Genomic DNA, 138,889 nt, shown 5'->3' with positions numbered 1-138,889 from the left:
CAATAAAATTGCTTACACCATACCTTCATTTACCACACACACTTCTGCTGGATTATTTATCTGTTTCAGTATCCAAAAATCACCCTGCCATCTAGTTTCCACATTAAAAATAACAATCAAACTCCAAAAGAAACAAGCATGTATGTTAGTGTGCACTTACACACATGTAGATAAACATTAGACAGTGAAGACAGTATATAAAAAATAAGTTTTTAAAATAGGTATTTTAATACATGTGAAAAGTAGGTGGCTTTTGGTACAGAAATGAAAACAGACTTAACATGCTAACAAAAACAGAGAGAGATGCAAGCGGTCATATTATTAGACAGAGGACAGACTTAACGCTTTGAAATGGATTTGTATTGTGGTAGGCTCCAAACTAATTTGTCATTTGACATTAGCAGGTGCGTGCACCATAGGTTTCCAGGCAATGTGCAAAAATGCTTAAAATAGAAGATAAAATGCAAATGCAAGAGCCACACGTTAAAACACTGCATCCCAACAACTGACTGGTGTTTTATAAGGCACGCCTGCTCTGAGGAGCACAAGGTGTGGAGTTAATGCAGGTATCTAAAAAAAACTAACTTAAAAGTGTCTAACATCGCATCCCAGTCGAGTGTCAACTAACTGTCATCTCCCCTGCCTCATTCTCTGGATTCAGTAGGAAGTCTTGGATCTCCTCTTTCATCTGAGCCCTGCCAGACAGAAATACAGCTATGTAAAATCCTGGAGTAATGCATCCATGGATAATTAAAAGCTGACATTTATGGTAAGGTGATGCTTCAAGGAGTAACTGCAAAAATAAAATAAAATAAAACACAACTCGCCTCCGTTTCCTGCGTTCTGCTTCAGATAGGATGTACTCAGGTATAGTGTTTACAGAGGTCTGTTTTAAAAAAAAATATATATAATTACTATGACCCCAAAGCCCTCCTATGAAAAAACAACAATGTTCAAGACAGTAATACTGTGATAATTATGTGTATCCAAGCATCTGCCCCACATCGTTCAAATGGGAGTAGCATCTTCAGGAGTGAAGAACTAACTTGGTAACACATATACTTGTGCCACCAAGCAATTTAAAACTACAACAAACTAATTAAAAATCGGTGGATTGACAAATTGGAAGCTGGAAGGAAAATAAAAAAAACTACCCCCTCCCTCCCACACCCACACCGAAGAAAACCATGAGATGCAACACAAATATGAATGCTATATTCCACATTTCCATTGTCAGGTATTTTTGCTTAATTCTACTTCTATCTTGCTCACCATGTCTTTAATGATCAGCCTGCAGCTGTAACACAACAAGGTTTGAAGTTCAGGGGTGAAGCTGGTCCTAAAAGGAAAACATGACACTATTTTCACAGATATCCAACAGATCCTACAATTTTAAAATACTCAAAACTAAAGTAAAACTAAGAATCTAGTGTAGTAGACAGGCATTTGTTGAAACACATGGTGCAATATAGGGTCTCCAATGTCATTATGGTTTCAAAGGTAGGCTATGAGTGGCTTCTTTACCTTTTTTTTATGTGAAAGAGCAGTACTGGAAACACTTTGTTTCTCCTCGTTTTCATTACAATCAAGGTGCACAGACGGATCCTAACTTCAATTCATTTGTTTATGTAGTTTTGCTGTGAGAACAGTTATGTATTTTAAACCATGTTTGTTCAGGAACAATGCTGGAGCTTTTTGAATGAAGACTGTACCAAAAAGGGTGTTAAGAAAAGGAACACAACCCTCATTCTTTACCTGTCCACTGAGTGGCAGCCACCCATCCTGTGCCCACAGCTCTCTTTCTGCTCACCACCAGAAGCACAGCACTGTTGCTTAGCAACCCCCAGGGCAGGGACGGTGCCAGGCATCCTATTACGAGAGAGGTTCTCAGAGATAAGTGTGGCGTGGAATGCGGTGGCCTCCTCTGTAGAACAAAGGAAGAAATAAACATGAACATCCGGAGACGGCTGCAGTGACATGTACCCCTGAAAGGTAGGCAGGCAGCCTCCATACCGATACTATCAATAACTTGTGCTAATGAATGTCGTTAGCAAGTTTTGTCCCAATTCAATAGGCAGTTCCATAGATATCTGTAGAAGTGAGACAAAGCATGTACAGCCACCTCCTCTACATCCCCGATAACAGGGAATAATTAAGAGTGGGGTACCACACAGATTGAAAAGCACATCATCACAGGTCCTTTTTCCTAAAAACAGGTGAAAATAGTGTAAAATTCAATGTTGCTATAAATCTTAGTAAACAAGGCCACTTAACTACTGGCCACACTCAGGAAGGAGATCAGATTAGTGCTGTCGCTCACCTGCTCCAGTGTCCAAGGCACAGAGGCACAGCAGGCATTTCTCTGTCAACTCTCCGTCAGTGACAGAACGAGAGCAGGCAGTGTTGAGCTTCTCACTTGTCCTGTGCAACCAGATTAGCGATAGGTGACAATTAAACAGCTTTATTTTTGACCAAATCTCCAAGAGGTCCATGTTTGGTTTGTTACTGCTTTGCATTCTCTTTGTTTTTACACTATTATTATAGTTTTACTTTTATTTTAATAGCTTTTGACTAAATGCCACAGAGTAAATTTGCAAGTCATTTACACAAAAAAAAAAAAAAAAAATAGGCGTGCATACTAGGCAGTTTTCTAAGACCCGATTCTTTGATCTTACCTGTAAATGGTGCTGACAGTGGCAGGGAAGTCAGCCTGAAGTTTACTGATGAAGTTCTCTGTCAGGCGATGAATGCTTGCTTTTTCTGGTGCCTGAGAAAAGATTGATTGAAAAGTGTCAAAATAGATCTCCGTTGACACCAGAGTGTAGGAAGGAAATGTCAACCACAGGAAACCACACACAGACATAGGAGAGGGACTTTGGTTTGTAACTTCAATTCACAAAAATGTGCTTTTGACTCAATAATCCACAAACGCCTGGAATAGAAGGACCCCCACCAAAAAATAAATCACTGTATATTACTCACAGAAGCAATTCTCTGCATGCAGATCGATTCCAGTATATCTAGTATTTTACTAGTTAAAAAGACCAGTAATTATTAATGCAAACAGGTGCAACATTAACATAAAAGAAATGTATGCCATTTAGGGCTTTAATAACATAACCATTTAACTCAAAAGTACTATTATTATTCAACACCATCACAACTGTCAAGCATGGTGGTGGCAGCATCATGTTATGGGGATGCTTCTCTTCTGCATCTGGGAAGCCTGTCAGGATAGAGGGGATGGTGCAAAGTACAGGCAAATCCTTGAGGAAAACCTGTTTGAGTCAGCCAAAACTCTGAAACTGGGTAGGAAATTCACATTTCAGCAGGACAATGATCCAAAGCACAAAGCTAAAGCCACACTGGAATGGTTGAACAAGAAGAGAGGGGGGGCAGGGTGAATACTTTTGCAAATCACTGTACTTGTGTGTGTGTACCTTAGAAACTTAGGGCCTAAATACACTGTTAAGTTTGTTCATCAGTGTAAACTTAAGGGTCTTGTAGAACGACAATTAGTTACAGACACGCACAGTGCAACTACCCACCCCTTTTTTTTCAGTTTTTCTTAAGTGCAGTTAAATACAGAGGCTTATCTTTACCATATTAGGTGCTTTTCCCCATGCAGGCTAAAACATCTGACTAGAGCCCTGTGAAGGTAAGGGCGCCAGTGATAATAATGCAAGTTGGCAGCTCTGAAGTCTCCAGCTCTAGGGAAAACCCTGGAACAGGCATTATTTTAATTGCCTTCATAAAACGCCCTGGATTGCTCAGGTCTAGTACAGCAGTGTAGCCCAAATGCTCTTACCTCTCATCAGCATAACACAGTCTCACAAATCCTTACTACATTTTTACTTAGTATAGCGGAAGTACTGTATACTACAACACTTTACCATGGATTTATTTCTCCCATTAACTTCCTTCGTGACAGAATTAGACTCCACATATTCCAGACATGGGTACAAATATAAAAACACTATTATGCATACTACGACTACTGAAAAATGAGAATCAAACTTCTCGCAGAGTGCCCCGTTTTATTCTATAGTGGGGATGATTATTCATGTGGCAACTACACCCAAGTAAACCTGTAGCATTTAATATGAATTCCATTTGCTTTTGCAAATGCTACATGTAGCACTTTTGTCGTGACTCAGAACAGCCTCGACAACACAGTAAAAAAACATGCATAGCTTCGTACCTTAGTGTCAAGAGCCGAGGTGAAAACAGAGGGGACCTTAAACATCCTGTTATAGAAGGCAATTTCTTTAGAGGAGTACTCTCTCATGGGCCTGATTATGGCAATATCCCCATAGCGGGGGTCAGAGAAACCCTATAAAAACAGAAGGGAAAAACCAAACACAGCATTGGTTAAAGTTTCTCAATTGCTCTCTTAACCTTCAATACTGTACACAAATCTAGAAAAGACAACTCCACTCAGACCAGCCCCCCTATAGAAGTAGAACTCTGCTCAATACAATAGATAAGTAAACTAATCGATATTCAAATGTATCTACTCGATGTCCATTTTTAAATAAATGTTTTTTTCTGTGTTTTACCCTTATAGTAGCTGCTAACAAACCGAGCGTCCTTGTGAAGCCACCAACCCAACTCACTCTGCAATTGCCACAACTCACCGTGTCCATGGCGAGGAATGCCCCTCTCCCCAGGGAGATGTTTGTGAGCAGCTTGACGGCCAGACGAGAGCAGCTGTCTCCCATCATCACCTTTGAGTAACCTTCGACCCTGGCTGTGTGCAGAATCAGATGCTGCCTGCTCATCAACAGAAGGAGGAAAAAAAGCTACCTTGGAGATCAAGACAAGAAACAATCACAAACCCATCCATCTGCTGTTTCTGAGAACATTTATAATAAAATTAGATTTTTTTTTTTTTTTTTTGAGCATTGCTAAAAACATTTAAATGTCTTTTTGCCCTACATCATTGTTGTCTTTTTTTAAATAAACACCATTAGAGCATATCTCATTTGGCACTAATTTAGTGTCATGCAACCAGGATTGCTGCACCCTATTAGTGTAGGAGTTTCTCACCTTAGGGTCTTCAGCAGCTCCTCCCTGGCGGTCAAAGTCTTCACTGAAGCCAGCAGTGTCCTTACAGCCTCGGTCTGCTCTGGAGTGAAGGGTGGGTTCCTGTTGGTCACTGGGCCCCCCTCTCCAGACCAATCCTGGGTATTGAGCTCTGACAGCAGGGTTTGGACCTCTGTGTATGAATTGGACCCCTGACCTGTCTCCCTCTGGGTTCCGGAGCTGGCACTCTGAATAAATCCATCCACTGCCTCTTTGTAGCTCTCATTCCGCCTGTCTGGGTTTGAGGATGCACACTGCAGGACTGAACTGGGGAGACTGAAAACCTGGCAGATAAAACAATGAGAACAAATAAGAGAATATCACATGGGGTTAAGGAAGAAATGTTTTTTGTCCTAGATGTAATCATTGGGTGTCACTGCAATGACTAATTTATTTAAAATAAATGCACACTCAGATTACTTTCCTTTGAAATGGGCTAAATAGATTCCAGATTTTCTGCACACCCCTGTTCGATTTAAGGCAAAATTGCTTACCGCCTCCAAGTGGACTATATAAAATGGGAATCCAGATGCTCGGAATATCGATTCCAGCTGGCTTTTAACTTCACCTCGCTCTTCTAGGCTCTGCCCACAAGCAGCTCCCTCTGTGAAAGACAAAATATCCAGATTAAAATTAACCCTTTTGTAAGAGACCTGTTTTCTTGTTAAAAAGCTTTTGTCAGTAAAACACACACCCTTAAGATACAGCCTGTAGAAAATCACATTGCAAAAGCACTTATATTTATAAAAATCATAGTTCTTAAGCTATACATTCACAAACAAACACGATTCATTGTTACTTTGCATTACCGTCGACGTAGATTATCCCAGGAACAAAACGCAGCTTTTTGGGTGTTTCACGACTCAAACCCTAAATCAAAACAAAAAACACTTTCTGAATAAAAGCACATATTTTCTGAAACAAACAAGACAAGTTGGTTTATGAACATTTCATTTAAGAAGGGAAAAATTACAGAAACATCTAACAAACTAGCAAAAGAAGAACAGTACCTCTTGGACCTGAGAGAGAAGAGCACTGGATGCAGGACCTCCAGACACAGATAGTAGAACCTGACAGTAGGAAAAAAAAAAAAAAAAAAAAAAAAAAACATTAGTCAAACACAATCAGACAAATATGATTAAAAAAAGAAAAGCATGACATGGTTGTTTAGAGCCCAAACTGTAAGCTTCACAAAATCTCAAAATTACATTATTTTTATACACCATTCAGATAATGCACAATCACTGTGTGTTGAAAGCTACAGGATTGTTAAAATGAATAGCAATCATGTGTTTTGATCTCACTTTAATTAGACAGAGTGAACAGGGTATTATATTCCACATCAACCAATATGATAAAAAGGATGTTTGCTGATCTGCCATAATGCCAACTATTCATTCACAATAACAATTACAAAATTCAAAACCCTCAACTAGTGGAAATTAGAAAAGGAAATGTACCTTCTCCCCTGGAAATATAAGACGGTTCTTCCCCAACATGGCACGGAACTTGTGTACAAAATACTCCTTAAAGCAGTCCCTAAATAAGAGACAATGTATTTGTTTAATCGAAAATACCCCAAAAGGTTGGCAACAAGGCATTTCAGGTTTTAATATGCACTTAGTCTAATTATCTAATATGCAGCAGGCACATCATTTAACAAATAAATACGTAAATAAAATTTTAAAAGCACTGACTTCCATTATGACCCAACACAGTAACAGTCAGAAATGTCCACTTTCAGACTATGTATCACTTTACGATTTTACATTCTGCTGGCACCTAAATCGACTGAGTGATAAAATGCATTTAAATAAAAACATACCCGCAAAAGGCATCTCCAACTCGAATAATCAGCACAGCTGAGCCGCCTTTACATTTCATACATTTACGAGAAACGCTGAGAAAACAGACGGCAACACAAAGTTTGGTCAGTATCTTACACAAACACGTGTTTTGTTTTTTGTTTTTTTTCACTGAGGATTTAATTGCTAATGCAAAATGATAATACTGGCTTCATAAAAAACAGACACGGTTGTTTCTTTGCACATCGCAGTCTGGCCTTGAATTGTAGATGTCGCTGCTCTAAATTGATATGCTCTTACTACTAATTGCAGCAATAGGAGGTTATAAATGATACCTTAAAGTAGTCCTGAAAAAAAAAAAAAACTATACATTTAAGGTCATCTAGTAATATAATACACTCACTACTATGCTTCAGACTGCATGGGTTAAAAGCTTCACATTTACTTACAACACATGTCGTTTTTAAGTCGGTATTATTGTTAACTGCAAGGGTTTTGTTTTTTGTTTGTTTTTTCCAACAGGACATAAATTAACAGGTTATGCAGTTTACACTGTCAAAAGGTGAGGCTAATATATAATACCCCGTGTAAAAGGCTTGTTCAGCATATTTCAACATGGCAGTCATTTCAATAAAAAAAATATGGCCCATGTGGATTATTATGCATGTATCATTAACTGTGTTTACTTATTTATTACCTCGGAACAGTTTTAGTCTCTAGCTGAGCGTCTTCATAGTCCTCATCAACTTGACACATGGCGAGGTTCACTCGGGTATATCCAGAAACTATTTAATATTGAGGGAGGTTTATGAGCCACTTGAATACAGAGTCAACCTGCGTAACGGTACTGAAATACAAAGCGAGAATCTCCTCTGTTCTAAACGACTTAATTGAGGGTTTATATTTCCGTTTAATCAAATTTAAAACCGATTTTTCTTGCTGTATGCCGCAATCCTGCCTTCAACGAAGCGCTTCTTGATGACGTAAAAAAGTGACACAACACTGCAGACGGTAAACCTTTTCTCTACTTACAAAACAAAAAAAGAAAATCGTTCTATCACCAACGAAATTCTAAAATCATTGCTTTCGAAACCTTATCTTATTGTTTAAAGATAGCAATCTCGCATTGATTAATATAATTCTGCACTTCATAAACGAACAGCGCCCACTTGACGGTGCAAAGCCATTGGTGCGCGGTGGCTGCTGGGCAAAGTAGTGTTTCGGGCTTATTATCCAAAGAAATAGCGAAAGACGCTATTGCACTAGATATACCGTAGTTTTGTTTTATTTTATTTATTTTTTATACTGCTGACAGTATTGACTTCTTACTTGCACGGCGTGTTCTATTAACGCCTAGCATCGTATGCATTGTTTATCATCCCTGCTTCTTTCTCACATCAGTCAACACACACATACACAAATCGAGAAGAGCAGGTTGGTTTCGGTGATTCGCTTTAATGATGGCGTTGTTTCGCAGTTTTGTGTCCGGGACCCAGCAGAAGCAGAGCGTGGGTGCCGCAGCCGCCCCTGGTGACAGCATCGAAAGCCAGTATTCGTGTCCAATCTGCCTGGAGGTCTATCACAAACCCGTAAGCATCGGCAGCTGTGGACATACGTGAGTAGCCACTCCGGACTGAGAAAGTAGGAATCGTAATAATAACAGCAACAACACAGCCGTCTGGTATGGGGAACAAAAACGCAGTGCTGCTGTTATCAGAATGCACGATACACTAACACCCTTGCTCTGTAATCGAATTATTGCTGAACACGTCACCCTTGGAACTATCTTTAAAAATATGCACACAATATGAATGAAGATACAATATTGAAAATACAAACTAGTAATATTACGTGCAGTGCGTGTCTTGCTCTTGTTGGAGACGGGGCTTAACACAGTACTGGCAATATAAACATTTAAATCTGTTTGCATCTCTGCCTTACTGCAGTAAAGGTCCCTGAGCACAAATTCAAAACAAGCGAGGGTATTCATTGTGGCATTGACCTTTTAAAATTAAGAGCCGGACAGATTTAAATAGTACTGTGTAGCTTAGTAGTCGTATTTCCACAATTAATGTAGTGCTAAATTGAAACGGACAATTAATGCTTTTTAGAAAGAACGAAAGCAATGCGTGTCTGTGGGGAATGAAATGAAATACACATACACGGTGTTTTTGTTTTGTTTTTTGTAGACACAAAGGAGAAGTCCACCGTACCACAGTATATAATAATGAATAACATGGTTACAGTCTCTGCGCCGCGAAGTCAACGGTAGCAAATTAAAAATAAGACAAAACAGTTGTTTCGCTTTTACCTGTTAGCGCTGATGCTCTAAAACGATAATTTGTAGTGAATGACACGAAAAAAAAAGTAATGTTTGATGACCTTGAGGAATAGGAGATATTAAAAAGCAAAGCCCAGGAGCATATACAGTAGGAGAAAAGTATAAGCTGGAAAAAACACTACAGAATATCCTCTGTACTGTAGGTCCTGAAGTTGTGCAGTATACATAGGGAGACTTTTATTATTGACACCAGAGGGAAAATGGTTAAAGCTTGTGCTATACCTGGAGGTTATCCCACTTTCCAAATGCTGCATTGTGCAAAAAAATAAGCCAGCCTAGTGTACAATGCCTGGGGACTGACTGTGACATTAAAAGGTGCAGATACTGTGCAGAACAAACACTGTGTTGGCTGGGCAGATACACATTGAATCCTATAGTATGACTCCCTGTTTGCCACATTATGGAATGGGTTTCCAGGTTTTTGGGGCATGGCAACAAAAAAGGACTTTTGCCCTTGGCAGTATGTATATGTGCCAGGCAACTTGACGGGTATGCAGCACTAATAAATAAAGATACATATTTTTTGTTTATCAAAACTGACAATAAAACAAACATTTGTTAAATAATTCTTCAGTTAGTCTTTGTGAATAGGGATCATATACATTGTATAGTAAAGGCAGCATACAGTACTTTGGTTTCTGTATGCTTAGGTTCTTGTGTGTTTAATAATGTTTAAGCAAAGAGCTATATTAAGGCATTTTAAGTTAGTTTCGAAATGGCTGGGTTGAAAGGTTTAAACCTTACTGTAAACCAACAAAAGTATTGTCTCGGCGAATGCCAGGCTTGTTTTTTTGTTTTTGTTTTAAAACTGGAAGCATAATTTGTTGCATTTGTTTTATTGATTTTTTTGGAAAATGTGGCAACAGTAGAACCGAAGATGGATGGGACTGTGTGGTGTGTCACGTGATCACAGAGAGAACCCACCTGTGAGGAGTTTGCTTACTCAGCATGGCTGTACAAACAGTAAATGAACCAATCAGTGTCTCTCAGGAGAGTGTGCTTCTGTTCACTCAGCTTGTGCTGAAGTCTTCTACCCTCTTTATTAGACACATTAAGGGATGGTTTTCCATTTGTGTACTTTAACTTATTTGTTATGTATTCCCTTGAGTAGATTGAGTTAGTTCTAGCTGACATGAACGCTTTTAAGAAGCAAGCTCTTGCTTTTATGTCATACAAGTACTCAAACTTATTAGGCAGTGCCGATGAGCCTAGAAAAGCTGTCTGTCAGGGGTGAACAGATACCTCTAATGTGCCAATGCATTTGCCCAGAACACGTAATTCATAGTCCATAGTTCGTTGCTTTACTAATCACCTTCATTGACGTGTGGGGGGCGTAGTGCCAAAATGGCACTGAAGAGATTCCTGTATTTGTGGATTACGGTTCGTGACAGTGCAACACATGGGTGACTGCTTGACTGCTGAGCTTTTTTTAAAAAAAATAAATAAATAAATAAATAGTATAAACACACTTTTTTTTTTCCTCACGATCTCCCGTCACCAAATTGTGCTAGAGTAGACTAATCTATTTGGAGATATATATAAAGGGTTAATGGCAATTTGACGTTCAAAATACGTGCCTGGAAGGTGAACCACGTAAAATAGAAAACTTGAATGAATGGATGTTTATAAAATAATTCAGCATACAAAGATTGCTAAAATATATTTTAAGAAAATATGTTTTCATTCTAAGATTAATCAAAATAACTCCGTAATTAATTGCTTAAACAAAGTTAAATGTAATCCCCATAAAGCTCGAGATTGATTTTCCCATGGGTCACTGGCAAAGATACAATAAATACCTCATAAAAAAAATAAAAAACATTTGCATTAATCACAGGATCCCTCAACAACAGTACAGTAAAGTATTTATAGTAAACTAAAAATGATATTACACAGTAAAATCATAGAATACACAATTTATAGTATTTTAACCTTCCATACCACATAACACACCCAGATTCCCTTCACTTAACAATACAAATACTCATTATTATTAAAACCTCAGACTGTTCTAAGGACTAATTTCACTCTTATCACATGCTGTTTTTCTTTGTAGTTATGGCATAGAGTACAATATGTGGGCCAAGAAAAGGTGACCGTTGAAATGAAATCACATTTGTGAGCAGCTCTGCAGATTGAGACTGGCACGCTATAAAGAAGAAAAACAAACAGTCTCCCTCCCAAAAGGATTATGGATTGTCACAGAACCAATCCACTGAGACATTTTGCAGATCAGGTTTCTAGAGGAGGATCTCTCCTGCCTCTTCTGATGGATTAGCCTGTATTTGCAGAAGCACAGCCCCGGGTTTATATTGAATTTCCTGTTGAGAGAGCACTGCTCTTGAATTCATAGTAAATTCAATTTGTTCTGTTTCAAGTCTGAATGGAAATATTTTTTTGTGAGTAACAGCACTAGGAAATTGTGACCTTCTAGTTGTCTGTCAGGGAGGTGGATGTCCTTAAGACATAATCTACATTCAACAACACATCTCGGTTCCACATGGATGGCAGTTTAGTGTCATGATTAAGCGAGTAACCTTTGGTAGTAAGTATTTCTGTACCACTTGTGTTCGCTGCTGGTTTTTGTTTGCTATTGTGTCACTGAAACATTTTCGATATAGCATATTGTAACATATGTGCCAGTCAGCCCATTGAATTAAATGAAAGTGATGGGCACGGACCACAAACGTCTTACTGTTGAAATAAAGAGAAAGTGCTGTAGTGGAGAGGTAAGGTAAGGTTTTATGCTGATGACAGTATTATTAACTCGTCAGCCACTATTCAAGTGCCCTACACCCACACCTTATGGGAAACATGTAATATATGTTTTACCAGTTACAGTATTGTAGTGCAGAGAATTATTGGTAACACTAGCAAAGTATGAGAATCTGTGCTCGTTTAAAAAATCTCCAATATTTCACTGTAATATTGGTCTTTAACTAATTTTCTCATTCCTGCTGCCAGTCACAAATTGAACAGGAACACCTCAAACTAATCACCGGCAGAATGCAGACTTGAGAAGCTGCTGAAAGCGCACAGATTTCTTACCAGCTGATTGCGAAGATTGCGAAGAGCCTTGAACAGCATTAACTTAGTGTATAGGTTTCTAGATTTCAGAATAGCAATGCTATATACATGCATACCTTGTGATTGTGCTGTATACCCCCCACCCCTCAGTAATTGTTAGAGATTTGAAAATTGAACCTGTTTTCTCCAGGCTCTTAGGTTATTTTCTTCAATACCCAGACCACACTGCCCCTTCATACCAGTCAAAACTACAGAACTAAAAAATGTCAGTTTCTCAGAAAAGTCATTCTATCAGCTGTGACTCAGTTACCTGTTTTTTTTATTGTTTTGTTTAGTTTTTTCTTTACAATAATGGCTGTCTCATACCCTTTAGACATTCTAACAGAGAGGGAATAAACAGAAGAATTAGAAGAAAATGCATTAAAGGCCATGTTAACTAGTGCTCCCTGTGAGTCTCCTAATGTAATTTAAAATTAAAACATTGTTGATACTTGATTACAACATTCTCGTGTTATTCTTACCTCAGTACAACTGTATGTAGTGACTTTAAACATTAGAACATTTAGCTTGTCAGGGAATTTGAGGTGAGTTTAATTTTTTTTTTTTAATAATCAATGAATAAATTGAAATGATAAGGGAAGTAGACAAATGCTCTGGGCTACAACACCGATGATGGCATTAGCCAAAAGCGTTTGACTGCTGTTTAATGTCTAATGGCAGGCGAGTGAGTTCTCTCTCTGGTCATACCATAGTTTCTGCGGGGAGTGTCTACAGCCCTGCCTCCAGGTCCCGTCTCCCCTCTGCCCGCTGTGCCGCATGCCTTTCGACTCGAAGAAGGTGGACAAGTCCTCCAGCATGGAGAAGCAGCTGTCTTCCTACAAGGCTCCCTGCCGGGGCTGCAGTAAAAAGGTGACCCATTTTACACAGGATATCTACTAAAGAAGTCTTCCACTTTTATTAGTAAAAGGGGAAAGTAAAATGAACCACTGTTTTTGTTTGGTACAAGAGAACTTCAGTGTGGTTGTGCTGATCACAGACTGTTCTGTTTTTTACCCCAAGGTTACCCTGGTGAAGATGAGGTCTCACATTTCCTCTTGTACAAAAGTTCAGGAACAAATGGCAAACTGCCCAAAATTTGTCCCCATAGTGCCCACCTCCCAGCCCATCCCCAGGTAAGGTGGTCACTAACTACACATTTGCTACCTGCCCCCTGGGAGTGTTTTGTGCCCAGGAAGTGTCTTGTCCTTACTTTTGATGAACAGTTTTTTCCATGGTGACTAAGAGTTTCCCTGCAGAAATCAACCCAGGATGTACAGTAGTTAAATACGTGTCTGCTTTGTTTTGGACAAAGTGTCCTGAAAATAGTCTCAAAATCAAAAGCAACATGTTTTCCTGGATAGCAGAACAAAGCAGGTCAGGCAACATCAAAAAGGTTGACAAAGAACCTTCTATTTTGTTCCTTCTTTTTTCTTAAATGAAGTGTAACACATCTTTTTTAATAATAATAGTAGCCCTCAGTCACAGAGCCCCAGTACTAGAAGCAGCAGTCTAGTTACAGTGGTCTCTCTCTGACACTATCGTCTGACTTGGTCTGTCTGCAGCAATATTCCAAACCGCTCAACGTTTGTGTGTCCGTACTGTGGGGCCAGACACCTGGATCAGCTGGAGCTGCTCAAGCACTGCATGGAGAACCATCGCAACGACCCCAATAAAGTGGCGAGTCATTATTCAACTATTCCTCCTTCCAGCATGCGAGTCAGGTCCTTATTTAGGTCCCTAAACTTGAAGGGGGCCAGTATTAATACTTTAAACAGAGATGGATCTAAATACTGACATCATGACCTTTCATCACTTTTACAGACTCGCTGGCACGTTTATTGATTTTCATAACCATGACATCAAAAAGGACTCAGTTATATGAGCTAGTCGGTGATACTCAGTAGCCTGGTTTTGTCTCTCTCAAAATAATGTGCTTGCCCTGTTCTCTGTCCTCCCATTGCCCAGTGTGCAGTGGTGAATGTCCTTGAGAAGGTGGGACATTCCTCCATGGAGTGTAATGAATGTGTGTCCCCCTCTTCAGGTATGTCCTGTGTGTTCAGCCATGCCCTGGGGTGATCCTAGCTACAAGAGTGCAAGCTTCCTGCAGCACCTCCTACACCGGCACAAGTTCTCATACGACACGTTTGTGGTGAGTAAGCAGAGGGTGGGGAAACACTGCTGTGGGAAGCCTGGCTCACGGGGAAATAAAAACTTATTTAGCAGTCATTTGTAACAAAGTGCAAACAGCTCCCGCAGATAAGAGTTGTGTTTGTCATTCCCTTAGATTTATACTGTTCATACCGGGGCACGGCTGAGTCGTGACGCTTCTGCAATTCATGAGGAAATACTGACCAAGACTTTTGCTCATTCCTGTGCATGTTATTCCTAACAAAAAAGTTTAAACTGTGTTTTGAAGTGCAAAAAACACCCAATGACACCTAAAGCTGTGTTTTGAAATTTGCTAGTACACAGCTGTGCAGGATTAGATTTTAATCCTGGCATTACTGGTATATACTGGGAAGGCTGATATGTGCTGTGTATGCAGTATGTGACCCGCCTGGCACTAGCCTGCGCACTGTTCTGTTGCAGGATTACAGTATTGATGAGGAGGCAGCTTTGCAGGCAGCCCTCACACTCTCACTCTCTGAGAATTAGAGGCGCCAGTCCGGCCTCCATCCATCCAGGACCATCATCCTTTGCACTGGGAACCTCCCTCTCTCACTTCCTGCTGAATTCCACACTGGGTAACACCAGGCAAAACAAACATGCTGTCCCTTTCACTGTTTTGTATTATCATGTAAAGCAGCATTTCAATTGTTTATTTGTGTTGTTTATTTATTTTGCCAAGTGTGGAAGCTCTATTGACGGCCTCTAGAAAATATCAGGGAACTGTTAAGACCCAACTCACCCCCTGCATAAGGCTTCCACTTCCCCCTTTTTACAGTCGTGAATTCCAGCACTTTTCTACAGTATTGTACTGCTAATATTTTATAGTTGACTACAAAAATAATACATATATTCTTCATATCGCTATAACTTGTTTAGATACAACAGTGTTTTTTATAAAGCATAAGAAATATATTTTTGAAAACATTTCTTTAAAAGTGGCACGATTTTTAATAATTTGAAAAAAATAATTAAATAAAAAGGGGGATGTTTGTTGTTTCATGTTGAAGGTTTTTTTCAACTAGAGGTTTGGTGCCATGTGTCCTGCAATAAAGAGAGTTTCATGAGCACTGAAGCCCATGCAGAGGCTTAGTATGTAATAACATCGCTGGGACACTAGAGGGCATTAGAAGGCAAACCAAACTCCTTCCTGTTGATTGTTGTGATATACAGTATAAATAATTATTAATGTTTTGACACTTGACCTTTGAAAAAAAAAAAAAAGGGGAGGAGAAACATCTTGCCCGTTATTTGCATTCAATGTCTACAAACTGCAACAGAAAATATACGTATGGTGTGTACAGGTACCAGCAACAAAAAATAAGTATTAGAATTATTTTTAAAAATTCAATTCAACAAGCTTGAACTGTACTATCTAATAGCAGTAGAATTGTCTTGGAAGTGGTGTTACATGGTATACGATTCCTCACACCACCTGTGATTTATGGGAAAAACGTTTTACTGATGGTATTCACAAAACGCTTGAAAGGATTGCTGTTTTCAAGGTCTTTCTTTTATAAATGCGGTAAGTTTTTTTTTTTTTTTTTTTTTTTTTGTACGAATTGTTTAGTGCAAATAAACGTGGTTGGGGAGATAGTAGACCTGCCATTTGACAAATATAATAAACACATAAATAAAGCAAACTAGGGTCTGCATCCAATCAATCGAATCAAAGTTATAGCAGGATGGCTTATGTAGTAGCTATGCCAGTGTTATTTATTTATAAATTAATTCCTGACTTGGGCGTCATTTCAGTCCAGCGCTGCATACAAAATGCATATTTAAAAAGCTAAATTAGTTTTTTTGTTTCCATATAATAATTTTGTATGTTGCATAATTTAATAAACTTGCACAATCCAGAACAGACTGATAGAAACAGGCACGCGAGGAAGCAGGGTGGCAATGTTCAGATCGTTAACATTACCTAGTCAAGTTCATTTTTACATACCATAATAATGAATTCATGTAAAATGGCACCCTACTGTAAATCGGAAATTGCCCACGTCAGGTTTAAATGTTCAGTAACTATAGCTTTAAATAGTTTTAACATGTGTATGTTAACGTATTTCTGAACAAAAAAGGGTCTTTGGAATAGTATTTAGCTGTAGCAGCTATAACACAGTGTTAGGCACTACTAACTTCAGTAGGCTGAAATCCTGACAGTCTATTTTTGCTGGAAGCTGTTGAGATGCTAGCACTTCTGTGTTTCATTTTTTCACACAGTGTTTCTAGACTAATCGCAAAGCATTGGGATTTTAATAAAATGTGTTCATGCTACATTAGGGAAAGGGATATTAAACAGTAATGCATAACTGCTGCGTTACTGTTGAAATGGTCAGATTTTTCTAATGTAGAATTATTACAGTCTATAGTTTGTCATACTAGTTTTTTTTTTTATTTAATCTTTCAAGAGTGAAGTTAATATATACAAAATATTTTTTGTTTTTTTTTTTTTTTTTTTTTACATACAATTATACAAGGTGTCTTTTCTTGGCACATTTTTTAAGGTTTTGTTTTTATTTTGGAGGCCTGGATTACCTGTGCTGTATAAACTGTAGTTCTGTTTTTGTGTCACTGTCCATAAAGATATCTGTCCACTAGGGGGTGCAACATTTATATAGTGGAGATGTACATGCATGTATGGCTTGTGGCATAACCAAGTCTTTGAAGGAAACATTTGTATAAAAAAACAAACAAAAAAAAAACATTGTTGTTGAACTTTTTGTTTTCCTGACTTTGATCAGACTCCAGTGGCGTCAGTTTGAGGGATGTACTTCCCCGCCACATTCTTTTGTTTATTTTAAAGATTTTACCTGGGTACAGCCTTTGGATGATGTCACATCCTTTACGAAGGTGTCCATTCCCGTTTCCTGTGTGCAACAGAAGCCCATGTAAACCACGTAGTTTCCTATGTGCATCACATAATTGTGTTCGGCTCCGAGGAGTCCTGTAGCTAAGAAAAGGGATTATGGATGAATATAATCATTGCGAGTTCAAGTTTTTAAAAAAACTTGTTTTTATCCATTTTTCTTTTAAAAAAATATATATTATTATATACTGAAGATCCATACAAATAAATCGAACACAGTTGTGAAGCAGTAGTTTTTTCACATGGCTACAGGAGATTTATCAGTTTGCTAAGAAAGCCGCTTACAAAAATATGGCTAGTTTAAAAAAATACATCAATACATCATCCACAGTTGCATGTTGATGCATTTAAACAAGCTGTTGGTAACTTGCACTCCCATTTAAACTATAGCCAATGCCATGGAATGCACTGAGCTCTCACTGCAGCACCTAAGAATGAAAGCAATGCGACTAGTTGCCGCTTTCCCCTGCAGAGACTGTAGTTGTGTTGTGTTACTTTCAATAGCCACTTCCTCAGTCCTTAATCATTGAGTGTATAATGGCATTGGTGGCAATGAGAAACTGCATTTTCTGTGACATTTGCATAATAATAATAATAATTGAATTAAAATGTTGAAGTTGTTACATTGTTTGAATTTTAATAAAATACATTATGTATTTCTAGCACAAGAAAATGTTTTTTTTTTCCCCAATAAACACAGATTCATCCACTTCTGATTTCTGGTTGTCATAGTTTTTTTATTTTTCCAATTTTTAATCCAAAAAGAGCTCAATCCTTCATCCGAAGTCACCAAATGCCCGATAGTGCTTTGAATGTGTCTTATTAAAGGCAGTTCACAGTCCAAGATCTTTAACTGCAGAAGCAGTTCTCCAAAGCTCTGTGCAACGAATTCTTTAACTCGCAGGGCATTTTTAAAAGTATGTGAAATGTATTGAATTACAAGAATCGAGTTCAGCTTAACTGCTCTGCTTTTAGATCAACTTTTCATAGTAAATCAGAATCCAGGTACTTACAGTCCACTGCTGACAAGTTTCAGCTCAGGTAAAAATGAATCACTTTTTGGTCCACGGCTGCCTCTGTGTGTTTTAGTTTATGTTCAGCTGTCTTTGTCAAACTCTGCTTTGATTTGTTGATTGCAACCCCAGATGTGCTAGCACCGCCTTGACGACCTTCTTTCTAATTAGTGGTAGGTCCTAAATTTTCCAATTAAGTCTCAATTAAATTCTATTAAGGGGGATGTTCCCTTGATGATTACGCATATACATATATTTACAACAAATATCTAAATTGGGCCTACTTGTGTTGATTTTTATATGCGAGCTGTTCCTAGTTGCTGAGTACTCCCCAAGGCCAAGGCATATTGAGAATGTCAGTAGGAAAGGGAGGGGACTGGGCAGATGAAGAAAGTTACAGGAGAGGAGTGGGGGAACACAGATTAATTACCAGGCCTGAACAGACTCCCAGTAGTGTCTGCTAGAACTGGCTTCTTTTCTCTACAGAAAAAAAGGGCACCAAGGGACCGACTGTGGGCCCGGAAACAAACACCCGTTGCCAGGGCGACGTCTCCCATTTAAGGTCATCCTTTTGGAAAGCGACTCAGAGTTCGGCGTGACAACACTGGAGTACCATAGAGACACCAAACAGCGGGAAAGCATTCTGAGTCCCTGGGACCTGGTTCCAGAGTTCAGGCCAGTGAGCCCCTGCTTTGTACATAGAATTAGGAGGCAACTGACAGCACTGGATTGGGGGGCACTGATACTACATCACTGGGCCAGTGTTATGTCCAGGGCCGGTTTTTCAAAACTTTTAATTTGGGTAACAGTGATCCGGATTTTGCAATCCTATATTTTGTGATTTGAGATTACTTTTATCCTGATTTTGTGTGTGTGTGTATAATGTAACTGGTCATTATTTATGATAGACTAATTTAACAAAATAAATAAGATCGTGGTAAGAATGACTAATACACAACTTAATGTTTTATATACTTTAACAGAAATCACACATCAATTAATCTTAGTGCACATATAAGGCATGCAAACAATTGTTATTTATGCCTGTTTAACATAAATTAAATAACTACATCTAAATTGAATAAAAATAAAACTTTGAAAATGGAAATGTGTTTTTAGACCAAGCTTTAAGGAGGCGTAATGCATATGCTTTTTAAAAATTATTATTAAAGCTATACTACTAAATACGTATTTTCCTTTTTGCTTGCATGGATACAAAACTTAGATAAATATGTAAATATGATTTTATAACATTCGATGTTGACATATAGCGTGTGTTTGCTATGACAATTCAAACAAAAATATCGCTGTTATATGATCATTTAAACTAAACCCACCTCTGCAGTAGGACCATAATCCTGTTATTTTGGATCAAAATAATCGTTATCATCTTTTTAAATTCTGAAAAAATGACGGATTAATTAATACGTTCTGATTAATTACTTAATAAATATTTCAACATATACAGAACCACAAATACAAATACACTGTAGGTAGGGCATCAACTACTTGCTTTATCACCTCCACGTTACCTAAATTGTCAGAGGTGCAAATCCCAGGTGGGTCAGGCAGTGGATCAATGCTAGCCACTTGTGAAGGGATAGTCTTTGCTTAACACAGTTGCTGTAATTAGCAGCTCTCCCCAGCTTTGTCCCGTCTCTCTAACGGAGTAGCTCGGGATGAAGAGAAGGTGTTTCCACTTCAGCGTGACCTCCCTACCCCCAGCTTGAGGTCAGCCTTCCAGCTCTACGCTTGGGAAACAAGGCTGAGGGACGATTGATGAGCTGTGGACAAAGCGCTGCTATGCTTATACTGAGAAAGTGGTGTGAACAGGAGTACAAGAGAGAGAGGGCGAAGAATGAGTTATAATGAAGGGTACAAAACAGAGGCGTCTAAAGTTAAGACAATTGCTACTAGTTTTACAGAAGTATTACCTGTTTCTTTCCTGATGGTCCATGTGAATATAAGGTTATTTGCTGAAATAAATAAATAATGCGCATTGTGAAATGTTTGTAATGCTCTGGCTAATCCTGCTATTGGTAAGGAGGGTAGGGGGGCTTACTTTGAGAAAACAAACAAACAAACAAACAAAAAGCAAGAAAAATAATAAATCTGATTCTGAATTATGACCCTCGTTTTTAATGACTCCATGTAGGCTTGTGACTTTTTTTGAACATTTTCATAATGAAACGTTCTTTCGCGTGTAAGTGTAAAGTTCACTACTGAACGAACGCCTGTGACCAAAGTTGCAAAACGAGAGCTGTGTTTCTGTTGGAGAACTACGTGAACGAACCTGTGAACATTGTTTTCCATTCTGTATATGAAGTGTTGAACACAACTGTGCCCTTTGCATCATGCTAGCGCTGTATTTATTCAACTCCGTTCCCATTTTGTATTTCTTTTTAAAATGAAAAGATCTAACAATTTACGTGTGGGACCGATGTAGACTTGAAATCTACATTTTCGATGTCTATGTTGGTCCAATAAAAGGAATCAACTTCTACGCAGTTTAATTTATTTCCATACTGTATAATACAGTTTTCAATTCCCTGTTGCTTCACTAGGGTACTGTGAGCTGCTTTTGTAGCTTCAGTGGGCGCCGTGGTGGACAGTCATTTCGATCAGGATTTACCCTTCTGATTTTAGCACTAATGAAAACAGAGTGAGCAACCACGCTGACCTTTTACTGAGCAAATACTGTTCTGCCTCTCTGTATGTCAAAATATCAAGTTCATGAAGAATTTAAGAGCTGAAATTGCAGTAGCCATGACCAATGACACATCTTTTTCAACGGGGCAAAGAGAAGTGGAATAGTATTTTTCATGCAGTTTATAGGTGTTCTTACCTTTTTTCTGGCAATTTGTATTGTATCTATGTAATTATTATTAATTATATTTTATATAAACTTTGGTTAATTATCTGGAACTGAACTGTCATCAAAACCTTTTTTTTCCCTCAATATTGTTGGTCTATCAGCAGCTAATGTATGATGTAGTAGCCATCATTATTTATTATATTTTATATAAACTTTGGTTAATTATCTGGAATTAAATTGTCATCAAAACCTTTTTTTTTTTTCCCTCAATATTGTTGGTCTATCAGCAGCTAATGTATGATGTAGTAGCCATCATTATTATGATGTAAAAGTTTCTTTGGAGACATATTCATTTGAAACATATTCAGCATTGAAGGGGGGTTATGGTTTTTGCTAGTGGCTGAGGAGAGGTACATTAATTGGGGAGCTGAACCTGCTAATTGCGAGCTTCTAAACATTGTCTAAACATTCTCACTGCATCCACCACTGACTGACTCACTATGTGACCCTGAGAAAGTCACTTAACCTCCTTGTTAAATCAATGTTCTATTCTATGGGACTCTGCATATAATCACAGCCTACCTCTGTAAAGTGGGTGGTCCACTATGATAGGTGCAATATAAAAAGATATTACCAACTGCATGGCATAGCCTCTTGAAAGGCTAGTTAAGTAACTCATTGCACCACCTAGCCTTTAATTGTGTGTGCTTTGTGTGAAGACCCTGAAAGCAAACAATCTCAGACGAGAGGCAGGCAAGCCAAGAGATCCACGTTAGTAGAAAACAAGCACAGCGTTACATTGAGCAATGGAGTGCGGTGTAGCGAGGTAACTCATTGGTTTGAAATGCCTTTTAAATGTTAAGAGCCCACACCTGTAAAAAGGCTGCACCTCTTTTTTTCCACAAGTGGACAGACATATCCAGACTTCTTCACACTCGCATAGCGATGGGGTTTGGATAACAAGTGCACGCATAGCACTCATACACCATGTGTCAGCCAGCACCAGGAGCCCAGTATTTTTATACAACAAACACACTGTGGAAAATATTCAGCAAATCTGAGTCAGTGCGGAGGCCGTTCATAAAAATATCCCATCAGACGAGCTAACCTACATCAGCGGGGTAAAAATAGATACACACCGTCTTCTCAGGGGCTAAAAACAGCAGCTTGTATTGCATTGCTGTACCGATACGTAATGGAGGAGTAGCACACACACACACATATATATATATATATATATATATATATATATATATATATATATATATATATATATATATCCGCTCCCCATGTGAGTATCTATCCTAATACAATTTCACAAGAAGTATCACGGCTAGCAAAGCCTAAATTATATTCGGAACAGCTGTACAGTCAATTTGCTAATACTGATCTCAACCTCCCCCATATAAACACACACAGGTGGTCTCTATGGAATCAGATCCATTTCTGAACTGCACTCCCAGAGTATCGGAAACTTCCGCGGTTCCACTGCCCTCTGCCAGCACTTTATTATTCATAACCATAACCGAGCTGGCCAGCAGGAACTTGTGTGGCGGGCAAAAATAGTAACACAGGAGCTATTTTTGGCATTACTGTTGCTGTAAACAGATCAGTTGCATGCCTCCCTGCCCCTGGCTACAGGGTATTTATGGAGGAGCTGTGTTTTTGTGGAGTCACAACAGCTATTGTTACAGTTGACACGCCAGGTGCTGCAACGTCATGGAGAGAGAGCCCAGGAGAATTGGAGACAGTGATTTTAAAAAGTTTGTCGTCTCCCTTTAACACTCACTTTGACAGGTTGCACATACCGAGCAAAGGTGAGTGGGGTAATGTGATAAACTGTTTGGAGGCTTATCAGTAAATCTCTGCCAGTATACCTAGGCAACCTTTATGTGATTATACAGTCCTGGACCTCTCACCTGAAAACAGTGTGTATTTGAAACAACGCATTTCACTTGTGACTTGAGACAGATTTGAACCAAAGCCTCCAGAGGCAATGTGCTAGTTTATTAACCTGTTGAAGAATGATTTGCACTGTCTAAATATCCCAGTGCGATACACTGCTGTTCTTGGCACTAAGACCCTCTGGACTGTCTTGGTACCCGTGTACTGTTAGAAAGTGGTACTTCATCAGAAAATGGTATGCATATCATAACTTGACCTGTGTAAAGTCAGAAAGTGGTACACTGTCAGATTTCGGTACTTGTGCAATCAATTGCGATTTGATGGGTGTTTTCGTATTATCAAACAGAAGTACATTTACCTTTAATTATACATCATCTTTTTGCACTTGTAAACAGACAATCAGTTTCTCTAAAAAGAAAAACAGTTAATGACAAACAAGACTAAATGAGTCCACTGCATAGTTGCAGAAGTAAAAAGATGTGCAAGACCCAATGTATTGCATATGATAAATATTTGCATACTATTTTCTTAATGGTGGAAAAATAGTATAAATTCAATTAAGACGAGAGAAACCAGCATACCGTACCAGATTTGAATGGGCGCTTCCCTGCTTTCTTAGTGGAAGTTGTTTAGGCATGCGCAAGTGCGCTGTGTACCACTTTTTATCACATACCTGAAAATAACACTACACCGTTAATAACTAAATCTCAGCTTGATCAGCCTTTACCCCACAGGGATAGCTCATAGCTGGATTGTATTAAAGCATTCCACAGCACTGGGGAATCAATCATCTCTCTGTGGTTCCTCTGGGATTACCCTTAAACTAGGCAGGTAATGCAATCCAATGAGATTCTCCGGTGCTGTGAAATGCTTATAAAATTACAGCCGTCAGTGCAGAAGCTGATCAAATAAACCCTTTAGTCTGTTATGTTGAAATGACTATCCTCTAATCCAGAACCAAACTCCATTTCTAAGTTAGTATTTGTCAGTTGACATATTTTAGTCCAAGCATTTAGTCCATCCTAACTCCTATTTTTATGAAAGGAGAAAACCCATGTTATTTTTACAAATGATACGCAATCAACTTCTTAACAGACTGTGAATTATTTTATTTAAGGCGCTTGACTTTTCTAAGAGATGCAAACCTAATGGATCATATTGTATATCCTACTCCTTAAAAAAAAAAAAAAAAAAAAAACAAGCCCTTAGTTGTTGTTGTTGTTGTTGTTCTTTAAAAAAAAAAAAAAAAAAAAAAAAAAAATAGAAGTTAAAACTGGAGCAAACCATTTGAAAACATGCCCCAAAGTCAGATAGGGATACATGTTGGCTGATGTCTCTAGTGTTAACTCATCAGTTGAGACAAACACTTGATCTCAGCTGCTGCTATACACTTCTGTCGAGTGACTGGAAACTACCCTCTAAACTCCCCTTGTCAGTCAGAGGCCTGGCACCCAGCCCCTACTCAATGCAGCTGGCCAACCTTCACCTGCCAATAAGCAGATATATTTAATAAGAATTTTCCATGCACCATTACAAATGGGAAACATTGGGGTTTTATTTAGACTCGTAAAATTATCCTGCCCATTTACTGCAGCTGTTCTTTGTAGACATATTAATTAGCTCAATATCATTGTCTGTTATAGAACTGCATATACAGTTGTAAATTTAGATGCAGCTACATGGTAAGCATTTCATTTTCAAGTATTTTTTTTATAAGTTGTACAGCACATGGAACTGGTGTGTGTTATTACAGATACTAAAACAAACTTAATAATGATGCCCTTAATTATTATATTAATTAAGCTGCTATTTTCTACCAGGGTTACATAATACAATAAAAATATGAAGGAAGGAGGTTGGTGATAGAACACATTTATGGTGGTAGCACTGTATTAAGATCTGCCACAGTTTATATTATTAAAATAGAAAATTTGAAAAAGGATCCAGGAAAGCCAACCACATATCAATGGGGAAGTATCAAAATAAACATTTATTTCTTACATACTGCAGTATATTACAAAACAAGTACAAGGGGAACTCACAAATGCTCCGTAAATATTATAATGACTTCAGCTGTACAGGAGATGATGGCAAGTATCAACTTCGCAGAATCTATGGCACCCTTCACACAGCAGCACAGGCATTTAAAATAAAACTACAACTCTGTCCTAACATACACAGGCTATGTCAACAGCAAAGCAGAGTGCATGTTAGTTCAATACAAATGTATCGGAATAGTAAACCCAAAAAACAAAATAATGAAAAAAGATTGAACTGCCAAGAAGTGGCACTTTTTTCTAAATTGTTTTCTTGTCATATGCTTATGGGTCGGGAGACTACAGTCCTTCGGGCCAACTGGGCTTCACGGTGCGATGACCTTTGACACGGTCAACAACTTGCGTTTGTCCTCAGAATGCACTGCGCCCAGCGTTCAGAAAACTTCAAAAAGGACTATCCATAACCTGTCCATTGGAATTGTGTCTGATAAATTATAGATGAAACCGTTTCACAAACAGAATGACAAGAACTCTATTCTAAATAACCACCAAATCCTTTGTTTGCTTTTCAATACAGCTTTAAGCAACCGACTGCACCAGTTTGAAGCGCTTGCACACCTCATCGAAGTTCTGTGGCGGGGTGTTCAGCAAATGCAGTGGGGTTTGGCCACATGGTTAGAAATCAAAGTCTGTTAAACGTATTGCACAGAAAACACAAGTACCTTTGTCACTGGAATTGCCTTTTTGTATTTCTCTGACTATTTAATGGTGTTTTCAAACATTCTGAGTGGTTCTGGGTAATTCTGCCTTTACCTGGGTTTGCACTGCTTGGAGCTTGTCTGGAGAACCATGCTGGGACTGAACGACTTTCCTCCATTCCAATCATGTGACAATGTGACCTTTCAACTTTTCAACTCTACTACTTTCTATTTAAATATATGCAAAGTAGGTAGGGCTGGCAGAGTTGAATAGTCACATTGTTGTAACCAAACATTGCTTTGGCTAACTTTTTTTTTTTTTTTTACAAACAGTGTCAACTGAAGAAACATTCAAGTTTGTTTGTACATTCGCTTGTCAGTCGTGCAAAACTGTTCAACAAAATTACATCTGGCTACAGCACAACACAAAAAGGAAGATGTCCAGTGTCACTTGTTGTAAACAAATTCATTGCACTGTTTAACATGTGGATGGACTGTAATACTATCTCTTTATACTTCCCTGCTATAACAAAAATATCAAAACAAATAATATTGAATAGCGTTATTCAAAAAACGTTCCTTCGAGCACCCGTGCTTGTATTTTTTTTTTGTTTGTTTTAAGTAATACTGACAGTCAGAACATAGACCACAGGCCCCACAACTGTCATCGTGCTGTGAAATCAGTTTGTACCATTCCTTTAAAAGGAAATCGTTACCAGGGTCTCCACCTTGTTTGCCTGATAATCGCTGAAAAAAAGATAAAAAAACAAAAAACAAAAAGGTAACATTTTGCAAAAGGTTTCAGAAATTCAAAAGCAGGTAATGTAGTTGAAGATTATTTCCTGTTGAATTCCAAAGTAATCATATTTTGTGATAGACTCCACACTCACATACCTGGCCAATTATACCACAACTTAGAGTAACGTTTTAACAAACGTAATTTAAAAAAAAAAAAACTACTGAATCCCAGTATATAAAATGGAAACTGGTTTGCTTGCACCCTGGTTATATGTTTGCACCAGTGCTTTTGTTCAGGTGCTTCCTGGGAGTCCTGGCAGGGTATCAGGAGAGAGGGGAGGACACCCGGCCTCCTCGTGTTTGGACAGCAGTGACATCCTGGAGAAGGTCTTGGCACAGCTCTTGCAGTGGTATTTCTTCACATCGGAGTGTGTCTGGAGGTGTGCCCGCAGGTTCGAGCGGTCTGCGAAAGCCCGGCTGCAGTGTGGGCAGCAGAAGGGCTTTTCTCCTGCAAACAAAGAAAAAAATAACCATCATTAAATATATTTATTAATGTGTTCATTTATTTTTCTGATGATATTTCAAAAACATTGTCATGATGGTTTGAAAATATGTGGTTAGTTTTTTTAACTATGCGTATTATTTTCAACCATATACATACAGTTAGCATTCACACTGCTCAGTTCATCTTTGTTTGTACTGCCTGTTGAGATGGTCTCTTATGTTGATTTTTTTAAACATATTTAATCTGTTCATACAACAAAACACATTTAACTTGTTTTCTAATACCTCAGCATCCATTGTGTTCATCCGGGTGGTTTGCTGTTGTAACCTAACATTGGGTACTGAAGTTTCGTCGACCTGCATACGTGCTGAAAGAGTTAGGGAGGTGTCTAAGCTATACTTTGTACTTTGAAAGCGTTCCGACAGCTGAAGGGTGGGGCTCAGACAGGGGAAAGGGGTTTTACAGTAAAGCAGACCAGAGCCTGGCTCCCTACCTGTGTGTGTGCGGATGTGCCCCTGCAGCAGCCAGGGCCGGGAGAAGGCCTTGCCACAGAGCTTGCAGATGCAGGGCAGCGTGTGGGTGCGGATGTGCATCTTCAGTGCCCCCAGGCTCACATATTCCTTGTGGCAGTACTTGCAATTGAAATTCTTGCGGCACTGCCACTCGCACTGCAGCTGCCTGTGCTTGGCCAGCCCTGAGAAGGTGTAGTAGGCTTTGTGACAGTCGAAACACTCAAATTTCTCCTGAACGCAGGGCAGCAGCGCCCTGCTCTCCGGCCCCAGGAGGAAAGGGGCTGGGAGGCAGCCTGTCTCCTCAAAGGCTATGGCACCAATCCTGCTCCTGGAGAGGTCTAAGGAGGTCAGGCTGTTCAGGGAGTCTCTGAGAGAAGAGGTGGTTGTTTGAAAGGTGAGTAGTGGCTCATCTGCCAAATTGGCCCTGGAAGAGTCTGTGTGCTGTGGCCGTGTGTTGACTGGCATGCTTTTGATGACACCACCTCCCCCTGACCCTGTGGCTGGGGTAGCTGAGGTGACAAGAGATATACTGGCCCACCCTTCCAGGGCCTCAGCACAGGTGGCCGGTGTTGGGAACTCAGGTTGGGAAATGTGAGCGATCATCGAGCCTTCAAAAGGGTATGGAGATGATGCAGCTTCTTCTGAAACAGCAAGCATACACTTTTAGTTTAGAGAGAGAAAAAAAAAAAAAAAAAAAAAATGACTTACACTTTGCACACACACACACACACACATATATATAGGAATGGAAAGTTGAATTGACTTGTTAAACAAAAACAAAGGTTCTTGCTTGTGGTCCCGTAAGTAATTTTAAATAATAAATAAATGTAGGAACAAGTTATTTAATAGAGACACTTTCAAAGACATTACTGACTCAAAAATCTTAGATTGAAGGGCAAAAAACAGTATATATATATATGCCATAACCATAGGCATTTTTGTACCCAGGATATTCGACCAACAGGGATTAAAATAACCGGATGAATGAATGTTTTTAGTCTCTCGTGAACTGCAGCTGGGCTAATAGATTGTATTGTGCTGTATAGCAGGTTGAAGAGCTCTTAGGCCTTCTAAATAGCAGACTGTTATTCACAAAGACCCCTTTTTAAAAATAGCCGGTGGTCCACTATAACACAAGACAAATCAGTTACACCGAGTCCCTTCAATTGCACTTGAACTGTTATGGTAATTAGCGATAATTAACAATGCTAGTCCCTCGCAGTAGAAGAAAAATGCTTTAACCACGAAAAACATTTTTTTTGTTGTTGTTCTAATTTTTCCCAATGCGCCTACCGCGTCTCTGACAGTCAAAATCGCATTTCACCCAGAATTATACGACCAAAAAGATGCTCGAAAAGCACTAGATTGGCCTCTTCAACCCTCTTACAAGACCCAACAAAACAAAAAGGACAGAGTAACAATAAGCCGCTCTTTTGTCAGAGAGAATTTGCACCTGCTAAACTCCCGCAAGTTTATACGAGATCCGAGGCAGAAACTTTCATTCAATTTTTTTTTTTTTTTTCAACAAGTACTTAAACCTTAATTCAAAAAAATAAAATAAATAAATAAATAAATCGAAATAAATAAAACAAAAATCGTTTGCAAGGAAAGTATTATCTCCTGTTTGCAAGAACACAAATTATGTTAACCACTGAACTGAAACTTTATGTTTAAACGATAGTGAATGAGTGAAACAACAATACATTGTTATTTGAATACGCAACTAGTTCAACAGCGATCATATATTATACATGTTATTAAGCGTGCGTATATTATATATATATATATATATATATATATATATATATATATATATATATATATATATATAACGAATCGCTTACCTTTTTCCTGTGATTCCAGTCGCCCATAGTCTGGCTTCCTATAACTCGTGTGTTTCTTCACCAGGAAAGATCTTGGCATTGTATTAGTTGTTTTACTTTTATGATTCCTGCTGCTTCTCCTGACGCAACGCAAGAATGTAGCTGGACCGAGGATGTGGACATGAATAAGTATATGAACTCTGAGCCTCTCTGCCTCGCATTCTTCTTCAGTAGAGTCAGGTGCAGAGGGTCACAGCTCATTAGCATAAGACCCCCGGCTGGACCAATTGCAATCGAAGGACAAGTGCAAGGGGAGGAGTCCTTAGTTCTACCATCGGCATACCCCAACAAAACAGGTGCATCCCAAGTTATTGAAGTAGTTACACAGTGGGGAATGTTTGTGTCAACTGGTAGACATGCGCCATTTATACACACAAGCGTACAGTACCATAGTGTCTATGACCAACTGACTAAATATATCGGAAAGTATTTTCTATTAAATAGTCAAAATAATATATTTTTTTAGAAATTCAGTAAAATGTTAAACCTACACTATACAATTATTCCTTGGCGTCTTTTTTTTTTTTTTTTCTTAATTTTCCATGTACAGAAAGTTTGACAGTCCAGTTTGTTTACATGCGCAAAAGTCTTCGTATTTGAAACTGCTTGCTTGCCTCCAGTTAGTGCTTGCAGCAGTAAATGGTTATAAGGTCTTTTTTATGGCTCAGTGGAGAAAAACTGTTCTTTAAAACAGTTTTTGTTTTACTGCTAGTATTGCCCAGGAATCACACAAGGTTGTTTTTAAAAAGAAAAGAAAAAAAAAATCCAGGTTCACAAAAGTAATATATGTATGTTAGATAGAAAACCATCAGACAACCATTAGAACCTGTAGTTAAGAACAGAACACACCAAAACTGCTAATGTTACTTATACAGTGGGTGAATCATTGAAATAATGGCTCACTTCCATTTGAAAAAAAGAAATTTTAATACATAACACCATTTTGCTATACATTAGTATATCAAATTATAAGGGCCAGTTTTTTGGCATTATCATGGAAAAAAAAAAAAAAAAAAAAAAAATCTAATTAAAACTGGCTTAGATAACTGAGTGCCCTGAACAAAACGGCAGAGTACTTTTTTTTTTTTTTTTTTTCAAACCTCAGTTTCTCTCCCTATGTCTTCTATTTAAAGCTTTGAAAGCAAACAGCTTTCCCGTTCATCCCCACATGGGAGAAGAACGTATCCTTTGAGAAGACCTTGCTCAAAGGACCAAGTTCATCCTCCTCAGCTGTGAAGCAGGGGTTGGGGTTACCAAAACAAGGAGCCCTGACTGTCTGCATTACCATCTGAATACAAAACCTGAAAGCATTAAAAAGAGGATTTCCTCACAATGCTGGGCAATATCCCTTTTCTGCATGAGCAAAACTGAGTTTAAAAACACCCTCATAGAATTGTTGCATATGAAGTTCCCAAACTTTGCACAGATTGCACTTTGTTTATAAAGTTACTTTAAATTGTGATTTGCAATGATTCCAGTCTTGGCTGCAATCACTGGGAAAGGGATGAAGAGCAAATATCCTGCCCTTGTTGTGCATTATTTAAAAAAAAAAAAAAAAAAAAAGATTTTTTTTTTTTTGGGGGGGGGAAGAGGGTACTGACAAACTTCAAGTTTGTACAAACAAACTTGAATGTTTCTTCAGTTGACACTGTTTGTAAAAAAAAAAAAAAAAAAGTTAGCCAAAGCAATGTTTGGTTACAACAATGTGACTATTCAACTCTGCCAGCCCTACCTACTTTGCATATATTTAAATAGAAAGTAGTAGAGTTGAAAAGTTGAAAGGTCACATTGTCACATGATTGGAATGGAGGAAAGTTGTTCAGTCCCAGCATGGTTCTCCAGACAAGCTCCAAGCAGTGCAAACCCAGGTAAAGGCAGAATTACCCAGAACCACTCAGAATGTTTGAAAACACCATTAAATAGTCAGAGAAATACAAAAAGGCAATTCCAGTGACAAAGGTACTTGTGTTTTCTGTGCAATACGTATAAATGTTCCACCCCTTGTCATTTAACATTTTAAGAAAACTGATACTTTTTGGAGTACCACTGCACTTATAACACTAAAATATATGCGTTTCTTTGGATGGATAATTACCTATTCAGATATACCAAGGTATTTAGTAAACCTATCTGTATGACATGTTGGATAATAGATAATGAATACTAGATTAACCCTTTTTTCTTATAGCATTATATACAAGAGAGAAAGTGTTTCAGTGCAGATGCACTTCAGGTTATGTTCCACCAAATTATATCAGCTTATCCCCCCCCCCCCCCCACCTGTCACAAAAACAAAACCTCCAGGCAACACCTTTTTATTTTCTACTGACCTTCTACATTAGTTACAAAAATAAAATAAAACTTGCATCAGACCAGCTTCATTAAAGAAACTACAGTCTGCATATACCAGGGCCACCTTATGCTATAATTTAGAAAGCCAAGATCATGGAAATCAGTGCTGACAGCAGACCGATCATCAAAGGAGATGCACGTCAGATCCAATGATAAATGGTGGTTTATAAATGTTGGTGAAATGAGCTTGAGCTGCATTTGTTAGTTTCTTTTTTGAAAAGGGCATTGTTTTCAAAGCGGTCCTGTTCAAACAATGACTAGGGCACCACTGCAGCATTCAATATGAAAAACAAGGATTATAAAGTCACATATTGAAAACATGCACTTTAAGAAAATTAAGTAAACCAAACAGTAATTTTATAAAGTAAAAGCACATTTATTGGCCTGCAGAGGGGATATATAGCAATTAATACCATGAAAAAAAATACTGAAGTAGCTACTGCAGTCATTGTGACACACATTTGATATCAGTACTTAAAGTATACATCAATTTTCACATCCTTCATGTTTACTAAAAATTGAAACTGCTGCCTTCCATCTGGTTTTACAATATAAAAGCATCAGCTTATGTTATTGCCATAGAATGGAGTGAATTTTCAATGTTTGTGGAGAGTAATGGTTCATGTCTCCACTAGAGGGCACAGCAAACCCTTCTAATTGTCCAGGACTAAAGAAAAATCAGTAGACAAGACACCTTGTGTTACATCCACTCATTTTAGATATCCCAAACGAGAACACAAAATGAACAAACACAGAACATTACAGGAAACACTTTGGGTTTATTTAAAAACAAAAATAAAACTACAACTTAGTTGGACAATTGACAAACATTTTATTCCCAAATCTGGCCTCAACATTTGATAAAATATGTAAATCTGGCATATTTAAAAACAAAATATCTATATATAGAAAAATGTTCGAAAAAGAAAATTAACTGGTTTGCATTTGCCCACCCCACCCCCCCCCCGCCATAGGCTGCACAAATCTTTTGACACTGGAAAGTACTTTTCATGGCACAATGGTGACAAGACTGATAAATGAGCTTTAAGCATTTATAATAAAATAAAAAACTACCCACTTAACCCTAACAATATTTTCATCACCAAGCCCATCTTCGCAGTAGGTTAGCCATTCAGGGTTATGGTGTGATAATGAACAAAGAAGGATATACATTTCACGATCAAAACAAGAGACTTTAGCTTGGAACACCTTCAAAAATAAAAGCATTGGCAGGTGAGACAAATTTCAATTTCACATCCGGCAAGTTTACTTTTCCAAGTAGTAATTATTAAATTGTGCAGTTTAATAAAATGTATATTTCAGTATTTGCATATAGCAATAAGTTCCTGAGAACACCTGTTATACACATTTTTGGCTTGCAGTAAAAGTTATGTATACATTAAAAAAAAAAAAAAAAAGGCCATAGCAATGCAGTAACTCCCTAATATTGACTAGCAAGAGCTTAAATCTTGGTTAAATCTTAGTTTTTCATATACAAAAGACCATCTACAGTTGTCAATGCAGTGCTACAAGCTCAAAGTTCACCTGCAAAGACACTTAAATCATGGGATTCAAAAACAACAAAGTACTGTTGGAGAACTTCATAAGCATACAAAGTATTTAAGCTGTTCTTCGAGACTCACTTATTCTATACCAATATCTCATCAGTGTGGGCGTTGTATGCATAACAGAAGGCTTCAGACAAACTTACACGTATTCAGTTTTAAAACTGCTGTCAGTTGGTACCAAGGTCTCAGTCTTCTCCTCCACCGTACATATCAGCAAGTTTCTTGAAGCGGGGGCCCCACTCATTGAGGCAGTCGTAATCCTGATCATCCCCAGAGCTGGAGGAGTTCAGTGAACTGACAGAACCAGCCTCTGAGCCGCCACCTTCATAATCAAACACCAGCAGAGAGTCATAGGGAGGAGCAGTGGGGTCATTGTCAGCAGCCTTCAGGTTCTGTGTGGGTTAAAACAGAAACAAATATAACACAAGGCCAGAATAGGAGTTCAAAACATAGTTTGGATGTCAAAAGATTTGATTTCCTGCTTTTTTTTTTTTTTTTTTTTAAAACACATGACATTTGATTATATAAAAATGCTACATAGTAACAATGAGAAATGAGGGATTAAAAAAAGGTTTTAGCAATTAAACAACCCCTCCTTCCCAAGATTGCATACACTCAAAAGGCCTTACATCATCGATGAAGTTGCCAATGTCCTCTGGGTTAGCTGGCCGGGGACGGTATGGGAACTGTGGCACAGCATTACCAGTTGGCAGCTCATCATTCCGGAAGACATCAGGTCGGGCATCCAGACCTCTGTGTAGCTGGCTCAAGTCATATTCCTGATAAGATACAAGATAATTGGATTTAATACAACTGTAATAAATGCATTCATTCCTTCATATGAAAGGGTGATCGAGGCTGAAGTTAAACTTGAAGACTGTCCAGGACTGACAATCCTTGGCTTCCACTTGCCAAGGTTCACACTTATGCAGTGGTGGCATGATGTGGACTAGCATTTACCGAAGCCAATTAAAAGGCTGAATTATTTGTGACCCATAATGGATTCTAACCTTTGCATCTAGAGTTATGGCCAAGAGTTGCAGCACTAACCTGATCTTCCTCTCCACCCCCCTCTTCATCATAATAGAAGACATTGTCACGGATGTCATCCTCTGGAAGCAGAGGCTCCTTTTTAATGGTCTTCCTTCTTCTGAGCAGGAGCAACAGTACCAGCAAGAGGACTGTGGGTAAAGAAAGGAAGCACTTGAAGAATCTGGGTGACAGGCACAGCTGCACCAATACAAAACTAAGCATAGGCTAGTGCATGTACTGCCGTTCATCGTTGTAAAAACACGCACCGATGCATTCCAGGCATTTATCCAGTAATGAACAGTTTGCAATACACACACACACGGACTCAAACGTTGGGATCATGACTGCTTGTATGGGTATGAAGAGTGGCAATTATGGGTTATTTGGCTGCTGGTCCTGTCTGTTAAGGGGAAAAGCCACTGCCCTCTGAAAGAGGAACTGATCTGATGATGCCAGGTCAGTAGGGTGGACTACCTGCATTAAGGTGGAAGTTGGGGAGGTGGAGGGCAGGATTACTACAGCAACGCCATGGCGAGTTTGCCTGAGATTAATAAAATTGCTTATGAGGAAGTGATCTAAAATGGGAGAGAAATCATTCAATAATTCCTCCCCTGAATTCCACCCTAAGCTTCTAAAACACGCAATGTTTTTGCCATCCTAGCATCAGTTATTTATACTACCTATGTATACTTGATAAACAAGCAGCAACAAAAGAAAGCTACCAACTACCTTAGCACAAGAAAAAGCAGATGAACTTACAGGAATGTAAAATGTAATACTTTGATTTATTTGATATTAAATATGCATCACAAATTGTGATAATTACCAATATAACATCTAACATTTGTGAAGTGGTATTATGGGGTTGTATTAGTAAATGAAAAAGAGAATGCAACATCCCATCTTGTGACCAGACATCTTATTATAGCCTAGACTAAAGACCAAGGTATATATGAAAGCCTGGAGAAGTATGAAATTCAAGTTCAGAGTAAAACAGTTTTATTATTGAAGTGTAGATAAATAGGAATATCCACAGCAAACTTGTACTACCAGCACTAAAAGTACATTACTATTAGTCTTCCATTATCCCCCAAAAAAGACCAGAGTCTAGATGATAGGTCAGTAATATGCATTACATAAAACAACTGCTACAAAGCTAGTGTATAAAAAAAAAGGTTTAAAAAAAAATGTTAAGCATGTCCTATGTAATTGTTATAATCTGCAATTAATTTACGTTTGATTGATGCACCTTTCAGCTTACCTTTATATAAAAATAAGAACTACACACAACTGATGCATTCCACACATCCTCACATATAAAAATAGGTGTGTGTATACAGAGCACTGTGTACAGTAATATTAAGACACAAAAGCAGTATTAAAAATCAAGTACTTACTCAGCAGTGCAAGTATGGCTCCCAAAATCCCCAGAATTGCAGGCAAGCCAAAGCCAGCGTCACTTATTTTATCTTGGCAGGAGAACTCATCCCCTTTGCAATCACACACCATAGCCTTAATGCTACTATCTTGGTATTTGTTGTCAGTGTCAAACACTCTCAATATAATAAGATAATCATTTTGCTTTAGCTCCTTGGCCATTGTGACAATAATGTGTTCTCCTACAGTAAAGAAAGAAAAAACAGTTCACTATAACGACACTTCAAAACTTCACTACGTCAATTATTCATGTAAAATGTGTGCGAATAGATCCAATCCATGAACCTACAAATATTTCCTAATTGGAGTGAAGTAAACCAATTAAAATACATACAAACAAGAAAACGATACTTGCCTTTATCATTCATGGTGGCAGTCCAGTTTTTCTCCTCGTCCCGCAGGACTTGTACCTTAAAAGGACCAGCATAGACCGAAGTGTCTCTGTCTACAACATTCAGTATTTGGGGTATTGTTCCCTTGTTACAAAATCTTACTTCTCTTTCAACTACTTCGGGACCATTGTCGTTCACATCTGTCAATTCTACTACAAGAGTTCCCGTACCTGTGGCTGGTGGGCTAGCTATGGGAAGGAGGAAAAGAAAAAAATTGGTTTCACAGTTTCCATTCGTGGGCAGATATGGAAAATAATCTGTTTATATATTAAGTCTTACCATTGTCCAATGCCAGAAACATTGCAGTATATGTATTATTTTTAACAAATGGAGACTCTCTATCCATCAGCTGCTTAGCTTTGATCACTCCATTATTATTGATTTCCAGCCATCCTGCAGGATCATTCCCCATACGATATCTGAATGGGAAAAAGGCAACATGTTCAACTTAGTATTAGTTTGAATGGAAGTTGTTTGTGTTCATTATGACATTTTGTTTTTTTTCCACACAAGGGACAGAACTATCTATAGGGCACGTCACATCAGATCAAATGGTTTGTAAACATGAAGTAATATGGGTTTGCGAAACTGAGTGATCTGTTAACAATATGGCGAGATGCTAAAAGAATGTAGCACTGAAAACAGTCAATGTTCATTGACACACCTGCAATTGAACATGTAGAAAATCAAATACCACCAACTACAAAGCACACTGTGTCAGTGGTGCATAACTCAGGTCATGGAGGACTGGTGTTCCTTCTGGTTGTTGTTCCAATCATACCCTAAATTAGTTAATTGGACCAATTAAACTTCTAATAAAGGTCCAATGAAGTACTTTAGGGTGCAGCTGGAATAAAAACCTGCAGGGACACCAGCCCCCCAGGACCGAGCTGTGCACCGCTGGTCTATGTAGTTGATATGAAAGCATTAGGCCTTTGTCATCCAGAAACCAAAAAGGTCACATGAACCCCAATATGGTTGCCATGTTGGGTCACAGGACAAAGTGAAGTGTGCCATTAGATTCTGCCCAGAGTTTCCATTTTATTAAAAAGTTTCAGATTCCATGGTTCATGTATCAAGTGGGTTAATGGGATGCTAATGGCACAATTTTGTATACAAAACAGTACTTCTTTGCATACATTTGTTGAGCTAGTGTTTAGATCATCTGTACTACTGTGCATATGCAATTAATGATATACAGTCTTGCCCTTTGGTGGAGGTGTAACCACACACTTACGTTACAGTCTGCTTCATCTCTTTGTCTGGATCTGTTGCAGTGTATACTGTTACAGTATTTCCAATAGGCATGTTCTCTTCAACTACAACTCTCTTCACCACTGGATTAAAAATGGGAGCCTCATTGACGTCTTCTACATTAACTGTAATGGTAGCTGTGGCTGTTGGTAGAGTACTGGTAAATGGCTCTTCATTTTCAACCGTCACAAACAAGGTGTATTGCCTTCTTGTCTCATAATCAAGGCCCTGAAGGGAGAATAAGACATTTTAAATACAATCCATACACTTACAAAACTCATATTTAAGTAATGGAACTATTCAAATTCAATTACTTCATGTAAATATTTGATTGCTAGAAGCCAACAGCAAAACAGAGTTACTGTGGATAAATACCTATCTTACAACAGGACAAGCAGACAACTTGGTTATATTTAAAAACAAACTACACAAGCACACAACTGTGACATAAGAATCTGTTTAAGAGTAGCTCAGCAGCTTCAGCATGGGATTTTTTGTCCCCTACCTTGGCTGTTTTGAGAATTCCATCGTTGCTGCCTTGTTCCGTGCTGATATTGAAGACATTTCCATCGTTTCCTTTAACAATTGTATATTTGGCATTCCAGGCTGGTGTATGGGGCACATCCAGATCGGTCACAGCTAATCTCGTCACCAATATACCCACTTCGTTTTCTGGTACTGTAACAGTTTCCTGCAAAAGAATATTTCAAGAAACCTTGAGCTTTTATTTACTATAGCAATAAAAAGGGAGAAAAAAAAAAACATGAACATATTTCTCTCATATAGCAGACTTGAGTTACATATTTTCAATTTCATATACTACCATTTACTTCAGTATGAAATAGTATGAACCCCGCATGTATCTTCAGTGGTACAGGACCATGCATTAACCCATTGCCACTCATGAGTCAGTTACACCCAGAATACAAGGATGCATTTTCCACAGTGTTAATTTAAAAATGGTATTACATCAGCCATTAGTTTCCTCAATTAAGTTCTTAGTATAACATTTACAGCAACTTTAGGTTTTATAAAAGCACAAGGTTACACCAAGTAATTTGATCAAAAGCATGATATTTAAAACAAAATATGAATTTACCTGTGCAGTTTTAAACTGTGGAGCATGGTCATTCTGATCTGTTACAGTAATGACAGCTGTGGCAGTGGTTGAGAGACCACGACCCTCCAAATCTGCAGCCTGGATGATCAATTTATATTCAGGTACTTTCTGAAAAGACAATAAAGAGGAATGCATTGATTGCTATTTCAAGTCGTTTTTATAAATCTTAAGTTTAAGTCTTACCACCAAACTCTACTACATTTATATAAAGAAAAGATGAATACAGTTTTACACATTATCTCTTAACTCTAAGTTGTAATTCCATACTCACTTAGTCATTGCTAAAATGAGCAGAAACCGAGCAATATGGCCAAGACTTTATACAGGAACAAACAAGCATATGCAATGTTTGCAAACTGCTTCGCCTTGCTTTCCTTCAAACTATCATTTCAGGATTATTAAATGTATTAATCCTGTATCGATACTAAAATTTACAAAAAAATAAATATGGGAGGTGGATTTTTATTTTATTTTTTGTTTACCATCACCAACCCCTCCCCCTCCAGCATTATTGGCCTTTGCAACACCAAAACAGAAATGAGACATGAGTCAGGGCATAGTTACATGTTGCAGACAATTTACTTTTTCCCCCTAGGGTAAAAACAGCAACATATGTACAGTTAGTTAGAACTCACCTCTCTATCCAGCCCAGTTGCAACCACACTAATGGTTCCAGACTTGTTAATGGAAAACATGGGAGAGTGGGGTTCTTGGGGTTCTTGGTTTAGGATGGAATACCCAATTATACCATTGTCCATTGTGGGGTCATCTTTATCTGTAGCCGTCACCTTCATAACTACAGCTCCTAAAAATTAAGAAATCAAGTTTTCATGCCATTGTGTTTGTACAAATGTTATTCACTAGCTACAGTAACATCCACAGGCTTAATATGAACATTGAAAGACCAATGCACTATTCTAATGAATCCCCATCAGAGAATTTAACATTCAAAATTTTGAAGTTTTTTAAATAGCAGTTCAATAGCTGCTACAGGAGCACTAATTTAAAAATAAATACAATTAAAAAAAAGTTAAGTCCTCACCAGTAGTAATGGAATGATTTATTTTCACCCTAGCTTAATTTACATTCTATACACTACAGAAATCAAAAACTAGTATATTGCGACATCCTACAGCAACGGAGCGATCGGACTGGTTGTAAAGGTTAACTCTAGAATTCCTGGTAACCGTACATTGAAAAACACCAAAACAAGGGAAGTTGCAAAATTATTTACTGGGCACTTCACAACTCAATTTATAAGCTTGCTACCGAAATGCGATTAAAAAAAAGTTTGTATTGTAGTAATTTGACCAACACTTTTCTATACATAACTTACCTACTGGTGATCCCTCGCTTATTCTGCCAAGAAAGGTGTTCATCGTGAACTCTGGTCTGTTATCATTTTGATCAGTAACTTTAATTATGATCTCCATAGGATCTTCAACTGTAGCACCATTAATGTCAACAGCATGTGACATGAGCTATTAAAAAAAGAAAAGAAAATAAAGTACCAGAAATCGATGGATTGCTTGATTTGTCAGAAGAGATGACAAATGAAAACTCACAATATATTGAGATTGAGACTCCCGATCCAAGGGCTGGGTCACATACAATTCTCCACTAGTCCTTGTAATTGTGAAAAGCCCTTCTGGGGGTGCATCTGCTCCAGGCCCTGTTATGCTGTAGAAAACTGCAATTTCCTTGACTCTATTGGACTTTATCTGAAAACACAAGAGTTTGAGCTTCCACAGTATCTACAACACACCACTTAGTTTAAAATTATTATTTTACATACATACACTTAAAATAAATGAAAAGGAAGATAGTTTGTGTGTATTTATGTATACATACTACCTCACTTGCAGGTTTACTCAATTTATTATAATTTCATGTATTGTTTGTTGTGATAATGACTCAAGTGCTTACAAACACACCTATAGCCCTGTAGTATTCCATAACTACCAACAGAAATCCAGTACATGCGCTTCAATAAATTTTAAACAAAAAAGTGCTAAAAAACACAAGGTGTATGAAACACAGCTACAGTCATCCTTCAAGAGTATCTACAATTAAAAGATGCCGTGAAGAAAGAAGTCCCAAGCTCTGCATGTTTTTTGCAAGAGCTCTGTGCTGTTGTCCAAGAATCAAATGCAGAAAGCTTTGATAATGGACTCGGTATTTATAGAGCACTATTGTCCCCTGCCCTGCAAGCAGCTATATCCCCTCTTCGGGGGCTTCCTTACTGTATAAACAGCATTTCCAAAATTACAAACAAGGACATACCTGAACCACAAATTTGGGGAATGGGCCCCGTTCATTTTCAGAAACACTGATAGGTGGAATCACCCAGTCTCTCTTTTGTCTCTTCAAGCCAGTAGAAGATTGTGGAAATACCAGGACCTGGTTGCTGCTCTGAACATTTGTAGAGTTCTGCTTTTAAAAAAAAAAGGAGTATAAAAAGAAAATGTGCTAAGCACTGAATAGATCTTCACTGTATCTAGAACACAGCATGTGTTTGCTAATGAATTGAGGCATAATTTATGCTGGACATTGCAAAAAAAAAAAAAAAAAAAAAAAAGTATAACACAGAAGCAGTTGATTGTCACAAAGCCCACAATCTGAGCAAGCTCCCTTACTGCGTTTTTACCTTTCCATCGTGGTGATGGTCTCTATGGTGGGAGTGCCGTCTTCTCTTTTCATTTTCCACTGTGACTCTGGTGCTGGTTCTCTTGCCTTTAGTATCCCAGGCATGGACAGCAAAGCTCTTGTGCCCATCATGCAGTTTCACCCTTCTCTTCAGTCTGATGGTTCCATCTGTATCCACATCAAACCGGGAATCATCCGAGGTATGAAGGACTACCTTGCGTCCAGTACAGTCATCAAAATTCACTAGAAAAAGTTAAAATATATTTTTCAAAAGGAACAGCGACAAAAGGTTTCTTACAATTACTTTTATAAACATTGTTAGTAAAGCCCAGTGAATTTGTTTTCAAGGAAACCATGTGAAAATCGGATTGCAGTTACTGAGCTTTAATTATAACCCTTTAAAATGCTTTGGGTAGTTTAAACTCATTTCACAAAAGGCATCATCATTATAAAAGCATCAATTATTTATTTTTATGTGGGACAGCAAAGTGCAAGAGATCTCAGACAATTGCAAAAAAAGCTCCCAGGTTTGCTTTACCCAACCCTTGCATAAAATGGTTTCCAGGAAGCCAATACTGCATTAACAAAAGTAGGCAGGGCTACATCTCATGCGACTGCCACAAATTCATTAAAATACTAGTGACCCATTCTAAAAGCAATAGAGTACCTGTGGCTTTCCAGCTGGGTTGGGGTTAAGCAATAGGCACAAGCTTATCACAAATCATAACGTGGTTATTTCATGTACCAAGACATGTTTTTTTCTGAATAAGACAAGATTCGGGAGACAAGCTTAATACATAATTTTGTGCAGATAATTGTCTGTTCCTGGGAAAAAGCTTTGTCTCCATTAGTCATTTAAAAAATGACTGACTGCTTACGAGTGCCAACAGTAAAGACTACAAATGTATAAATGACCTTTGTGCAAAGAAATGGGATCAGTGGTGAAGGCAAATTGCATATCAAAAGAAGAAATGTAACAACAGAAGATAGATTTTTTGAACAAGACCAACAGAACCGCAGAAGAGGGTATCCTAGCTTACAACTTTAATTTCAGACAAAGAAATAAATACAAACAAGTCTTTAAACGTGTATTCAATATAACAAATCTTGAACTCAAGACATTATGGCATAAGAATGAAGATCACTTTGATTCTGCCTCTCCATTACAATAAAATATAATTCCAAGCAAGAAAGCTGCAATGTACTGTATCAAAGTAATAAAGCATGTTAATTGAAACAAATTATGACTGGGTGCAATGCATCTCATATTGAACTTTATGGCAAACATACACTACTTTATCCTTGACGTGTCTATTCATTTTCAGCTTCCATACAAAGATTGTGTGGTCATAAAAATCCTCTCAATTTTAGGGGCAATACTTAAGTCAGTTTAAGTCTGAAGACAGGGTTCTTGAATTTCAAAGAAAGGGTGTCATTTTACACCATTTCCCCTCGATCACTGCTTTCAAAATACAAAGGAAGGTTCTAAATACTTGGTATGCAAAGGTGACGTGTACCATATACCCTGTACATTGTTCCAGACAATAATCTAAAGAGATATCAGATTCAGGTGCAGGTACAAGTCAGGATTACTTGACTCTACCTGTCAACTACTTAAAAAATGTTATCATTTACCCAGCTCCATACTAGTGCAGTCTTGCCATGCAAGAATGAGAATAGCAGTTTGAATGCAAAGTCAAGTTTTGAAATGAAACTACACTTGTTCAGAGATTGAAATGTATAACACTGACAACCCAGTTAAAAGGCTTAAGGACAATTACCTGCTGCAAACAAAACTTATAAAATTTGAAAACAAGTCATGGACCCGGATCAAATCGCAGCATACTTGACCCAAAAAAGAAAGCATCCAAAATCTTCCGAGCAGATGGCTTGTTTTTGACACCAACTCATTGTGTTGCAAAATTCTATTGACGCTCCAACTCCATGATCACCTGAAATGATTTACTGTGCTGTTATAGGGAGAGAAGTAATTGTGGCACATTTACGTGGGCAGTAATGTGATACCATGGCATGTTCAGCACAAACAGGTTCTGTTAAGCAACCATAGGAACAATAGGAAAGGCAAAGTTCTTTCAGGCTTATAAAACAAATGTCAAATGTACATTTCAAAAAAAGTAGCCTTAAAACACAACATAATTTGTTTTGTTTTTTAAAACTTAAACACTGGTATGTTCATTCACATTAGTTTTAAAACAAGTTTCAGAAATCGTACCAAAAAGGTTGTTGAAAAGAAATAAGCGAAACCAGTTCCGTGCCAGAGGGGAGGGGGGGAGTTCAAACAACCACACTAAAATTTACTATATGGTTAGTGTTTACAGTAAGCTTGGTCAACCATTTCCTTAGCTATTTAATTATTAACAAGTTTGCAAGGACACATCCTACTACAAACATTACAACCAACCCCAGGAGGTTTAATGTAGCGGTGTAACTACAAAATTATACTGTAACAGATTCAAAATGGGGGGGGGTATGGTAAGGTACCGAGAACTCCTCCAATTACTACAAAACAGGACATAAAAGTGGAACGGCTATATGAATTAATTCATGATGAGCAAAAGCAAACAAAAAAGGAATGTGAAAGTCAAGAAAAGCTCAAAGTACACCAATAACCAGCAACATAGCTACATACTGTACAGCCCAACCCAATAATTAAATAACTTAACTAAGATTAAATTAAATTGAATCAAGGTATCTGGGTCATAACAGGCAGAATTAATTTTAATGACCACAACAAAAAGCCTACATCATCCACACATCAGGACGTAAGAGTTTGGTCATTCTTTGCACCAATCTTTGTGCGACTGACCCATCAGGTTTCAACTTCAAAGTTTTTAATTTGTTCAAGCAATGGGAGGGAGGGGTCGGCGGCTCTTCCCAGCAGATCAACTTAAAGAAATAAATGTCCTAAAAAGACTGCAATCAAAAGAAAAATAAAATTTAAAGGGGGACGGCGACAACTTCCGAGCACAGTGTGCACTCCCATCGATACTAACACGCCGTGCCTTGCCAACTGATGACATCATACACATTCAGCAGAACATTTCAAATCAAACAGTATCAATTACCTACTATAAAACAGCTTGCGATAAACAATGATAAACTAGAACGATGCCAGCGCATCACAACTTCTGGTCTCTACCGGAGATGATTTTCAAAATCATGCAATGTCCAATTCACTTCAGTTTTTACTGTCCTTGATGCTTAAAATCAGAGGCCATGTTCTACCAAAAGTCACATTATAAACAAAGGGGACATCAATCCCTAAGCAACATTAAACAAATAAATACTGCTTTTCATTGGGTAAATCTGCCTAATGTTTTTAATCTGCTCCTGCTGCGAGAGTACCTTTACTCCTACACTGAAATTGTGGCAAACGTAAAACACCATTTACACATAATCAAAAACACTAGTTGAACATTCAAGGCACTATTACTGCATGCTGAGAACTGGGAGGGTTGCCCATTAGCAAACAGGTTGAAGGGTTCTAAAACAGGGAGAGAAGGAAGTTAGAATTGAAGTCTGCAAGCTAGTTCGATGGCCAGTGCTGTTACTTTCAAAATGTATGCCACCCGTTGAATACATTTTTCAAAATAAAAATATAAGCACATCTGTGATAAACTCCCACTCCAGCTGCAATGTAAAAACATCAGTCATCAGCAAAATTAAAGTAGACTGTCATGACCTAAATCCACGCTATACAAAGCCAACAGACAGGGGATCTCTTAACATGGTGTGTTAATTACTACATTTGTCGTTTTTTGTCATCTTTTAACGTTTTATTAAAATGGATCTTCTTAATGATTCCTTTCACTTTAACATTATTAAGTCTGTAAAAAGCCTTAGGTATGTTTAATTACACCTGCCCTGAAAACTCATCCAAGATCTTTAGTCTGTTCTTTTATAAACACACCACAAGCTTAGATGAAAGTTAACCAAGTAGTCAGGGTACATTTTAAGCAAGAACACCTTGATTTTCAAAGAGACAATAGATAACTTGCAAGTAGCCCCAAACCATCAACCTATGGCAAGACCAACAATTACAAAAGGCAGTGTCCTCAAATTAACACAATAGCAGTCACTATCTTCTGGTTTTAATGGAAAGTTTATTTAAAATTAAAATGCATCTCAAAAAGCTGAACCATCTTACCTTTACCAATCACTCTGCCTCTCTCTAGCTCTCCTCTGTTGACACTGAAGACAAAACTGTCTGAACTGAATCCAGGCCGACATTGTGCAGTTTCTTCACAAAATCCTCCAATCCAAATCTAACATTTTTAAAAAAAAAGATATTTCAGTACAACACAAGCTATAGTATTAACATTGAGATATGTATGTCCAACACCACTTGAGACTAAAGTACAGTTAAGGACAAAAGCTTTGCATCACCTCCACTAAAAAGGAATAATTTTACGGTAGATTTACCTAATTAACATGATTTGTATTTGTTTAATATTAGTGTAAAATACTTTAATACACCTTTAATATGGAAATATGCACTAGATAACCCACAAATAAGTTTACCGTAGAAAAGTTTGTTTGTGTAGAATTTGAGACAAAAAATAAAACTTAACTGATATTTCATTTAACAATGAAAACGATTATATAATTAATTCTCAGCCTATATATAGCCTCCTGCTATGTAAAAAATAATTAAAATTAATTCTCTCAAGTCTGCCGGAAGCCATAATATTAGTACAGTATTTCATGTTCGATTTTTTATTTTATTTTTATTTATTTTTTTGTTACATTTTTCCACTTGTCAGTTAATCTGTCGGGCGTTGGAATATGGAAAACTAGTAAACGCGGTAAATAATTCAATGTTAACGTAACCAGATTTCATTCGACTTTATGAAGCAAAATTAGTCAATTGGTTGACAAAACTTCATCTGCTGTTTATTCCCATTAATGGTTAACCGATGTATTTTATCGCAATAATTGAAAATATAAATCAGTGAAAGACTTTATGCGTTAATAGTAATCCCCCCTCCTCCGACCTAACCCAGTTTCACTTTTAAAATACGACGTAATGCGCACATAGAACACTTTCCTGTAGTTCTTTATTCTTTATAGTTGGCTCGGTATACAAATAATAACATGCAAATGTATTAAAAAAACAATTATTTCCCCCCCTTTAGCAGAAAGAACAAAATACATAAACTCTCCCCCCTTCTCCATAACAGCATAGTTTATACAAAAACATTATCACAAAAAAAAAAAAAAAAAAAAAAAAAAAAAAAAAAAAAAAAAAAAGGACGGGGTCGTGTGAGTCAAACGTTAAGGGATTAAATCCAACGTTCCAGTGTGTGCTTTACTAATACATGTATTTTAAACAAAACCCAAATTTTAAAACACAAAATAAAAGTCGATTAAATAAAACATATCTGTACAAAATTTAGTTTTTTACGGAAACAGAAAAACCTTTACAATTAGGCCTAATTAAAAAAAAAAAAAAAGGACTTACCTGGACTAGGACAAGTATTACTCCCAAACTATTACTCCCCATCGATTTACAAGAGACCTTTTCCGTTTTAAAATAAATCCGTTCTTTTTCGCGAGATTAAAAAAAAAAAAAATCAGTTCTTGTTTAAAATGCGTCCGCTCAACTCAAGATTGCAGCTCCAACTGAAGGGTTGTTTTTTCAGCTCCAACAGGTAGTTTCGGGAAGTTAATGACGTAACCAGGTGTCTAGCCCATTAACGCCTAACGTCTCAGCTTTCCAAATATGGTCATGTCCTTTCGCCCCTGTCGAACCGGTAAATTGAGTTACCTCCTGGGTCCAAATGCTATAGAATTTCAGAACTAATGACGACAAAAGAAAACACTCAGAAATATGAGTTATCTTTATTCTTTACCTTTCCTGGAAAAGGAATGCTATAGTAAATCGTCTAAACTCACTGTTTAGCTATCCAAGTTGTTTAGTTTCCTTATCCATTATTTTTGTATTACACATTTACCTTAATTCACCTTTCCTGTCTTTGTCAGGGTGGAAAATCCCTTCCTGAAAATGATTTTATAATTGCTTAAAACAGTTGACAACTTATTCAAGGTGTTTCTGTCACTCATTTGTTTAATAGTGAAAAAGAATAACACAAGCTTCAAGTCAGGTTCTGATTTAAACAAGTGCACAGTATTTAAAAATCCACACATCAGTTCATTTCACCAACTACATATCTTGTCAGAGTTCTAGACCACTAAATGAGTTATCTACTAATACGGTTATCAATACTATATATATTATATATATACTATATATATATATATATATATATATATATATATAGATAGATAGAGAGAGAGAGAGAGAGAGAGAGAGAGAGAGAGAGAGAGAGAGAGAGGGGATAAATATAATAGTTATCAATACAAATAATCAAATTTACTTTGAAACCCTGGTATGAGTCCTTTCACCTGTTGGGTTAACATTGACTCTGGGGGCCAAGCTGACAATAAATACTTTAATATATATATATATATATCTATATATATATATATATATATATATATATATATATATATATATATATAAATGAATCACAAAACTGCCACCATTTTTTATTGGCTCCTTTGTTGGCCTTTCCAAAGGTAGTCCCTCGAGGGCAAGGCTGAGGTAAACCTATCTACAGGGCAATCTTTGTTAAAAAGCTTAAATTACCACTGTTAGTGCTGCAAACTGTTTTGAGGATAAATACAACACTCTGTTCGAGTGGCCTGTGTAAATTATTTTAACGGTATGAAACACGTACAACAATTAAGCTGATCTAGTTTTACTTTAAACTATATTTCTTTTTTTTTTTTTTTTGTTTTAATTAAATACACTGATGTTACTGTATTCAGTATTTTGAGCTCTAACAATGTGATTCTATGATGACAGCCTACAGGAAAAAACAAGCTTCGGCATGCATGAGAGTACAATATACAACAATCTGATCTTTGATACAGTAAACACTCTGTTATTATTAACAGTATTTCTGGTGGAAAACAGTGATATTGTTCTTTCACTTGGGAATATCAGCAATAAAGTCTAAATAGTGAAACACTGGTGTAATGATTTTTTTTCATTTTTTATTCTTGGTATTATGACATAGGGTTTGTGGGTCCCTTTAGATAGTATTATACAGTAGACCTACAGGAATCTCCAGAAACCTAAAGCAAATGTTTCACCCATTTTTTTTTAACGTAATATTCAAGAAGAGACCAGATCCAAAGCATTTCTGGTAATATTCTATATGTTTTAGGAACACCCAAATGTCATATTAAAGACGGGAACGAGAAAAGAAAATCTAGATAATGTGACACTCGTCCTAATTTCTATTCAATTTGCCATGCACTTATGATATTAGACTGTATAAAGCACTTTCTTGTTCTACATTTCCCCAAAGCTTTTAAGAACAAACACAGCTCTGCTTTATTCTCTAATGTGTAAGTGCCATCTGCAGTGCCAAATTGACTCAAGCAATGAAGTATTACAGTAGCTTGGTTAAAGCACTGGGCAGCTGTGCAGAAATTTGTGGGATAAAGTTCTGGCATACAGTGGGTTAAAGTTCAGGCACATGTAGTCTATCAGGTGCTACATATACTGTGGGAGTTTTTAAACAGGTTCACTTGAAGCTAGTGTTAGGCCACTCCACAACATTAGACTGCAACAAGGCCTTGCAATCTGACTTTCACAACAAGTTTTGCCTGGATTTCCTACAGACCAGGTGCCAAAAAGCAATAGTAGTTTTCTGATTCAAAGCAATATTTTATACAGGCACTCAAGTGTTTTAATGCCTTAGACTTTAGATGCCAAAATCAAGATGAAGACCCAAATACTGTGCTTTTTATTAGTCCTTCTGGCAGCTAGTTTTTTTTTTTTTCCTCTACTTAAATAGCCAACTTTCCTGCCACTCCCTTCTGTTTCAAACTGCTCCCTACCTCCCCCCAAAACATCCCCCAATCATCCTACACAAAGACGAGATGAGGTGTAAATAGATATACTCCTCCTTAAGCATAGCTCCAAACCACCCTGCCACTCAAGGTGCAAACCTGACCATTCCAAGCCACTGGAATGCAACATGCTCTAGGCATCAGTCTCAGGTTCTAAAGGATAGTAGAATACAATCATGTGTCTCCAGACAGACAACAATGACCTTTTATACTACAACTACCCTGTAAGCAACGTTATCATAATACAATGTCATTAATGTTTTATACTTATTACAAAACAAGTACAATATCAATAATAATAGAAGACAAAAAGAACACCTTACTGCTAAGTTCTGCTGTATATTATATGTTATATAGTATTATGAGAAAACAGATGGAAACATGCTGACATAAATTATTTCTGAATGCAAACAAGCCAAAAAACAATACATTTGTTTTACCTGAAACTCTGATATAAATGTCTCTGAAGAAAGTAAGATCAGGAGTGACTCCACTCAGAAACTGGGCATATACATACACTGTAATGGTGCGATTTCTAAACTCCCTCTACGCAGCTTCACATAATAGTACTATTCAGTTGCCTTTTGTTATGCCCTCAAGATCCTAGAGTCCACACGATTCAGGCATGAAACAAGTATTAAAGGCTAACTCTTCCAAGGAGGCTAAGTCTTCCCAAGGAATCGGTGCACGCTCAGCGTTAACATTTAGTTAACGTCTAGTAGGGACCACATTTAAATATCTTTACTCTAGTGTGTACTGTACAAAAGTATTCTGAAACAAGATCAACAACTCATAAATGTAATTCAAGACCGGACTGAAAATTACCCCTGCCCCCTTGTATTTATATAGGTTTCATGGGAACTTTACATTCTTCTCTTCGTCAAACTGCTGATGAAAATGTGGAATTTAAGAAGTCTTACAAATACAGTACATGAAAAGCAAGGTTTGTTTTTAAAGTGGTTGGTGAATTTGGCAAAAGGGATCTAAAACTGCATGTCATTGTGCTCTAATTTCCCCATTAGCCAGATGAATTGTTTTAGCTGACACCTGGAAAGATGGTATCAGTAACTGGTATCAGGTGCCAGGTGCAACAACTATGCAGGTTCCAAAAACAAACAAAAAAAAAGAAAACGCCTTGTCATTGAAAGACACTGATGTCTAATGGCTTAAATACTCAACTTCAACTGTTGTATTTTAATTATAATAAAGGCTGCCCTCAAAGACAGAATACAGCATCTTTACGTAACGGCTGCAATAGATCAGCTTCTAATGCACATACACCACTGATCTGACTAAGGAGAATAATGAGGCTGTGTGCTTAGTAAGAGCAGGTTAAATTGGTGTAACTTACATTTGTAATAAAGGGTATAAGGACTAGAAATGCATTTTACCTTCTCTTTTGTTTGGCTGCTGTGACCCGTGTCCCGTGAGCCAACTGTAAAGCAATACCTACAACAAAGAATATTGCATCAGTGTGCAGGACAAGAAAAACAAAAGGCAAAATTCAGAGAGTGAGAATTTAAGGGAAAACTGGTTTTAATAATGTAAAATAATGATTTGAATAAAGTTTACCAAGGGTCTTGTATAAAAAGAAACCAGCCTTGGGTAATACGATGGAAAGCATCAACTCCCAAATGAGATATGGTACAGGTGCATACACCAGCTTTGAAAGGTGTGGAGGACAGAATAGTAAGCCCTGTACTGTATTAAAAGAAGGACAGAACTATATTGAAACCAGGCCATCTTTCTCATTGTTGTATGGAGACTAATTGCAGGTTGGTATCTCTAATTTTAAAAATAAAACACAACAGGATTATTGTCAATCTTATATATATAAAAAGTCATTTTTATGTGGGCTGGCAGATGACACCTGTGTACACCAGGGTATATAATAGAGCTTGATGCAAAATAAAATTAGCTACTCTTTAAACATATTTTTATAATTAAGATACTTAAATCGCTATAGCTGATCAGTTTTGTTGGTCAATATAGTGTTGTTTATGAGAATTTACAGTATAATACAGGCACTTGGTGATGGATTTTAATACAAGGGCCTGTGGGACTTCATTTTACTCCTTATGCCCATTGATTTCATGCAGTTCTAATAAGTTGTTATGATATAAATAATGCAGAAGGAACACTGCATAAGGTAAAGTCTAAAATGGCTCCAGCTTTGGTCAGCTTTGCTCTGATCATAACAACCACACATTGACTCTTATTATAAAAGGTTAAAATGACACTGATTAGGGACACAGATTAATTGCCATTTCCACCAAAATATTAGCACTCTGTTAATACACCACAATATTTAATTAGAATAGACAGAGGCACCTTTTTCCATAGAAGGATGGGTGACAGTCTAGTTTAATGTTTATGCACTCAGCACATATGAGCCTGAAATCAGATTTGGCTCTGTGGGATGGATTAATAAAAAAAAAATGAAGAAAGGCATTGCCATTGGAACTAGTTTAGCTTTCAAAATCCATTTTTTTTAAATACATATATTTTTTTATAATCTTCCTTTGCTTTGTACATTGTTAATGGTTTTTATATTTTGTTGATCCTAGCTCTTGTTTCCCTTCACAAATCAATCCACATTAATGTTAATGGTAAGAGTTTATCCCTTGAGGGTATGATTAGGTTTGAGTCGCAGTTTACTGGCAGACATACTTATGTTTTTCTATATGGATGTCTGAGATAAAAACTAGTTAGATGAAACTTCAGAATAAAGCTATAAACTCTGCTCCCACTCGTGTTTTGGCTACACCTACTGTACATTTTTGTTATAAAGGTGTTTTGCCAGAAAGCATGTTTAACAGCAAATATCCATGCAATCAGTTAACCAAGCTGGCTACATGCCCCATTAGTCTGGTTTACTTGTACATTGTACAGCAGTCCTTGTAAAGCTTACAAAATTGCTGTCTCTGAGGGTCAGGTTTTGCATGCAAATAGACAGCTCTGAGCTTTGGGAGTGCATTTTAAATTCTGGTACAGGAAAGAGGCACAAACGCTGTAACCTTTAGGAGCAAAATAACAAATAGACCTCAAAAAGGAACTTTTAAAACCTGCTCAGCTCTCCAACAAAGCTGGGTATATTTCAAAAGCCTTAATGATGGTAACAACCCTTTATTTAATTGTCCATTATAATTATTTGCATGCTGCGAGTGTACAAATCCTTTGTAGGTGAAGAAGCATATTTTTAAAATGATAGATATAAACTGTAAAATATGGTTTGTCAAATCTTAGGTAATTATTCTTGCTGTTCCAAATGTCTTCTCCAGTTGTTGAGTGTTCTGTTAACAGCATCTTTTCTTCTACATGACAGAGACTGACATATGCAAAATACAGTTAGTCTCCTTGTTTACCAACTTTATAAAATGCAAATAATCCTGCTGACAGCACAATGTTTTAGTCTTGTCTGTGTGGGCGTTATTGCAAAACATGTAGCATCTGTGGATACCTGACTCAGTCTACAGTACGTACATGTTATGAAATTACTATGTGAAACAATGACATCACCTTTAGTTTTAGTTTTACTTCCTCACAGTGGTGCCAGACATTACAGTTGCAATGTGGACAGTATTTTTTGCACTGCCGGGTAAAAACTGCACGGTTGAACCTGAAACAGTAAGTTTGATAACACTTATTAACAATGTGCTAATTATGGTTTTGAATTTAAAAAAATCAAAACAAAAAAAAAAGTTAAATTAGTAATATTTCTTTAAAAATGAATCATACATTCTTCTGCCCCTTGTTGTATTTATAATGGCAGTGATTCAAAGGCAACACTTTCTGGTTATACACAGTGGCCTGAAGTGCTGGAAGAGGGCACAGATCATGAGACCCTAATGTGATCAGTGCATAACACAAGCCAGGGGTGTAATGTGATCTGTTTGGTTTTTTCTCTCTAACACAAAACAAATAGTTTCTGTAGTTTAACTGGTTTGCTCTGGACTCAAAATATAGAACCACCACTATCATGTTTCTATTTACCAAACCACTACATGCAACATTTACTGTGCATTTTAAAATAAATGGTTTTTTTGGCCAATCAAATGACACATTGGGTTTATCACAGATGTCTTCAGATTGGGAAGTTGTGGGTCTTGGGGTGACTCAGTCAATATGTGAGTCAGGTGGCATAGCTGAAGCCTGACGGATGGTGGTAGACAGATACAACTTAGTCAGTGTGACGGATGTTATTATTATTTATTTATTTATTCATTTATTTATTTATTAGCAGACGCCCTTACCCAGGGCGACTTACAGTTGTATATAAAAAATACATATCAATAATTACAGTACAATTAAGAGCAAGATGCAAAATACAATGACTTCAGTCCTAATAAGAGCAAATATGAAACAGAAGAGCAGATAACAGTGTTCATAGTTACATCAGGGTTAGACATGAGTGCAGGTGGAATACAGAATACTACAGATTAGGTTAAGTGCAGGATTAAATACAGTAAAATAGGGAGCCGACAAGTGCAAGATAAAAAGTGCTATATAGTCCGGAAGGGAAGAGTTGTGTTTTACATGTGTGGTGTCTGAAGGGTTGGTTGTCTTGAGGAGGCACGGGAAGGTGGTCAGGGTGAAGGTGGAGAAGGCGCGGGCTCTGAAGGCAAGGGAGCGTACAGGTGGTACAGCCAGTATTATAGTTTTTGTGCAAAACAGATGCATTCAGTACCGGGGGTGTTTATACAGACAGTATACCCACTATATCGCCTTCGAATAAGGCTTTATAGCAAAAACCAAACGTTTACATATTGAAATGCAACAGAATGGACATATAATGGGTGTCAAACAACATTTAAATAACCTAATTAGTTATTGTTAAGCTACAATTATTTAACTTTAATTTCAATCAAATAGTATAAAGTGACAGTTGTACTTGGTCTGTTGCACCAAACTATATTGATCACAGTCCAAATCATTGATTTTCAGCATACACAGTAAGGTAAAAAAAAAAAAAAAACAGTTATCAGCAATTCCCATCCATCCCCTCTATTTCTGTATAATAGATTTAATTGAAATGCATCATATTTTTCAAGTATTCTGGGGGGGGGGGGTTGCACTTAGGAGAACACACTGACTGAGGACATTCATTACAGGGTTATGATGCATGCAAGTTAAATTCTTTTTTTGGCACACATCAGCCTTTGTTCTTACAGATAAAGAAGTTAATAGTGGACACAAATGATTCCTTTCCCTCAGGCAACAAGCAACTAGACTTCAGGAGTGGCAGACGCCCTTAATATGCCGGCTCTTCCAAACAACACAGTAGATTTAGGGTGGAATACTAATTTTCTAGCATCCTACTAAAAACAAGCCTATACAGCAGTTGGTCTAGCTAGAGGGCAGCCAAACTTGTACTTACTATTTATTTATTATCATATACTGTACAATACTACAGCTCACATGTTAATGAAATACACATTGCCTTTAGAAACATTAATAATTAAAACTGAGCTGTTGGGTGGGGGAGGTTCTAAGTGAAATGGGCTGTGGGTTTGTGTTTAATATTTAGCATCATTATTATCACTTGCTTTAAGTGCACGGCTGCAATTTGGAGTTGACTGGAATCAGCTAAGTGGACTGAGGTTAGATTTGCCACTGAACTAGCAGAAAAACTTCATAATATGAATATACTGTGTCCTTCATGTTCTCAAGAGCTATGTCAGTATTCTTTGAAGATGCTATTATTGTATGATAGTATTGTATGGGTTATATCTGACAGACCATAGTGTATGATATTGTTTGAAGAGTTAGTTGTGAAAGGGGTTAACACAGTATTGGGACAAATAATATGGTTTGATTGATTGGAAAGAGCACATTAAAAAGGTGCACGACACTTACTGGAAAACGTAGTTTACTGTTGTGGAAATATAGTATATTGATCACCTGAAGATGCAAACAAATAAATAAATAAATAAATAAATACCTTTTTTAATAAAAGATAACAAAACAGTAATAAAATGATTGTTGCACACCTATGGAGGATATTTTATGCCAAAATGAAAAATAAATCAAATAAATTACTACATAAATTAAATACATTTTGAAATAAACAAATGCATAACTAAATGAATAAATACATATTGAAATAAATAAACACATGTCTATAGATGTATTTGTACTTATTCTGATATTTAGTTCCACAATTATTTATTTAGTCATTTTTTATTCATTTGTTTGATTATTTATTTTTCATTTGGGGAATATCCTCCATATACACAACTGGGTCAGCGAGGTCAAAGTACCAGTGTAGTCGATAGCAGTATTGCTAGTTTTCAGTCTTTGGACGGTATTTCAAACGTTGTTTCGTTGTCGATGCACCACACTGGACCTCCACGTATGGCCTACATTTTCACCATTCTAAATGTATACTTAAACATACATACATTTAACAATACATATAGCCCTGTTGATCTTATCGATTAAATGTCAATATACAGATAAAACTATACTGAATGTTGACACACATTTCACTGACTAAAAACCTAACGACGTTTCTCTTTGCAAACTTGCACTCTGATCTATTAAGCACGGTGCAAGTGACTAAATCAATAAGTAACGTTTTCTTTCCCTGCAAACAGATACGTGAATTATTTAAAAAGCGGTCCCTTCACAAGTGGGATTGCTTGGTGTGACGATTTAGATTCTGAACACGATATACAAATTCAACATTAGAGATTCATGGAGAGAAACATGGACACTTCTGGTAAATGCCCCTATTTATTTTCTTATTAGTCGGTTAGTCTGTGCTTGCTCTGTTGTCTGCACCTTCTTCAAACGTGGAGTAATAATTTTTTTAAAAAACCGAGCGACCTTGCAACATTCCATTCGCATTATTCAATCAACCAGAACTTAAATATTGAACTTGATGTGGGGAAAACATTTAGGTAAGTCAAACTCAATGTGTAAATTTGTAGACATTTGATCGTCACTGTACTGAGGCATGTGTGACCTTGTTGTAATGTAATACGGAATCGGGATTGTAATTGAAGGCAAATCTGGCAACTGGATGCCATGGGTTAATGTGGACAATAAGTCCTAATGGCAACTATGATTTACAGTAGTGAGTGATTGCAATGATCCCATATTATAGACAAGATGATCAAGCGCATAAGAAGCATGTCATAGGTTGAAGTTTCATATCCTTCTCTCCTTGTATGATCCATTGTTTATTAAAAAGTGTCTATTATTAATAAATACCGTAACGACCCAGCAGTCTGCACTAACTCAAAATGACTTGTCTGCTGTCGGACACGGGGAGAGTGAACAGCACGGGGCAGGCGAACACTCCAGAGTCTTCAGATTCAAATAAGGGAGCTCGGGCTGGCAACAGTAAAAACGGCAGAAAGGTTTGATGCTTGAGAGAGAAAGGAGCCAAATATAGTGTTAAAAGAGACATCAATAACCAACCAATGTTATTATTTTGGAGGCGTGGGTCACGGCTGACAGTGACTTAATAAATACAGTACCTGTAAATAATAAACCGTTGAATTCGAGAACTGCAACCACTGTCTCCGTCTTCATTTTCACACAACGATACAATACAATGTCTATTATTGAAAATAGCCTCTGTTATTAAAAAAAAAAAAAAAAAAAAAAAAAAAAATTGTGTATTTATGTCTTATTAATTAAGCAACTGCTTCATTTTTTTTTTTTTTTTTAAATTATCAGCTTGTATTTATTTTTAATTCAGTTCTCAGTTACGGTTGCAATTAATGACTGAACAATTTTAAATACTACAATAGTAGTTCTTAATGTATTTCATGTATGTTTTACTTATATCACCTTAAACTGATTTATGGATATCAAAAGACCATCCCGCAGAAAAATAAAAATGGAGAAATTACTATTTTTCTGAATGCTGCCACAACCTCTATCCTTGACAACCAACCCACGCCCCACGGTCTTGGCAGATTTAACATTATATAGATAGGATAAAAGTCCCTACCGCAACTCTTTGGATTCCCACGATGCACCTCTTCGACAGGAAGAAAAGGCGGGGCACCAAAAATACAGCTTGACTGATCATGCCTGTAGGTATGCTAGTTTTAAGTTCACGGAAATGACTCACTGGTTAAATTGAAGATTGTATCACCACACTAGAGTTTCAGTCGTAGGTGCTCCATTTAGCTGGCAGCTTTTTTTGTTTTTAATATATACGAACAGCCATAGCACTTTTGAAATGTGAATCTCTATGAAAATCTTTAACTTCTGCTTTAGAATGCTATCAACAGCAGAACTATACCTGAATATAACTTTACTTTGGGGGAAAAATGGGGTAATATGTTCTTCAAGGCTACTGTGAGGGAAAGAAAAGCAGTCTGCATTGTCAAAAGACAGATATAAGCATTTAATATAGATGTCAGTGGTATGGCATATGGAAAAACATAGCAAAGTGCTGTAAACCCAACACAAGCATGGTTCAGATAACTAGGGTGGAATACATTAGGTTTGCTGAACCTGTCTGGTGATGGCAGGTATAAACAGAAACGCTTTTAACGTGTTATTTGTATATTGTAATTGTCTTGTTTTCCAGGACCCCCTTGTAAATGAGGCCTCTGCCTCAATGAGTAAACCTCCTGGTTAAATAAATAAATAAAATATAAAGAACTCGAACTGATCTAATCTAAGCAGAATGGCAGGTCTGAACGCATCCACGAAATTTATATTATCCAGCTTTATATAATCAAGCATCAATCTATGTTAGTTAGATAGAAAGAAATATATCGCGGAAAGGATCACCTGGTCACAAAGTGTTTCACAAAATGTTCTGTAAAAAAAATGCATTGTACATTATCAAATTTTTACAATCTGGTATCAGCTAGTCGAGGGAACTCCATATATATATATATATATATATATTATAGATATATATCAGTATATATATATATATATATATATATATATGTACAATAATTTGCACATGTTAAGAAATCAATCTTCAGTTTTGAAAAATTATTTTTAATGAAAAAATTTATTATTCATCAGTAGTCATTCCACGTTACCTTGCTAAAACTAGTCTTTTATATATATATATATATATATATATATATATATATATATATATATATATATATATATATATATATATATTTATAATATATATATATATGAATATGAAATATCTATTATAGAAAATAAAAAAAAACAAGTTTAAAAGTAAACACTGGAAATTATACCGCTCAATATCTCAAATTCCAACAGATAAGCCATGCTGGGAAAAGGTCAGAAGTTGATATAATACTGAAATGCCAGAACATTTGCTTTGTTGGACAAAAGAGCTGTTTGTTTTCTCAGTGAATTCTCACTCTAATACAAGAACAGTTTTAGAGAACCCCATTCTCTTGATGTACTGCTGCTGCTCCTGCACTATAGTTTTTTTTTGCAGTTGAATAACACCGTGTAACAATTTATTTTTATTTTTTTTGTTCCTGGGTAGTAAGTGTTATTTCCTAATTGCTTATGCCTCAAAAGTATAGAAAATGGCTATTATTCCCCACAAACTTTGCTTTTGTGACCAGGACAGTGATATTTTGAAATGTACCTATTTCCAATGAGAAAATGGGCGAATTTGTGTCTTTTTGTTCACATAAAGTCAGAAAAAAACAACATATGAATCCAAATTAACATGTATTTATACTAAAGTAATACAAAAATGACTACAAAAGATTTAGAAGTGAGTAGTTTTTCGAGATTTACGATTATACTGTAAATCACTTTCACGAATCAGCCCCCCATCATGTTCTCGTTATACTGTTCTTGGTAGCGACGTTCAAAGTCCAGTATATCCTGGTGGAAGCGCTTGCCTTGCTCCTTCGAGTACGCTCCCATGTTCTCCTTGAATTTATCAAGATGAGCATCAAGGATATGGACTTTGAGGGACATCCTACAGCCCATTGTGCCGTAGTTCTTCACCAAAGTCTCAACCAGCTCCACATAGTTTTCGGCCTTGTGATTGCCCAGGAAGCCCCGAACCACTGCGACAAAGCTGTTCCAAGCCACTTTCTCCTTACTAGTGAGCTTCTTGGGGAATTCATTGCACTCCAGGATGTCTTTATCTGTGGTCCGATGAAGACACCGGCTTTGACCTTTGCCTCAGACAGCTTAGGGAAGAAGTCTTGAAGGTACTTGAAGGCTGCCGACTCATGAGGACCGAACAAGGTCAGGCAAGCCAAGGGTGACCTCAGAATCAGAGAACAAGTTAATTTGAGTCACTAGTCTGCGAAACCAGCGATTAACTGCCCCTGAAATACAAGCTCAGCTAAATGCTACTAGAAGTACAGATGTTTCAACATCAACTGTTCAGAGGAGATTGCGTGAAGCTGGCCTAACTGGAAGAATTGCTGCAAAGAAACCATTGTTAAGAGTGTAGAATAAGAGGAAGAGACTTGCCTGGTCCAAAAAACACAAACTGGACGTTTGAAGAGTGGACTTCGGTCTTATGGACCGATGAGTCAAAATTTTAAATATTTGGGTCCAACCGCCGAGTATTTGTAAGACGCAGAGAGGGTGAGCGCATGAGTTCTGCATGTGTGGTTTCCACTGTCAAGCATGGAGGAGGCAGTGTCATGGTCTGGGGTTGCTTTGCTGGTGACAGAGTTAGTGATCTTTACCAAGTCCATGGCAAGCTCAACCAGCATGGCTATCATAGCATACTTCAGAGGTATGCCATTCCATCAGGAGTACTGATAGTTGGGCAGGCCTTCATTCTTCAGCAAGATAATGACCTGAAACACACCTCAAAGTTGTGCAAGAACTATCTGGCGAAGAAGGAAAGTGAAGGACAACTCAGTCTAATGAGCTGGCCTGCCCAGGTTATTAAGGCAAAGGGTGGCTATTTTGAGGAATCCAAAATTTAGAGACAATTTTCAATTTTCTTGAACATTGCTTTGATACTCCTTGTGTTTTGTTTTGTATATTGTAACATGTGTTTTCATTTTCAAGTATTTACTGAAATGTACACAACGTAAAACATTGTCAATTATGAAAAAAAAAAACGAGTTTCCAGCAAGTGTACTCAAACTTTTGACAGGTACTGTAATAGTATTGGAAATTGCTTTAACTTTGCAGAAAAGTGAAAGTAGTTTTTGTATTTATTTAATTTAAATGCATTAGCAATGTACTTTAGCTTAGTTATTATGTTAAGTTATATGATTGATTAACCTATTACATCTGACCTGTTGTCAGAGCAATACATTTATTTTTTTTTAATCTTGCAACACCAGATTTTTGTCTCCAGTTCATTATAGAAAGGCCTGGGAAGTTAAGAGGGGCTGTATGTTTTCAAATGAGAAACGGTCTGGTTTTATTATAGAAATGCATTAAAAACTTAATTTTCTTTATTTTTCATCTGATAAAGTATTTTTAGGAAAAATTAGCAATGCGGCCACCAGTAAGTGTTCAGGCAGAGGAAATTGGCAGAAGAAACCGAGCCTGCCAAAGATCTTTTGTTTGGGCTTATAAAAACCTGTTTGGCTCATTGTTACAGCACTCCTCTCAAAGAAGGCACGGTGGATATGGACTTCAGTTTATTTTCCCTCTGTTTACTGTCAGGCCATGCATTTAATTTAGAAACTTTTCATATACATTTAAACACATTGGAGTTAGTACATGCATGTTTAGACACAATGCTACACTTTTAATCAGGCGATTAATAAGATGCTTGTGCAACATAAATAAAGCGATCACTAATTGATGTGCTTTCATTAGTTAACTTGAATATTTGCTGCACAGTCATTTTCTAGTTTTAATAACATTTAAAATGAATAAGATGCTGTTTTTAACAGCACTGTGGTGAGATTTCTATAATTATTTGTTTGAATATTGTCAGGAAAATATCAGGAAACATATATGCTTTCTATTTGTATATTTAAATGGTGACCAGACATTGTGTCATTGTTAGCAGGGCCTGCTGAGTAAAATGCATGTAATGAACAGGTCTGCGTTTAGAGAGTTATTTACCGCACCTCTGCCATGGGAGTGCTAATAAACTAATCAGTATAAATTGTATACACTGTAGAGGCCCTTATCAGTGTTCTGTAAGGAAATCTCCCTGCTTGGCTGCAATCTTCAAGGCTCAAATTCTGCTTCCACAGCTCTGACATAAACAGTAACAATACAGCATCTATGATTCCAACACTGGCTTGAAAGCCATATCTGAGGAAGAAACTTGAGCGTTTGAGGCTAGCTAGGAAAGGCAAGCCTATAATTGCTGGGGATGACGTATACTAGTGTAGAGAACCCACATCAAATCAGTTCCAAAATCATGTGCTTGTTTGATGTTAATACAAGAAAACTGATTGAATTCACAGCCATTTTGCAGGGGAAAAAATTACTGCTTTTATAAAATGCTGTATGCTTCATGCTTTAAGATTTGTAATCAAAGGTCGTCATGAGAATGAATTCTTTGTTATGTATGTAGCTTTTTAAAAGCCTCTGGGTGCTAGCTAAAATACAGCATGCATCAATGTTTAATATGTTTGTATTAATATGTAGAAAGAGGTCTTGGGCAGCTGGCCTTTATCGTGTGGCCTTTATTTCTAGGAAATGTATTTCCAAAACAACAATGTTAAGGACTGTTGAGATGTACTGTAACTCCTTACACAGATTGTTCTGTCTCCTTTTTTTTTTTTTTTTCAGTTCACAAGATTCCAGCACATTCCAGTGGAAAGACCAAAATATTTGCCTCCCTTTCTCATGATATTGAAAAGCGTAATCAAGAAACAACAACACAGAAACTCCCTTATATTATGTGTTATGGCAAAGGGCAGGAGATTTTTGCCTTCAATGTTGTGGCTTTGCAATGAAAAGGGTAACTTTGGACAATGTCAGCCTCTTTATTTAATGTAAGCAGCAAACAAACAAATGAACCAATGCTTTGGTAAATTATAAGTGTAGTAATACTTCAGCACCCTCTTCTGAATAGTTTTAGCTGAGCAGTATCTACATTCTCAGGAAGAATTCAAGCACTGCCACACACAAGGGTTGTGTGCAGCTATCACTCCTTCCTCTTAATGAAGCTTTGCCAATTGTGCACTGCCCCCTGGGAACTACCGTCCATGGTCGGCAGTAGAATAGCTTGGACTCAAACCGGTGACCTTCAGGCTATAGGGCGCAGCCTGCACTCCACGCGGAGCGCCTTTACCTGATGCGCTCATCGGAGCCCCCCACCCCCCCCCCACCCAGTTTTTTACTGGTTCTAACCTTCAAACCTAAAAGTGAAACGCACATGGCCACCTCAGTGTGTGTCACTGCCTTCTTTTTTGTTGAGCATTTATTCTCAGGAATCTAGCACTCTCCAGCAGCGCTGAATGTGTTTGGACTTGCTATGAAGCTGTATTGCGGTAATTTCTGTCATAGCCCCTGGGCTCTTATTGGCAATCTTCACCTGAATTTCTGTTCTTCTTTGTAAAGAAAAAGAAATTCCAGTCAGACTGAAGTACAGAAACACTTTTCTCACGTCATCCGCGCAACGCTAACGAGGCTTCTGAGCTGCACTGTCAATCAATCTACCCACAACAGGATTCATGTTAATGTCCAGTCATCTGTCCTGCCGAGAAGGCAGCACTATTCCCTACCTAGATTGAGTAGCTTCAAATTACATTTTCAAAGTTTATTTAACCCATGATCTTTATACAAAAAAGGCACTGACCTTTACTACTATAGAGACACTTTGACTGCTTAACCCAGAGCCTTGGTATTGGAGAAGACATCTGTTTGTGGCCACACTGTCAGTTCCATTGGTGCCATGGCTCAGACACTATCTGAATTCCAATCACATTGTAGCCAGAACTATAAACATTCCTCATCAAATCTAGGCCAATCAAAAAGGAGGCAAACATGTTTTTACAAGTGTCAGAAAAAGACATTTGCCTACTGAAAAAAACTGAATTGGAGAACTGGATAAACAGTTCTGAGCCATTTGTACAGTGGTTAAGACACACTTATGAGACTACAGTAAAGATTTTAAGCAAATCTGTTTTACTGGCAATAGTTCTATATTCCAATTATCACTATTATATTATTGAAGGGACAAATAAAACCGCTTTTTAATATATTTAATATGCAAAGCAACTATTCGTAAGTGATTTTAAATGGGTTTCTTTAGACAGATGCATGAAAAGCCGCTGTGACTAGCCATAGTAATGATGCTATTATACAAAAGAAGTCCAGTTTTTATTTCAGTGTAAGATTCAGATAACAAGTGGAGCTGATGAACCCTAATGGCATACAGAACTATGAGAAAGTAGCTTTCAATCCTTATCCTTAATAAAGACTTTCTTGTGTCAAAATTGTTAATCTGTGAATAACATCCATTTAAAACTAGTGTGCAAAAAAATATCATCATGGTTATTTCATGAATAAAAAAATAAAGCATGAGGTTTGCCCGTTTCTACGATTTAGTTTTGCAGAATTGGTTACAAGTCTTGTTTTTAAAACTCTATTGGACATGACTCCTTTAAGGATATACTGACTTTTTGAACACAAGGCCCATCGTTCCATGCCAGGCCACGATCAAGGACAGTGGTGGGAACTGCTCTCTCCTTATCATGAAGCCTGTAATTAATTGATGAAAACTGCTTTCCCAACTGGCACAGCACTTTTCAAAAAACTTTTCTCAGGTCTGTAATGGATCTATATGCACTCAGACTTCTGTTTATGACAGTGACGTTACAGCAGCATCGCTAAGCGCAGGCGTTGACATGAAACTACAATTACAAGAATAGAAATTGATTACATGAGAGAAGCTTTTAAACATGTCAGATAATAAGGGATTTTTAAATATTTTGTATTAAACTCAAGGCTTGGTTGAAACATAATCAATTATGCAATAATTAATTTATTCAGGATATATTTGAGTTATGTATTAGATATTTATATGATATACATTGTACTATAACTTGATTATGTAAGCTGCTGAATGTTATGCACTTTTAATAGGCAATGTATGACTTTAATGTTGTATTTCTTTATCAAATATTCAATAGGAGGTTATTGCTATGATTTAGAGTAAAATATGGAGATGTATTACAGTTGTCATCAGTGTTTGCCCAGGGAGTGTCAATGGAAATTTGTCTAGTGGCTACATTGAAAATGCAATGCATTTTTTCATGTAAGTTTCACTTAAGTTATAATTATACGTGTTCCTGATAAATACCACTTTTGTCTTTAACGTATGCAGTGCTCTGGGAGAGGAACAGGTAATACCAGTCTTTCCTGATCCTCAATTAAGACTTGCCGGCTCTTGGTATCTCCACAGAAAGCAACAGATCTCTCAACTCAATACAGGTCACATTGGAGTTTTTCTAAAACACCCAACTTCTTTGCATTAGGCTGAGGTCTTGTATTAAACCGTTGAATTACTATGCTTGTCAGGCAGAACAAAAAGTATAATTTCTTTTTTATTGAACCCTTTTATTTAAATGTTTTTTTTTTTAAATGATGCGGTAATGAACAAAATAAATACAAATAAAATATATACTTTCATAGACTCGCTGTTCAAGCAGTAAACAGTCTGAAGCAACTTGAGGAACAAATGACCATTTTTTAAAACCACGCACGAGACAAAGCTTTATGAATAAGGCCATTTAATGCATCAAAACAATAACTGTTTTTATGACCACATGCATTCCGAATGTATCACATGGACAGTTGCCACGTTGAAATAATAAGTCAGATATGAAATGTTCACCCGTAATTCAGCAAAAATGATGCACGCTCCCAGATTAATAAGTATTTGATTAGTTTAGCAGTTTTCCAACCTAATTCCTTGCCTTGTCTGACCCCTCGCAAACAAAATGTAGAGACTAGAACTGGTCAGCACTCATGTGGTGCACCAAACTAAAAAGGGCCTTGCAATTAAAAATAATTACTACAAATGTATTTTTATACATTTAAGGTAAAAAAAAAATGTAAAAGCCACCAGCTGTATGTCTACAGAGGATTACATGTTTATTTAACTTCTAAACAAACAAGCACACAACGACGCAGGAAGCAGACAGGGAAGGGCAAGCCAAGGACAGGTGGGGGCAGGGAGACATCATTGTTTGTATTGCTCTTCGCTTGACTGCATCTTTTTAGGGCTGTTCCAGCAGGTTTTTATCATCAAATGATTTTTGAAATGATTCCTGCAGAAAACAAAATGTTTGACTTTCAGGTGGTTTGGTGGTTATTGATCATGCATTGGCATTACTATGAAGTAAATAAATAAATAAATAAATACATGCAGATAGCTTTCAAGTTACACAGAGCAATAGTTACCCTGTATTCTACATTTCCATCCAAAAAAGAAACTCAGCATCATTTTTGTTAGTGGAGCTCCCTCTTGTGGTCATTTACTGCATAATGCAAAGACCATCACTGTGGGCGGGTTTGATAGCAACCATGTCCACTGCCTTCTGTACAAGTTCTCAGATACTTCCTTCTTCAGCAATGTGATGTTAAGCTCATGGTTAAAAGTAATCATTCTGAGATTGTATTGTTTGTGTAATTCTCATTTACGCTTGTAGATGGGTGTCCATATGACAGCAAAGGTTTAAAAGTGACTGTCATAGCCTTCCAGAACTACACCATTTACGAGGTACAGCAACTCACAGTTTGTGTTGGATTATGTGGTTTTTGAAGACTACCAGGAACTCTTCTCTTAATGTTCTTTGTTTTTTTAAGCATTGCTGAGACTTAAGTGAGGAGAGGAGGACCAACATTCATGTGCAAATCAGTCACAGTGTGCAAATCATGAATGGTCACTGAAGGAACTGCATCATACATTTGAGCCAATATCTCAAAAGAAATACATTAAATAAATGTGCACAATTCATTGTTCATTTCTGTCTCAATTATTGTTTCACGTCCTGATGGAATTTGAACTTTGGGCTTGGGCAACAATAATGATAATGCTAACAATGTCAGTAGAAAGATTATTACCTACTCTTTGGGGTTGCCAAATGGCAGCCACCCAGCTATTAAACTGTTTGTAAATCTTCAGAAAGCTGCAGGCAAGTTTTTTTTTATTTTGATTGGTTACAATTTTCCAGTTTCCAGTACATGCTGTACTTATCTTGCATTTGTCATTGTTCCTGGAATGGATTTTGTCGTCTCCTCCTCATTCCTGGTCCCATTAGGGGTCTGTTGCTGAAGGCCATGTGGTTTTGGACAGCGCTCCTGTTTTCACACTGCACACAATCCCCTCTCCAGGTCAGCGAGTTTCCTAAATTCATGCTTACAGCCTATGGCAGGAGTGCACAAATCAAGTCCTCCAGGCTTTGTATGTCTCATTAAATGACTGATTTAAATGTGTTCAGTGTTCTACTGAGATGTTGTACAGATATGGCAGTTTATCACTATAGAATTAATACATTTTGCTTCATAAAGTCGAATGAAACCTGCTGGTTACATTAACATATAGAATTACATACTGCTTTGTAGTTTTTCATATACTTAACGAAAAAATGACAAAAATTGAAAAATGTGACATTTCAAAATCTTACATGAGATACTGTACTGTTGTGTTAGACTTTTGCGATATCATTTTGTAGTTTCTTTGATTTGAAAATAGAAGATATGTGTGTGTGTGTGTGTGTGTGTGTGTGTGTGTGTGTGTGTATTACTGAATTTTCTTTTTTCTTTTTTTTACATTTTTTATTGTCTCAATTGTAAAATTCATAGCCATAGCTGTAGGTGGCACTGCTGTTGTGCACCCCTAGCCTACAATTTTCTCCATATTGCTGCATGGTCATTTACTGTAATTGTAATCAACTTTTACTGTACTCCCATTATCTGGAGGTAATTCAGAAATGCAAGACTCTCCTAACTGGCAGTGTGAAGTTACTATAATCTCACACACAACTGCTGTTCCACATGGCCACTGGAATCTGTGAGAGGAAAGGGCAGGAAAGGGTTATGATTGAGGAAGAATGTACAGTAGGCCACACGCATGTCTTAACATTACTGCTGCAGTCAGTCTAGACAACAGTTTCAGGGGTGCACAAATAAAGCCTGCGTCAGGCAAAGCATCTAATTGCTGGAATTCCAGGGACAATCCTTCTAAAGAAGTGCTCTTAGCAAAACCGAGGATGCTGTCATTAAGGTGAGACCGAGGGTCCCCATTACTTTGAAGTACTGGATTCATCATTTGTATGAAGCAGGCCCCAGGGCTAGGATGGTGCCACAGTCTGGAAATTCCCTGTCCCTGAATGTATGTCACCCTGAGGTTAATCACAGTTTCATGGGGGAGTCATGTTTGCATTACTGGCTGTTCTTCTTACAGCTGAACTGTACTCCAGTAAACCTTTCCATACCCAGAGAGCTCACAATTTCACAATTGTTGCAGTTGGGGGGAATGTTCTGTCAAGAAAAATAAACAGAAAATGAACTCTTATATTTATGACACAGTACGATATTAAGTATGTTAGTAACATCTAGTTCCCAGTACAGATGTGACTATCCTGTTTGAGCTATCAGATTCATGCTAAAGTGGATCCCCCATTACAGTACATCCACAGCATACATTCCTGTAGTTGAAACCAGACAATCAGGAGCCTGTGTTGTAATTGTCTATTTAGAATATGTGGAAGACCTTCTTATAACAAAACCATATGGTAAAGAAAACGCCCTACCTTATAGAAAAAGTCAAAATACATACATTTTATTTCTCTTGAAATGCTGCATAGTTTCAAATAATTGTTTCAATGTAAACAGATACTATATACTATATATAGAAACTATATATATTTTTTTTACCCTTTGAACTATTTGACTGTTATGTGAATTTTATGGTTTGGGTGAAAAAAAGTGCTACTTAAAAAATTATGTTATATTTTTTCTACTTGCAGAGAACAGAGTAGGTATTTGTTCTTCATTTTGTCCCCAAAAGAGGGGGCAATGAGGTCTGCCAAAACTGGTATCACACTAAATGTTATATTTTAAAATGGACAAATATAATGGAATAAACATGAATTAATCATTTAGAAGACACTTTTATCGAAAGCGAATTACAGAGACTAGGCAGTGAATTATGTGTCACCACTGCTGCTGGAGAGTCACTTGCAACAGGACCTTGGTTTTACAAACAATGCTGAAGGACCTTGTGGCAGAGTGTCCCGTCCCTTTATGTTTATAGTGTTTTCTGTTGTATGTAGTGTGTTCATGTTGGTGTTTATGTATAAAATACACAGGATATAAATATGGGTTGCAAGTGTTTAAAATGTATATTTTGTATTTAGGCACGAGGATTGCACAGCACTTCACATGCAAGTAAAATAATATGTGAGCACGGGGAATTGTACTTTTATTAATTCACATGCATTTGTACCGAGACTCCAATTGATTGATTGATTAGCAATCGAGTCTCGGTACAGCTGCATAAAAGCTGCATGTTTTCACTCACTCTGGGTTGTGTGTTCGGTGAGTGGAAAATGGGTGTGGAGAGGAGAAAGCGAAAGCATTAAGTAAAGTAGATCATAATTTCACTCACCGTGTTTGTCTGCCGTTTGTTAGTGTGTTTTGTTTACTGTTTTGTCGTTTTGTTTGCCTGTTTTGTTTGGCATCAAGTGCCGTGTGCTGTTTTGTTTAAATCTTGGTTTATTAAATACTGAGCACAGCTTGGTTTCACCAAACATCCATGGCTCTGTCTGTCCTCTGTTCTTGTTCTGGGTTTGACATCACCCACTACAGCCATCTTTGTCACAGCCCTCGGTTTAACAAGTACCATGCAATAGGGCTTGTTAAGTTCACAGAACATAATGTTAGACTGGGCTTGTTGTTGCCATGTGAGTTAAGGATGTTATGGTCTGTTTGAGTATGAGATGTCAAATTTCTCAATGTTTTTTTTGGCCACAATTTTGTAAGAGATAAATAAAGCAGTTGTGATCTGGCTGTTAAAAAAAAAACAAAAAAAACAGAATTGTTTTGAAAACTGTCCAAATAGCTTATTTGAGGGCTAAGAATGAAAAATCTGCAAAGAAAGAGCATGACCCTGAAAATTATAAAAAGACTGAGCGCAGCACTCACTCAAGAAGAACCGAGGTTAGAGACGGCAGTATCGTCTCCTTCAAAATGTCATTTCAGTTGGTATTCGTTTTGTTCCTGTTTCTGGTACGTTTAAACATTTTAAAAGGAGTAATGCTCTTACTGTTTTTACTGTCACCTTACTCTAGTATGGTGTTTGCAGTAATTCTGTGAGATTCTCAAATCTTGTGTTTGTGTTGGTGATGTGTCTGTGATACACTTTCCAGTACTAGTTGCCTAACGTAGATACATCTAATGTAGGCTAGATCTGACAAAACATCTTTATTGTATGTAAGTTTACTATAGTAAAAGCAAGTATAATAAAGCATAGACAAAGTGTGGTACAGCATAGGCAGGCATTGTAAAGCTCAGAGAGATATGGTAAATCATAACAAAACATGGCAAGCCATAGTAGATTATGGTACATGGCATGCATGGTAAAAAGCATGGGGGAAACTTTACTGTGGTAAACTTTTACAAGGTTATTGCCAGCAAAACAAAAGGGAGCTTCATCCAAAGAAGGAAAGCCTTAGATAGCACAGGCTCTTACTGCAATAATGACACTATATAATAGTCTATTGTGTTTGTGTGTGTGTGTGTGTGTGTGTGTGTGTGTGTGTATCTATATATATATATATATATATATATATATATATATATAGACATACACAATGTTATATTACTTGCTCTTTAAATAAGGCTGGAGAAGTAACTAAAAAGGATGAACTTTACAGATGTGCTAGATGTGATGGACCCATGCTTTAAAATGTTTAACTTCACCTGGAAAAAATGTCAGTAAATAGTTATAGAATGCTAATACTTGTCTAAAGTGTGACACACACACACACACACACACACACACACACACACACACACACACACACACATAATGGGTCCATGACAATTGGTCCCTGCAATACTTGGTCCTCACGATAATTAGTCCCGATGGCAACTGGTCCCCACAATAATTGGTCCTGGTGACAATTGACCTCCAAAAGATATTCTCCATATGAACATTTGTAGCAATTTGGCCGTGTCAGTCCCTATTTCCTAGAAAATGTACCGCGTCCCAATGCATAGGAAGAAAGTAACGATATTTAACGATAAAAAAAATCATTTCTGCACACGCTTCATTATGTTAAGTTTGGGGGTGATGTATGATGCATACCCCCCCCCTCCCTCCCTCCCTCCCTCCCTCCCTCCACGGAGACGAGCCTCCCGCTGAACAGTTTCTAAATGTTGGCAAATATGTGTATACAGTATATAGTTAAATCGTTTGCATTGTGTAATAGTGATCTTTTAAACTGATTTAGAGTTATTGTTATTCTTGTTATTCTTGTTATATTCTTATTGTTTCTGCATTGGAATTAGACAGCATGGATAATGCCATTGAAATGAGATGATGCTGTTGGTATGTTAGTTGTGTATAAGGTGAACAGCAATGTTAACCATAGTAATGGGTGATATAGTCCTGGTCTATTAGTATTACTCAGTTTGTTTCTTTTGCCATTCCTGATATTTGGTGGCATCTAAAACATAATTGAATTGAATCTAGTGTTTTCTGTTTGTTTGTTTGTTTTTAAAGCATGAAGCATACCCAGAAGCACAGAGAAGTGATGAACTTCATGCTGTGACATTTCCACAGTCGTCTGCTGCAGGTTTGAGGAGGCAAAAGAGAGACTGGGTGATTCCACCTATCAGTGTTTCTGAAAATGAACGGGGCCCATACCCCAAATTTTTGGTTCAGGTATGTGCTTCGATCCATATGTTGTCAGAATTTGAGGTACAACATATAAAAACTTAAATTTTTCGTTTTATTTCAGATTAGTCAATTTTATGCTGCATAAATGGCTTATCTTCAAAAATATATTTATTTTCTTACTAAGTGGCATGTTGTAGATACCGTTTGAGCTGAAACTTCTGTGAGCTTTCTATAGGTGTTCATTTCTTTGTTTTTTTCAGATAAAGTCCCAGAGAGTCAAGGAAATTGCAGTTTTCTACAGCATAACAGGGCCTGGAGCAGATGCACCCCCAGAAGGGCTTTTCACAATTACAAGGACTAGTGGAGAATTGTATGTGACCCAGCCCTTGGATCGGGAGTCTCAATCTCAATATATTGTGAGTTTTCATTTGTCATCTCTTCTGACAAATCAAGCAATCCATCGATTTCTGGTACTTTCTTTTCTTTTCTTTTTTTAATAGCTCATGTCACATGCTGTTGACATTAATGGTGCTACAGTTGAAGATCCTATGGAGATCATAATTAAAATTACTGATCAAAATGATAACAAACCAGAGTTCACGATGAACACCTTTCTTGGCAGAATAAGCGAGGGATCACCAGTAGGTAAGTTTGTGTTCGTGTGTGTGTGTGTGTGTGTGTGTGTAATTGTTATATATATATCTATATATATATATATATATATATATATATATATATATATATATTTTAATGAATTTGCTTTATTTTAACAAGCTACACTTTATAGTACTATTATTCTTGTTTTCAGATGGAATTATTTAGAAAATTGCTTTATTCTTTTATGATTATATTAAGCCTGAAATATTTGTAGATGGAATCAAAGGTGCTGGAAAGTATCTTTTTCCTTCAGCAAATTTACAACATTTGTACAAACACAATAGCATGAAAACTTGATTTCTTAATTTTTAGGAGCTGTAGTTATGAAGGTGACGGCTACAGATAAAGATGACGGACAATGGTATAGTTGGGTATTCCATTCTAAACCAAGAACCTAAAGAACCCCACTCCCCCATGTTTTCCATTAACAAGTCTGGAACCATTAATGTGGTTGCAACTGGGCTGGATAGAGAGGTGAGTGTATACTGACTCTAATTTAAATGTTTAAGTAAACTCAGACTTGTACTATCCAGTCTGAACTCACTTTTCACAATCAGATACCATTCAGTTTTCATAGGAAGGGAATGTTTTGTGTACTTTCAGGATTGTTATCACATATATGTTACAAACAAATAGGGTGCTTGTGGGAGATTGCACTTTTGCCAATGGAGGACAACGTGCACCAACTGGATAGTCAAAAGTTACAGTTCAAAACCAAACGTTTATTTAGATTGTTCTTGATCTTGTAGCCAGGATATTTACAGGGGTGGGGCAAATAAACAAAACACACACTGGCAAAGTGAGTCTGTCCAAGTACCATCAATGGCACTGGCAAGGGATCCAAGGATAGCAGGAGCTGTCTGCCAGGTAGTCCAACCACGAGGTCACTCAGGTAGTTCCATGTAATAATTCTGAAGCAAGGATCAATGTCCTCAGCAAACACTGGTCACAGCACAAAGCCAGGCAGTAAGCAATTTGTATATCTCTCTGTAGAGTGTGGCTCTTCTCTTCTCTTCTGGCATGTTAAAGGTTTTACAATATTTGTTTTTGATGACTATAGGACTACAGTTTCTTTGAATGGTATTTTTGTCTTTTCAGAAAGTATCTGAATATAAATTGATCATCCAGGCTGCAGATTTGGAGGGTCATTGTCTCTCAGCCACTGCCACAGCTGTCATTACTGTAACAGATAAGAACGGCCATGCTTCAGTGAGTTTGTTTAGGTGAATAAAATTAATAATCATAAAAGATCTTTGCTTACTGTGTGACCCTGGGCAAGTTGGCTAGATGGAGCTGTCAGATTATTTAAAGATACAAATACCAGTAGATACTTTCAGAATTGATGAGCATATGAACAAGCAAGGACAATACTTTTTGTGTTGCATCTCTTTGCAATTCTCTTTTTTTTGTATCGCATAGAATAGTCTTGGCTTTCTTTTTATAAGGGTATGTTTAAAACATAAGGAATTAATTTGATGGTGTTATGATAATGCACAATGGGGATAGGAAGATGTGGATATTTTACAAAAGTAGAGGTAGATTTCTGCAAAAGCCAGATCAAAAAGATTCTTGCCTTATGAAAGCAACATTTTAAAATCTAGATTTTTTTTTTTCTTGGTTTTGATTGATCAAAATATTTTCCCTCCTAATCCCATTTCCATGGATTTCAGCCTGCTCTATTGCTTTCTGTTTCAGGCTGCACGGTCAGTCAGGGCTGTGGACACTATGAAAGGCATTCCTGCCAGTAACCTGAGGATCACTGTATTCAAACTAGAGGATTCTGGCTACAAACTGAAACGGAGAGAGATGAGCACAGGGTAAGGTCAATCTTGGGCCGAGTTTCCTTTCGCCACACCCCGCCCATGACATTAATACAGTATGTCCGGGTTTGTTTATAACATGTCTTTGTTCATGCCACAAATATTTAAATGTGCTATTAATAAGATATCAATCAGATACTGTAGCTGCCCTAACCCATTTGAAGGTACTGCACGGTATTCTATAGCTTTAAGCAAGGCCGTACAGAGTCATTACAGGGCTAATCCCTTTCTAACAGGTGAGCTGGGTGCTTTCTTCCGCCTTAAGATATTTAGTATTTTGTAATATATATATATATATACACACACACACACACACACACACATACATATATATATATATATATATATATATATATATATATATATATATATATATATATATATATATATATATGTAGAAAAACAAGCCAAAATTTGGACAAATATGCATATGTACTACGCTACTGTGTCCCAATGCTTTTTGTAGGGTGGTGTACAATTACGTTTGTGGTCTGATGGTAGCTGCATCATTAATATTAGCATGTAAATGAAAGACAACCACTCCAAGCTGCAGAAAAAAATAATTATCATCCCACATGGTCTGTGCTTGCAGGCTGACTAGCGCTGAGGGACAGTTTGCCATCTCAAACTCTCTTCCCTCCCCGGGAGAGTACGTGGTGCGGATGGAGAGTGGAGCTTACTGGAAACAGCAAGAGAAGAGCTTCTTTCACCTGTATGTGGAGGTAAAGAAGAAACTGGGAAATACCTGCCTGTGTTTGGTTTGAGTCATGAATTCCAATAGGCCATATTCACATGGCTTAAAGGGCTTATTTAATTTCCTTTCTGTTTTTAATATGCTATTTTCCAGTGCTGTTTTTGCTGAGATTGATCATTATTTAATAGACTTTCCCGCTAATGCCCTTTGTAGCAGCCCCTGCGGCTGACCGATAACCCTTTTGTAAAAACCCAATTTCTGAAATGACCACAAATGACCACTAGAGGCAGCGGTTATTTTTTATCCCCTTCTAAAACTGTGATTTTGTATTGAGATTTTCCATTTATTCACAGTTGGCTGAATTGCAGAATGGGTTGAAATTGTAGTAGCAGTTAAATATTAGGACAATGTATATGAAAACTGATAAGATCCCACAGAACACAATGCTGACCCTTACGCTATGTTTCGTTTACTTGTTTCAGAGTACCTTCACTGTTGCAGATTCACATCAGAGGTATTGCATCTCTGCTTTCCTAGCCCCCTTTGCTTACAGCACTTATGAAGCATGCTAAAACAGATGTTTTTAAATACTGTTTTTTTTAATTCTACTTTAAACTAATGTAATCTGATATGATGAGCCACACTTACAGTTGGATTTAAAAAACAATAAAATAAATATTTGAACTATGTTCAGTTCTTTGTGTATATAATGGTACTTTGTTACACGTTTCTAAAAGACTGTAAAAGTGTGCAGGAGTCCGCTTGAGACCGCAAGAGAGAGTTGGAGGGTTTTTGATTGCAAATGCCGACAAAGGCACCTAGGTTTTATTATTTACATTCACAGAAACTCTCCAAGTGCAGTACCTTGCACTACCAGAAAGTCAAAGCCAATGAGAATCAAAATACCAAAAAAAAAAAAACCCTCCCACAAACCCTGTTCAGCTCCTGTCCAGCTCAGATACATAAGTCCATACTATGGACTGGTGTTGGGTTTTTGGTTGAAGCCAGTGTCAAGACCAAGATTATCTTCTAGCCAAAGCTGGTGTCAAGTGCAGGAGTGAAAACACTGGGCAAATTCAATGGCAGTGTTTTTTTTTTTTTAATGCTTTTAAATTGCATAAACAAGAAAACAAACAAATGTAGCTGTACTGACTGGATTTGAAAATAGTTATCAGTATGAGAATTACATGTGACCAGGATGCAACACGCAATCCTGAAGGACCTCAGACTCAAGATATTCAACGCAGGATACCCGAAGCCAGGGTTGAGTAAATGTCCTCAAGTCAGCTTTGAGGACTCCAAGACTGCTACATGGACTAACTATGGCAAGATACAGACTGGCAAGCCTTTTACAGATACTAAATATTTAAGAATACATTAAAAAATATATTCCACTATATTTAATATATTTTAAATACAAGTCTGGTATCTGATTGTATTACTTCACCATGCATACAGTGCTAACTGGGGCCGAGCAGCCATACACACTGAAGCTGGACTGGACACTTTTTCCATGCGAGATACTTTAAACAAGAGTTGCTGCAAACTAATCTGCTATACCTATTGTTATAGACACATGTGAAACAGAAGACCAAGAGTCTGAAGGAGACTCATTCTTCTATTTCTTAGCTTGATATATGTAAAATGGCAACCCATTTATACTGCTAAACTAATAGATGTTGTTGGCTTTGACTAAAAAGGGAGATATTACCAAAGAAAGCAGTCCTTTTTACACACTCTCCAAGTGCTCTACAGAGATAATACAAACCTCTGGTGATACTAAGAAAAAGGTAACAGATCACTTTGGTGTGGATCTTGGTTTATGTAAGGAGATACATGGGAATGAAATGACAGATGTGGCATCTAAACCTGCATTGGATAGAGAAGATGTTTACATTAAAATTACTCTGGGGAAAAATGTTATTGAAAGTTATATTAATATCAATAAAAAAAAAGAAAGTTTGGCAGACTAGACGAGAGTCATGGGAAAATAGGGCAGTGTGACAAAGTGCACGCCCCTGTGTCTATTTTTCTGTTATATGTTGAGTGTGGTGTGTTAAATGTTGGTGTATAGGCATTGGTACACGGGATATAAACGGGTCTGTATTTCACGTGTGTTTAAAAATGTATAATTGTATTTAGGCAGGGGATTGTACATCACTTCACGTGCATTTAAAGTAGTTAATATGTGAGCACGAGGCTGCACATAATTCATGTGCTGGGATTCAAGTGAATAATTAATTGGTAATTGAATCCCAGCACAATAGTATATATAGATGCACGTTATACTCACTCGGGGTTGGGTGTTCGGTGAGTAGGGAAAAGAAGAAGAAGAAGAAGAAGAAGAAGAAGAAGAAGAAGAAGAAGAAGAAGAAGAAGAAGAAATTTGTTTAGTACGATTTGTTTAGTATAGTCCGTTTTGTATGTCTTTATTTTGGCGTAAAGTGCCGTGTCCTGCTTTGTATCTGTGTAAACCGTTTTATTTTCAATAAACCGGCGCAAGCAAGTGTCCCCATCATTTCACTTCATTTGTTTTGTCTCTATGTATTCCCTTGCTGGTTCTAACGTCACCCACTCCGGCCGTCTTTGTGACAGACAGATAAACAGAGATGCCAAGAGTTGACTGTTCCAAAGAAAGATTTCCAACTGGGAGACGGTCGTTGCTTAAGGCAAGGTCTCTCATTTCTGGTCCATGGGGACAACAACAACGATCCAGGTTTTTAATCCAACCAGCACTTCACAGTTTATTTTAAAATGTACACTGCTTAATATTGCATATGAAGCATATGAAACACTTCATGTAATATTTTCACATGCAGGTTATTAATATGATACAAATTACTACAACGACTACTACTACTACTACTACTACTACTAATAATAATAATAATAATAATAATAATAATAAATAAATAAATAAATAAATAAATAAATAAACGAATAAATTTTTGCCGTGTACACAGCAAAGTGACACTGTATACCGGCTTAAGTTTCACAAGCTATTGTAAAGTGCATTTCACGAACTTTTGATGATAAAACTACTTGCCGGAACGTAAATATTTGCTGTTAAATAACGTTGTGTTAATAATAATAATAATAATAATAATAATAATAATAATAATAATAATAATAATAATAATAATAATAATAATAATAATAAATATCATCATCAGTGATATGTTAGTTGTCAGTGTAAGTCTGTGCTCTGTTGCTAACTCTTTCTCTTTGACTTGTTCATTTGATCAGGGCGATTAACGATCCACAGCATCCACTGTCACTGGAAGAATTAAACGTAGTTGAACAAGTGCGAGTTCGGGTAAGTGTTGTTGTATTTAATTTATAACCTTTTCGCTTACTGTAAAACACCAGTGTTCTGAACTAGCTGTAGAGTACAGTCCTTCTGAAATGTCAGTACTGTTTTTGCGATTTAAACTTTTGATCTGGCAGGTGTTACAAGCGTATTATCCTCACCCCAGTATTCAGTCCAAAACAGGCGTAACTAGATGATGTTTCTGGCTGTTTCCGTTTCAACTGTGCAGCTTGCGAAAACGCCATTTAAAACCGATCACTTCATGACCTCTGCTCTAAAAACAGTAAACGATTATTCATTAGCCGCTTGCCAGGTACCCCAGAAGATTTACAAAATAGATTAGTTTAAGAGTGTAGAAAACAATGACTTGAAGTTTACAGTAAATGAATTTGAAATGGACCTGAACCAGCACAACCAGCGCGCTGTTTGATTTTATAGAACTGAATATGAAGACTTGACAATACAACCTAGAGCAACCTATTCTCTCAGTGCAACCTAGTAGGTAGAAAAGATCGCAGTTTGCAAAATGCGTTTAATTTCTCATTCCTTCTCTAGGTGAGTGATGATGACAGCGCAGTGTCAGTGGAGTTCACTTCCACAATCCCTCACTGCAGCATGGCCACCCTGATTACAGTAAGTAAAGTCTATTAAAGTAAAGCTGCTTCGATCTTTACCTGAGAGGTTCACGGTGGGCGTGTTTTTAAAAAATAAGCAGTGTCAGACCTCTTGCGTAATAAATATCCTCAACAGATAATTGTCCCCTTTTCAAATATGCCTATTATTTTATTGGATAAGCAGTCTCACAAGTGAAGGTGTACGCCAAAATATTATCCATGCATTTCTAAAAGTCCACTGCTTCCTGCCTGAGAATAATGTATACAACATATTTATAACTTGATTACAAGTTTAACAGCTGATTTAACATGGTGAATGGATATACAGAGATATTCAGTGGCGTGGTTAACAGTAATTGTTTTTATTATTGTTATCGCTAGTAATTTGTTTATGACTTTTATTTCGATTGATGTGGACGTTACTCCTGGTGTCCACGCCTCTGAACAAGCAGGTGAGTAGTTATTTATTTATTTATTTTGGACATTTGCTAGAGGATGGGGGAACCCCAATAGATAAATAGAATGAGCCTCACATTTTTCTCAACATGGTTGGCCTGCAATATATTGTTTTTGGTTCCCCCCCCCCAATTATTTGCCAACGAATTTAAGTCACTTCCTGCCCTGCTGGTAAAAAGTTAACCAGAACTTAACCAGATTCAACTTTACCAGACCCTGAAGGCAATTGCCCAACGCGACTGCAGTGCAATCTATATCAGTTTCAAAATGGAAGTAAACAAAGCGAAGCTAAAACACTGGATACATTTCATTTATCCGCTACCTACTCTTGTGCAACATTTTGATTTAAAAACAAAAAATGGAAAAAAGTTTGAATAAAGCTCACTCCACCTGCTCCCGATCACTACTTGCATCCAGTTCAGGACTCTTGTACTCACCTACCAATGCCTTGACCAGACAGCACCCAGTTACCTCCAGACACTTCTCTCTCTACACCTCCACTCGACCTCTCTGCTCTGCCTGCACCAGAAGACTGGCTGCACCTCCTCTACGCTCCCCTGCCTCCAGAGCCCGCTCCCGCTCCTTCTCCACCCTTGTCTGTGGAACTTACACTTATCTGCTCCCTATTTTACTGTATTTAATCCTGCACTTCACCCAGTCTGTAGTAGTTTGTAACTATCAACACTGTTATCTGCTCTTGAACTGCCCCTATATCAAACTGTACTGTGTTTTGTATTTGCTCTTATTAGGACTGAAGCCATTGTATTTTGTATCTTATAATTGTACTGTAATTCTTGATATGTATTTTTTGTATACAACTGTAAGTCACCCTGGGTAAGGGTGCCTGCTAAGAAAAAAAAAAACACTTGCACCCATGAACATTTACATATCGGTGTCTCTCGAGAGAATATATCATTGTTTAATAATATATCCGGACACATATTATTCTTTATTAAAAATGTCATACTATTAGAAGTTTTGAAAGAGCTTTCATATTTGACTTTGGAGAGATGTGAAGGCTCTGTTCATGGAGTGTGGCAGGAGCACTGGGGTGTGCCACTAGGGTTGTATAATAGAGCTTGCAGTAAAAGGACAAGCTCAAAATGCTAAGCAATGGGAGTCTTTTTTCCATGTCCTGTAGCTGAATGATCAGGTGTTCTGAAGAGCGTTGTTACTCCTCTGATGTGACGACTTGTCTCAGAGAGACGTCGCGTCGTCCAGGCGCTGTGTGTCTGCGGAGAATCGGGAGAGTCCGTCCAAGCTGCTCTCTGCAATTCCTGTCCTGCGCTACAGCTCATGTGAGTGTGGACAGGCTGTCCCCCATTGAATGAAGAGAAATGGGAAGAAATTGACAGTTATATGTTTGTTCTAATTTTTTACACAATGCTTTTGGGAAGTATGTCTGATTCAACATTGATGGATCAAACTATACATACTTATTTGTGTTTTTATTCCGATTAATGTTTTTTTTTTTTTAAACGATGTGCTATTAAACTGCACTGACATACCTGGTGGGAAATGCATTTTGAAAAATATTTGATCTGCCCCGGATGAGAAGTTAAGGATGCTTTTTCTCTGAAAAATATTAAGAGTATTTCTATTATTCCACGTCATACACAAAAGACAAAGTTATCTTATGTTGAATACATTTGACTCTGTCCTCCACTTTTAAAGACACCCCGACATTTTAATAGATCTGACCTTTATAAAGTGTTCTGACAAATGTGATCATAACACAGAACATTTTTTTTTTTTTTTTTTTTTTTTTTTTGTTAAGGAACTTATGCTGATGCAAATATTTTCTTTATGTAACAGGTAAAACAAACCGGTACTGGTAATCATTTTGTATCATTTTTGTTTTAATTTTAGAGGAAACAGGAGCGAAATCTTTCCCAATCTAAAATATACTTCATATTTTTAGCTGTTCGATGGCAGTATAGGTTGGTTGGAAGTGACCTTCTTTTTAATTTCTACTTGACATGGAGCAGAGTGGCGCAGCGGAAGCGTGCTGGGCCCAGAGGCCGATGGATCGAAACCATCCTCTGCTAAAGTCTATTTGGTTCAAATATTTCATTTACAGTATGTAGTATGGTCTTTTCCTTTATAAAGGCAAAAACAAATGCTCTGTACATGCCTGTTATGAATAGATTTCCATATCAAATTTAAATAAATAAATACAGGGTCAACTCAGAAACATATTGTGCTGTATTTAATAAAACCTTTACATTTTCCAACTTGGTTTGTTTTATCCACTGTCAATTGGATGTTGCTTTGGTCAGGCATTGCATCAGCCATGCCTCAATGCATGTTATAAGAATAACCTTCCTAGCACCCCCTTCCTGGATCATACAGGTAAGAAAGTGCACTGCTCTGCCAAATGCAGTGGCTATAACTTTTATACCACAGGGGTCAGTGTTTTCATTCACAGTAACAGGGCCTCATTCTCGCAGACCATCGATCCAGACCTGATAGGAGGCAGCCCCAGCTCTCTCAGGTGTCTCCAGCCCTCGAGGAAGGTGGGGGACAGTCTGTGCGTGTGAGTGTAGTAAAGGAGGGTCCTGGCTAGCTGAGGTTCTTCTCTGCACCTGCACACACACACACACACACATCAAAGGTCGTTGTTCCAGTCATATCCTTGCTTATTGCATTCAGCCAGTTACACCTCTGGTTCTAAAGCCACACGAGGACTCTCAAACAAAAAGGCACCAGGATGTGATGATTGAAACAGAAAATTATATGGGATAAAGGGATTTGAAAGACTACATGAGCTGAGATAACGCTGATATGTCTACCAAGCTGCTCTATAACTGCAAGTATAAATCGGTCTGTTTGAAAAAATACATTTTGAACCTAATTTTCAATAATAATAATAATAATAATAATAATAATAATAATAATAACAATAATAATTTTAATGTATGAAATTAGAGCAAACATTTTCTTTTTAGTAATAACCAATATTCTGGTAATTAAGCTTTTCTTGCAGGATTAGAGCACGTCACACTAATGTTCAGCAGATGGCAGTATTGTCTTAGAAACAGGCTACTAAATATGCAGCAAGAAAAGGCTTCCCTTTGTTACTGCGCAAAGCAACTGTTACCTGATTTAAGGAAAGAAATACATAATCCAAGTGGAGCGCTGTCTTTTCCACAATTTGTAATTCTTTCGGAGGCTCATTTGGAGAAGGCAAAGAGACGTTCTCTCCTCCTGCCCTGCCTCTTTTTTGATACTTTTGATACACGCTGATTTTACCATGTACACGAGGACGGTAATTTCAGTTGCTCCACTATTTTTATCACGTCTTACAATGCTTGCTTGTAGTTATGCTGTACCAGGCACCCTGTTCAATGCATTTAACATACCTGCCTATTATAAGGGACATGTTCCAATTAAAAATAATTAAGAAATGCATGAAACCTTCATTGATACATTGGACATCATGGTGGGCAGAATCCAGTTTCACATATTAATTTCTTAACTACCTTTACTCGTAATTTATCCTTTAATAAGTATAAACAAAGCTGCAGTGTGGAAGATGCTGACCGTTTGAGCAGCTGCCGGTCAGCCTGGTGGTTGAAGCTGAGGTACCCCAAAGCGATGGCGGCCGAACCCTGGACCTGCTCCCCTGAGCTGGACAGCAGGCCACACAGCAGGGACACTGTGTCGATGGAGACGATTGCAGCTGGGATTCCTGGACACAAAACACACAGACAAACCAACCAAACTCGACTCAACTCTCAACAGAGCACAGACGGGCTTTTTAACGGGTGTACACATTTATATCAGAAGAGATCACATGTAATGTTGTGCTATTCTTAAAGGACCTCAAATCAATACTTAAATAGCTTCAAATTGCAATTACCTAGGTTTTTTTGGACTGTTTTTCTACCTGTTTGTGATGTTTGAAATCATTCTAAGTAGCTCTTATTGCAATTGCTCAAATATTGTGCCTGTGGTGCTTTGACTATGAGATTAACCAATATTATTTTGCTCTTAGAGCCATGCTGTTCCCAGTTTACTGCACCAGCTCGTGTGCGTGCCAGGCGCCCCACGCAGTCTGCTGCCAGTGCCAGGATGGGTTTGGACTGAGAGTGTTCCAGGGTGCCCACGATGGTTTGAATCGCCAGGGCACATGCTGAAGCAGGTTGCTTGTCAGGGATAATTCGAGACAGAACCACACACTTAAAAAGAAAGAGGAAAAGGGTCAAGCGATATCTCTGCTATACCATCATGCACTGAAATACAAGAAGGAGCCTCTCAACCTGCTGAACCGTATTTCAGAAATGATGAATCAGAATGAATCGCACAAACACGTTTCTTTCAAAACTGCACAACATGCAAGATTTAACATCTTATTTTGTTAGCTACAATCGATTTAACATCAGAAAACATAGAAGGAATTACATAGCTGAACAAAGAAGACCAACAATTATCATTAGTTTGGAAAAGGTATTTCCTTTTAGAAAGTAAGTTGTGTGAACTTGAGCTAAAGCAGCTTGTGTTAGTTTGACCTGGGTCTGGTTCACAGACCCCTTTTAAGCAGACCGCTCTTTAAAGCCTCTGCATGCATCCCTATTATTGATCAACAAAATAATATCTTGCTATATCTGTTGAAAACAACAGATTTTTGCCCCTTATCGATTTTATAACAACAAAGCCACTTCCACGGTCTCTTTGCATTAATAATTCACCAGAGATTGAGTTTCTCTGAGCCTGGAACAGAGCACCTTACCAATGTATTGCCTTTTTGTACAACGACAGACAGTTTTGTGTTAACAAGAAAAAAAAAAAAAAAACGTTGCAGTTTCTAAAAATAGGAAACTATTCCTAGGCAGCATTATTCTGAGCAAATCAACATCAATAAATGTGGCTGGGATTTGATTTCAGTTGCACAGAATAAAATGCAAAACACCAGTAATGTCCATATGACCTCCCAACACGAACTGGGACTGGTTCTGTGAAAGGTGTCAGGACTGAATATTACAATATTATTTCTGGTATTCAAATAGTCACATCACTTAGAAATATGAGCAGTCTAGAATTAATTAGCAGGCTAATTTACTGGCATTCAACTCCACAACTACAATAAAATAATAAATAAAAAAATTTAATGTGTGCACATATGAACAAAGTAAATTTTAGTTCACTACAGCAGATTTCAGTTCGTTACAAGATCTAGCTTCTCAGTGGCTGAGAATTAGGTGATTTGGGATAAAGGGATGGTGGATAGAAGGGAGATGGTATTAGGAATAAATTGAGCTGGTATGGCTAAATCAGACAGTCAACTACCTTGAAGGCTTCAGTTGACTATATCGTGTTTACTGGTACCAATTTACTACTCCTGTTGCAAACAGCCATTGCTTGAATTTGCATGGATTATCTTAATGGTGTGTATCTAAGAATAGCTGCATCTTGGGTCCCTGGTTGAACTTTCTCAGTAACAACATGAATATTCATCGACTTGGCATTGCGATGTGCATTAAAATGTAAATGTGCAGGCCTGGCTACAGCTAGCTCACCTGGAAGGCTGCATTGAGCTGGTAGTGCGGGTCAGCACAGAGCAGGAAGGGCTGAAAGTTGTGCCAGCGCACACCCCCGGACTCTGCGATCGCCCGCTGCCGGGTTATGCTGTTGAAGGCGAAGGTCGCTATGGCGATGCCAGCGAGCAGGCGCACCTCGGACTGGATGGAGTACAGCAGTCGCAGGACATGCCCATAGCTGAAGTCTGGGTGACTGTGAAGCAGTTCTGCGGTTTCACTGTTGCCTGGCAGTGCAAAGAAGGGATATAAATCAGCACTCTTTAAACTTGTGGAGCACAATGGAAAGGATCTGCCAGGCCTGGGATTCATGAAGGATAAAGTAGGTAAGCTGGGAATTCTACAGTCTTACACAAAGACTTCTTGTTAAGGATTTCATAGTGTTAGGAATGAGGTTTATAAAGTTTAAACTAACTGTAACCTTTACAGTTGCTGCCTGTTTCTTTCTTTTCTTTAAATTCATGTTTTCAAAGGCCCCTGGAGATTTTGCTCTGCATAGTCTGTTAATCCTTCCAAAAGATTCATTGTTGAGCAAGGGGGAAAATGTCACTTCATTAGAATTACAGAGTAACTAGCCCATACCATATTGTTTGCTTTGCTCCTGTGACCCATTTGTTTCTGAGATAAGATTTTAAACAAAAAACTGAACCAAATGTTGACACTGAACAACTTTTAATGCACAGCCTTTTTGATCTGTATTTTATTTCCCAATTATATTCTGTTTTCCCTCCAGGAACATTGCTTTACTAAATAAAAACAGTGCACGCACTCATAAGGCTTTTAAAAGATTATGTACTGAAAAAAAAAAAAAAATATATATATATATATATATATATATATATGTTTATATATATATATAATATATATATATATATATATATATATAATTGATAAACCTCTTCACGTAGCATAAGGCACCAATGGAAAAGATCTGGAACATTAAATAAAAATGGCTTTAAAAAGTCCTAAATTGAAGGCCAGCAATACGAAGTTAGTTACCATATATAGATTTCCATTTCTGTCGCTAGGGAGATGGTTCCTACAGTAGAAAGCGTGGGAAGATGTGTGAGAGTTCACGGCAAGCAATAACAGCCTTGATTATCAATGATTCCCAGGATCTTTTCTGCTGAGGGACTGGAGTTATTTTCATGGTGAAATATGTAAGCTTTGATTTTTACAAGGGAAGTTAATAACGATGTGCACACAGGCAGACCGAGACCGCTATAGATACAGGAACCAGGAGGAGGAGAAACTGAAACATGTTGGCACATGCATGCAAACAAAGTCACTGACAGACTGTCCATCATGACTGAATACGTTTTGAAATGTAACCAAGCCAATAAACACTGCAGTCACAATGAAACAAAACATTACCACCTCTTTAGGAGATAAAAAAAAGGCACTATTGTATTATATTTTCCCCCAGGAATGCTCTGCTTTAATAAATAAGCACATACTCAAGGGTTTTAAAAGATCATGTACTGAAAACAAAGTATATATCTGAATATTACTCAGATATATGTTTAACATGGTGAAGGCTCATCCAGTTGTATTTTTTGTGTTCCATGCATCGGTTATCAACGATGTACATGACACGAGTCTTATAGGACTACAAGACGTACTACGAGATAGACAGACTACAATACTTTTTTTTAAAGTTTCATATGGTGTACAGATATCAGAGACACAAACTGATTTGTCAGTTCAACTCATCTTTTAGCTGGAAATAAACTGTGTGAACGTGGAGCAAATATTTAGATTTCATTAATACATTTCCTTTTTTGAATTGAATATTACTCCATGCATATTCCATTGACGGCATCAATTCCCCAAAATGCTTTTTCCCCAGCCAAAAATTTAAGACCACCCTAAATGGAAAAGCAAAGTGTAATCGCATAGTGATAGAAAGGTAGAACATTATAAAGACGATCTTTTTAAAGAATATTTAAAAAAAAAAACAGGGTAAACTATGGTAAATGCAAGGTATAACCATGGGAAAAGCATGGGAATATTGCAAGAATACTGTGGTAAGCTTTTATAAGGGACTACTGTGCTGCACCAATCATACTTTGCCAACCATTTGGTTTGCCATAAGCTGCAGTACATAATAACAAGAGAGAGGTTTGGCGTTTTCTTTGTAAGGCACTGTAGTGTTTAATGTCTAATCTATCACATCTATCCTCACCCAGCACGACAGCAGCGAGAGTGCAGGCCACCTCTCCTTGGAGCAGCTCGGAATGAGAGCCACCAGGAAGTTCATCCCTCGCGAGCCGGCCACCGACCTCTGGCACCCAGGATGTGGGGTGTAACCTGGAAAGGAACAGCAGGGTTCTTTACTGAAGAACACCAGACACACTGCTCTAGCTCAGGATACTGTTGGGGATGAAATCACAGCCAGGAATGAAATCAGAGAAATTAATTATGATTTGTCAAAACAGTGAAGTATGGCCCATGTAATACACAGAGAGAAAGAATTGTACTGTATAGGGTACTGTAGGATAGAAACTGAAGGCGCCATGCTGCTCTGACCTTGGGTCTGAAGCATAAAAATAGTATTGTCCACAGCTGCATGCTTATTAAGGCTTTCCCCATTCCCAAAATGTCACACTGTGTTATGTATGCACAATGTGTACAGGTTTGATACAGGCAGCTTTACTGCACGGTAACGACACTGTAGTTATTCCAGTTTTTCCAATCAAGCATTTCAAAGCATGCTTAATACATTTACTATGCATCGTGTGACTTGCACTTTATTAATGTGTAGTACACCTTAGAAAACTGGTAACAAGAGCAGTGTAGAGCAACAGGGTGTAGCAGGCATGCATGGGTGTAGGAAAGCAGTGCAGTGGTGAATACTCACACACCCCCAGGCAGAGGGGCCGCAGCGCCCGGACAGCCCCCAGGACGATTGCCTCCCTCTCGGAGCGCAGCAGGCGGACGAGTAGCTGGGGAACGCTGGCAGCCACCATGGCGCTGTACAGGACCCGCGGGCTCTGTACCAACACGCTGATCGCTGCCAGGCCTGTAAGCTGCAGCCTCTCCGACAGAGAGCATAGGAACTCCGTCAGCACGCTCACGCCTGGAGGTGCAGGACAGAGGCAGGGATCACTGCTATGCAACAAGCAGCTTTAATACATGCAGTGCTTGTCTAAAAACAATGGCAAGTACCCTGGACCTTCAAATTGTTTGATAGAAACTGGTTTGGTTTTGGTCTGGTGGTTGGGCAGCAGCCTGAACATCATCATCAGATTCTGCAAATAATTATTCCTACCCACCATAAAGAAACTAAAGAAAGAAAGGGCACTATTTATTTATTTATTTTTTACCCACAGCTGCCAAAATAAAAAAAGATGACACATATGCCATGCTGTTAAAATGCTCTATAACCTCAGAGATAACCTTTTGTATTACTGTTAGCATGTTTTTGAATATAGGGAAACAGCGTCACGCAGGTTTGAAGGAAGCAGTCAATACGGTCTTCTCTCTGCTGTAGAGCTAAGCATGCTCTCAAGGCTAACCAGTAAACATGAAATGATGTAACCAGATACTGCACCAGTGAAACCGCTAAATTAAAGTGCCGCTGTAAAGGTCACTTGTGTAAAATTGAAAAGACTCCTCTGCAATGCTGCAAGCTGAATACAAATAGAACCGTATATTATGTTTATGGGAAGGTTAAGTTGTTCCCAAAGAATCACTCACTTTGTGAGGGGGAGTGGAGAGCAGAGACTATTGTTTCAGGCAACAGCAACCGAGCCAGAGGTGTAAATCAGTCCTGAGCTTCTTGAACTTGAAGAGCAGACATTATTTAAGTGATTGTGCCTGTGTGACAAGGCTTCACAGATATGCCAGACCAGCACTAATGAACATTCGCTGGCATTTTATTTCTTTGCATCACAAATCACAGACAATCTAATGAGAAAACAAGACCTAAATCAGCTGCTGGTGCAAGTGTGTAAAACAGGCTGGTTGCAATAGTGCAAACTCTGTGAGGCTTACCCTTTACACAAGCCTGTGTTCCCAGCATCAGTACTGGTAATAAATATTGGTAATGATATAGCTGCAGGTAACACAGATATGTAATATGGCCAGTGCTTAATAAGTGTCCTTGACTGACAGTATCATAGAAAACAGCTGTCATGCTTGCTTGGCCACTATAAAACCATGTTTTACCTATCAGTGAGGCCATGCTTCTCTGGTTGTCTATGTCCTCTCCCGCCAGCACCCACAGCGTTTCCGCGACGACCTCCTGCACACTCTCGGTGTGACTCTTTGTCAGGAGATGCATGAGCGGCTTTACCCCCCCACACGCCAACACCCGCTTCTGAGCATGCTCATTCCCTTCTGCCAGGCTACACGGGAGGACAGAGCTTCCGTTAACAGAAAATACGGAACTGCTTTCCAATGACAGACACACATTCCATGGTAAATATGCCCAGTGAATAAATAAACTAAACTAAATGAAATATACCTGTGTACCTATGACCTTAAATAAATGAAAGACAGTACACATCACCAAACATTGAGGGCGCTGGCAGGTATAACTATAGTTAACCTGGAACTTTTTTAACCAGTAACAGGTAAGTATACTGCCTACTGAACCACCATCTCCCTACATCCTGTAAGCTTATCAATGCATCCCACCCTTTTAGCATAAACCTCTCTAGTATAACCCACGCAGAATCAGCCTCCTTCCGTTCTATAGAAATCATTGACTTTTATACTATTACATTTTTTGTGTGCTCAAATCCTGAAATCAGCTGTGCATGGTTTCAGTACAGTTACTATGAAGCCAGTTTTGAATGTTATCAAGAACACACATTGACATTACTTTTTAATGTTACTGCTATGATAAGCATGCCCCTTTGTATTGCCCTGTTACCTTGTAACCTACCCTTGTTGCCATAAGAACGAGCCTGGTGATAGCCTGCAATTATTTGCACTGGGCTAATTTACAGCCACTGTGTTTAAATATATAGTATAGTGGAGAGCAAACACACACAGAGGCCCGATAGAATAAACTAACTTCACTTTTCAACCTGTCAAACGTGGTTTACTGTGGAGTCCATGATTTGCCAGGAGTTTGAGGTTAATGCATAGGTTCATGTGTAAGAAGAAGGGACCAAATTTAGTTGCCTGTAAGCATGCTAAAAATCTGCACTGGATGAGAAAAGGGCAAATGTGCTCCTTTCAACAAACCATGTTTTATATCATTTTTCTACTTCTGAGCCACTGATTGCCTTCTGAAATCCTATCAGGATGTTGGCAGATTGAGGGAGTAAGAGTGGTTCTTCCTCATCCCCTGAACTTGCACCCTTTATGATTGACTGGTTAATGCAATGATGTTGTATTATATGTACCCCCACCCCTGTGTTGGCTTGCTTCCTGCCAATGGCTACCTGTGAATGGCTTGGATAGAGCTGAGCTGCACATCCCTGCTCTTCGCTTTGAGCAGCTGAATGAGCGGCACCTCGCCGTTTTCCTCGAGAAGAGCATTCTGATTGCTGGGGTGGTGCGCCACCATGCTTGACACTGCTTTACATAGAGCCATCAGGAGACCTTTCGAGTTCCCTACTTCAAGCAGACCCACCAATTGGGAGAAAAAGCCCTTCTGCTTCCCCATTGCATTTCGGCAGCTCTCACTGGCCTGGGCCATGGAGCACAAACTGTCCACCACCGGGATGAGAATAAAGGCCTCCTCTTTCCCTTCAGCAATGTTCGCACTGGCCAGCTGAAGCACCTCCAGGAGAGCAGACAGCGCGTCGGCAGAGAAAAGGGCCTCTGCGTATTTCTCTTCCACAGCAATTTCCTTTATCACCAATACCGCTCCACGGAAGAACATCTGGGATGCCTTGTGGAGTAAGGAGATCAAGGTAGGGAGACCCCTACTATTAAAGATCTGCTCCTTCACGCCTGGCTCCTCCAAGACATTGTTCAAGATGTTTAAGACCTGCTCCTTCACTTCTTGGACGTTTTTCTTTTTCAGAACATTGACGGCCACGGAAACCAAGCCACGTTCTATGAAGGGCAAGGCGTGGTCTTCCTTTCCCTCTCCCCTGCGGCTCAATGCCACGATCGCTTGTCCCGCACTGGTTGCCTCCTCATCTCTTTCTGAATCGAGGAATTTGATGAGCCTCTGGTACACGTCCAGCTTGGGGTTCTTCAGACCGATGAAATACTCAAGGAGGTCTAAATGCTGCATGGAAGCACTGACCTCCACCACTCCATGGCTCAGAGTACTGACGGCAGCCACGTCCGCTCCCAGGCTAACCAGGACCTTTATGGTCTGCAGGCTTGCACTGGAGACGGCGAGGAGCAGTGGCGTGGATCTCAGCCTGTCCCGGGTTGGCATCTCCAGCTGCTCAGCCCCAGAGGTCACGAAGCGCTCCACCGACTTGCAGTAATTCCGATAGGCTGCGTGATGGATAGGAGCCCACCCCTTGTCATCATACTGGTCCATGATACTTGAATAGCATGTACCTGTAATGACAGATTCTGTTACCTGTGGTCAACATGCACCTTTTATCACTACTGATTATATACCACCTTCTTTTCTGGGGTGTCCTATCATTGGTAACAGGGGTTATCTGAGAATTCGTCACCCTAGGGACATGCATTCGGTATAATTTAAACATTCTTCAAAATAAAGCATTACTGAAAATATTGTAGCATGACACACATAAATCTATGGGAAAACATTATACAAGTGTACTGTATACCACAGTAAACTATAATGTACTACATTGCATACTGTAGTGTACAGGTGGATATTAACTACATGGATTCTTCACTTCACTATCATATTCCAGCTTCCACCTTTGTTTTTTCTAGCAGAGTTTGAAGATTATATTCCTAACCTGGAGTCTTGTTTGGTTTACAAAGTGGAAAACAGGTTTTTAACTAAAACAACTTTTAGGGAAATTAAACAAACTAAAATGTAAACCACTGAAGGTATGTGAAAAGAAATTAAAAATATGAAGCAGTAAATAATTATATTTTAGTGCCACACTGCAAATGATTGTGGAACATTTAAAAAATACAATACAAACAACATTCTTTCCACTTCCGTTTAAGGGATTACATCGTTAATTCTGGAAAAGTTAGTGCTTTCAAATAAAACGTTCCTGAGTTGTTGATTGTTACAAATAACTAGCTAATCGATTTACTCGTACACACACACATAATATATATATGAATATATATATATTATATATATATATAGATATATATATAATATATAATATATATTCTGGAATATATATATTTTGTCTGTGGTAATGTAGACGATTGGCTTTACCTGCTGTAGTATTGATTCTGAACAGAACTGAATATAACAAATGACACTCACGGTTAGCTGTCCTCGGCTCTGTCTTCTCTGTTTCAAAACTATCCTCTCCATTAACAGGTTACAAGGGCTTGCTGTCTCTGCCGTGTGAAGTTCTCTTTAACAGAAACCCCAGCGTTAAGCCGCCTGCTGGTTAAAAGGTGTAGCAGCTACGACAAGTTGCATTTCTCAGCACAGGTGATGTGTACTGGGCAAAACACACGCAGATGCAGAACAGCGCAGCAATTGAGTCTTACGCAGTTAAATAGGTACAATAGTAGGCTTGGACCAACTGATCACTTTATTTCATATGGGATAAATTGGACATTGGATAAAACAAATAGTGTGATAATGTTTCTATTAATAATAGAAAATAATAACAGCAATAACAATGATTAGTTCATGTAATATAGTCTTTATCTAAAAAGAAACAGGAGCTAGGTTATCATCATCTAACACTGATTAATAAGAGTCTATTGACAAGGCTTGCCTGTAGTTGTTAGTTGTAGCCAGCAGATGGAGACATTGCACAAAGACTTGTCATCTGTATAAATTACTTTTGGGATGTCTATATATGGTCTTTCCTGGTGCGCAGATACGTCAGAACGGCAGGTACATCTCCCACAATACCCCCCGTCTGCGGATATGGACTTTAACAGTCCTTATTTGTTAACCGGTTGTCTGCATCTGCCATTGCTGACGATTTATCAAATAAATAGCAATAACTACACAGGTCAAATCAAACCCAACCGCGGCTGATCTGCAGTGTGACTGCAAGCACATGATGCCAGAGACAACAGTAGGATGAATGCAACTTTGCTAGAACTAACAAACACATGTAATATTCTTGGGTAGAGTACACCGCCAGGAATACAATGGATAGGGGAATTGGAATATTTCTTTTTCCAGTATTAAGAATTAACAAACGTTGCCATATACAACATCTGTAATACATAATATTGGGGTTATATTTCACTCAAATATTTCTCCAAGTCTCCAGTTTTTAAAGAAATTATATGAATTTCACTTACAGAAAAAAAAAATGCAGAGCTAACATTTTCCTTAGGCTTAGCGGCTAAAAGCATCCGCGATACGGACATGTAGTTTCATGTCTGGTATTCCCCATCACCGGGATAGCCCTACACTGAAAACCTTTCCAAAACAGTACCGGTGTAGTGTTAGATAGTGGTACATCGTCACAATGTGGTATGCGTACCAAAACTTGACCCATGTAATGTCAGCAAGCAACACACATTGCCACATTGAAAGTGGTACGTTGTCAGATTTTGGTACATGTGCAAACAATTGCGACCTGATAAGTGTTTTCGTATTGTCAAACAGAGGTACATTTTTTTTTTTTTTTTTTTTTTTTTTTTTGCAAACTTAAACTGGAAACAGACAATCAATTTCTCTTAAAAATACATTCAAAATTCACGACGAACAAGACAAAATAAATCCTCACCGCGAAGTTGCACAAGTAAAATAAAATTACAGGACCCAATGTATTGCATAATATGATAAATATTTGCATACTATTTTCTTAATGGTGGAAAAATATGATAAATAACATTAACAACGATGTAAAAGACTGGAAAATCCGATGAATGCAACACTTTAAAAGAAAGATAAAGGGTAAAATCAATGCCATATGATCACTACTATAATCACTACTCAGTCAGCGAGCGCACCAGGATGATAAACTCTATTTTTGAAGCGCATCTCATTGATCAGACAGTGAAATTCTATCTGTCTGCGCTGATTCGGTCCCAACGCAGTTGTAGAGTTATGATTCCCCCGGTAGCTGACGTCACGCGGCTGACTGAAAGATAAATAGCGGCTCAGCGCTTCACTTCGGCCAAACTGAAACTGGCAGCCGGAGAGGCAGTAGCTGTGTTCGCTTAGCAGAGAAGACCTATAACGATACCTACAGCATCGCTTTATTTATTGAAAGTGCACATAACAAAGGATACCCCTAAGAAAGAAAATCCAAGGATTTATTTCTGAAATGTAGGTTTTTCATCGGGAATTTCTTCTGTTTTTTTCTGTATTTCGTAGGCAGTTTTAATTGCATAATACGTTAACTGTTAAAAAAAAAAAAAAAAAAAAAGTTGTATTATTATAGATTGATATTTTATTATAGATCGATGTGGTGCATTATTGAAATTGCGAAGTTGTTGTGCATGCACGTTCAATAACTTGTGTATTATTGAACTTGAACAAAGCCAATTCAGATATATCTCTCAGTGTAAAGAACGGCTGTATAATGCAGTATTTTGGAAACAGTGATGTAAATATAGTTTTATTACAGTAACATGTTGAACAGCACACGTGTGTAAGGAACCGTTTACATGGGATTAGTACACTATTACGTATTGGTTTGTGTAAATAATATTATAAATACTTTTTTTTTTTTTTTTTTAATAGCTAGCCAGGCAATCGAACTACATGATGGTATCATTATCATGTCCCCCATAGACTTTCATTTCAGTGGCTTTACATCTGGAATTAGCATGTGCAAGGAACAGACATCCTAATGTAGAACTTTTAATATATATTATTTATTTATTTAAATTTATTTTTTATTTTTTTTGTAGTACCAGAAAAAGAATGACTCTGAATAAAGGTGACAGGCTGCGGAATCTGGACAAGAGGCGGAGCAGCATGCCTTTCCCAATGAACCAGCATCTGCACAGGAGAAGCATGCCGGTAGACGAGCGGGATCTGAAGTCCGCGATGCCCACCCTGCAGCTGGGAGAGCTGTCCAACCTGGTCCGGTGTACCTCATACAGCCCCGACGAGCAGCACAGAGACAGCTGGGTCTCCGACTCGTCAGATTCTGTCATCTCCTCCGGCAGTGACACAGAGGGACAAGTCTACAAAGTGGTGCTATTGGGCGAGCAGGCAGTGGGCAAGTCCAGCCTGGCTCGGATATTCGGTGGGATCGAAGACACCCACGATTGCGAAGAAGCTGGTGAGAGACAGACAGGCATTGTTTTTTTTTAAATCTCCATGCGCTAGTAAGTAGAGGACACGACAGTCTTTTACGCGTTATTTCTGCAATGATAGCGTATAACCCACCACTGTGTATATTAACAACAAAAAAGTCAGTGACCAAAAAATGTATTTGTGTGTTGACTTGTAAACATGTTGCATAATGAAATACACCGGTATGCATACGCTAGCAAATATAGAGTACTTTTAGCACTGGACTATTTGCAAAATGTTATCAGTTTGTCTAAAGAGAATTTTCTGAGTCCATAATATGGCACATGAATACAATACTAAAATTAACATTTCATGTGTTTGTGTCTAAGTCTAGGAAGACAGCAAGGTGATAAGAGAGAGCTTAGTTTATATTTAGCCAGATCCCCTCAGGTTAGATAATGCTGTTTATAGCGCAACAACAAAGATAATGAATGGAAAAATAAATGCGTGGAGATACCGTGCATGCAACAGAGCCCCTTTTAAGATTAGGGCTGCCTTCTCTGCAGGTGTTATCAGCTCTTGTCCAGATGCAGGCTGCCTAATGATCTTCTATAATTGATACATTAGCTCATTCTAATTCAAGTCCTCCACTGACTGCATCTGTATCCGTCTTTCTTTACCTTCAGGAAACACATACGACAGATCAGTCATTGTTGATGACGAGGAGGCTTCCATTGTTTTATACGATATATGGGAACAGGTAAGATTCAATCAGTAAATGGTGTCATTTTAAACTCTCTAACACTGTTTGCAACCATATCCAGATTCCTCCAACTCCAAAAATCAAATCACTACACTATCTCAAACGATCATTGGTTGGTTCACACAGTATAAAATACAATCACACCTACACAGTGTTGGTAACAAGTTCCAAAGCAGCCCAATCACAAATTAAACATTCTCTTTTTATAGTTTTATATTAACCAATACATAAATACTATAAACATATACTATACATGCTGGGCTTCATTATTATTGGTATTAGTAGGAGTAGTCGTGGTAGTAGCGGTACTGCTATAGAGAACATAATAAATTTAATATTATACAGTAGTTTTTAAACCTGTATTTGTCATATTGAAAAGTAGAGAAAAAGATCCCAAGAAGTTTGTGAGCATGTGAGGAATACAGCACCATGCTATATAATAATGACCACACTTCCTAATCACTGACTTTTCATTCTTTCCCGCAGGACAACAGCCACTGGCTGCAGGACCAGTGTATGAAGATAGGCGACGCCTACATCATTGTGTATTCCGTGACAGACAAGGCCAGCTTCGAGAAGGCTTCGGAGCTGAGGATCCAGCTGCGGAGAGCCCGGCAGTCCGAGAATATCCCCATCATCCTGGTGGGAAACAAGAGTGACCTGGTCCGCTCGCGAGAGGTCTCTGTGGAAGGTAAGCGCTGCAGCACACGCCAGCTTCTACTGTAGCAACACTCTGCATACAGGGAGATAGGCAGGATAGCTCAGTACTAACATGACTCTATAACATATACAAGTGTGGGAGCGTTATGTATACAAGTTCAGGAGATGGACAGATATTAAAATGCAGAGGAACCAGTGCAGTAATGTTCTCTAGTATACTGCGAATGAAAGAATGCAAATCCTGCTCCCTTACTTCCTCTGTCTGTTACTGAGGGGGTCTCAGAAAGCTTGTTTAAGTTTGTAAATACCAGTCAAAACTTAAAAAAAAGAAAAATTTAGTGTGCCACAGTTCTGTAGTATATTGAGTCACACAATACCAGGATCATTCCTACCATCTTTTTGCTTGGATTTGAATACTGCTTGAACGGCTACTGAGATCTGCATCATGCGGGTTTAAAGAAATACGCATAAAACCACAGAGACAAGAACCTCTAACTGGAAAGTACAGATTTATCTTCCTTTTGCAGTGACAGCATTTAACCACTGGGGGCACCATGTACTAATTCAATTGTTAAAGGAGAATACATATCAGCCCTAATCGTCCTATTTGTAGCATTCCCAAGCTGTAACAGTGATTAGTAAGCCTGCAACACCTTGGGGAGGATGTGGGTGTTAATGAATGAGTGAAGATTGTGTCACTGATCACTGTTGTTCTCTTTTCAGAGGGAAGGGCGTGCGCCGTGGTTTTCGACTGCAAGTTCATCGAGACGTCGGCGTCTCTCCACCACAATGTGCAGGCCCTGTTTGAGGGTATCGTGAGGCAGATCCGCCTGCGGAAAGACAGCAAGGAGGACAACGCACGGCGCCTGGCCAACAGCAAGCGGCGGGAGAGCATCGGCAAGAAGGCCAAACGCTTCCTGGGCCGCCTAGTGGCCAAAAACAACAAAAAAATGGCCTTTAAACAGAAGTCAAAATCCTGCCATGACCTCTCTGTGCCCTGAGGCTCCTACTCAAACTGCACCAGACCGGATGCTGTGCAATACAGGCTTGGAGTTTGAGGACTCTGAGGACTGGTATTGCTGTATTATACTGAAATAATAATACACACAAACAAAAAAACTGACAGGCAATTCAACAGTGTTCTGCATGAAGCTTGCTGAATTTTATTTTCCTAACATTTTCTTTACTCTCTGCCTTAAAAGTACAGCTTGTGAACCCTAAATCTGTATATAGAGGTACATACCAGCAAGGCATGTCTGTACAATTGGTGTTTGCTAAAGCTGTGCCTTGTTTAAAGAAACATAAAATGTTTTTTTGCCCTTTCTTAAAGAAAGTCAATGTATGGTCACCCAGAAGCTAAGATGGGGTGGCTGTGAAGCAGATAGCAAACTGTTGTATCATGTTGACATGCTTGCTAAAAGGACAAATTAGAATTTTTTTTACAGGCACTATGTTGATGTTTCTATCACTAACCAGTCCTTTAAGAGTGCAATTCAGTGCGCAGGTTCGTACTTGCATTGAGATATTGGGGTGGCTTTGGGGGGGGGGGGGCAGGTTATTACTACATGAAAGTTGATCTTTTTCTTATTTTATTTAGATGTTAAAACTACACGTAGGAAAAAAAAAACAATAACTAAATATAGCTATTGTGGATTTAATACTATTTTATTGAGGTTGATTTGCACTTTCATTTAATATTATTCAATTTAAAATTGGTTACATGTTTACATAAATATTTTATAATAAAGTATGATCTTGCAATCCGAGTCTTTGAAATTGTCTCAATTGCAGCAGGCCTAGTTCTCGCTATCACTGCTGTTCACCGTGGTGGAAGTACACAGAACACACTCACCTGTGAAGAAAAAAAAAGCTATGAATTAATTCTAATGGAATCGAATCAAATACAGGGGTTCAACAAAAATTACCTGCCATAACACTGTCAATAGGGTGTACGCCCCATGAGGTATCCAGGATTCTGGAGGGATACGCATGTTCCTCAGTGATTATCACCTTCGTCAGGGAAATCCGCAACCTGTTCTATATAATGCTCTATTATGAATCATCTCTTTATTTATTGTGAAACATTAGTAGCCACTTGCGAACATATGTGTGAAAAAAATAAAGAAAAATAAAGATAGAAAGATTGGTAACTTACAGTGAAACACTGAAGTTTAAACAGTTGGCAGCTTGTGGCCATCAAAATATTGCCAAACGACCTGTCATTGGGCATCTAATGATGCTACACAGAATGACAAGTCAGAATGGAGTATTTTTTATTACTTACCCTTATGAAATGATTGCTGCAGTATACCATGAAAAAAAAGGGAGTAAAATGTAGTAAAGCATTATTAAAACATTGAAAGCATGGTAAAGCACAGAAAGGTTTAAATCCCAGACTAGTATTAGAAAGCAATGTAAAAACCACGCTATGGTAAACTGCATAGGTGCCTTGTAAAGTTACACTGGTAAATAGTATCTCAGAGGTAGACAACTTAGGACCATCTAGTTTTTATTGCTACCAAATCTTAATTATTAAACTGACAAATGAAACCACTGATAACCATGTATTCATGTACTTCATCATTTTATTTTAGCTGTTAAATATGTACTGAAATGGCTCCCCCAGACAGATCTTAGAGTATAAACATGAGTACGTTTTCAACATAAATATTTGCCATTTAAACACACTGACACTGCACTAGCTATTGGAAGTGGCTGCATTTACACAAAGTCAAGTAGTCTAACCTTGAGTACATGTTTTGTAATCACAGGGCAAAACAAATCTGTTGTATAAAACCGGCAGTTTCCACAACTGCGTGGACATTAAAATGTGAAAGGATCAAGCCACACTACACAACGCAAGACGTTTAACGGTAGGAACCTCTTCTATTTCTGATGGATCTAATAGAAGTTAAGTGGTTAAGTTTTGGTTTTGCTAGAGAAAAAAAAAAAATTATTGCAATCCAGTATTCACTGCCAAACTTTTAAAACTTCTATAAATATTTGATGAAAACCTGCATGGTACATTCATTAACTAATTATCACAGGTTTCATTAAAACCAAACCACCTGCTGTTTAGTTTTGGAGTCCTTTAAACTTAAATCAGGGTTATGTTCAGCATGCTTTAAACTTTTAGACTCTGTTGGTGATTAATGCATATTTTAATTACAAAGTCAATAATTAACCTTGCAAGTCAGAAAAGTGTTTTGCACATACGCGTTCTGCTTTACATTTCACTGTTCTGCCACCCCACAGAAGAACTACAGACACTGAAGGAACAGGTAAGAACATGCTGTTTGTGTTTGAAGTGCAAAAAAAAATATGATTGAGCAAGGGCTTAAACCTGTATTATATGATTTACATTTAGTTAGACGTGCCACTGTACCGTTGTTGTTCTCTAAACCTTCTGGATATGAAAATATTTTACCAATTCAGCAGAAATTGACAACCAGACACGTTATTCAAAAAGGTTATGTTGGCTGCTTTTGGATAATGACTTCACATACTGTACCTGAATATGACTATAAAGTACTGTTAATTCTGGAATGAAGTGTGATTAGCAACAGGAACGATTGCCTCTTCAATGTCAAATGATCATCCTTACTATTCACTGTTTGACGTCAATGATTGGCTATATGTTTTGCTTCTAGATCTGCTGTACTGATCTTTTTGAATATGTTTTTTGTTTAGTCATAAATTAGTAGAAAAAAAAAATTGTGTTTAATAAAATAAGATGCTTTCCTTCCCTAGTTTTTGACAGGAGCTAAACCACTCGCTGTGACCTTCTAAAGCCCTTTATTACCCATCTCTGTTCTCCTTAATTTCCACCTTAATTTTAATTGTCGGATAAGTACAAAAGACCACACCCTCACCAACGTTCATGTGTATCACAGATTCTCTTAAGGTCACAGTAATAATGGCTGAAGCTTAAGGCAGGGCAATTACATGGATAAGATTTAAATGGAAAATTTAAAGGACTGTGATTCAATTGTAAAAGAGCCCATTGTCTGTTTAACATCTACACATTAAAAGGTTATATTCTCACAAATGAAGGCTTGCTGTCTCAGAAGCCTTTACAAGATGTTTTTTTGTTTCTTAAGTGGTTGTTTAGTAATAATTATGTCAGAGTGTTTAGTTTTTTAGGGATGTTAAAGTAAATAGTGCCCTTTGATTAAAGAAAGAAATAAAATAATCCTTTCGTTCATGATGACATTTTTAAAATGTTATCCATTGGCATCAAAATGCTTCCTTGTGTTATACCGGTAGTTAAAAATTGTGAAGAATAGAAATACACAGGGATGATGCCAATAGCCACAAAGCCCTTACGAAATCAGTGGTAAAATGCAGGCTTATGCCTTTCAAGCCAATTTGATATTGCTGGTTGGCAAGGTGGGGGTAGGGTGGGGGTGGGGCTGTGTGTGTGTGTGTGTGTGTGTGTGTGTGTGTGTGTGTGTGTGCGTGTGCGTGTGTGTAAACATGCCACAATGATGCATTGAAAGGTAATAGAAGTAGAATCTGACCTTAAACGTTACATCTTTGTAAAACTGCACAGTAATGTTGCAGATAATGATGCCTTTATCATGGCTACTGTCTGAATGGACCATACCTCACTATACTTCTCTGTGACGCATGCTAGGCATTGCTTTATCATGCTTTCCCTATAGTCACCTCATTACATTGCACTATGCTTTTACCATATAATCCATGAATTTTAGATGTAGTAAAATTGGTAATGCACTGCACTGTAAGTCTGACCTTGAGCCCACTCACTTTTATAGCAAAGCGATGTTTGCTATCCTTGATTCAATTCAGTAGATTTAAATAGCAGGCATAAAAATAACCTAGATATAAAAGAAATGAAAATGCTTAAGTTAAATCCAATTTATGTCAGTGTATGACAGTGTATGTCAGGTTCACTACAGACTCATTATCATTCATTTCTCTACTGCTGACTGCATTATACACTCTATTTTATATTAATATGGCTTGCAGCATGTTTTATACTTTGTCATGGTAGAGTATGTGCTGTACAGAATTTTACAATAATGGGTGTTGTAAAGGTTGAAAGTGCAAATCTCCTTAGAGACACAATAATATTTATCACTGTATAGACTGTCACACACCGATTAAACAGAGAATGCTTTTCCTATATATGAATTATATGTTTATAGGGATTGTCTCATTCAAACTCATTTCATGGAAAATGTTTCACAACTGGATTTATAGTATGTTTATTTTTATATATACATTTGTGAATTAAAGAGGAAATTGGCAAAACCTCAAGAGACACTTGCCAAGACTGTACATATTTTTTGAAAAAATGAAGACAAACCCTGTCTAAAATCGCCATTTCCTAAGTTTAATGAGCAGCCAGTTTCTCGGGGAGAAAGCACAGCTTCCTTGAACGATAGTCAGCGAAGCAAAAAGAACATTTCAAAGACAGAATTTCAGAGCGTCTACGTGCATCACTGATAGTGCAGTTTACACATTACAGCAAAGCAAAGGAAAGGTCAAAGATGGTTGTAGCATGAGCCTGGTGTGGTGGGGAGATACAGTAACGTGTGTGTATGGAACTGGCTGTCAATAGGGGCTTGTGCTTCTGGTAGATTCTAGATCCGATATGTTCTGTCTAGAGTATAAACAAAACTTCAAAAGATGCGCTTCTGTGATATAGCCTAACTTCTTGGTTTAACCCCAATTTCTCTATACACTGTACTGATATATAAAACATACAAGCTTTCAACCTTAGCATGCTTTATCATACTTGCATAACACAGTATATCATTAATATGACACAGTTCATCTTTTCATGGAAGAAATAACTAATAGTTTCTCTTAAACTGCAGGTCCTGTTGCAGAATGTGTCCTACACCACCTGCAAAGGGGCTCCCTTTCCTAAATGTAAGTGATCCAAAAAAAAAAAAAAAAAAAAAAACACACGTTGCTAGGTACATGCATCGTTACTGTTAGATGTACTTGTGGACTGTTCAATTATAAATGTTTCTTTGTTGTTTTGTTGTTGGAACATTTTTTTTTAGAGATAAATGAATTGTTAGGTCTAAGGATACAACTCATAAATTGAGCATAGGTTCTGGTTAAATTTCTAAGGAGACTAGGGATCTGATTAACATCTTTTAGTCTCCTGAATTCTGGTTAGAACCTGGGAAGGTGATTGTATCCTAGCTTTTGTCTTTAGAACAACAGGAAAACGATGAAAAAACAAGTCCTTTGATGTCCAGCCCTGACATTAAATATATTTGCCTTTTGGTCAGACCACTGTTTTGTATATAGTAAACTACATATAAACATGTTTTGCTTAGAAAATACAGTTGGTTTATGAGGGGGTCATAAAAGCTTGCCCCTTCAAGGGCTGATAAGAGATTTGTATAACTGTAACTACGAAACTTATTTTCTTCTGATTGGGTTAAAGAAAAAAAGTGATGTCATAAGGTTAAGTCTTTATTAACTTAATATTAATTCATATTACCTATATTAACATTGTATTGTCTTGTTGAGTCTGTTATGACCTGTGCTTAGGGAAAATGGAATACCCAACTGTTCGACTGTATTTAATAAAACATCTTTGTTGAAATCTACAACGGAGTTTGGAATCGCAATAATTATTTGTACTGACGGATGCACGAAGAAGAAAAGAACACTAACTCCTAACTCTTATTTTTAAAACAACATTTGTGTTTTGAGTTTTAGTTGTGGGTAGAGGCTTGATCTTATTTGAACACTGTTTTTTACTACTCAAGGCATACCGTTAATGCCGATATTTCCTCACATCAGTGTAGCAATGATTTAATTATGGTCCTCTTCTCTTAATCTAAGGCCTGTAAAGGGAGATTCAGCTTTTTGTTATAAAGAGGTCAAATGTATGCAGCACTGAATCTATTATAGTTGCTACTTTCCTAAGTCCTAATCAAAGAAAACAGGGTTTATTTAATACACCAATATCTGAGACAATGTGGGTATCCAGACAAGTTTTATATAAACATAGACAACATGCACCTATCCCAGAGCAAATAATTTACACATGAAATGGTAACTCCCCTAAACCAAAGACTATCTTTCCCCAACAGTTCCTGCTCTTATTGGCAGTGGGGACATCTGAGGTGCTGAGGTCAGAAGTTCCAGAGAACTATGAAGGAAACTTCCCTTTTTATATCGCAAAGGTACGTTCAACACAATTCTTCTTTTCTTCTTGTAATTTGTTTAGTGTCCAGCAGGTGGTGTAAGCGTATATGCATAGTAATGGAATGTCATGTCCAGCAGCTGGGGGCGTATAGAAGTGAAAAGACACCAGGTCTGCTCACAGAGCTGTGGTGCCTGAAATAGTAAAATTAATAAAGAATATAGAATAAAGAATTAGGGTTAGGGCCAAAAAGCTGGGTTCCTCCACTACCATTGTCTTTTGTTTAATTTTAGCAAAAGTTTGACATTGATGTAAGTGTACAGTTAAGTTTTCAGAGAGGAAAATATTGTCTAGAAAGAAAGCATTCAATAACTGTTCTTGTTCATTTTTTCTTTAAAGTCTTTAAAGGAAATGTATCAAGATCGACCAACGTAACGTAGCACCCTGCTGTGGCACATATTTTACCCCATCCCGAATGTATTAACTAGCCCAAAATTAATGAGGCACAGAGTAAGCTGTCACATTTAAATGCTTAAATGCGCTGCACCGGTGCTCAAAATGGGCTACCGGGAGTACAGATTAACAGATTAATCTGAAAAATAGTGCCTCCCCTTCAAATGGGCTACCTCAATTGAACAATAGGTAGGTCATTTGGAGAAGCAGAAATGACAGTTCAAAATGGGCTAACCTGTGTTTTAATAAAATGTACAGGTTTTAACCCACTAAAGCCTGGGTAGCTCATCTGGAGAGGCAGAAAGGACCCGCGTTGACTAAGTGTCTTGACTTTAAATTATATTATATTACTCTATGACGAATACAAACAATTGTACAGAATGAAATAACCGATATCGAGCTATAATTCAATCCTCTTCTTTCATCCACTCTCCCTCTGTTCCTGGGTTGCTCAGGAAGGGTAGGAGCCTGCACTCTCTGTCATAAGAAATACATTATGCCATAATGCTCTTTCCTATCAGCTGCTTTCTGTCTTTTTTTTTGCACCCAAATAAGACCAATTTGACTAATTTGTGGACCCTTTTAGAGCCGGAGCAGCTGTTCTGCCTCTTCATCAATCTAATTTTAATATCACAGGCTTCATTTACAAATGAGCCCCACCTACAATTTGATCGTGCATATAATTAAGACTTGACATGCTCTAATGTGCATGGATAATGAGTGGCAGAGTGCATTGCATGGCGGGGCACATTTTGGCCGTGCTAACACAGCCTTAACTTGCCAAAAGAGTCATGATACATACGAGGTCATTTTAGCCAGCGTAAACTCGGTGCTATGGCCTTAATGTCATCTTTAACGCTTGATAGGTGATCCCCCATGTGTTCTATTTCTGTCACTACTTTCCTTTGTACTTGCTTCAGAACAGAACTGGTGGTGTAGGATAGGGCAGTAACTTCCAGCAGACCACCATGCTTTGTAAAGGCACTGTGAATTGAGACGCAGAAACGAAAAGTGAATAGAAACAGGGTTTATGATTGCCTGATTTTTCTGATTATACCATTAAATTGGCCTCAATTGATCATTCTCTCTCTCACACACATACACTGCTGTAGTTATTTCCATTCACATTTTAACCTCTATCCTTCTATTACAGAATGTGGTACACAACAAGTGACTAAAACCCTAAAGCCAGTGTTTTAGTTTGAAATGTCTCATTAAACCAGGATGTATTTCTTGGTAAACACAAGCAGTATATACAGTATTGTTTCCTAATAGAGGACTGCAAACAGGTTTTCAAGGGCAGTTGAGGGAAGTGAATTATTATTTTGTAATTATATTCATGGAGGGCTATTACATTACATCAAGATAATGAGTTCTATGGTCTAAACTTCGATGCGGTGCTGTTTACACCCTCCCTCCGTGACTTCTGGTTATAGAAACATAAAAAGGAGCACCGTTCAAAGTGTCTTCCTCATTCCATTCAAGTCATGTGCCAATTTGACCTTTCAACTCCAACATAGCTCAAGATAGATGTGGGTGGGGCTAGCAGAGTTGAAAGGTCATGTTATCACATTGTCTAAATAGGAAGAGGAATTCAGTTCAGTGCATGCATTTAGGATCTCCAGGCAGGTTCAGTAATTTTCAGATAGAGATAGAGAAAATGGATAATAACTCTGGGGCACCAAAACCCAGGTCCACTCAGCTTAACAATGTTCCATTTTGTTAGACAGAAAATAAAAATAGCTTAACACAACTTTTTAATAAAGCATTTTATTAAAGTTATATAACTATAAACACAGGTACCTGAACCTGGGAGTTTTGTTTATATTTTTTAACTTTAGAAAAATAAGCAGTCTTCTTTCAACTTGAAATCTATGTCTGTTTTGTTTACTGTTTCTGTACCGCGCCAAATTTCGACAAAATATTAATTTACAAACACGGCGCCTGGATAAAATTGATAGTCAAATATATTAATATTAATATTTATACCTCAGTGCTAAAACACTGACACCCTATTAATATCTGTATGACTCATATTCTAATTACCATTAAAGATTAAATTCACCTTTCAGCTGGCTCCAATGATGTTGGATAACAAGCAGAAAAAAACAAAAGTATTAGAGGGCAGCATGCATTGCCTTTAGTGTTAGGATGGAGAGCTAAGCACTGGTACATTCCCTGCTTTAAACTGAACAAGTAAAAATAGAAGTACTAACAATTAATTGTGACCCCATAGTTTTTTTGCTTCATTTTTTTGAAGTCTAATCAATATTCCAATCCTTGTTTACCAATTTACCGGTGTCTCTGTTGAACACTGAAATCTAGGCCAACTTAATTCTGATTGCCACTCAAGCTACGGTTCATGTTATATTAAGCTATATGTATTATATCAAACAGTTTTTCTGCTGTTGGCTACTGTATCATGCAAATGATACACATTTTGCTTTAGTGCTTCTCTAATGATATGGAAATATGCTTCCCTATTGCTGCTATTGAAAGAGCAAGTCTTTGAGATACTCCAACGCCCTGCGGCACAGCAAGCAATTAGTGCCTCCTGACCAGGAGAAAGTTTTGTCCGCATTTCAATTTGAAATTGTAATCATGCCACAGTTGAATGTGATGTACAAATGAGTAACAGGATTGCACAGTGTAGATCAAAAACACACCTCCAGAAGTTCAAGATCAGATCTTTACATTTGTTTTTTATGAGGTGTAATGCGTCTGAGTTTTGAGGTAAAACTGGCGTTGTGACGCATCTTTCTTTTCATTAAGTAACGTAGTCTATAAGCGTAGTTCACTTTTTATTTAGTTTTAAATGAAGGCTGGTCAGCTTTTTAAGAAGTCCGCAGTTACACAGTATATACTGTATATAAATTCACTGTGGTGCTGAGGCTGTTGCTGTGACTAATGGGGATAGCAGTGGTTGTCAAAACAGAAGTCTCAATAGATTTTGGTTGTTTTTTGAGTTATTACCAGAAAGAAAATGTTCTAAACTTAAACACAGACCACATAATTACTGCGTAATCACTGAGTAATTAATGCAAACAAACAGAAATGTAAAGTTAGAGGAAAATAATAATTAAGCTTGACTTTGAGAGGAGCGCTTCCTAGCAAACCGCATTTAACAGTACAGTTACACACAGATTCTATGGCAAAATGTCAGATACTGAATGGCACTGCTGCTAACATGCTGAGTGCTAGTTTGGATTGTGTTAGACGGAGCAGCACCACCAGATCCAAAGACACAGCTGCTTTCTCCTGTGCCAGTTACAGTGGAATGACTGACTGGTATCACAAAGACCATCACACACAGCGGAAACCAACCTATGAGTTCCAGGGCACCTTAGAGAGGGCATTCATTTTGTATTCTAGTCACAGTTGTTCAACTTTTAAGATATTGAAGAGCTTTCTCTCTATGTTTGTGTAATAGAGCAATTTTTTTATATAGTGAAAGTTACACAAATAGGTGAGTTTATTAGTTGTCTGAATTTGAATATGTTGTTTGTTTCCCTTTTCAGCTGCCCAAGCAGGCAGTAGGATCATACCATTTCACTCTGACTGGAGATGATGAGGGGGTTTTCGGGGTGGATTCGGGTTTTCTGTATGCTACAGAACCCTTCGACAGAGAGAAGCACCCCTCCTACACGCTGCAGGTCAGTTACTTCAAAAGATCACAAATATTTCAAATTGTAATATTTAAAAATAAAAGTAACATACATCCCATCTGCCTCAGCTGTAGATACAAAATGAAAGCTATCAGTATCATGAAAAAGTATGTAACCGTGACCTACACTACCTGGCCATTTTATTAGGCATACTCTTGAGACAATAATGCACCATTCCATGTATGAATGGTTTGAGGAGCAGGACATGCATCAGTGATACTCTGCCTGCCTCACTGCACCAATTGAGTGAAATGTTAATGACTGACTAGATTTCACCTGCCAGCACCTTGTGGGGTCTATACCATGTTGTGTCAAGGCTGTGATCAGGGCAAACGGTGGCCAAACCTGATATTAGCCACAGGTCCTAATAAAACGGCCACACAGCATGCATACACAGCATGACCAAATTTAAGAGTGACATGCAGAACGTATGGTCACTATTCTATATCCCCAGTGAGAGATCATACATTTCAGACTATTCTATATCCGCAGTGAGAGATCATACATTTCAGAACGGTCTATCTATTAAAATAAATAAATAAATAAATAAATAAATAATCAAGACAATGTGTTTTTAGCCAAATGTAAAATAAACAGACACCATTTACATTTTAATTGCTTCCAACCTTTGGTCTCTCTTGTAAAGCAAAAACAGTAACATTAATGCATTGCCTTAAACAACAAAAAATTTGGTCCAGGTAATGTGTTGCCTGATAACATGCTGAAATCATGGAAATCATATTGCGGCTGGCATTTTCAGCCATAACTTTTTAACTGTATGGCTTATATGAGGCTTATTAATCAATATTTTTAATTTGTCTTGAATTCAAATGATCTGCACTGTGCTTGAACCTCAATTGCAGACATGCAGGGGTGGAAATATTAAGCACAGTCTGAGAGCTTGTGGAATGTTCTAAACCCTTAAAAAATCAATTTAACTACTTTTATCTGGATTGAATTGTATATTTTCATACAAGATATATACAAGATGAATTACTTATTTTCTGGCAGCAGATTTATCATGCCTCAGAGACCATTAGAGGTGACTGTATATTCAGAGTTGTATAAACACTGCATTTTAAATGTGCTGGTGTCCTAATTTAGCTGTTACTGTGTTGGGGCAATGCATGTTCAGTTTTTGCCTTTATATTTTGTACTTAGATGTATTCCATGATCCTCTCAGCCAGGTTTCATAATGATGTTGCACGGTTAAAACAAACTGTCAATGGAAAAGACTGCATACTTTTTCCCTTTTATTATCACTTAAATTCTCCAAAACACACCCTTCCTAGTTATTATACTAATAATACTTTTCTGTTATTTGTTTTCTTAATCTAGAAAAAAAATAAAGTTTCAATACTTGTCTGTTTCATCTCAGGTAAGCGTGACTGACAAAGGGCAGCCAGTCATTGACCCCGCCACTATTTATATCCAGGTGAAGGATAAAAATGACAACTCTCCACAGTTTACAAAGGAATCCATGTCAGGAATCGTCTACTCTGGTCTGGGTACAAAATCAGGTGAGTGGTGTGTGAGTTTTCTCTAAGATACAAACTGAACAGAGCTGTTATTTTAGCCTCATGTAGCAAAGTTGTATTTTCTTGTACTTCCTTTGTCCTTTCACCTGGAGAGTGACCAACCAGCTGCTTCCCTTAATGACTGACATGCTTTTCAGCCACTTACTGTTCATGCTTGGACTCAGAAAACACTGCTGCGGTGAAATTACCATGTACTGCAGTAAAAGAATACCTGAAAGTAAGGCATGCAAGCGTAGAGCTTTCTTTAATCTAGTCTGATACCAGATGTATGTTTTATAAAATGAACTCTTTGCTACTACGTGTGTTTTAAACTGCACATGTGAAAACTACCAAGGAACATTGCTGGATGGAGAGATTTTAAAGCCATTTGTTTGGTACTGAATACCATCTCCCTTTAAATAAATGTTGGGGATGTTCTTTCTGTAGCACCAAATTTGATAAGTGGATTATATCTTGGCAATTAAACCTTTAATTACAGACAGAGTTAGATCATCATCAGCAGCATCTATAGTATGTATTTATGTTGTTAGAAGATATTTGTCGTCAAAAATGAAGGCTTGCAACAGTCATAGTCTAAAGATATTCTCTTAGTCAATACCTTTCTTTTCAGTAGGGCTTATGCTACTTGATTGTGTTATTTAAAAGTGCTGTGCGACATTAAAAAATGTCACATGATGAATATCTTTGGTTTTTATTCTTTTTTTTAAACTCTGTATTGCTGTTGGAATTTCATAAGCTATAATCACGTCAAGGAAAATATTTTTATATCTATATCTATCTATCTATCTATCTATCTATCTATCTATCTATCTATCTATCTATCTATCTATCTATATATATATATATATATATATATATATATATATATATATATATATATATATATATATATATATATATATATAAAACACACACACACACACACACATAATTTTTATTCTGTAGCAATGGCACACTTAGTCATGTTTTTGTGCTGTTGACCTTCAGATAGATTTGTATTCACATTATTGTCTGAATTGACAGTATTGGGTTCCTGCGTCAATGTGTAGAGAAGAGGTAGAGGAACCTTCTGTTGATTGGATGATAGAGACTAAACAATGTGCTATAGAATTCTTAATGGAATACAGCTGTGTTTTACACTTCTTGTGGTCTATTTAGGGTTGTAAAAATGGTGCTCTGCAGTGGTCCTACGACAGTTAGGATTTCTGAAAATGGGCCTTATTCACTTTAAGGGCTGCAATAACCTTCTCTATAGCAAACGTCATGACCTGCAAACCTGAGAGCATTATATATTGCATAACAGGCCTTAAAACTTAAAACAGTCTTTACATTTTGTGAATAGTGCCCAATAGAGCTGTATGCCGTCATCTTTTCTTATACTTCACCATATTTTCGTCTATATATAGACTGGAATATTTGAATGGATTTGTATGAAAAAACAAAACAAAACTATAAATATATATTGCCAGGATCAATTAGAGATTCAAGATAAAAAATAAAATAAAAAAAACTAATACAGTAGGCTGCAGTCTGTGAATCACATGTCTAAGATACACCTGGCTGAGAAAGGCCCAACTAGAGGATGATGAGTTTCTGTTTACCTTCCTCTTGATTGATATACTAGCTGCTTTAGCCTATCCCTCATTAGCTTGCGTAATGCTGCAAACTAGACAGAATAGTCACATGACTGATGTTTCCAAACTGTTTCTCAATAGGGTTAGCATTAGTTGCTGCCTCCTGACTGTAATTTCCCTTTTGTTTCCTTTTGTACCACAGACAAAAGGAAGTTCCAGCTTACAATACAATAAAATACAGCCTACATTTGTATAGAACAAATGTGGTTTTCTTATGCACACTAGGGGCAGTGTTGCTGGGGATAGGTTCATGGTTACATTGTAATGTACTTTAATGTACTAAAAAAAAAAGTGGGGATTTCGCTTGGGTACCCCAAAGTTTCTCACCTTGTTCTTTTTTTTCCGGTTCCTGTTAGGGTCTCCCTTTATGCAGGTACAGGCCTCTGACCTGGATGACCCCGACACCCCACATGCTGACCTCCGTTACAGTCTGGTCAGCCAGGCCCCCTCAGAACCATCCGGAAACATGTTTCAGATCAACTCTCTGACCGGCTCTGTGTCCCTCACTGCAGAAGGCAAGTCTATATATATATTTAGAACAGTGGTGGTTTAGTGGCTTGGAAATGCATTTAACTTGGCTAAACAATAACAAATTGAATCTGTGTGGCGTTGTATATTATAGATTCTGCATAGTTGGCAAGGAAATGACTCTGAAGCTGTTATGAAAATATATTACGTCTCGGAAAAACACTCAGTCAGTTAATTATTTGGAGCTTCTAAATAAACCTTTTTAAACTCACACAGAGCATGTGTTATATGTTTGTTTTGAAAAGTGTGAGCCTGTGATTTCCAATTGGATCACTTTTGGTAAGCGTCTCTGTGATTTTTGTAATTCAACACTTGAGTGTCAGATAAAAGCTCTTGTCAGCTGCTTTTGTGGCACTATCACAAGCAAGTCTGTTGAAATGTTTAACATGAGAGAAGTTGGCCTGCAAGCTACAGTAAAGCTAGTGCACAGTCATGGAGAAAACCAATCGGGGCTTAACTGATGCTATTTTAGTGTAACTTGTCTGCCCCTTTGCAGATTGACTGAACCATTTCAGTGATTACACCCAGGAGTCATTGTCCCCCAGGTGATGACCCCTCCTAGCAAAGCGTCCTCAAAAGGAGATGGACAATGGCACTATGACGATTGTCAGGCGTGGTACTAGTACCGTGAGATCTTTCCTTAACAGCTTTGCAAGCACATCTCAATCTGACCACCTGGAGGGGTCCCCTTGGGGTTGAGGCATCACTTACTTTGAATATGTAACTAATATCGGAGGCTTAGTTAAACAGCAATATATGGCCACTTGGATTTTTAAAAAGGGAGCCTGGTACATACTCATCTAACCAGAAACAACAACAGTGAGTGATAGAGAACACAAATAGTGGGATAGTTAATATTAATGTTATAAAAACCCTTTAAAGTTTGCACTCCTGTTTTCTAGGTGCGCGTCTCCTAGACCCAGAGCAGTGTAACATGTATAACCTGAAGGTGACAGTCAAGGACATGGGAGAGGAATCCTATGCACACACAGTGGAGGGCAATGTGTCCATTGAAGTCATGGAGAACACGTGGATCCCACTAGTGCCTGTGAATCTACAAGAGAACCAGCAGGGCCCTTTCCCACAGCAGATCTCCCAGGTAAGGAGACAGAAGTAACTGTGCTGAAAGTACATACAATAACTACAGTAAAAAAAAGAAATAAAAGATTACTAATTTAAGTCTGATCACCTTTTCCCAGTTCGCTTTGACTTGAAAATCCTTTCATGTTGTGCACAATGTTTAAATGATTTAAATTTGAGGTTAAACTTGTTGCTATAGCAATCACACTACAACATTTTTCAAAACTTAAAGGAGCTGCACACCCCTAATACAATTTAACTGTACTGTAACTGCAAATTATAACAGTGCAATACAGATTTGAAATGCTAGTTCATAGCACAGCTAATCAGCAGTCTCACTCTTCAGTTATGTGTCCCTGTCCTATGTGCTTTCACTACAAGTTCAACTGTGCTTGTTATTCATAAGAACCACTGGGGCCACCAGTCAAAATAATGGCGTTGCTGTAGCCAATGCTGCATTATAGCATCATTCATCCCTTCACATACAGTGTGCAATATAAATGCATTTTTTTGTTTTTTAATTCACTTTAGAAAAAAAAATGCATTTTACATCACACCCTTATAAAATATCAAAGGGGTTGAGGTGCACCTGCAGAACTGAAGGAAACACAGGGAAAACTTTCTGCTTTCTGAGTTCAAATCTGCCTTTCTGGTTCGGTGACTAGATTACATGTTGATTAACTTTAGTTTTGAATCAAGGTTTAGCTCGACAAAGCAATTCCTGTAGTTGACACAACTACAGGAATATCCCTCATTGGATATTCCCCTTGGTACCTCAAAAGGTTTCTATAACTGCTCAACATAAGAAGACACCCCTCCTGTGTCTCTCTGGTGCCAAACACCCCCACCCCACCACATGATGTAAAACAGCATTCCTTCATGGTGTGCAGCATGCTCTGCTTACACCAGGGGGCTTCCCTGACCTTTAGCTTGTTATATAACACTTATAGTATCAGTCACAGCTGAATGCTTTCATCTGCCCCCAGAAATATGAATAGACAGAACATAAATGCACTGTTGCTTAGGGCAGCATCGAAAGTGAGATCTTTACACCCGTTTTTCACGTGTTCTTCTTAAGCACACCTCTTGCATACTTCAAAATAAATGTACATGACCTACACTGTGGCTACACTGTATGCTTTTGTTACATTACTTAAAACAAAGTGAAATGATTGAGTAAATAACTGTTAAATCTTTGTGTAGTTAATGTTAGTCTATTTAAATTTTTCCTCTATTAAAATTGTTCATGTCAAATTGAACTTGAGATTTGACTGCAGGGTCATTTGCTCCTATCAATATAAGAGACAAACAGGTGAAACCATAATAATGCATCCCAAAACCACGTTCTCATTGTCAGTGAGGTGCCTACAGTATATAGCAAGTTTACAAATCAAGTACTGAATACTCATTAGTTAAGATAAAATAAATTCTGGTCAGAAAATAAACTGAAAAAAATGTAACAAGACAGAAACAGAAGCTGAACTGTAACTGAAAAAAGCCTCTCTCAGCAAAATCCCATGTTAAGAGAATGTATTGGTGTTTCCAATCTGTTCTGTTCTTTTTTAAGAGAGTGTATCTTGAATGATGAGTGATAAGTCTACACACACACACACACATACACACACACAGACGTGGACAGACCTACTCTGAGGAAAGCCTGACTCGGAAATGTAGATGTTAGCTGCTGCTTGTATAACGAAAGCAGAACAGGTCATTCTAATATTGATCAGTCTTGAATTTGTTATCTTCGTGGTGTCTTTGTGCCTTGATGTTTTGGAAGCTGCTTGTATTTGTATGAATGCCAGAAGTGCGGAGCACAGGGCATTGCCTCCAAATTGGAATTGCTATCTCTGTTGGCAGCTGCTATTATATAAAGGATGATACGAATGAGTCCAACCTGCTTGACTTTTGGTGATGGCTACAGGGATTTTGCTGTCAATCAAATTATCATTTTTAAAGGTGTATTTAAAATCTGAAACTTTACATTGCCTTTACATGACTATAATCTGACAATTTTGCAAGATGACAGTTGTTTCAGAATAACCAATCGGCTTATGATTCTGTGTGATTCCCATGTTCCTCTGAAATCGATCCCAAGCCTTACAATATTCACTCATCACCTGATAACCGGGGAGTTTTTGTTTTATGTTATTAATGTCTCGGGTCGAGTCAAGGATGTCTCTAGTTTAAGTGTGCATACTACACACACAACAGATCTTATCTGTAGCAAGGGGGTAGATGGAGGCAGGCTCTTACTGTATACATTACCAAACTTTCTTGAGCTCTAAACATCAACGCTGCAACGCCTGTATAGTGCAGGTCAGTGTGTTTTTAATAAAAGCAAACTGGACGATATTAAGGCTGATCTCCAAACAATACATCCACTTTGTCACTTTCTATGCTGGCTAAGGGTTATTATCTTAAACAAGGAAACACCCAAGGCACATTACTGAGAAGACAAGGCATTGTCATGTGGAAGAGGTCAGGAGTTTGTTAAAGCTGTGGGGAATAAGTAATGATTCAGCCAAGCAGCTTGTTATAAAAGATAGCTTAGGAGCTGCAGTCACCGTTTCAGCTCCTGACCTTTTAAGCTCTTCATTTTTCATACCATGGCACACAGCATGGAGAAACAGTGTCAGAATGGCTACACACTGAGTGATGCTGAGCAGAGGCCTGGGTCTCCACAACAAGAGCTATAATTTAGAAGAAGCCCTTTGTGAAAGGTTGTGCCAGCCCCCATGGATTTGAAAGAACATCTCTACTGCTCTTACTAGAATTAAAGTTGAAGGAGCAGAGCATGGGCTGAGGGCCTCACAATCTGAGTGCCTCGCTTCTGATAAACTGTGACAGCACCAGAAAGAAAGAGCAGTTAAAGTGTATAGCGCTGAGGAACTTCAAAGCGGTGTGTAGCTGAACTGCAGATAAGCTTCTCTAGAACATCTTACTCCCTGATCATGGATATAATTAAACTGCAGTTTAACTTCTCAGTAGCTTCATTGTTTGTGTGGTTACAAGGCTGTACTATAATTTGCAGTTCCAGACTGTTTATAGTCTTATTTGATTAATGTATTAAATAAAGTTTACTGTTTATTAAACTTTTTTTATAGACTGCTGTTGGCATTTTTTTTTTGTAAACAAAAAAGACACGTTTCATAAATATCAAACTTTTTTGAATCCTTAATACAGAATAATAATTTAAAAAAAAAACATAAATAACACACACGTTAATGTTCTGTAAATAGGGTCCATGTGTTGTTTTTATGACACCATGTTAAGACTGATGAGCTACAATGTATTTAAATGGTTTTCACTAGAAAGCTAAAACTCTGATCAGAACTGTTTAACCCAGTTCAAGCATTCCCCATTACATTCGTGGAAACCAAACAGCAGCAAAAACAACAGTGATAACCTCTGACCACACTTGTTAAAAATAACAGCTGTACATTGGGTGTACATGCAGAACCACAATGCTTGTCACCTTTCCCTTATGGAACAAACATATATTTTTAATAGGTGGTAGAAAAGTATGAGATATATTTAAAATATATTTTAGTCTGTAATCCATATATTTATTTTATATATTTTCAACATATAAAATAAATACATGGTTTAAAAATATATGTTTTTCCTCCAAAATAAATGTACTAAAATATGGTCCTGAGTATTACTGGACTCATCACAGGGCTCATTACTGTTTACAGAAAGATTTATGGATTTATATTAGGATTTGTAGCTTTTTGTGTGTGTGTGTGTTTGTGTTTTAACTTTAAAATATAAATAAAAATGATGACAAAAAACAAACCATAATTAAACAGCAAAACTTCATGCCTTGATCGCTATAGCAGCAGTTCTGCCCTGTAGGGTTCCACAGAGTTGGTCTAGCAGAATTGAGGTGCTTTAATTGAAGCAGGGTTTGAATCCTTGCAGCTGGCAGCGACAGTGTCGTGGGGGGGGTCCATTGTGGTAATGTCTGGTGTGAGGCTAGCCTGGTCATAGTTGAAAGCTGACTAACAGCTGTAAGGCTTTTAACTGTAATGGAAAATGGAAAGCTGGCTTGATTCAGACAAGTGTGCTGATGAATGCCGACAAAACAAAATTTTTCCACTGTCAGCTAATAACCCCCTCCTCCATCGACCCCTCCACATCTTAATGGGTTAAAGCTAGAATATCAGAATTTTAATTTTACTAACACCTCTGTTATCTGAGATAACCACGTGGTACATTAAATATAGATACATGTGCAAGACAGCCCTCTATCTCATTTACTTACAGTAATTTACAGTATGCAGTATATTTAAAGGTACAGGGTTTGTTTTCCATTTAATTTATTTAGGATATGGGGTTAATCAATCGCTCACGTGCTCTGATTCAGTTAAATGAAAAGGTCAGGATTAAAAACCGTTGATTAAACAGCTTTACAGCTCAGTCATCACCCTGGTCTCAATTAGTTTGTATAATAGAGATTTCACTATAAAATAAAATTTATATTTAAACAACAGTCATGCATAAAAAAACTACTATAGTACCAGTTTCATAATCCACAGCCTTTCCTTCATCTTTTTTATATTGTTACTCTGAGTACAATGCTGTCTTATTGGTTTAGATTGGTACACTATATACAAGTTCATTTCTAACATTTCCCAGAAACAGTCTTTAACGTGTATGTAGGCAGAATTCCTAGCACCTCATTATATGAGAGACTCATGCTGTCCACAGATTTGTACAGCGATGCGTCACTCTATTCTCCTCCTTGTGAGTCAGGACATAAACACCTTTTAAAATGTCACCAGAAGCAAAAGACTGATAAACTATTTTTACCTCCACATAAAGCTGCAAGCAAATAGGCATTGCTCCTTTAGCTCAATGTACATTGTCTTACAAGTATCAGACAACAGAAATAAACTGTAATTAATATACAACTTTACCATTATACATTACAGTATTCAGAGCTGGTAACTGTAGAGCCTTTAAAGTTTTTAAGTGAAACAGATGTTCAGGTCTGTAGCAGATAATAAGGTCCAAGTCACTCCTGTCTTTAGCAGATTTAGTTAAACCACTGGCACAGCTGCAATATGATACTGCATTTTTGCTTTAGGTTTAGTGATCAATCAGGTTTAAGTTATAATGCACCCTACTTTCAACTGTGAAGAAGGAATTGCTTCATTTAAAAAAGAACTAAAGCTATAATCTCACTTGCTGTAATTATGATGGACAATACAATATGAGAAGCAGTTTCTGTTCAATAGCAGCACCACTGCAGTGTAGCACAGTGCAATACAACTGTTACAGGGGAGTCTGGAATGGTAGGTCCAGCACAATTTTGCAATAGGTAAACTAAACAGTCATCCAACTGGTACATCATGTAAAAACTGTTTTCATCTCATAACTGATCACCACAACAGGCTCTTAATGAGAAGCAGATGTCTGTATGTAACTCCTTGCCCAGGGAGTTCTCCTTCTTAGGCACTGTCTCACAGCCTCCTGGCAGCGGTCCACAGAAGTCAGCTTCAAACCAAACAAGTTTTCCAATAATCACCATATATATGCTTACACTCTGTGAAATAGATCTTATCATTAATCAAGATGCTGCACTTCTGTATTTGTTTTTTTTTTTTTTTTTTTTGTGGTGGTGGTAGTGGCTTCCTTTTGCAACCTTCCCATCACAGTCATCTTCTTACATTGCACTTGCATGCATAATAATCGATGCTAGTTGGGCTTTCCTTAGCTGTTGAATAAAATAAGCCAGGAGATGTTTTTTCTTACTCTCTGTTTTAACAGTTTCCTATCCAGAAATGAAGAAAGATTTACCTAGTCATAGCAACATGTTAGCAATCACTGAATACATACAAAAAAAAAAAAAAAAAAAGTTTGCCTAAACTAGTTGCTATTGGTAAATGTTTTTTTTCATGTGAATATGGTTTTCAGCCTTAACAGTGAACATGGTCATCTTGCAGATTTAATGCAATACACATGGCTCTATAAGTGCAGTAGTTAGCCTACGTACCACGTGTTGTGTCAAAATAAAGTCACTGTGTAGATGCATATTCTGTAAATACATTGTTTTACAGGAAAGTGTTTGCTAAAGGATAGTTAAAAGGCACAGTTTGTGTTAAAAATAATCATTGTTGTTAGTTCTCGTGGTTTAAATACTGTTACAATTGTTTCAGTGCTTTCTTGTTTTGTAATCTGCCTTACAAAACAAAAGGCACCCTTTTCCCCAGTGAGCTGTAAAGATGAGGCATTTTTGTAATTACACCTGTTTAATATTTTCTTTCTGCTCATATTTAATATTGCAGTCTAATGCAAATGGTACAAACATCATTAGCATGTTGTAGTTGGCCGATAGGGTAAGAGTGATCTCAAATTGCAGGGACAGTGTTCATATAGTACCGTGCTCCCTCTATCTTATACATAAAACAGTGTACAATTTACTCAGCATAACTGTGAATTTACCAAAACAGTGATATATCAAACTGGGAAACATCAAGGCAGCACTGTACCAATTTATTTCAGTGAAACTGCACAAGTTGTTTTTCTTTTTTTATGCTTTGGCCTGAAAAAGAGACCTTACCCTTGCCCATGGCAATGCGAGTTATTTACTCTGTTTAATGTTTGACCAGTTTTGTTTTTTCCACACCTCCAGGCTCAGTGGAGTGGAGGGCCAGCTGTTTACAGGCTGAAGGGAGCTTTCTCTAGGGGTCTTTTTACCATCAGCAGCGAGGGCATCATCTCAGTGACCCGGCCTCTGGATAGAGAAGCTCAGGTTGAGGTAAGTCAAGGCCACACAGCCACACTCCATTCTTGTGGATCCAAACAGTGAAGGATTTTATTACAGTCACATAAACATACTTTAAATTCTGAAAATCATAAATGTGGTGGTGTTGTCTTTTAAATTTGCTAGACTATTGTAAAGTCTTCTTTTAAGGTCCTGGTTGAAAGTTGCCACATGTAATAACACTGCAGCAAAACTGAAGCATGTCAAAAGAGGAGTTTTGACTGTTCAGAAGTTTGTAATTGAGATTGTATAGAATTTATAAACAGTGTGCCGCCATGTATTTACCTACTCAATCCGTTATTTATTTATCTACTCAAAGCTTCCTATTACTCTATCACATATAATATAATAAAACTCTTACCCCCCCCCCCATATGAGGCTTAAATAAAAGCAGGTTAGAAATGCTGACATGATAATGAAGGATGGAGGGTTGTCAGTGCTGTTCAGAAGGCAACGGTGAATATCTAAAGGAATCCTGTGGTGTTAAAGGTGGTATTGCAAGCGACCATACAGAGAAATCCCTCGTATAGTTTGGCAGAAACCTAGCAATGACTCTGTTGTCCCCCTCTTAGTTTCAGATCGAGGTATTTGCAGAAAGTCCTGACGGCACCCCGTACGCCGACCCCCTCACGCTGGCAGTCACCGTGGGAGACGACAATGACAACGCGCCCGTCTTCTCCCAGCAGCTGTACCAGGCAGACGTTCATGAGCTGGCCGTGCAAGGTGAGATTTGATTTGTGACTAAAGGGCTTCATTTAGGGCATACATTTACCGGCCTCGTAGAGAGTCCTGACAAAATGGTTTAAGATTAATGTGATTAGTAATTTATTTAGCAGGGTTAGTGAGAAGTATAAAGGTCTTATTCCCCATATTAACCTCCTGGGTGAGGCAACTAGACATGCTGTATAATACTGCTCAGTGTGTCATATCACCCACGTCAAAATTATAAAGGTTTCTCATGTGAATTTGTACTTGTATGCTTTATAATTTCATTGCCTACCTCTAATCATGTAGCTTCTTCATCTAATAAGCCAGTGGTTTGACCAACACATCTTTGACCAAACCCAGGTCTATATAAAAATATTTAAACATTTATATTATCTATACAATATGGTATAGCAGCACTTAGCTCTTTAGTTTTCCAAACCTTCCTGTATTATGAGAGTTGTATATTAGGGTTACAGTGTGTCTTTTCAATTTTTTTTATTAGGGACAGAAATTCTTCAAGTCCAGGCCACTGACGCAGATGCTCCCGCCTCGGATAACTCAAAGGTTGTTTACCGAATTGCCAGTCAGGAGCCAGAAAGCAAAGAGCCTTTATTTAGAATGGACAGGGAATCTGGATCCATTATTGTGCAGGCAGCTAGTCTCCATGGCATTGCAGCTCACTACACTCTGGAAGTGATAGCAGAGGATCTGGCCGGGCAGAAGGGAGGTAAGCTGACCAGGGGCAAAACATCACACTGCTGTCTTTATGGGGTGAAAGTTATAATTAACCTTTTTTGTGCCCAGAGTACAGGATGGTGCTCATAGAAAACCAAGAGAATGTAATGTATTGTTCAGAAGTACCAGTTTTCTTTTTTTCTGTTAGCCTAACCTTACAGTGCTCTAATCTTAACATTGTACAACCAGTAACTACCGGCAACATCAAATAATGAGTGATGTCTGTGAACCAATTGAATTTGGGTCGTTTGGACATCTCTTATTCTAAATACAAACTGTTTAGACTACAAACAGCAAAGGCACTGAGTGAGAGTCTTGCGTGTTGAAAATAATTGACTGAACAACCGTTTGTTTTTAATAACCTCTTTCCCAGGACACAGCAGCAGCTGCACAGTTATCCTGGACGTGGTGGATGTGAATGACAGGCCTCCTGTGTTTTCACAAAGAAAGGTAATATCTCCTTATTTAATATCTTTTATTTAATACGGTACTTTTGCAAAATAGAAATAGTGAGTTCTCTAGACCCGAACTTCCTGCACTTACGCTACTCAAAAAAACCCCTTGTTTAGTATGATACGATTTTTTATTAATTGAAAATGATCAGCTGGGCTCCTTTTTCTTGGTCATTGTCCAGACAAACTAACCCTTTAATGCTGATTTTTACCAGCAAGGTTTGCTGTAATTCTAGTTACAAGGCTCAGCTCCCTTCATCGAATCCAATCTCATAAAGACAAAGTCCACATTCTCAAAGTTGTTTATCGCCTTATCTGTAACTGTACAGTATCTCTAGCCTCTGGTTGACCAAGTTAAGATCCTGGGCCTTACTATTTAGTCGTTCTGTATTACATTTTTCTCTTCCATCCATCGAAGCTGTGACTTTGGTGACTGACCACCAATTACAGTTGAGGCTTTCAGTAGTGTTAAAATAAACTCAGTTTATCATGTGTTTGTATGTATGTGCAAAACCCATTTCTTCTTATTTCTCCTGAATAGTTTTTTTCTCTTGTAAATGTCTTTTTGTAAGCGTTATTAAAGTGTGTATGTGATGCTGCAGCCAATAATGGATCCGCTCTGATTAACTTCCCCAGAACCGTAAATTAGAAAGGAGGCTATGAAAGAGCTTTAATGGAATTAATGTGATAACATTTCTCTTGTTTAACAGAAACAGGGGCTTTGGGGATTATATGTGTATTTTGGGGATTGAAAAGGATTGCACGTGCATTTAAAATTTCAAGAAAATTTGAATGTCTCTGTTAAAGGCACGTCACAAGTTCACCTACTCAGGAGTTTTTTCAACACTTCAGAAACCTCTTGTACCAGTGAGATTTAGAGCACATTTACCAACTCTATTTGTGTAACAGCAACAGAATGACAAGCTGTTGGATGAGTGGTGGCACCTCATACTACTCAGCCCTCTGTATGGAGAGGATCAGAGAGAAGTAGCGTTGGTGTTTAGTGACTACAAGTACCAGAATAATCGTCCTTAAGCAAAAAGATATGAAGGTTGAGAGTGAAGGTCGGAAAAGCAACAACAATACAGCTTGGGGCTGGAAATGCATTCCATAGCAAACGTGTAATTGACTGTTTGCTGTATACATTAAAAAAATATATCATGAAAAAGCAATTGGGGTATAACTGCAATTAAAGTGCATTGAAATTCTGACAAATCACTGCAAAGATGTGAAGTTAAGAGCACTGTGATGATAGGAATAGCCCTGTATTTACAAAAAATGTAAGATATCTTTATTTTACCTCACAGACAGATAGTTTCTTGGAGATCCAGCACCGAGTGAACGTATAAGGTATCATTTCTAACATGTTGTGTTTTTTGATTCAGTATGGACCATTTAAGATGCCTGAAGATACAGAGATGGGTTTTCTGGTAACACAGGTCACAGTTTCAGATGAAGATAAGCCTGGAACAGACAGCTGGCTTGTGGAGTTCAAGATTGAGTCAGGAAATGAGGGAGAAATCTTTGAATTGCAGGCAGACAGAGAGAATAATACAGCCAACGTAATCCTCCAGAAGGTACAGTATGTGAGGGGGGTTTATCAACAATATTCCATTCAAAACAGTTGCAGGGTTAAAGTACAGCTGACCTGATGTTGCTGTGCGGTGTAACATTGCAATAGAATGTTCTTTTATTGAATCAACATATAATCTTTAATAACAATTTAAACTTTAGACTTCCGTGCCGTACTGCAGTAGCTATCCACGGTCCCCCTTTTTCGAATCCTTGTTCAAAAAGTGTGCCGATTGTCCATCTGTCCATCCATCAACCTGTCACACTCTACAAGGTAAATACAATAACTGCCTTTGCACCAGTTTTTACCAAACCTTACCAAGCCTCCCATAAATGCTTAAAAGCCTTAAAGAATGTATAGTATTGCATTTGCAAGACGTTATTTCAATGCAAATTTGTAAAGGTTCTTGTGAACAGGAATCGGGATTCCAAAAATAAATATCAAATGAAGAAAGTGGATCTATGAAATCCCTGCCCGCATGAGGCTTTCCCAGCTGCTGATCTTCACAGTGCTGTCGCTATACTTGGATTAATTGCTGCACTACACATTAATTAATATGCCATCCTCCGTGGAAAGCGAATGAGCGCTGTGGACAATAATGAAATGCTTTTTTTTTCTTGTCAAGATTCTTCTTCAAAGAAACTATTTGTCCAGGATAGCCTTGCGTGAAATACCACGCTAATTTTAGCATGTTTGGAAAAGGGGAGGGAGGGGGGGTTACCTATGAACATGGAACAAGGAGGGAATGTTGTTTACTAAGTCTGTATCATGGTGCTTTCAGGAGTTCCTCTTGAGTTGCCTGTCATAGATACATGTACATACTAGATCAGCCTTGACCGAATCTAGGGATCTGACTCTTTGTATAGATTTTTTTCTTTGTAATGCTTTTTTCATGGTTATACTATGGATTTACCTTAGTTGACCATGTTTAACCATGTTTTAATATGCTTTACTATGCTTTATTACACTATGCTTAATTTAAACTTTTACTACAGTAAACTTTTCTAAGAGAACGCACAGCTGTGTTCTTCATGGGCTACCAATATAGACACTTCAGTTTAGCTAGCCTACGTCACATATCTGCAGCTGGCAACTAGAACTTCTGAGCTCATAGTCAGGGCAAGAAACATAATAATAATATGAAGAAAAACAATTCTCAATCTTTGAGAATGAAATACAAAAGATGTAATAATGGAAGGCAGAGAAAAAAGGGTAACTGGGTCAAAGCAACAAAATTACTCCCAGTAACATTCTGGTAATGTAGTGCACTGAGTTCACCTCTCTGTGCTGAGTTCACCCACCAGTCTGGCTCTGTAGCATAGATGCATACTGATGCTGACTCCCTGATGTAAGGCTGTCACCAGAAGTGTACAGTCACATGTTGAGATGCCTCATTGTCCTGTCTGGAGTGAGGATCTGTATTCAGGTAGGGAAGCATTCCTAAAGCTAAAGGGGGAGTTAAAAGCTACTCTGGAGACGTTGAGCGTTTTCACTGAGGTGACAGGCAGGGTGAGTCATCTGCAAGCCTTGGCCACAGAATCCTAAAGGGGGGTTCAGCTGGAAAAGGATTCAGCTTCTTTTTTTAACTTATTTCACCTCCTTTCAAGGAATATTGCTAGGCAAAAGTAACATTTCGACTACTGCTTTCTTCAGCGTATAGTACAGTTTGTCTACTTTGTTTCTTATAAGTGTTTCCTTGAAGTTTTAATTGTTTGAAAATATGGATGAACTGATATTTCTGCATATGCCTTGTTAAAATACTTAGCCTTTTAATATAACATTCCCAGCATCAAGGAAGCAAATTCCACATTGATCTGGAATGGAACACATTATGTTATTTATATAATGTTATATATTTTTAATTTTTTTTTTAAATGAAACCAAGTGAACAGGTCGCCGATGTGAAGTGCTCCAAATTAATTAAAAGTTATTCATAGGTGTGTGACCCTTAAGCCAGGGCCACAGTGAGCCAATTATATTAGCAAAATTGAATTAGTAAATCTGCTAAAGCACATGCTGAACTAATGAATCAGCTTTTTGTCAAGCAACTAATTGAACTTCCCTTAACAACAAACATAAGACACAGACAAGGGACAGCACCTGAACTGACTGCTTTACAACGCATAGCACTGACATCTTGATGAAGGTACTGGTCAAAACAACTGTCTTGACTTGACTTTCTTCTCTTTACCTCTTAATTTAAGATGAGGTGTTTAAAGTTAAATTTAGAAATACTAAATTAAATTGCAAATGTTTTGACTGTAAGTCTATTTCAATGTCTTACGATTTTGTCATTGAATTTACAAAGTTTCTTTTTAGACTTAGTTTTTAATAGTTAAGGACTGTTATTTTTTTGTATAAGTTTGTTTAAATCAGCTTCTAATCAGTTGAAAAAAAACTCAAAATGGGTAACACTTTATATTAATGTGTTGCTTATTAATATTTTATAAATGTTTTATAAATATCTAATATATGCTTAATAACTATGTTGTTATTGTTATTGTTAGGCCCAGTGAAGGCTAGCAGGGGTATTCATTAAAAAAAATATATATCCAGCAAAAGTAGCTAATTTTTTTAGTTTGTAAGTTGCTTTGTTTTTTTGTTCCTTTTATTGTTTGCCAGGACTTACTCTACATCAATGATCTAAATCAGCCACATTGGAACTCGTAAAGCCTGTAGCGATCCCTAAATCTTTAAGGGATAGATTAGAGAGGACACTGACCCAGTGCTTGCTACGCCCACTCAGCATGTGTACTTGTTGTTGATCAGAGAGATGGAGAGACAGCACATTTATATTTGCTCCTGCTATGTCATCCCTTTTTGGGGCTTAGAGAATGTTCTGATATTCCAAATGCATTTAAATTAAGTTCTGCTGCTGCTGTGTAAAGTCAGATCGACAATACAGTGGACTATATTATTTTACACCTGTCCCCAGTGTGGCTCTTTGGAACAGGATCCAACTCCATTGAAGGTCTGGGACCCGCTCTTTTGGGCCCTCCTAAGCTACCGTACTTTATGGCAGACCTCTTTCCATTGTTATTAACAGGAGCCAGTAAGTCAGTCCAGTCTGTTTGAAGCTACAGTAATGGCCAAAATTTTTGCATCACCCTATCGAATTAACACATTTTGCTTCATAAAGTCGAATGAAACCTGTTAAATAATGTTATGTTACGTTAACATATTGCATTACAATACAATCTAGTATGAAATACTGTACTACTATTATGACTTCCAGTAGACTTTTGCAATAGAATTTTGAAGTTTCTTTGATTACATAATCAAATTCTGTTCATATAGTTTTATTATTATTATTATTATTATTATTATTATTATTATTATTATTATTATTATTATTTCTCAATCCTAAAATTATAGGTGATGCGAAACTTTTGTCCATACCTGTAGACCATTATAATGAGCTTGAACTACAACAGGTGAAGCAATTAGGTTCCAAAATGAGTATTGCTAATGGTACACAGACGATGTGGTGTTTGTGCAGAAAACCTTTCCTCTTTTAATACATGAACTGGCGAGCTCTTTTCTGAACAGCTGGGTTTGCTGCAGCAGACAGCAGGTGTGCTAAAATGATTTCATTTCACTGGGGTGGGAAGAAGGATTACACTGTGGGATTTTGATAATGCTCTTGTCTGATTGTCGCAAATAGTACCAGAAACAGGACACACTGCACTGGTAATTTTTCTGGAAGTCTTATCATCAGGGACAGAAAGAAAACAATCAAATCAAATCAAATGTAAAAAGAGTGGAGATTGATACCCTGAGACTGATACACAGGGCGCACCAGGACCATTGGTAATTGAGGCTCAGTGCTGATTTGTACCATGCAGTGTGGAAGGGTTGGTTTAGAACCAAGCAACAAATAATGTGTAAGCTTTCGGTATCTACTGCACAAGTGGATGGTATGACGGGGACACATTGCAGTTAACTAATGAATTATTATTCTTATTCTCTTTGTACTGCACATCATTTTATGTTTCAAAAAGATCATGGTGACTCATATGCACCACTGTGACCACTAACCTGTTGCTGACTGACTGGGAGGACTTTGGGGTGTTGTTCGTTTTACAAAGTTAGAATCAAATGGCAACATCCTACAATTCGAGTCCCTTTTAAAGTTGTTTGTCATTTTGCGGTATTTTATTTGGGATTTTCTAACTTGAAAGGTGGCAAAGGAGGAATTCTTGTTGTGTGTCTTCAATAGTCATGGTTGCTATTCACTTGCGAAATTCCTTTCAATCTCCCATGTTGGCTCTGGCACTGGAGATTAAAAACCTCTGGCAACTAAAGGGTTAAGGAGTTGTCTAGTGCCAGAGAGGATTTCAGAAGCCTAGTCCTGCCGGTAAATCCTCAGTCTGTGTCATGTTTGGTTGTTTGATCTACCTTGATCCATACTGGTGACCTGCACTCTCTTTATCCCAGCGTATACTGTATTGCAGTATTAACGTAAGGGACTGAAACAAAAGCAAAACATTGACAGGCAGTAAACAATCAATCGCGCAACAATACAATCCGCTGTTTTTTTTTTTTAATTTTGCATACAGCATTATTACTACTGAGAGAGAACATTACATTTACCTCACAGCCAGTTTTGACTGATCCAGTATATCTATTTCCAGTCCGACCAATATGCTTCAGAAATCATTCCTTTAATGGTCTTTAAAAAAACACATGGTTGATGCAGGAGGCTTTCCAGATGATGGGTCTGTAAATGATTGGTTCTTGATATACATCTCTGAACCCTATTTCAGAAATTCATCATTACCAAGCCCCTCTTGTAAAAGTGTGACCTGTGTGTATGTGTGTGTGTGTGTGTGTGTGTGTGTGTGTGTGTGTGTGTGTGTGTGTGTGTGTGTGTTGTACTGTTTTTTTATCAGGAGCTGGACTTCGAGAGTGTGCAGGAATATTCTCTGGTGCTCAGTGCTCGGAACGTGGGGCCGCTGGTTGCCGGTAGTTACGGCTCAGACTCCACGGCTACCGTCTTGGTTCGGGTGGTGAATGTGAACGAGGCGCCAGTGTTGTCCCAGGAAGTCTACGTGGAGAGCGTGGAGGAGGGGGTGCCAGCGGGGACTGTGGTGCTCACCGTGAAGGGCTCGGACCCGGACACCCCTCGCGGAATTGCTCTCAGGTATTCTTTTCTTGTCAGGCTGCTTGTTTAGGTTAGCTTCTTTCTCGTGGTTTTTATTATTGGCAAGGAACCGATTCAAATGATTTAAACAAGGACTACTAGCTAGTGTTTATTGACTTCCTAATGTACTGAAGGAATTGGCAAATTGACCCATCTTCTTGCACTTACCTCCCCCCCCCAAGTGTACCAAGACCCTTGCCTCTCTCTAAACCCTCCCCTTCAGCAACTTAGAACCTGTTTATGCACCATGTCGTGTGTCTAACTCCACATCTGCACTTGTCCTTTGCCTATCAGAGTCACAGGAGTCCATGCACTGCTGTAATAAACAGGGCACCTGAGACTGCCTCTACTCCCATGTCTCATTTAACATAAATATGACACCGGAATGGGAACTATATTACCTTCATTAGCAGGTAACAGAGAGTTGGTACATCAGTGAGCCGTGTTTACCTGTGCAGTGGAGCCGTTTTATCTCATTTTCTGTGTCTCTATAATACACTAATTCATACAGAGGGACCTTTGTTGTCATATTCATTACCCTCCGCAGTACATACTGACGATGTTGTGAATGGGTCCTGCGTTGTAGAAAATGTCACTGGAGACCAATTCAGCTGCAAGGGAGCGAGGTTAGAGACAACTATTCATAACGGAATTAAAAAGAACTCCAGAGACTGTATTTATCTACCACCTTACAAGACACACGCTCCATTATTTTCATTAAAACGAAAGTGTTCCACCAGTATAAAGTGCATGTTTGTTTTTTTTTTTTGATTGCCTTAAAACATCATTGAATTAGCTGACTTATAATGTAGTTACCTAGTAATAAAAAATAATAGCCTTACAGCTACATTACTTACAGTTACGAAATGACTTCTGTGCTGTTGTTCTATGATATAAGCATTAACACTCAGGATTAGCAGGGACAATGCATTAGTCTGCTTAGTAACACACCTAATCAACAACAACACGGTCACCTGCTCACATTTGAATGCTAAGCATTGAAAGGTGCCACAACCAGTAGCACAGCTATTATAAACTCTGCACAGATGGTTAGATGAGAAACACTTGTGCCAAATGCAATGAGGCATTATTAGCCCCCTGAGGGGCTGGGGCTGAATACCCCAGTCTGTTGTAAGCCACATTGCTATGTTACCTGGTCCCAGGGGACAGCACTATGCTGCTTGAGTGTAGGAGTAGGTGGAAAAGATACTACAAGTGCATTGCCAAAGCCCTTACCTTGTGTTTTATAGATATTCTCTGAAAGGAGACACCAATGAATGGTTCTATATTAATGAATACACTGGGGAGATCAAAGCTGCCCGAGTTTTGGACAGAGAGGTGATGGAGGGTACCTACACTATGGTGGTGGTGGCAGAGGAGAGAGGTAAGGCTTCTATTAGCGTGCAAAGAAATATGATGTGAAAAATACAACATGTGTGCAGAATTAGTTTTTATCTGCTCATAGAAGTTTAGCAATTGAAAGATGAGAAACCTACAAGGAACCCTAGTTGTGCTGAAGTACAGGTGGTGTTGGGAACTGACTGGCTGGGAAGCAATTTTCTCCACTGGGCCAAAACAAAACGAATACACAGTTTTAGTTTTAGGAGGTAAAGTGGGTGAAAGTGGATACTACACATATTATAATTCCCATCCAAGTACTGGCTAGGCCTAACCTTGCTAAGGCTCAGTGAACAGACAGTGTCACGATTCAATATTACTGCAGGCCATACTTCAAGATTCCAGATAACAAATGCAAGGCAGGATCTGCAGAAGTTCAAGCTAACAGGCTTTATGGTACCATCCCAAGCACTGTAACAAGCAGTGACTTAGCGTGCTATTGTCCATAGTAGTCCTGCCACCCCCGCATCTGTCAACATTGAAAAAAGTGGAGTACTGCTGAACATAATCACTGCATAACTAAGACACTCTGCTCCATCAGAGGGCTGGTTATCATTGGTTCACCTTCAGTGGGAAATCAATGGCAATCTCACACCAGCAGTCTATTACACCAGCATGAGGTCACAGACTCATGACTCATACTCCTTTCTGAAACAAAAAAACAACACCCAATGAAGTTTCAAAGTTGAAATGACCACCTGACTATATATTCTTAAATTGTTGTTTTTTTCTTCTAGTTTAGTAACATTAACAGAGTGCACTTAGGAGGAAATAGCTTGTGAACAACTTTTTGGATTGATTTGAAAACGTTATAACAGTGGAGAAACAAAACACGCATGGTTGCAGATTGTTACAATGCTTTTCTCCCCAAACACAATGAAAACATCAAATGAGTATTGGTACATCTCTTTGCGTATAATCATTTGGCCAACGCCCTGTTTTGAACATTAATTTTTGATGTGTATTCAGCTCACATTCACAAGCCTATTCAGACTGATACTAAACCATTCTGGACCATCTGGAATTGGAGTTGATGCTGTTTTTTAGATTAACTGGTATATAAAAACAGTAGCTTTCAAGACCTAAATAGTCTGTTTTTCAGGTGCAGGTGGAAATTTAAAGAAGCAGGTGTTCTGTGTTTGTATCTCACTCAAATCAAATAACTAGAATCCATTGTCTAAAATCACAAATACCTTGCTTAACACTCAGAATCAGAATTTGGACATGAAAGTGCAACTCTGAGACTAGCAGAAAGAGCCCCAAAATGATATGTTTTCTAACAGTGTTCTCAATGATGTTTGTAACTATTCTGTGTGCTTTTTGCCCATATTTAAAGTCTAGTCTCACTCTTTGTTTTCCTGTCAGTAAGCCCTAACAGCACGCCCATGTCAGTGACAGCAACTGTGACGATAAATGTCAAGGATGTGAATGACAACTACCCTCACCTGGTAGGGGATTACTCCCAGGAGTACCTGTGCTCACTGCAACGTGAGAACCAGGCCATTATCATCGGAGCAGTGGACGGGGATGTGCAGGAGCAGAGCGGGGCTCTGCAATTCTCATTCAACAACGACCCCACCGTGCGTCGCAACTGGAGGCTCAGCCCCATCAACGGTACGAGAGGGAATATACCACTTACTTGTCTCTGTTACTAGAGTTATCTCATCATCCCCCCTCCAGGGATACAGGCAGCGCAAAGTCAAACACATTCAGATAGCTTACATTGGTACAATGTGTTTACACAGTCAGAAACGCCTAGCAGAGTTGAGCTGCTTTTAAATGACATTGTGCCACAATGTTTGAATCTGTACTTTAATTTCATAGCGATATGGTTACTACTAATGACCATGAAATCAGTCAGACAAAAGGGGAATTTCTGTTAAGTGTATTTAAAGACCATTGACTGAAAAAAATATATAGCTCTATATTTTTGTCAGTGACAGCCGTTTAACTTTCTGACACAAAGGAATCTAGAAATAACAGTAATAGCCCTTTCCTGCCACGGTAATTATATTAAATGAGTTATTTCCCTTGAGGCTTTCTTTTCGTTCGTGATCTTTCCATTAAGTTTGGAATTAACGGAAAGCAGCTTTCAGAAGCCGAGTGAAATTACATTTCTTTTTTTTTATTTGAATGATGTCACCCAGGGTCCTTACACTGTGCTGTGCCTGTAAATGACATTGGTGGATGGGTTCCTCACCAGTGTGACTTGACTTTAATTGCTCCTCTGAAAGACCCCTCACAGCTTGTTTCACAGCTGTGGTCACAAGATCACAAGACGAAAAAAGACAATCATGAAGCTGGCACAATCTCTGATGTCAGTTCATTCTGCAATAGCAGACCTGCAGCGAATCACAGTGCACGTGTGTGCAAGCCTGTTTAAACAGCTTTTAATTCCTAATTTGCTGTGGCTACAATAGAACCCTGATTAGTCCTGTCCAGCCCTTACAATGCCTAGCATGCTCATCCAGTCACAAGGAAGTGAGGACACTTTATTTGGAAAAGCCCACACCCTCAGTTTTCCAAATGCATTAAATGTTTGGGTTTTGATTGATGCCTTTTTAGAAACCTTCCTCCCCTGCAGCCATCGTCTTCCCACATCAATCATCCGTAGCTTCTAGTGTCAGACAGCAACAATCTCGACTGCAGTTACAGTCTGGAATAGAGATGCTCCACCTATATAGAAGCTACTATGATGTCGTTCAGCTCCTTTGTATAGCATTTTGTCATGACCTTGATTATAACAAACCTAGATTTAGTACCATTTTCACTTCTTTCCCTATAGAGCATTTAAGGTGTACAAATTCCTGATACTCTTGAACTTTCCTTCGGATCCACAAGCACAGAGCAGGGAGAGTGGTGCATGTAGCTAGAGCACGCTTCCTATATTTAACAAAGCGAATTAAACTCCACATTACCAAAAAAATAAAGAATAAATAAGCAAAACCTTGAAAAAAGATCAGCTTGCTGTGCCCAAGAATGTTTTCACAAAAAAAGATTTTGATCGCTTTTGTGTTCATAAGACTTTAACAAGTTTTGAATAGGTATTTACAGTACAGAAACCGATTTTCAATATAAACAGTATAGCATGGGCTTGTTCATACAGAACTGCTACCCCTCCAACCCTCACCCAAGTAAAATGGACCCTGAAGGAGAGCTGTGTCTGAGGTAGCAGGCAGGGACATGTTAAGGGTTGACCTGGCCAGATAACTAGTCCAGTGACAGCCAATGTTTGCTCTTGTAAGGGAGTCAAGATTTTATAATCTCTGAAGAATGGGAACCCAAATACAGATTAGAAAAATTCACTGCTGACGTATGTTGGCGCATGTTGTATTCCACATAAGGAATCCCTATCCTATTGCTATGTATCATATTAGATACACTACATGACCTTCAGCTCATTACTTATTCAAATAATGTTTTATTCATGAATAAAATACAGCCTGATATTAATGAAACTAATCTACATTGTTGTTGGCTTAATTAACAACAGCACAGAACAGTGTCATGTTTATCAAACTGCATTTATGTCATATAACTTTAAATATTTTAAAAACTTTGTGAATATAGGGCTTTTCAAAGCACAGGGTTACATAAATTGAGATATATGCAATTGCAACTGGGTTTGATGGAACTACAGGCATTCATAAAAGCAAACAAATCACGCACAACCAAAATCCAGATCATAGTTAAATATATTGCAATTAAAGGTAAAGTGATTTTAGCCACATTATTCAGATTCTGTCCAGTATAACTTTTCTACATGGTCATATATTTGTTAATCAGGTTTCTGTTGTGAATGTCACACATATGTATTAGAATTGGACAGCTTCACTTTGAACTGAGGATATCGTTCTTGTTTTGACAGGTACTCATGCCTATCTTTCCATGGGACTCAGTTACTTGGTGCCTCAGGTCTACATGGTGCCTATCATCATCACGGACAGTGGGACTCCCAGACTGGAAAAACAATTTAACCTGCCAGGTAAATCCTAGAGCTTTAGCATGGTGTACTGTGGTAAGGCTTTGCAACATTTGTTTCATAATTGATATCTCTGCCTTGGAGCAAGCTGTGTTTAACGGGTGAAATTCACAGCGTCAGATCTTCACATCTTTTACAGTAGCCTGGCCAGTATAAAGGTTTACCATAACAAAAGCACAGTGTAATACAGCATAGTGAAAACACTGTTAAGCATTGTAAGGACCAAACAGGTATGGTAAAGCATATTTAAAAAAACATGGAAAACCAGGGTAGACTGTGGTAAATGCATAGTGTAACCATGGGAAAAGCATAGGAGAAATGTGAAATAACTGGTCATATTTACTATGGTAAACTTTTATAAAGGGAGCCCTTTTTCTGGTTTTAGTGATGGGTTTGCTTAATCAGTCAGTTTTCTGCAGTTCTACTGTACCATATAAAATATATTAAAACTAAATGTTACAGAAATGTCTTCTAATGCATAATATTTGCAGGAGTCTAATTTATCTGTAGACAGTGGCTAGGGTTACATTTTAATCATGATGTTCATATCCCACTTTGTCCACGTCCATATAAAACAACTAACAAACCAGATCAAGAGCATTTGTATTTTTACAAAATATATGCACAGATCTTTTATCACAATCTTTGTTATTTGGTGTGACTTTAAATTCAAAATATGTTCTCAGCTAGTGACTTAGAATCTCAGCTAATATAGTTGAACTGTATTTTAAACAAAAATAATATATATGCTGATTTTACACATGCATGAAGCCAATTCAATGTATTTGTTTTACTAGTTCTGTGCTACTAGAAAATGAAAAGTACTTCTGACATGGTGTGTTGCATTTAGTTCTATTTTTAATCTCTGTTTGAGCTCTTTTTTTTTATGATTGGCCACTTCCATGACTAATAAAAAAAAAGAAAAGTTGCGATAAACAGCAGTGAAATAAAATGCTGTATTTTCCTACAGTTGCCTGGGTTCGACTCATTGAACTACAGTACAGAACGTACCATATAGCTGCTCAGTATTACTTGGAGTTGTGTTTTACATTGTCATCATACTCGAAATCCCAGTATCCTGTCGGAAGCAGGTCACAATAATGTGTTTGTTTACTGTGTAGAACAACCATACTGTCTTCTCTATCAGAACCTCACTGTGCTATGCAATAAACTACTACCAAAACTTAAACCTTACCCTGCAGACATCTAAAACAGCACCAAAACTGCAGAGAGCAAACCCATGCAGTTCATTTGTAATCTGTTTAACCCCACTATTTAAAACCCTCCTATCGCAGTTGGCCTGTCTCTGCTTTGTGCATACAGGATTTGCATGCACTGGAACTTTCAAAGAGTGGGTATTTGCATACCGAAAGGTCACCAGGCTCTTCAGGTCCACTGGAGTGTTTTTCTGTGCGGGTATGCTTGGGGTCCCTTTCATTTGTCTTGTTTTGAAGTTTGTTTTTCAAATTATCCGACAAACCTTACTTGAAATGCTCCCCAGGGTGTTTTTACTTTACGGTTCTCTTCAAGTGCCACATCATAAAAGCAAATGTTTCAGAGATGAGTGGAAGAAAACAAAATGATGTAATTTGGAACCCCTCAGGTCTGTAATTGTCCTTTCCCGGGCGTCTTCAGTGAGGACAGATGAAATCATTACAGTCGCTCAATAAACGGGAGCTTGCAAACCAGGCAGTCAACTGATATTAGTGCAACAGCAAGAACAACAAAAAAAAAAACAATTGAATTGTCTGGTAACTCACTTGGTAATGACGACAACTGGATTTCAATTGGTGAAGCAAAAAGCTATTTCTTATAGATCAGTCTTCTGAAATTGAAGGCCATTTTTGATGGAAATCTGAATACTTATGTTCGGTGCTTCATCAGCATTTATTGAATTGTTTCACCCTGAGGCGTAGTTCACAGAGTGTTAAGAAACATTCTGGAACAGCAACTGTTGCAATGAAAAAGTATATTTTGGGTCCATACACCACTCCTCTACAAACTATTTTATTGTGAATGTATTATTTATTATTTGTTTATTTAGCAGACACCTTTATCCAAACGACTTACAACGTAGGGCATGTGAACTATGCACCAGCTGCAGAGCCAAAGAGTTTCAGTGACTTGCACAGGGTCACATAGTGAGTCAGTGAGTGAACTGGGATTTGAACCGGGGACCTCCTGGTTACAAGCCCTTTTCTTTAGCCACTGGAATAAAAAAACATTCCACACAGGGGAATCTTCAGTGTATCAAAAAATAAATAGGAATGCTTTGTAATTATGGCACAGTTATACTTACAGCTGCTTTAAATACGTACAGGACCACATAACAAAACAAGCATAACCTAGATTTATGTTTAGTCCATTTTATATCTTAATCACACTGTTTCTTATTTAGTGCTTCTCTAAAACCACTGTAAGGATGCCATAATTCACGTTTGAAAACAGTCTGTGTACTTGGTGGATATACTGAGTTGGAAAGTAGCTCCAAGGACATCTCAAAAATTTTTGTAATGCATTTACCTAGAATTAATTTTAAATGCGTTTCATGTATTTATTTCTTTGTCTTTGACCGGATTCCAGTGACTGTGTGCCAGTGCACTGAACGAGGCTACTGCAGGACTCAAGTCTTGGAAATGATGGGAAAGCCAACTCCGCTGTCTGCTTTCGGCATTTTATTTGGAACCCTGGGAATTTTAAGTATGCATTGTATCAAGTTGTTCACATAATATATCCATGTTATTGTTCATTAATAATGTGCTTTAAATGTTTGTTTTTTTTAGTTTTGTTTTGTTTTATAATGAGCAAAGCATTGAGATTTTACCTTTAAAATATGTTCCACAATTATAACTCTCCGCCACCAGGTGTCACCAAGTGCTATGTGGAAATTCACAAAGCCATTTACAGTACTCCCAAGTGTCCTTAGCACTATTATTGCACTACTAAATGTGCTGCATTTGCTGTTCAATGTCACCCCACAGTAGTTTGCATCATTATTATGTAAATGCCCAACATCGTTGTGCTTTCAGGTCATCCCTTAGTTATCCAAGCTAATTTCTTATTTATGTTCATTGTATTATAGTTACAAAAAACGAGAGAAAAGTTTAACTTGGCTTTCTAATTAAATCTGTATTTTTACTTACATAGAAGAAATATATATATATATATATATATATATATATATATATATATATATATATATATATATATATATATATATATAGTGAGCGGGTAGGTGAACACGAAGAAAACAGACAGTAGTTTCCAAAACAAAGCAAGTCTTTATTCCAGTATTCTATACATCTGGCTCTTATATTGCAATGTCCAAAAGAAAGTAAACAGTTCAAACAAGGTTTCAAACAAAAACCAAACCACCAAAGCAAAATTGCTGATGTAAACCAACCGGACCAATAACCCCGTCCAGTTGGTGAATAGGTAATTCCACCTGGGTTTTGGGTTTCTTCTTTAGGAACCCTTCTCCTACCCTTATTCTGCAGTCCAGTCCCTTTGCGAATCTCAGCAGCGGACAGGCCGTTCCTCATAGCCCCTGCAGAGAACAGGGAATTGCAGATGCAAAGGACCACCACGTTATCCCGTTCCGATCTTATTGTAGATAATCCTCAGAAGTTCTCAGGCGGGCAAACAAAACAAACAAAAAAAACCCAGACTAGCGACACATGCTCCCTTTTACCAGCCATGCCAAAATTTGTGGTGGCCGTAAAACAGGCTACGGTCCCGATGGTCCAAATTACACCCGGTGTTATAGTCGGTTGTAACTATTTCATAGTTGTTACCCAGTTGGGATTAACGGACCTGGATTGGTGTGGACGTAACTCAGCCAGGCAATTGAGCAGGCATGTAGTACCTGCTGCTCACAGTGTTATCGACTCACAATCATATATATATATATATATATATATATATATATATATATATATATATATATATATATATATATATATATATATGTGTGTGTGTGTGTATATACACAAACACACACACACACACACACACACATATATATAAGATAATATATTATATATAATATATATATTATAATATAGATATATATTATATATATATATACATATATGTGTATATAAATTTCACTTCTTGTTGTTTCTTACAGGCCTTGCTGTAATGATAGGCTTAGCAAAATTGAAAGCTAAGAGAACAGACAACCCAGACAAAATCCCTTTGAACAATTCTGCATAGCGCCCAGCATAGAAGAGGATTCACCCACATTTTACAGCCTGTCATGAAACCTACAGTACTCACCTATAGCACCTAAGGAGCCCTGTGGCAAACACAGCCGTAACTAAAGAAAACACAACGAAGATGAAATGCAAGACACTGCCTTGGCCAGATGAATGATGTCAATACTTTAATTGCTAAACGATAAATCCACAAAGGTATATAACTAATGAGTGCCTTTAGCCACAGCTAAGATAACCAGCACAGCAAGCTAAAGTCAATCATGCTTCCTATCTATACAATAGATCGTTGTTAAATAATTTAATATAAGGTGGTCTTCCATTTGATATCACACTGTTAAATAATGTAACTGCAATATCAAACTGAAGACCACGATTTATTTATATATTTATAAATTATATTATTTAACAGTGTGATATCAAACTGAGTATACTATACATACACTAGTTAAACAAAAGATCTGTGTTAAAAGCAGTGGTTGAAGTATGGCTTATCTGCTAGCAATGCCATACAATGTGGGGGTGTTTTTTTGCTCACAAACCATCAGTGTTAATGTAGTGGTATTTAAAACCAATATGAAATCCCAGTTGCCTGGTGTATATATAATAAATATGTCAGTGGATAGATAAAAAGAACAAATCTAGCACCTGTTGAATGAGGATGTAGATGCTAAAAGTAAGATATTAATGAGTGCCCTTCAGCTTTCTAAGGGGATAGGGGATAGTCCAATCAAATAAAATGTATTTAATAAAGTATTATCTTACATCTGATGTTAGAAATTCAACTGCCTTAAAAAGATGTGTGTGATTATTATTAACAGAGGGCACTGGACAGTCTGTGACAGCTCCCAGTAGATCCACAGCTTAGTGACAAATGAATGATTTCTGATGGCTAATGCACCGCTAATAAGAGGTGTTTGCCTCCAAGTGTAAATTAAATAAAGCCAGTTTTACTGTCCTCCTGGTCACTGTTGTTTGTTTAATTGTTTTAGTTTTGTTTGTGCTCAATGGTTTATGTCTTGTTTGTGCTCAATGGTTTCTAGCATTTTGCAATCCTTGATCAGCTAATTTTTCAATGTTATTTTGTCATTTAGACAGAGGCCTGAAAAGCCCTTGTGTGTGCTTCTGAGCGGAGTTTAGCAGATGGGTTGATTCGTTAATTAGAATATGAAGGATCAAGACAGAATCGGTTTCACTCAGGTAATATTGTCGGAGCACAAAGGAGGGGGTCTGTGGAAGCCAGCTTATCAACAGGGAGGGATAACGGACTCCAAGAGCAGTTTCAGCCATGCCAGATTTTACTATGAACTTAATTGGATGTACTGTACCTGAGCCTGGTTTGGGAAAAGCGCAGGTGTCCCTATTTAGTCTTAAGCTTACTTAGGCTTGTAAAACCTGGAATCGTTTAAACAGCTACAATATGCAATGGGTGTCTTATCTGCATCACTGAACCACATCTATCTATGTTTTTTAAACATCTTTGGCATTTGATCTACTGCCATTAAGATCAATTGAATGGATCCCATAAAGTTTGTTGGACCAAGAAGTTTTCTCAGGTAGGATATCATGCCTTCACATGCAGAATGCAATCTGTAACACCATATATAATAAAAGTGTGTCTGACACAAGCTTCCTTCAATATTACCAGGTCTGCTGTGGCTCCTCTAGGAAAAGCACCAATGCTTTGTCCATTTCATTGTTCCTCTCATCACTCGTCACTGACCCCTACTGGTCAGATGCCCTATTAGTCCAGGTGCCAGTGTTCAGTTGCTTGCTAGCATCCATTGCTTGGGTTTGACGGGTGAAAAAAAGGCAACTTGCTTTGCTAATAGAAACATTGATTCTCAGTCTTCAGGATCAGAAAATAGTATTGTGAGTAAGCTGTTCAAACAAAAATGAAGGGTTGCAATATCTGTAAAAACGAGATGTTTCACAATGCAGAGGAGCACAGATGCACAGCCATGTGTATCGTTCAGAGCCAAGGGACTGCAGACAAACAGTCTGAATGTCTGTATTGAGCTTTAACTGATCAAGTAGGTCAGCTCACTGAAATGAGCCTGATATAGCTTTAGGTCCTGGGTTTGTCAATTACAGATGATGTTTCTCTGTACTTGTTGATTATGCTTCAGATACCACACCTTGAAAATCAAGTGATGCAAGCTATTTCACTCAATGTTTTTCATTCTTTATGAAAGTCAAGGTTGTTATAATAGTTGAAAACACTAGTGGAGGCTTTGAGTAAACTGTTGATG

At 37.8% G+C, this 138,889-nt stretch overlaps 8 protein-coding genes across 12 annotated transcripts; 4 read left to right on the top strand and 4 right to left on the bottom strand.

The window, feature by feature from the left end:
* Positions 1–205: 205 nt before the first annotated feature.
* On the bottom strand, positions 206–7,865 carry LOC121296318 (cytoplasmic tRNA 2-thiolation protein 2-like). The gene is made up of 15 exons (XM_041221734.1): positions 7,588–7,865; positions 6,911–6,985; positions 6,546–6,624; positions 6,096–6,155; positions 5,895–5,955; positions 5,580–5,689; positions 5,050–5,369; positions 4,638–4,773; positions 4,202–4,333; positions 2,676–2,767; positions 2,321–2,421; positions 1,756–1,924; positions 1,273–1,339; positions 828–886; positions 206–695 (listed from the first exon to the last, which is right to left on the bottom strand). Exons 1-15 carry the CDS (start codon positions 7,644–7,646, stop codon positions 620–622), a joined length of 1,596 nt encoding a protein of 531 aa, XP_041077668.1. The 5' UTR covers positions 7,647–7,865; the 3' UTR covers positions 206–619.
* A 240-nt stretch (positions 7,866–8,105) lies between these two features.
* Positions 8,106–15,402, top strand: LOC121296327 (E3 ubiquitin-protein ligase RNF166). 2 transcript variants are annotated; one of them, XM_041221750.1, is made up of 6 exons: positions 8,106–8,505; positions 13,011–13,167; positions 13,318–13,430; positions 13,860–13,974; positions 14,339–14,446; positions 14,887–15,402. In XM_041221750.1, exons 1-6 carry the CDS (start codon positions 8,348–8,350, stop codon positions 14,950–14,952), a joined length of 717 nt encoding a protein of 238 aa, XP_041077684.1. In that variant the 5' UTR covers positions 8,106–8,347; the 3' UTR covers positions 14,953–15,402. The 2 variants fall into 2 exon arrangements, with proteins under 2 accessions (XP_041077684.1, XP_041077685.1); XM_041221751.1 differs by having other exon boundaries at positions 8,400–8,479.
* A 10,822-nt stretch (positions 15,403–26,224) lies between these two features.
* On the bottom strand, positions 26,225–31,686 carry LOC121296321 (protein snail homolog Sna-like). 2 transcript variants are annotated; one of them, XM_041221742.1, is made up of 3 exons: positions 29,360–31,684; positions 27,497–28,156; positions 26,225–27,006 (listed from the first exon to the last, which is right to left on the bottom strand). In XM_041221742.1, exons 1-3 carry the CDS (start codon positions 29,436–29,438, stop codon positions 26,792–26,794), a joined length of 954 nt encoding a protein of 317 aa, XP_041077676.1. In that variant the 5' UTR covers positions 29,439–31,684; the 3' UTR covers positions 26,225–26,791. The 2 variants fall into 2 exon arrangements, with proteins under 2 accessions (XP_041077676.1, XP_041077675.1); XM_041221741.1 differs by lacking the exon at positions 26,225–27,006 and having other exon boundaries at positions 27,013–28,156; positions 29,360–31,686.
* An 823-nt stretch (positions 31,687–32,509) lies between these two features.
* LOC121296306 (B-cadherin-like) lies at positions 32,510–46,865 on the bottom strand. 2 transcript variants are annotated; one of them, XM_041221701.1, is made up of 16 exons: positions 46,682–46,865; positions 45,368–45,485; positions 41,201–41,442; positions 40,837–40,986; positions 40,119–40,274; positions 39,890–40,034; positions 39,189–39,358; positions 38,533–38,661; positions 37,939–38,124; positions 37,417–37,661; positions 36,459–36,598; positions 36,143–36,367; positions 35,748–35,969; positions 34,369–34,499; positions 33,948–34,097; positions 32,510–33,710 (listed from the first exon to the last, which is right to left on the bottom strand). In XM_041221701.1, exons 1-16 carry the CDS (start codon positions 46,721–46,723, stop codon positions 33,504–33,506), a joined length of 2,658 nt encoding a protein of 885 aa, XP_041077635.1. In that variant the 5' UTR covers positions 46,724–46,865; the 3' UTR covers positions 32,510–33,503. The 2 variants fall into 2 exon arrangements, with proteins under 2 accessions (XP_041077635.1, XP_041077636.1); XM_041221702.1 differs by having other exon boundaries at positions 40,837–40,983.
* Positions 46,866–71,416: 24,551 nt separating this feature from the next.
* Positions 71,417–74,722, top strand: LOC121296329 (B-cadherin-like). Its single transcript, XM_041221753.1, has 6 exons — positions 71,417–71,509; positions 71,834–71,995; positions 72,620–72,730; positions 73,217–73,338; positions 73,934–74,063; positions 74,518–74,722. The coding sequence occupies exons 2-6, from the start codon at positions 71,870–71,872 to the stop codon at positions 74,605–74,607; spliced, it is 579 nt and encodes a 192-aa protein (XP_041077687.1). The 5' UTR covers positions 71,417–71,509; positions 71,834–71,869; the 3' UTR covers positions 74,608–74,722.
* A 4,518-nt stretch (positions 74,723–79,240) lies between these two features.
* LOC121296316 (ankyrin and armadillo repeat-containing protein-like) lies at positions 79,241–91,402 on the bottom strand. Of its 2 annotated transcripts, XM_041221732.1 has the most exons (8): positions 86,813–87,289; positions 86,138–86,262; positions 83,935–84,179; positions 82,440–82,596; positions 81,959–82,106; positions 80,881–81,000; positions 79,924–79,990; positions 79,241–79,728 (listed from the first exon to the last, which is right to left on the bottom strand). In XM_041221732.1, the coding sequence occupies exons 1-8, from the start codon at positions 87,004–87,006 to the stop codon at positions 79,522–79,524; spliced, it is 1,263 nt and encodes a 420-aa protein (XP_041077666.1). In that variant the 5' UTR covers positions 87,007–87,289; the 3' UTR covers positions 79,241–79,521. The 2 variants fall into 2 exon arrangements, with proteins under 2 accessions (XP_041077666.1, XP_041077664.1); XM_041221730.1 differs by lacking the exons at positions 79,241–79,728; positions 79,924–79,990; positions 80,881–81,000; positions 81,959–82,106; positions 82,440–82,596 and adding exons at positions 88,123–88,301; positions 89,349–90,429; positions 91,298–91,402 and having other exon boundaries at positions 83,969–84,179; positions 86,813–87,031.
* A 1,715-nt stretch (positions 91,403–93,117) lies between these two features.
* LOC121296324 (GTP-binding protein RAD-like) lies at positions 93,118–96,748 on the top strand. Its single transcript, XM_041221746.1, has 5 exons — positions 93,118–93,280; positions 93,868–94,244; positions 94,885–94,958; positions 95,448–95,652; positions 96,345–96,748. Exons 2-5 carry the CDS (start codon positions 93,881–93,883, stop codon positions 96,620–96,622), a joined length of 921 nt encoding a protein of 306 aa, XP_041077680.1. The 5' UTR covers positions 93,118–93,280; positions 93,868–93,880; the 3' UTR covers positions 96,623–96,748.
* A 1,675-nt stretch (positions 96,749–98,423) lies between these two features.
* On the top strand, positions 98,424–137,595 carry LOC121296308 (cadherin-16-like). The gene is made up of 19 exons (XM_041221703.1): positions 98,424–98,494; positions 98,877–98,902; positions 101,468–101,522; positions 102,707–102,799; positions 106,731–106,865; positions 108,256–108,397; positions 110,406–110,564; positions 111,480–111,676; positions 118,301–118,426; positions 119,005–119,155; positions 119,643–119,867; positions 120,249–120,325; positions 121,713–121,904; positions 126,793–127,043; positions 128,294–128,427; positions 129,807–130,055; positions 132,310–132,426; positions 135,007–135,123; positions 136,553–137,595. The coding sequence occupies exons 3-19, from the start codon at positions 101,481–101,483 to the stop codon at positions 136,636–136,638; spliced, it is 2,493 nt and encodes an 830-aa protein (XP_041077637.1). The 5' UTR covers positions 98,424–98,494; positions 98,877–98,902; positions 101,468–101,480; the 3' UTR covers positions 136,639–137,595.
* Positions 137,596–138,889: the final 1,294 nt, after the last annotated feature.

The sequence above is a fragment of the Polyodon spathula genome, chromosome 21 (genome assembly GCF_017654505.1).
Source record: "Polyodon spathula isolate WHYD16114869_AA chromosome 21, ASM1765450v1, whole genome shotgun sequence".
NCBI lineage: Eukaryota > Metazoa > Chordata > Actinopteri > Acipenseriformes > Polyodontidae > Polyodon > Polyodon spathula.
This window is presented reverse-complemented; position numbering and strand designations above follow the sequence as displayed.

Excerpts from the sequence above, each read along its gene's own strand:
- LOC121296308 (XM_041221703.1), top strand. The coding sequence starts at position 101,481 with ATGTGTCCTACACCACCTGCAAAGGGGCTCCCTTTCCTAAAT. Across the intron at positions 127,044-128,293 it reads CCTCGCGGAATTGCTCTCAG|ATATTCTCTGAAAGGAGACA; the intron begins GTATTCTTTTCT and ends TGTGTTTTATAG. Across the intron at positions 128,428-129,806 it reads GGTGGTGGCAGAGGAGAGAG|TAAGCCCTAACAGCACGCCC; the intron begins GTAAGGCTTCTA and ends TTTTCCTGTCAG.
- LOC121296321 (XM_041221741.1), bottom strand. The coding sequence starts at position 29,438 with ATGCCAAGATCTTTCCTGGTGAAGAAACACACGAGTTATAGGAAGCCA. Across the intron at positions 28,157-29,359 it reads ACTGGAATCACAGGAAAAAG|AAGAAGCTGCATCATCTCCA; the intron begins GTAAGCGATTCG and ends TTGCTGTTTCAG.
- LOC121296306 (XM_041221701.1), bottom strand. The coding sequence starts at position 46,723 with ATGGGGAGTAATAGTTTGGGAGTAATACTTGTCCTAGTCCAG. Across the intron at positions 40,275-40,836 it reads TCCCCAAATTTGTGGTTCAG|ATAAAGTCCAATAGAGTCAA; the intron begins GTATGTCCTTGT and ends TTGTGTTTTCAG. Across the intron at positions 39,359-39,889 it reads AAGCGAGGGATCACCAGTAG|GAGCTGTAGTTATGAAGGTG; the intron begins GTAAGTTATGTA and ends CTTAATTTTTAG.
- LOC121296327 (XM_041221750.1), top strand. The coding sequence starts at position 8,348 with ATGATGGCGTTGTTTCGCAGTTTTGTGTCCGGGACCCAGCAGAAGCAG. Across the intron at positions 8,506-13,010 it reads ATCGGCAGCTGTGGACATAC|TTTCTGCGGGGAGTGTCTAC; the intron begins GTGAGTAGCCAC and ends GTCATACCATAG. Across the intron at positions 13,431-13,859 it reads ACCTCCCAGCCCATCCCCAG|CAATATTCCAAACCGCTCAA; the intron begins GTAAGGTGGTCA and ends GTCTGTCTGCAG.
- LOC121296318 (XM_041221734.1), bottom strand. The coding sequence starts at position 7,646 with ATGTGTCAAGTTGATGAGGACTATGAAGACGCTCAGCTAGAGACTAAA. Across the intron at positions 5,370-5,579 it reads ATATAGTCCACTTGGAGGCG|GTTTTCAGTCTCCCCAGTTC; the intron begins GTAAGCAATTTT and ends TTTATCTGCCAG. Across the intron at positions 4,774-5,049 it reads GAGCTGCTGAAGACCCTAAG|GCAGCATCTGATTCTGCACA; the intron begins GTGAGAAACTCC and ends GTTGATGAGCAG.
- LOC121296324 (XM_041221746.1), top strand. The coding sequence starts at position 93,881 with ATGACTCTGAATAAAGGTGACAGGCTGCGGAATCTGGACAAGAGGCGG. Across the intron at positions 94,245-94,884 it reads CCACGATTGCGAAGAAGCTG|GAAACACATACGACAGATCA; the intron begins GTGAGAGACAGA and ends CTTTACCTTCAG. Across the intron at positions 95,653-96,344 it reads GCGAGAGGTCTCTGTGGAAG|AGGGAAGGGCGTGCGCCGTG; the intron begins GTAAGCGCTGCA and ends TTCTCTTTTCAG.
- LOC121296316 (XM_041221730.1), bottom strand. The coding sequence starts at position 90,409 with ATGGACCAGTATGATGACAAGGGGTGGGCTCCTATCCATCACGCAGCC. Across the intron at positions 87,032-88,122 it reads AAGCATGGCCTCACTGATAG|GCGTGAGCGTGCTGACGGAG; the intron begins GTAAAACATGGT and ends CTGCACCTCCAG. Across the intron at positions 84,180-86,137 it reads TCTCGCTGCTGTCGTGCTGG|GCAACAGTGAAACCGCAGAA; the intron begins GTGAGGATAGAT and ends TTGCACTGCCAG.
- LOC121296329 (XM_041221753.1), top strand. The coding sequence starts at position 71,870 with ATGACGGACAATGGTATAGTTGGGTATTCCATTCTAAACCAAGAACCT. Across the intron at positions 72,731-73,216 it reads ATAAGAACGGCCATGCTTCA|GCTGCACGGTCAGTCAGGGC; the intron begins GTGAGTTTGTTT and ends TTTCTGTTTCAG. Across the intron at positions 73,339-73,933 it reads CGGAGAGAGATGAGCACAGG|GCTGACTAGCGCTGAGGGAC; the intron begins GTAAGGTCAATC and ends CTGTGCTTGCAG.